The sequence below is a fragment of the Grampus griseus genome, assembly GCF_964374135.1.
Source record: "Grampus griseus genome assembly, chromosome: 3".
Lineage (NCBI taxonomy): Eukaryota > Metazoa > Chordata > Mammalia > Artiodactyla > Delphinidae > Grampus > Grampus griseus.
In genome coordinates, this window is record NC_139019.1 from 114,208,665 (window position 1) to 114,352,843 (window position 144,179).

At 43.9% G+C, this 144,179-nt stretch overlaps 2 protein-coding genes across 6 annotated transcripts; both read right to left on the bottom strand.

Moving 5' to 3' along the window:
* Positions 1-7,174: 7,174 nt before the first annotated feature.
* On the bottom strand, positions 7,175-117,542 carry KLHL3 (kelch like family member 3). Of its 5 annotated transcripts, none has more exons than XM_082652129.1 (15): positions 117,390-117,542; positions 105,634-105,753; positions 89,444-89,550; positions 77,422-77,543; positions 68,408-68,570; positions 54,454-54,563; positions 42,345-42,461; positions 38,523-38,672; positions 25,518-25,635; positions 24,908-25,105; positions 23,311-23,412; positions 19,959-20,087; positions 16,500-16,640; positions 14,254-14,397; positions 7,175-9,285 (listed from the first exon to the last, which is right to left on the bottom strand). In XM_082652129.1, the coding sequence occupies exons 1-15, from the start codon at positions 117,443-117,445 to the stop codon at positions 9,257-9,259; spliced, it is 1,806 nt and encodes a 601-aa protein (XP_082508255.1). In that variant the 5' UTR covers positions 117,446-117,542; the 3' UTR covers positions 7,175-9,256. The 5 variants fall into 5 exon arrangements, with proteins under 5 accessions (XP_082508255.1, XP_082508254.1, XP_082508256.1 ...); XM_082652128.1 differs by lacking the exon at positions 7,175-9,285 and adding an exon at positions 12,483-12,669; XM_082652130.1 differs by lacking the exons at positions 7,175-9,285; positions 89,444-89,550; positions 105,634-105,753; positions 117,390-117,542 and adding exons at positions 12,483-12,669; positions 78,273-78,365.
* A 19,047-nt stretch (positions 117,543-136,589) lies between these two features.
* On the bottom strand, positions 136,590-140,062 carry HNRNPA0 (heterogeneous nuclear ribonucleoprotein A0). Its single transcript, XM_082650485.1, has one exon. It carries the CDS (start codon positions 139,777-139,779, stop codon positions 138,871-138,873), a length of 909 nt encoding a protein of 302 aa, XP_082506611.1. The 5' UTR covers positions 139,780-140,062; the 3' UTR covers positions 136,590-138,870.
* Positions 140,063-144,179: the final 4,117 nt, after the last annotated feature.

A 144,179-nucleotide genomic window follows, 5' to 3' on the forward strand; every position in this document is an offset into this window, starting at 1 on the left:
TGCATATGGTCAGTATCCAGCCAAACTAACTGCAGGGACAGATGCTAGACTATGGACCAAAATGACGTGCACTTTGGATCCAAGAAGGCTGACCCCTGGAGAGGGAGCCACATGGCACTTGGAGTCAGGAGGCTAATAGGAGCCTTGACTGGGGCCAACATTGCTAATTGCCCACCAATGTCCTTTCTCCCCTTCTTTTTCCCAGGCAGAACTCAGTTTGGAGCAGCAATGTGCTCAGTTAAAAGCATTCACCTCCTCTGACTCTCTTGCAGCTGGTGGCACCGCAAGGAATTCTGTTAGGAGTTTCTGGAAAGGTTTTACTTTCCTATTACAGGTAGTGCTCCTTCTGCCTCCCCCTCCCTTCTTTTTCATGCCTTTTGCAGATGTGAAAACAGCTGTGAAGCCTCTACCTTGCAACATGCTAAGGATGGAAGAGCAGAAAGACAGAAGGACCTAGGATCCCAATGACACCATGGAACTGCTTGTGCCAGCTCTGGAATGTCTACCTGTAGACATTATCTGGGTAATGGGTAAAAAACCCACTCTTTGGTTAAAGCCACTATTGTCATTTTGCTGTCACACGGAGCCAAACACGATCTTGGTGATAAAGTCCAAGCTCTTACTGACTAGGAATTTGAGTGAGTTGCTTCACCTGTTTCTAGCCTCAGTTTCCCCATCTGTATAAAGGGAACAATGAGAGTAATAATTGCTACCACTAATAAACCACCCACTATGTGCAGGCACCATGCAGTGTTTCAAATGCCCCACCCACTGCATTGAGAAAGTGACCATCGTATATAATAGGTAGACACGCTGCACAAAATAATACCTGCCTTGGCTACCTCACTGAGCTTTTCTGAGAATCAAATGAGACCACGTTTGAAATTCCTTAGCAATAAAGAGTTATACAAGTGCCTACTAAATCCCACATTCTCTGCAGTCGATGGGATCAAATCCAGGGAGATGCTCTACTCCTGGAACAGGAAGTAAACTCATGAAACAAGCCCCCATCACCACCCAGAGGAATGGAGAAAACAAAAGGGATTGAAACACAGTTGTGTCAAATAGAAAGAAGCCACGTGGCCGCCGGGTGAAAGCAGGCCCCAAGTGCATTGCTTCCCTTAGTGACCTCCTTCAGAAATTAAGCCCTGGGTGAATCCCCAGCCCAGACAAGACCCTGGGCAGAGAGCTTGCCTCCTTTCTCATGTCTGTCTTCCCTCCGCTCATATGCCTGGTGTGGTGACCGCATGCAGTCAGGATGTTCTCTGTGCTGTCACTGCAGAGATTAGGTTTCTCATTCCAGAGGTTGTTCTTCTGGGCCCAGCCTCCCCCGGGCCTTGAGTGGCTGCCTTCTACGTTTTAGGGTCTTCTCATGCAGTCTTCTGCATAAGCTCACAAAATTGAGGGCACTGTTGCTGAGAGGCAAAGAGACTGGCTCAAAACCACAAGACCGCCTGACTGAGGTTACATTTGAACCCGCATCTCCGGACTCGGAAGCTTCTGATCTGAAGCTCTAGGCTGACCTGTCTCCTGCCACTTAAAGAAATAACACTGGCTCTGTCTGGCTTGCTCTAGGTCTCTGCCTATGTATTTCTATATGAGTGGCACCTTGTCTGCTACGGGTGCGTGTGTGTGTGTGTGTGTGTGTGTATGTGTGTGTGTGTGGTGTGTCTTGCTCATTGTGTTTCTGTCTCCCTCTGATTCTGTCTCTGCATGTCTCAGTCTCTCTCTCTTGGTCTCTGTCTCTCTTGCTTTGTGTGCATCTCACACCCTTTCCCCAGGTCTCTGTGAGCTTGTCCCTCTCTCTCTGGGTGTGTGTGTTTCTCTATCCTCCCCACACCCACCCCCCACTAGCACATCATACAGTGCCTGCTGTTTTCCAACTGTGTCCCTCATGGAACTCCAACCTCCAGGTCCACAGGGACCATCTACTCCGTTGGCAGTTGCATTTCAAGTACCCACCACAATGTGCAGCGTAGATGCCGAATGTATTTCTGTTGAATGAATAACTGTTTGTTGAACACACTGTGAAGGGAGAATAAAAGATCCCCAACACTGGAAAGATGGAGGGAGGGTCTCTCAGAGGCAGCTGGGAACTGAGAATAGGAAGGGAAGGAAAACAAAGGGAAGGAAAGAGGTCTAAAGCCAACTTTTCCAGTCCTTACAAAACTCACAGTTAGAGGACTCATCAAACCATCTTGATCATGCATGATTACTGGCAGGGCCCAGTGGCCTAAGAGCTTAAAAACATGTGGGGCATAGTCGTCCAAAACTACTTCCACGGAAGATGTGGGTTCGGAACCTAGCTCCCCACTGTCACTGGGCCTCCTGAACCTCATTTCCTCCCCGGTCAGGTGGGGGCAAGAACAAGACGCTGCAAGTAGAGTAAATGCTCCCACGGATATAAGAGCCCTGTTTACAGATGAGGAACAGAGCTCCAGAGAGGGGGAGGGGTTCCCTGCAGGCCACACAGCTGTGAACAAGGCCTCCTCCCACCTGAGGCCAGGGGAGGACTCAGACACCTGAGGAGGAGTTGGGCCCTCCATCCACCTGGGAGTTTGGAGCAGCCCTCGAAGCTGGAGTGACCACAGGACAGGAGTCTCAGAAAGACCAGGCCCACCGCAACAGGACCACCTCTCCTCTGTCCACCCCAGAAACGGTGGTGGCTCTCAGCTTGCGGTCACTCTCTTTCCTCAGCCCCAGCACAACCTCAGGTTCAGGCAGGCAGACACGGGCCCTGGAGCCTCCGCTGGCCTCCTGGGGGACCCGGCTCTGCCTCAGGTGCCCTGGCCTGTCTGCAGCTCCAAGCCCCAGTCCCCAATTCTGCAAACACAGGCGCTGGAGTGGACGATGTCGAGGGTCCCAGCCAGGTGCCCCACCCCCTGGGCCCTGATATAGAGCATTACAGGAAAAGCCACCTGGGCAGAAAGGAATGGCCACTGGGGGACGCAGACTGCTCATAGAAAACCTCACGAGGCAGGCAGAACAACAGATTTCGTATCAAAATAGACTAGCTAGGTAGGGTCGAAAAGACCCTATTTGTAAACTGTAGAAGGATAAGTTGGTAGAAAAACCACCAAATATGATTTCACTCTGAACTTCTGGGTAAGGTAAGGGGAAACCAGGCCAAAGGGTCAAGGGGAGGGAAAGGTGTCTGTGCTCGGACAAGCACTCCTTTGCTCATCTGTCCCTCCCCAGGGCCCTCTCAGCGGGGGTGACAAGGGCCCAAGTGGGTGGGCCCACGGCAGGGTGGCGGCGGAGCAGGTCGCCGACCTGGCGCTGGGCTCTGCCTCACTGCCTGCCCTGGAGGGCCAGACACTGGCAACCTCCTCACTCTAGAATGTGCCCACGAGGTACAGCCCCTCTGGGATCGGGCGTGCCACAGTTCAACAATCAGGCTCGGCAGAAGGATGGGGACTGCATCGTTTCTCAAGGTTATGTATGACGTTGAGCCAGTTAATTAGGCCTTGTGATCCTGCGAATTGGGCACCATCTGCCTCTATGAGGTGTTGTGGGCATTAAAGCACAGGGCCTGGCGCATGGTAAATGCACAATAAACGCTAGCCAGTGTGATGATGGAAACAAGCGCATCCTAAGCCCTCTTCTCAGGCTGATTCTCAAACTCAGTCGTGAGCCGAAAGAGCTAGGAGTTTCCATCTGGGTCTGCTCCGCTGCTCACTTATAACACACCCTCAGACAAACGGATTCACCTCTCTGGGCCTCCTCTGTCCCAGTACGGATGCAATGAATAGTGGTTACTGCTACTATCACCACGGTAACAAATGTGATTATTTGCCAATAGTGTAAGATTGGGACATTGTTGGTCCAACTGGCCTGAAAACTTGGGCTTCAGTATTCTTCTTGAGCCAAGTTTGCACTTCCCAGCAACCCTTAGGGCCTCCCTCTCCTTGGTGCTTCTCAGCATGCCCTACTCCCGTCATCACCGCCTCACTGCTGGAGTGAGGAGGCTAAGGACACAGACTCTGGAGTGCAACCAATATCCTGCAGCACTGCTACCATAGGCAAGTTGCTTAACCCCTGTGCATCTCGTATCTTCATCTGTAAAACAAAGATAATAATAGTAACTCAGAAGACCATGATAAGGATTAAATGTATTGATATAAGTAAAGCACTTAGAAGAGTGTTGGCACATAGTAAACACTCAATAAATGTTAGCTATTATTATTAGTTCATATGTGTTGATATTTTAGCAGTCAGCATATTTAATAGTTGTATATATTTAATAAATGTAATTAATATTTGCATTTTTAATGGTTCAAACATAACATATCTATAAAAATCTCTAGGTATTGTAACAAACATTTAAAAATCAATGTTTATTTACAGCCAAATCTCTACCTCCTCCTCCCGTGCTGGGACCATCTCACCCACCTCACGGTGATCACCAGGCAGTTGTCCACACAACCGAACACCCACTGGAGAGACTGGCCTCTCTGGGCCTCACTGAAGACCGTTGTGAGTCTGGCACTGTGTCAGATAATAGAGACCAAAGGAACCCAGACTCTGTCCAGCAGATCCTGAAGAGAAAATCTTTTGAATCTGAAGACATGCAGGAGTTAAGTCTGCCCTTTTCATGTCTGAGACTGAGTAAAGAGACTGGACTACAGAAATGAAATACTGAGAAAGGTTCTCACAGTTCAGCTTTTATTAAAGTTAAAGGAACATAAAGTATGGGAACCTAGAACACAATTCCTGTTAAAAGAATACATGTGAGGAACTGTTTCTTCAGCTAGCACTGTAACTGATGGAGCATGTGACAAGTCTTCTTTTACAAACTCTGTGCTCCCTACCGTCCAAGCAGAGACCACCAGATCAAGGACCCAACCTACGCAGTGTGGTGTACAGGGTGTCAGGGATCAAGTCTGCCTGCCTACGGACAACCACATGGACATGGCACCCACACAGACACACAAATTCAGTGTCTTGAATCTTCTTTCAAAGAAAGTATTTTACACATCACATACGAATTAAACAAGAAATTCAACAAGGGTCCTTATTGCCACTAAAAAGGGGGGAAAATAATTTGAAATCTCATAACCAAAGGCAAGAACACCGCACCAGGGCACTTTGTTGCTCCAAATGCCACTGACCCATGCATTACTGCCTTGGCAGATGCTGTAGCTACAAGTCACTGAGCCCCACGATGGAGGCTGCACAGGGGCTCTGAGGTTGTGATTATCCACTGCAGAAGAGGCCTCAGGCACTCCCAAACGTCAGAAGTGCTGCCGGCTCTCCTGCTTGGTCAGTAGATACACAGCACAGCTGAATATGAGGGGCTTAGGACTCTAAATAGTGCAAACACTTAAAAAAAAAAAAAAACACATTCCAACCTCCTCGCTTCTCCAGGCAAACAGAGAACCTCCAGCTAACTGGATTATGAATTTGCTCAACTTCCCAATTTGATCTGTCAAGGTGCAAATGGGGAGCAAGCGTGGAGGCAATTCAAATGGCACCTGTCCCAATAATAATAAAAATAAAGATTTTTTAAAATGAGACTAATTGGCAGATAAATACACAAAACAGAACCTGGAGTGTAGACACAGCTCAAGAAACAAGTAAGCTGTAAGTGTAGCATGAACATCTGCAAAGCACATGCTGATCACATTCTTAGTGGGGAGCATGAGGAACGAGCCCTCTTTTAAAGTTCATCGACAAGATGCTTCCAGAAGGGACATCATCCAGCAGCAAAAGCCTTAAGCCTGAAGCTCCGAAGAATAAGGAGACAGAAAAGAATGAAGACTAGTCAGCTCGATCTAGGAAAACTCCCGGGACTATGCGCTGAAGGGCAGGCCTTTCCCTGGGCTTCTCCATGCCACAGCATGCCAGGCTCCGTGCCAGGCCGTGAGAGATGCCAGGAGATGGGCCAACCAGAGTCCCCCCTGCCTCACCCTGCCAAAAACAGACTCCAAGAAAAGCAGATCGGCAACATAGATGTGGAAGGGCTGAGTCAGGCTTAATGTTAGTCCCTAAACAATTCAGTAAACACCAGTGATTGTGTTTTTTCAGCAATCTCCCTTGAATGTGGTGTAAGAAAGAAGCTTCCAAGTCAACCTGGAGCTACTGAAGTTTGGGGAGGGTGAGAAACAAAGGGAAGATAGCTACAGGCATGAACGATGTTTGAGAGTGAATGATGCATAGAACATAACATTTCATTATCATGGACAATAAAAAGCAATTCAAATATCGTGAAAAATTACTTTATAAAAATATCTACATTAAAATTTTAGCCTGAAAGCTGTAGCTTCAGTTTTATAAAAAGGCAATCTTTGAAAGGATCTGGCTCAGGAATATACAAACATTATACAACAGATATCAAAGTAAGACAGCTCAAAAAGCATCTTAGGGGATATTGCAACTGGTCTGTCATGAAATAGAATTAAGTATTCTTATTGCATAGCAGAAAATGAGGTCACTTTCATTTGCATAATACTGCAACTTATTAGACGGAGAGATGCCATTGGGTACTTATGAGAAAGAACTTTGGAATTCAGAGTCTGACTTCTCTGTTGTCCAAATCAGAATCCAAGTGGTGTCTAAGCTGCTTCTAACCTTGGGCTGCAATTCCATTTCATCGCTGTGATCAGACTTCAGATATCCCACAGGCAAAGCTGCATTCACAAGCAGGTGTGGCCACCAGAAGAGGGGATGCAGGGGGGTTCACCTACCACATGACCAGCACAGACGTGAAAATAAGTCTGTTGTGCCCACTGTGGAGACAGAATTGTACCTGGTGATAAAGGGACAACAGGTTTTGGATGGCATCTGTGGGCAGCTAGAGGAGATTGGCTATTTGGTGATGACGTACCAGTGTTCTAGTCCCCGTGAGAAAGGACACATGAGGATAAAACGAACATGGCCTCAGCAGCACTACCAGCAGGGACAGTGCTTCCTGGGAAAGGGGACGTGAGGTGGGGTCAATAGCAAAAATCCAAAAGCAGGAAACACAGCTGGCTGGCTCTCAGGGAGGGGATCCTTTCTGAGAAGATGACACACAAACAATAGCCTCCCCCCACATAAGCATGATAAGCCTGGAAGTTCAGCTTCCAGGTGTTGGGGGGGAACTTCACCTTTCGTCTGAAATCAGGAGCTGTGTGATGGCACACAGCAGACCCCAACCCCATCCCCCACCCCACCCCCCCACACACACCCTGAAACAAAGTCCCAAACCTTCCTCGGAGAGGGAGGAAGAACATTTGGAACAGAAAGCGCATTCCATCAGCTTCCGATCCAGAGGCAGGCAGAGCTTTGAGACCACAGTCACCTCCATGCCAGGTAAGAGCAGAACAAACCAGCTAACAGCATGTCTTGATCCCTTTGGAGCTGTTCTTCCAGGTCCACCAAAGCTGGATATTTCAGCCTCTGCCCAAGGTTACTAAAAATTCTGGGTACCTTGGTATTCTCCAAATGTCTCACTGAAATAACATCTGCTCAACATCAGAAGATGTTTCCCCCTCAGGGGAGTTGAGTGGTTCACGCACAATAAATATACAGTAAATACACAAAGTGTCCAACTCACTGGGGAAAGTCCTGGGTTTATAACTTCAGGGTGAAGTGGGGAGAATGACAGTCTCCTATGAAACCTGCTTGGAAGTTGCCCAGTTGTATGAGAAGTCCACCATCAGAGTTCATAAAGCCCCTTGGCTCCCTAAAGGTGGACCTTGACATCAGGAAGGGTCAATTCCAGCCCCCAAGTTGTGAGACTCTTCTCCAGACACAAGACTTCCCCTCCTTATGCTGGAAATTCCAATATAAGCAACTTGCTAGTTCAGGAACAGTACAGCTTTAAGGTTCTTTTTTTTTTTTTTAAATGCAAATGACTCCCTGAGCCCTCAAATACCCTCCTCCGGATGCCTGAAGATGTGTCATTAATCATTTTTACCTGTGAATTAGCAAAGCTTTCTTCAAGCTCCTCTCTCAAAATGCAAGTACTCCTGAGAGAGATCACACATTCAGGGCCCACCACCATGTCCTCCCTCATGGGGGAAGCTAGGAGGGGGAAGTTCTGAGGATTGGCGAGAGGGTACAGGCCTGGAATGGGGGAAGAGCACAAGGAAAGGAAGACAAGGATGTGAGACAGACTGGACCGACTGCCGAGGGCCAGGCCCAGGGTGCCAAGTATACACCCCTTTGAATTCATCCATGTCCATGTAAATCACATGGGACCCCATCCAGTGCAGGGACAAACCTATCTTTGGGTTTGGAGGTATGGTGATCTTTTACTTAGCCTCCAAACCAGAACACTTTTGAGAGTAAAACGGGATGCTCTGAAAAATTAAACCTGGATAATAAGTATAAACAGGGACTGTCCTATCCCAGGAAAACCCAGAACTAGGATTCTCTCTGGGACCACTATGGACAAGGACTGAAGCCTTACTACTTTGTTTTCTTGTGTTTTTGTTTTTCATGTATTTTTTTCCTCCAGTGTGTTACTCAGTGCTTCTCTGAAGAGCTAGTTTTCCCAGCTGAAGAGACATGAAATCTCCCAAACCTGGAATCCTTGACCTCAAAGACCCGTAGCCCAGAGACTGGGCAGTTCTGATAAGAAGTTCCAGGAGAAGAGCCCAAGGAAGAGCACCCAGCTGAGGGGCTAGAGAACCTGTGGTCCTAGTTCTAGCACACAGAGGACACGGGGCAGCTTCGAGAACACCCCACTCTTCTGCAGACAATGCGAGTAGTCTAGGCCAGTACATGGGCCTGGTCATTTCTGGACATTCCCGGTATGTCCAACTGCACTTCCAGTAGACAACAGCTCTAGTAGTCTCAAGGTCCCCATGGGGCAAATCCGTAAGAGAGGTTTCTGTGATTTGATTTTTAGCATAGCGGAAGGATCAGTAGTATAGAAATGGAGCAGACCATCACCACCCCCCAATTTAGTGAATCACCACGTTCTGCACACACACACACACACACACACACACACACACACACACACACACACACACACAGGTTCCAGGTTCTCTGATGTCCCTGTAGAAACACACAAAAGAACGTTCAAAGGTGCAGCCGGAGCTATCAGGAACCCATTGCTCGGGGCAGAGGACGAAACACCTTGCGGGAGCAGGAGGTGGGTCACTGTCTTCCCACCCTGACGACACTGCCAAGTTGGAGGAGGGCGGTCCCCGCTCCTCTGCAGACTCCGGCAGCGAGTGGCACCCAGCCAGCGTGGTGGTCCCACTGTGCCAAGTCACAGGCAGCACCCCTCCCTTCCTCCACCTCCTGGCAGCGGGAGTTGGGGTCACAAGGGCTTGTGAATCACAGCAACACCTAAGACGAAAGGGGGAGAAAGTTACCATCTTAGCTTCTCCGAACTTATTCAGGATCACAAGGAGTTCGTGACCCACAACACCCCAAGCCACAGCCAAGGGAAATGGGCGTGATTTGTACCCAAACACTGAAGGGTCCGTGGACTCAGGTTGCCAGCAGCCGGCTGCTTCCCGCTCTAACAGCCACGTCTCCACACGATGGTTAAACACAGAGCACAGTCCCTCAACACCACAGGTGAGTGATCTCACCCCGCATCATCACACCGACTCACATCATATCGTAGTGACTCCCCTTCCCAACCCCAGCGCTCACTGTAATGACACTCGGCACCCGCACTGGAAACCTCACAGCTCTAGATCTGTATCACTTTAAGAGAAGTGATGAGTGATACATGTCTCCTTTTAGAAGACACTGAAATGAAGTAGAAAGAACAATAGACTGACTTCATGGTAGCAAGAACAACTGAATTCCCATCCTAGCTCTGCCACCAGTCAAACTGCATTGTGGCTTCAGGCAAGTCCATGTACCTCTTCAGGCTCCATTCCCATATATTCAATATTTTCTAACTGAAAGACCCCTCCAATGCTAAATTCTATACTTGGATAAACAGTCTAGACATGTCTGTATGTGTTACTGTTTTGCCCAGGTTGAACCATACTCAACAGCTAACTTATGAGCCTAAAATCTTGCTTGTAAGGGGTTACAGTTATGCAGCAGATACTATAGGCTGATTCATCCAACATCCCTTCTACTTGCTGTCCTCTGCTATAGAGACCAGCAAGTTATGAGGTCAGCTTCCCAGACTACCTTGCAGCTGGAGGTGCTATGTGACCCTGGCCCATGAGATTGTAACTACAAGTCTGCCAGTGCTGCAACTTTGGTTTTCTTCCTCGTCCCGCCTGGAAGAAGCTCACGCAAGGTGCAAGGGGCAGCAGCAGCAGCTATTCATAAAGCTGGCAGAACAGAAAACACAAGAGAAACCTGATTCTTCGATGACACTCTGAGGCACCAGGCCAGCCCTGGACTCCTTTCTGCCTGGGACAAATACATACATACAAAAAAAGATACTTCCTTATCTAAGCAAGTATCTGTCAGTTTTTCTGGTACCTGCAGCTGAACCAAATTCTAACTTATAGTTAAGGTGTAACTAGGAGCCTTATTTTAACATATTACCACCACTATCAAATCTTCTGGTTGAAAATGAGATTGAGAGAACGTTGCTAAAAGAAAGCCCAGGACACCCCAATGGTGACATTCTGCTAAGACATGCATTTCATGTTAATTCCTGGATAAAGTCACAGACATAAAAGATTAGAAGTGGGGAGAACCCAAGTCCTCAGACCCAGATGTGTGCTGCCTGACCTTGAGAACATCTTGCCTGCACCTGAGGCTCCTCTTTCTCAAGGGAGCATGTCTTTAAAAAGCAGGCTCCTGTATTGCTTCTTATATAAACTTTCTCTTCTGATTCTAAAAATAAAATATTCTCATTATGGAAATTTTGGAAAACACAGAAGAACACCAAGAAAAAGAACTTTAATCCCTACATACAAAGAGAGTCACCGTTAGCTCTTTTGGAATATTTCCTGGCTTTACTAATAATAACCACAATCATTGACTGAGTGGTTTCTACCTGCCAGGCAGGCACTGTGCTAAGTGCTTTCCACGTATTATCATGTTTCATTCTCACTACAGCCCTAAGAGACTTGATATGATTTTATTCTCATTTTACAAATGAGAAAACAGAGGTTCGGTCAGACTGACTACCTGGCCCAGAGTTCCAGGGCTAGTGGCAGAGCTGGGACTCAAATTCAGGTGTGACTCCAGTATCCATTTCTGTAAGCAGGAGCTACTCTAACCCCCATGACCCAGGACTGCTCGACTGAGTTCACGCGGTACATACATTTTGCATCATCCTCTTCTCAACCAGTCTGTCACAAACATCTTCTCATATTAAAAACACGTCCACTGTATAAATATTCCACAACTTATTTAGCTATTTCCCTCATGTCAGACATTAAGTAATTCTCAGTTTTTTGCTCCAATAAATAACTTTGTCCATAAGTCTTTGCATTTTAGGCCATATCCATAGATTCTAAGAAAAGCGATTCACTCAGTCAATGGGTTTGAACACAAATCGCACCTCTGCTCATCTCCTTCCCACCTACTAATGGGGTGGGCAAACAGTAAAGAAATGGACATGAAATATTCAGCACTTACACAAAATTCTAACTACTCACACCTGCACCTTCCCCTCTCATGAAGGCTCACGTGGAGGCAAGGTGGGATCGCTCACTGGCCTCGCTGCCTCATACAGGAAAATGCCCTGTACTTCCCACTTCAGCTTTGGAGAGAAAATGACAGTGCTAGTTTTTAATAATTAACCATGAGAACAGAATCACTCTAGGACCAAAATGCCTCTAAAATCTTTTCTATTTGATTGAGAAAAATCCTAAATGAGAAAAAAAAATTAAATAAGTTCATTAATTGAAGCCTTGCACAGACAGAATGCCATACAAACCCCTTTGAGCCTGCATGGCATAATCCTCCTTTGCACTGAAATCCAAACAAGATGGAAAACGGAATAAGAGTACCATTGGAGTTATGACGGAGATTATCCATGATAATGGTCATAAATACTTAGGATGATGCCTGGCACATTGTCCATGCTCAATAAATAAACGTTAGCTCTAATTCTTCCAGTTTCTGGAGAACCAAATACAAGGAGCTGAGTTCTTGGGTTGGCCAAAGAGTTCCTTCAGTTTCTAAGCATAAATAAAAGACACATTTTTCATTTTTACCAAGAACTTTATTGAACAACGTATTCACCGTTTTGTTCCACTACCTTCTGACATTTTTCAGGCAACCGCATAATTCCACCTTCCCAAAACCTTGTATCTTTTGAGCAAAGGACTGCTCCAGGTGCTTTTTACAGTCTTCCAGGGAATTGAATTTTTTTCCATTAAGAGAATTTTGTAAAGACCTAAATAAATGGAAATCCGAAGGCGCACTGTCTGGTGAATATAGCGGATGAATCGGAATTTCCCAGCCAAGCTGTAACAGTTTTTACTTCGTCACCAAAGAAACATGCGGTCTTGCGTTATCCTGATGGAAGATTATGCATTTTGTGTTGACTAATTCCGGACGCTTTTCATCGAGTGCTGCTTTCAGTTGGTCTAATTGGGAGCAGTACTTGTTAGACTTAATTGTTTGGTTTTCCAGAAAGAGCTCATAATAGAGGACTCCCTTCCAATCCCACCATATACACAACATCACCTTCTTTGGATGAAGACCGGCCTTTGGTGTGGTTGGTGGTATTCATTTCGCTTGCCCCATGATCTCTTCCGTTCCACATTATTGTAAGTATCCACTTTTCATCGCCCATCACTATTTGTTTTAAAAACAGAATGTTTTCGTTATGTTTAAGTAGAGAATCGTACACGGAAATACGGTCAAGAAGGGTTTTTTTCCCCCGCTTAATTTATGTGGAACCCAAACATCAAAGCGATTTACATAACCAAGCTGGTGCAAATGATTTTCAGCGCTTGATTTGGGTATTTTGAGTATGTCAGCTCTCTCCCACGTGGTATAACATTGCTTGTTCTCAGTTAATGTCTCGATTTGATTGCTATCAGCTTCAACTCGTCTATCCGGCCAGGGAGCATTGTCCAGCGAGAAATCTCCAGCACAAAACTTCGCAAACCACTTTTGACACGTTCGATGAGTCACAGCACCTTCTCCATACACTGCACACATCTTTTTTTGCATTTCAGTTGTGTTTTTTCCTTTCTTGAAATAATAAAGCATAACATGCCAAAAATGTTGCTTTTTTTCTTCCATTAATATTATAAAATGGCTACACAAAAATTCCCCAGTTTTGATGTTTTTTTAAAACTACACACTGATATGACAGCTGTCACAATACAATCTAACAAAATTGTTTCAAATGATATTAAAGACAACTAACTGCTACTAGAGCCATCTTATGGGAAAAAACGAACAAACTTTTTGGCCAAACCAATACCTCATAGATATCTATGTTTGCTTGTCTCCCTATAGACCCTCAACCTCAGCCCCACTGACTCTGATCCTGTCCCCCACACCTCATCAAAACCATCACACACCCCACCAGGAATAAGCCTCTATAGCCACCTCATTCCTCCTTCTTCCCTCCAGCCTCTTGCTTAGAATGCTTTTTCCCCCAACCCTGAGCTAGAGTAGCACAAAAGGCATGGGCTTGGGACTCAGACCTGGGTTTCAATTCTGACCCTGACATTTTTTTAGCCACGTGGTCTTGGGCAGATTACTTAAACATTCCAAACCTCCGTTTCATCATCTATAAAATGGAATGGAGTCTCATTCAACCACAGGGTTGTTGAAAAGATAAGAGTGTATGTATACACTGTACCTAACAGACTGCTTTGTGGCCCAGGGAGTGGGCAGCTGGCAAAGGGCAGCTACCTCTATGACTGTGACCCACCCTCAAAGTTTAATCAGGCTCCACCTCTTCCAGGAAGTGTTCCCTGGCATGTCATGTCCTAAAGCCTGTGCAGTACATTTCATTTAGAACTTACATGTACATCATCTTGTATTTCCTATTTTTGTAGGTAGGTCTTATCTTTCCATTTAATTTCTGGAAAGCAAGAACTGTATCTTATTCCACCTAGGGGCCCAGCACAAAACAAATCAGGAAGGGCAATGAAATTCTAAAACCTCTTATGACAATTCAGATCAGGAAGTGGCTCCCTGGAACACTGTGTCAAGAAGAATTCTATGGCTACATTCAGCTTCGCTGGGGAAACGAGTGCTAATTATGGGTATCTGCTGTGGGCGCAGAATGAAGGAGTGGTGACATGTGACAATCATCTGCCATGCCTGAAGGAGGCACTCAGCCCCAAGTTAAGCAAGCTAACCTGGCCCCCACCTGCCCCACCCCACCTGGGCCCCAGGATGGGGGTGGAGCACACTGACCTGCATAGCTCCGCCCTGTGCTCATGTTGCTTGGCAGCAGCGTCCACTTGTCAGTGACAGGATTGTAGTACTCCACCGAAGCCAGGTTACAGGATCCATCATCCCCTCCAACCACATACAGGAGCCCATTCACTGCACAGACCCCTGGGGATCAAACAGAGGCCAGAGAAGGCATGACAGCAGGAGCAGCAAGGGGATGGACCAGAGACAAGTCTGGATGGCCCTGGAGGCGCTCTTCCTCCCCTTCCTGCTAGAATAACAGACAATTGGCTCCTAGGGTTTAAGTTTGCTCAACGGAGGAACACACAACAGCCACTGGGATCTAAGGATCCCCCTTCCTAACAAGGTCACGTCTCTGACGAGGGAGCTTTCACGACGACATAGCCCCACAGGTGTTCCCTGCCCTTGACCCTAAGAATAGGCAGAGCACTGTAGGTACAGACCCCATTCTACTGCAGCATTGCCCACTGGTGCATGCAGGCCTCCCACGCCCAGTCTGAGCTACGTGTGGAAGGAGACAACTCAGGAGATTTCATGTACACTACTACTCTGCTTGTTAGCTGTTCCCTGATAAACCATTTTATCCACACTGTGGGGCACTAATGGTTGTGTCTGTGATCCCTTTACACAATTGGGGTCTGAATCCACATACAGTTCCCGGGGAAAAGGCTTCCTACCCACCCTGATCTCAGAGTGAGCTGGTTTGGAGGCACGGTCTCATGTAGCAGGGACTCAAGAGTAGGAAAATGTAAGTACTGCTCATCAAGATTTAAAAGGCTGTAGTCCAATATACTGTGTATTTTTTCAAAATTAGACTCAGGGATTAACGATGCTCAAAAAGTAGTAATTATCAGTGTTGGTGAACATACTCTCAAATACTGGTGAGTATAAAATGCATCACCTTCCTGGGTGGTGTCAAAAGTACATATACTCCCTCTGATTCAAAAGTTTCACTTCTGGTCTTTTATTCTAAGGAAATAATTTTAATGTGTGCATTAATTAGCTATAAAGACTATTTATAATAACCAAAGCATTACTTAGAGAAAAGATGGAAATGACCTAAAAGTCCAATAGTAGCTTGGTTATTTAAATTATGTTATAGCCATTTAGAATAATATTATGTAAATATGTTTAGTGTTATAATAAGATATTCATAAAAGATTGTAAAATGGATTAAAAAGGCAGGTTATAAACCAGTATTACAGTATGATTCCATTTTTGTTACAAAAAATAGAAATATCTATATGTGAATGTGTGTATACACATGCATTTACATCTAAACCTACTTCTTGAATTAGCTGCTTGAAGGTTCTGTAATTCCTCACTTGTGTGGCTCAAGGCCAAATGCCAGGTTATATCACAGCAGGCTTAGACAATGAGCAAATTAATAAACTCCCCTCTTTTTCTTGTTTACGCTTTCAACAAGTCAGCTGCAAATGGGTTTAGCAAGCAGGTAATTTGAGTATAAAGGAAATAAGTCTGCCTGAAAGTCACCTGCTTGTATTTCCAGCCTGGGAAATTGGGCTAAGCCAACACTATGATAGAGTAAGAAGGCATAAAGCAAGATATACCAACATAGGACACAACCCATAGGGCAAAGTTCTAAAAGGAAATGGTTTAATAGGGGTGTCAGGCTCCAGGCATAAAAAACCTAAACACTCTAAGGAAAATCATTCCTACAGGAAGGAAAAGGGGAAGGGAAGGGAAGGGAAGGAGAGACAGAAAATACAAAGAAGGGAATAAGGAAAGTGGTCCTATCGGAGAATGGATCACGAATCCTTTCATGGATACCCTTGAAAGGAGGGAAATTGATTTCTGGTGGGAGGTGAGAGGTTCTCATAGCCAGACACTGGCAAAGAAAAGATAGAACCAAGTATGATTGTCTGACACTGTCCACACAGCCCTATGCTTAGCTACCCAACAAAGCCACTGGGCTGGGGGCACAGATGGCAACCAGAGGCTCTTCTGGGTCTGTGTCCATCTATGTGCAGTGAAAGTCATCATCCTTCACTGGGAGAGAAGGAACCCTCTGCATCTAAGAGGGGGCCCTGTGAGGCGCCCCGTGGCTAGCTTTGTGGGTTCCAAGCTCTCCCCTGCCCAGCAAATGGACACTCCCTACTCAGGGTACAAGCTCAGCCCCAGGCCATGGGAGCCTCTCCCCTCTGCCTCTCTTTTAGAGCTAGTGTTTGCAGGGAGAAAACACCCACAACCTCCCCCGGAAGGAGAGGAGGGAGCAGTCATATTACCTGCATTGCGCCGGCACATGTTCATGTCTGCCACCTGCTTCCAGGTGTTTGTTCCAGGATCGTAAACCTCGACACTCTTCCTCACCAAGGGCCCATCATGCCCCCCTGTGGCATACAGCTGCCCGCTGAGGACCCCAACGCCTGAAAGGCAGAGCACAGAGTCCCAGCCTCAGGCTGGCTGCAGCGACCAGAAACCAGGAGGCCTGGAGTCCAGTCTTGGGCAGCCATCGCCGGCAGGGTGACAGGGGGAGTGCTGTTCTGTCTCCCTGGAACTCAGGGTCCTCGTCTATAAAACAAATATAATGACACCTACCTGCCTTATAAAATCAACTTGAAAACCGCCAAATATAAAGCAAACATAACCTCATTTCTATTCAGACACATAAAAATAAATATTATATATATAATATATATAGGCGTGTGTTTGTGTGTGTGTGTAGTAAAAAGAGTTGAAATGGAAACTACACAGCAGGTGTGCTGAGATCATTATTGCTGAGGCCTCCCTGCTTGTCTTGAAGCAGAAGCTGTTCTTTCTGCCCCCGTGCTCTCCTCCTTAGATGGCAGAGGGGCACTGAATCACTCACGATGGTGGTAAGCCTGAGCTGAGGGCCAGGACTGCATCATTTACAGGTTTTTACCATAACCTTTTAACATCCTCTGATACAAGTCAAGGAAATAAAATCCAGAAAGCCCGAGTGCCTAAAAAGAGCAGCTGATGTGGTGGCCAGGACACCTGGGTTCTGGACCTGTGTCTCTAACCTGCCCACCAGGTGGTGCTTCCCTTTCGGGGCCTCAGTATTCCAACTGCATAGTGAGGGAGCTGGACTAGATCGGTAGTTCCAGTGGACCACAGACTACTCCACTGCGTGGACAGCTCAATTAGCTGGGGAATTTTTGAAAACACAGATTCCACAACCTCACTCCCAGAGACACTGGTCAGGAATCAGAAAAGGTACCTCAGGTGATTGGAATGTGCAGTCAGGTTTCAGACCCAAGGACTAGATTTCCAGAATATAAACTTCATATGGACAAGAACCATGTTTGTCTTATCATGACTGTTTCCCTGTGCGTGACGGTACATAGTAGGTTCTCAACAAATACTGTCTGAATGACAAGATGTGGAAAATCCCACCAGCAATTATGCAGGTGTGCAAATGGCTCCTCGCAGTTGCCCTAAACTAACAGCAGATGGTGGTGGTGTATCGACAGTGGCTATCTTACGGACCTGAGTTAAATGAAATTCAGTGTGTTCCCAAGCTGCCTCACCTTCCTCACCTCCATGTGCAGGAGGAACTAGCACATGCTGGGACCCAGAGATGGCCTCTTTTCCTCACAGCCATCTGCTAGCACTGCCCACACCCTGCTGAGGAAGCAAACAGCCTTCCAGGCATTCAGGGGCACCAGTGCCCTTCTGCAGCCTCCTCTGCCAATGCCCACACAGAGCTTTCCTGGACCTAGAGCCACAGGAGCCCCTGCTGCCAGGGTCTCTGGGCCTTTAGCCATCAAAGAACACCTACCAGGACGAGTATGTGGGTTCCCAACTCCAGATGTGAGGCTTCTCCAAATCTTAGGGATGTGAAGCACTAAAGAAAGGCTGCCCTGGGAGCCTGAGGCCAGAGCACTGACAGTGACCGGAGGAAAGAAGCCACTTCCGGGAGAGATACCACCCCTTAAATCAAGGTCACTGTGCCTCGTGAGAGGCTTGAGCAGCCCCAGTGATCTCCGCTCAGCAATAACCCCTGGGCAGCCTGACAGAGACAGAGCAGCAAGGCCTCCAAAGGCAGCTCCGTCCACAAGATGAGCCTGAGCTTTCTAAGGTGGGTCTGTGCTTGTGGCTCTGTCCGGAGCTGGCCCTCCACACTTTCTGCTTGAGGCACTCCTAGAAACAGCCACAGACCTCAGTGTGCTGCTCCACTCCTGCTGAGCTGTCCCTGCCTCCTTGGGCTTTGAACACTTTCTTGCACACCTCAAGTCACACACAGGATTTCCAGGAAATACAAAGAAGATTCTACCAGTACCGTAAACCAAAACTACTAAAAGAGTCCTATGATGGCAGGAGAACCAGAGGATCTGTGAATTGAACTGGGCCCTAGGGAACACCTATTGCAACCCATTCATTTCACATCTGAGGAATCAGAGGCCAAGACCACAGGGACATTCGAGCAGACCCAGAACCAAGATCCAGCCCTCCTGACTTCCATGCATTTGCTGCACGTTCAGGAAGGGCCAACCTGTTCAGATCAGCAGAGACGAGCTCCCTAAAAATAGCCTTCCAAACACAAATGTTTCTTAAATGGAATCATACAGCATTTTCTTTTCTAACCAGTGGGCATACAGTGGTTCTTGAAAAATATTAAAATAGCATAATTTTTAAGGAATACTAAGGAAGTGGTCATGTGTTTGGTTGTATAAAATGAGATCACAACTCAACCTTCAAAAATACAAAAAGAAAGATAAAGTAATAACATGGTGGGGAAAAGCTCCCAGTTGTGGCTTCCCTTCCCAGAAGTCACATGGCCTTCCTGCCAGCCAGGTTGGTCATCAGTCACCACTCCCACAGGAACCGCGAGCAGAGAGCCAATGCCCGGCCTCCAGCGCCTCCCTCTGCCCTCCCAGACCCTTTCCTCTGGGCCCCTAGATGATGGGGCAGACAAAGCAGGGAAGAAGGGGCTGTTGCTCCACTTCCTGGAAAATCCCAAAGGACCACACAGCTCCTGGCCTTCCCACAGGAGGCGGAAGTGGGCCCCATGTGGGGATTTATTCTCCTCCCATGGGGGGGAGGGGGCTGAAGTGAAGAAAAGTTGGGGGGAGACATAAGTTTATCTCCCGATATTAACACTAATAGCTTGGCTTTCAGCCCCCAAGACAGAGACAGGCGAGTTTAGCTTTTCCAAGGAAGACTGGGACAGCCATGCTTGTCACACTACTTCATGAGAATGAGACTCTGATAATCTGGGGTCCAAAAAATCTAACTTCAAAATGCAACAAACCTGAGTAGGAATCCCAACTTTGCCAGTGACTAATGATATGACCTTGGGCTAATTACTCAACCCCTGGTTGACTTACTTTCTAAATCTGTTAAGTGGAGTTACGTCGTGTCTACCCTGCAGGGCTGTGAAGAGGATTAAATAAGATGAGGCATAGAAAGTGCTTATTAGGACAGCACCTGGCACATAGCAAGCTTCACTTTTCAAGAGATGCAGACACCTCCAAAGAAACGGAAGAGATGACGATGAAGGGAATATGATCTCATCTGTTCTCTACCAAAGGGATCCCCCTGAGAAGGGTTAACTCCTAAGTGCTTGTGTCAGCTGCAAAGGTGCAAGTGGGATTATATACACTGAAAGGAGAGAAGAGGGAGGGAAAATAAGGTAGAATGTTAAGCTCTTGGCCTCCAGACCCACCTGTGAGATCAGACACAGCCTGCCCCCTGACCTTGCCCCCCCACACACACCGTACCTGCGCCGCTGCGACGAGTGCTCATGTCTGCCACGTATGTCCACTCATTGGTCGCTGGGTTGTACTGCTCCACGGTGCTCAGGCACTGGCGGGAAGCCCCATCATAACCCCCAACGGCATATAGCTTCCCTGGAACAGACAAAGTGGCTGAGGGTGGTGCTTCAGACTCGCATAGAACTGGAGCGTGGCGGAAACTCCACTTGTAACCCACTGGGGCACCCTCACCTCCATCAGGATTCAGGACACCTTCCCCCAGGAAGACCACGACTCCCTCCCCAACCAGGGTAAGCATGCTTCACGACTCTGTCTCCACTTCCTCTTAAGCCCTGAGTTCCTCCTCAAAGCAGTACTGACTGAACCTCTTTCTCAAAAAGCACACCCCAAACAGCCAGTGCAAAGCGATGGCCTGCTGTCACTGGGGCTCAACATATTCTTCCTAGTGAACTCATTAGATCTTCTCCAGAACAAGGCACCGGAGAGACGGAAAGCTTGAGGGCCCCAGGTGCAGCCAGGCAGGCAGACTTTCTGGGTAAAGGCTCACAACAGCAGACAGAACAAATAAGGAAAAATATTCTCCAACAAGAACCCAAACATTGTCTCCTCCATGTTTTGTTCTCTGTCCACAACCCGGGCAGGCAGAACGTGTGAATGGAGTGCTCTGTGTGCACTGTGGGATGGGTTGGCTGGAATTTATCTGCAGACCCCCTTGCAATCTCTGAGCCATACACAAGACCCCTGAAGCACCATCACCTATTTTAAAAATAAAATACCATAAACGGCTATCAAAGAGCAACAGTTTGTTCTGAGGATGCTGGTGAGGTTGGGCAAGGGGGAAGGAAACTGGTATTTGAATGATCTCAGAGAGAGATTCAAACATTTGGGTTTAACATGTAGTCTTAGAATACAGTGGGAAGGTCTCGTGTGTGTGTGTGTGTGTGTGTGTGTGTGTGTGTGTGTGTGTGTGTGTGTGTGTGTGTGTGTGTGTGTGTGTGTTGGGTGTGGGTGTCCTACCTCACCTGGGGTCTCAGTCCTATGGGGACCCTGGAATTATAATAAGGATCTTAAACACTAGCTACAGACTAAATAAACACCACCAGATGCAAATCTACTTAACAGGGTTACTCAATCAAAAGATTTTTTTGGTCACTATGTGCTTTCTTAATGGAGAGGTACCAAGAGTACCACCAAGTATGTGAAAAATCTACAATCATTTTAAGTTAGAAAGAGATTCTCAGGCTCAGAACTATGTTGTACCATCAGGACGTTTGCTGCATCAGATGTAAAATTATTCCTTCTTCTATCATTGAGCCTGGGTTTGTGTTCTGCCCCCACAGCCCTCTCAACCAGCCCTTCTAGAAGAAAAGGACACCTCCTCCTGACTCTGCCCTCGCCTAAACCGGAGGGCAAAATCCTGACTCAGAGCTCCCCCAGGACCCAGGCTACTCTCGTGGTGTGTCTGGCTCAGAGGTAACCACCTGCCCAGCCAGCTGTCCCTCACTAGGGAGGAGACAGGCCTGGGGCGTGGAGGAGAAGAGAAGCTCCTGAGGGCAACCCCAGGCTCTGTAACACACGACCTCCGCTCTGCAGGGAGCTTCTGCCTAATCTCCCAGCCTCACTGTCCCTCTTCCTACATAGAGATTCTTCAAGGCAGCCAGTAGCAGATGATCCTGATTTTCTTTCTTTTTTCCCCAGTGTTATTTAGGCTATGTAGCCATGGTAAGGAGACGATGAGAGGGAGGCGGGTTCTGTGCAGACAGCGTGGGGAGCTGTATCTTCAGGGCCACGGGGAAGGAGCCTCCACTTAAGACCCTCCCTGGACATTCTCACCAAAGCTGTCCATTGGACTCTGCTGCCCCAGGGTGACTCCCAGCCGAAAGAGCTTCAGATTCAGGTTGGACAAGATCAATAAATCCCCAGTCTGTCCTCCAGGTCAACAGGGCGTGCTACCGCACAGCACTTCTGCCACACAGAACATGCTCGCAGAAGGCTCTGTCAAGGGGAGTATTTCAGATGAGTACCAGGAAGGTATCTCCCCTAACCCCCATCCACCATTCCAACTCTGCGTCAGCTGAAAAAATACCCACTCAGTGTTTCTCCTTTCAGGGATATGCTATTTTTAACCCCAACTCTATTGTTTGATATTCCTGGCTAAGGAAAAAGGGGGGAAATGGGAAGGTGGCTAGACAAAGCACTTGCATTTGGCAGACAAATCAACTTCTGTTCCAACGGGAGGATGAGATTGCAAGAAACAATTTTATCTCGGTAGGAGGACAAAAATCCTTGCACTCACTAAGATGACTCATTCAGTATGTTAGAACAATATACTTTTAAATTAAAATTTAAACTACATAATACTGGTATGGACCAAGAAATGCAGCGAGAGAAAAGAATCCTTATATTAATGTCTAACTCACCGCACATTACACTCTCCCTGAAGCATGTGTATGTGTTGTGTGTGCACGTGACATAGAAAATGCCTGTATACATGTGTGAATGCACAGATTTCCAGCTAAATTCCCACTTCAGGACAGGTTAATGAATCAGTGTTGTCCTGCAAAGTATAGCATTTTAGTCCAAATAATACTCTATGCTTTAATACGTTGAATTCATACATATTTCTAAAATGTCTCTCTATTAGCATTTGCTAATGGTCTGAGTTGGGAGTTAGAAGACCTGGGTTCAAGGAGTGGCTGTGCTATTTACTAGCACAGGGCACATTGACTACCCCTCTGGGACCAGTTTCCCTTTCTGGAGAACAGAGAAAATCTAAGTCCTGCCCATCTCCTTCAGGAGAGTTTTAGGAACAAAATGAGAAATTGGAGATGAAAACCGTTTAAAAACTACAGTGCACTGTCTAAACAGGCCCCAGACCTCACCATTCGCTCCTGTCTCACCGCACACACCTTTCCTGACTAGAGCAGGACCCACCAACCTGTCTTGTAGTGACTAATCAGAACCAGGGAAAGGTGCCCACCTCACTCGGGGCTCTGTTAATAATGCTTAACATGTGAACATGAGGACAAAATTAAACAAACAATTGACTCTCACCCCCTCCACATTATACTCCTGGGTTATATCTTGACTCTGGATTCTCCAACTCGTAATAGAGACAAGTGGCCAAAGCAACAGGCCAGCATCTCCCCTCTAGGCTCCTCCCACGCCCCCCAACCCAGCTCACCCACTTTCTAGCCTTGGGCCAGTAGCTTCACCTTTCTGAGTCTCAATTCTTCTCATCCGCTCATCAGGATACTAGTACCAGACTCAGCAGTAACGGGAGGAATAGAGTCAGGACACCAGGAGAAGGCCCAGGGGCCAGGGCAGGAACAGGCCACCACCCACTGCCGCTCCTTACCCTCTACGACACCCACACCCACACTGCTCCGCCGTGTGTTCATTGGGGCCACGAAGAACCACTCGTTGGTCTTGTAGCTATAGGCTTCCACTGACGCCAGGCCTGGGAGACAAGAGACTCATGAGGTTTCTATGGTGCCAAGCCTCACCCTGCTGTGCGAACAGTGAGGATGGGGGAACAGTGCAGACCTGGGGGCTGGAAACCTGGGTGTATGACTCAGCACTACCTCTGCCTCACTGTGCAGCCCGTGGCACCTCCCTAAACACGTCTGCACTGTGTCTGCCTGAGGGGACCACTAAGACCTGACCTAGAGGGTGGGCTGTGAGAGGCCCAGGGGTATAACGTAAACCATAAAACCGACAGAATGGAATAAATACCTGAGGTTGCCTCGCTGAACACCTATTCTATCCCTCTTTTCCCTTGTCTTCCTCTATTTTAGAGGCTGGAAGTCTGAAAACGTACCTTTCCAGAATCCCTTGGAGCTGTGGGTGACCAAGTCAATGCAATCTAAGCAGGATCTCTGAAACAGCCTTTGCTTTTCTGATAAGCCCCCACACCCCTTCCTGCTTCTTGCTACCTGGAACACAAATGTGTTGGCTGGGTATAACAGCCATCTTGTGACCATGAGGATAAGTCCAAAAGACTCTTCAGGAACTTGGCCCCAGTATCCTTGAGCAACTGGACGAAGGTGGCAACTGCCAACCTCTGAATTTCTTGTTTCATGAACAAAGCAAAAGCTCTCATTTGTTTAAGCCACAGTTTAATCAGGTTTTCTACTGGCAGCCAAAAGCAATGCCTAAAAGAAACAATGCCCCACTATCCTTTGTTCTCTTTATTCCCAGTTCCCACTCACTAGAAGCAGCCTCTGGAGGGGCTACAGATCTTGGCATTAATGAAACAGGCAAAGAGAAGGCTGAAAAAGGTTACCAATTGGTGAAGACACAAATGAAATTTCAGGGAGGTAAAATATATTGTTTTTCCTGTCACTGGGGGCCAAAAGATGTCACTTTAGTTTAACAGAGTTGCTGTCAACAGAGACATCCACCTGGAGATAATCTCTCCAAGTCCATGTCCACTAGTAGTTTCTAATGCTTATTTTGGAGCTAGATGAAAGCCAGGAGCAAGGGGACGCTTCTGCAGTGGCACAACCTTGCACAGCTTTGGTGGGGCAGTAGAAAGGGCAATGGGCAAAGACTGTGTGACCTAAGCCACGTCTCTTCCCATAGCTGAACCTTAGCTCCCTCATCTGTTCAGAGGAGGGTTCAGACCACAGTTCTGAGACACCATCCAGCTGAGCTTGCTCTAAGCCTCATCTCCACAATAAATGGGTTAACAGACACTGGAAAGGAGAAAAGGGCCTCTTCGGAGGGTGGGGTCCTTCCTAGAGCCCTAGAAATGACAGCACGCGGGCAGTCACATATTCTGTGTGTAGGAAGGTGTGCCTCTGACACGCAAGCTGGGAGAGGAGGAAGGATGGGTATGTTCTCGGGGCAGTAGCTACAGAGGGACCAGCGGTTGGCCCAAGAAATGGCTGACCAAACCAGGGTTGCATGGAAGGTGTGTCCTAGGCTGGATGGGGACTGAGTCCGGGACCTACCAGTACTGCCATCAAAGCCCCCGACGGCGTAGAGCAGGTCGTTGAGCACAGCTGCTCCCAGCGTGCTCCGGCGCTCCTGCATGCTGGCGATGGACGTCCACTGGTCCTTCACCCCGTCATACACGTCCACTGTCCGCACACGCAGTGAACCATTGAACCCGCCCACAGCGTACACGTGGCCAGCCATGAACACCACACCTGAGGCACAGGAAACCAAGGCATCAAGGTCATCTCAGACGGCTGATGACTCACGTTAATGAGTGACAATGGGGGAACGAGGCAGGCATGTAAATAATTCACCACAGAAGGTGATCTCCAACTTTAGATATTTGGGACTCACTGGATTTCTTCTCACATTTGCATTTCTAGTTTTGTTTGATTCAAGCAAGTACTTGGATTAGCCTGAAGTCCCTAAGCACATGAGAACTGACCCCAGAAGGTGCAGCTAGAAACTGTGCAGGTGGGGAAGGGAAAGGAAGGGAGTGTGGAATGCACAGATGCTTTTGGAAACAAGGAGCAGGACTGTGGCACCCAGTAGAGACCTGCGGTGGTGGCAGGGGTGGGGCGGAGTGGAAAGGCAGCCTGCACACCGGGAGGCAGTGCGGCTCACCTGCTCTGCATCTCCTGGAGGGGAGCTCAGCAATCTGATCCCACCGGTCCTCCTCAAAATCATAGCACTCCACACTGCGGATGGCCTTGGGTGCCTGGCCGCCAACCACGATCATGACCTCCAGAAAGACAAGTGGACATTAGCTGGGTCTCCCCAACATCCAGATTCATGGGTCATCAATCCCTGTTACGTCCACATGCTCACTGCCCAGGGTCCGTGGATGATCTGAGATGCCAGTTTACAGAGCTACGTACGTGAAGGTGCTGTCCCTAATCACCAACAGGTCTGAACATTCAAGAAAAGTCTAACGAGCATCTTCCCACAGAAACACAACCATAAAGTCTACGTTTCCCAAGTGCCCCTGCTCAGGGCTGTGTTGGGGGTATAGCCACTTGGGGCATCTTCTGCAATCTGAGTGTCCTTAAGCATTGGGGGCAAGGGGACTAAATTTTAAATCAAAATAAAATATTCCCATATATATATCAAAATATGCATATATTCCGGAATAGAGTACAGAATTTGGATGCATTTTAAGATAAAATTTATTCAAAAATATTTCTGAATGCATAGATTATAGGGAGCACTTATTCACTGCAGTATGGGAAAAAATTTGTAAAACACAGCTTTGTGGTGGTCACCACAAAAATGCATGTAACTGATGATGTACTGAAAACACAGTGCTATAGTGTTATTTCCACAAGTAAGGTAGTAGCTACCACAGCCAGTCATCTTGTGAAGTATGTTGTCATTTGTTTGTCACCACAACTCTGCAAGGTAGATATTATCGTCCACATTGACAGGTCAGGAAAGTAAAGCTCAGAGAACATAGGTAAATTGCCCAAGGTCACACAGCTAAGCGCAGCAGAAGAGAGACTGAGAGCCAAGTGCACCTAACACAGGAGTGAGTGCAGCCCCACCTGTCTCCTGCTCCAGAGACAGGGTCTATGCCAGGACAGCTCACTACACCGTGTTTTTCAAACTGCAGGTCACATTTCATTGGTGGGTCACTAGATCAATTTAACGGGTTTCAACCAGCATACTTTTTAATAGAACAGCACAGAAAATATAGTACGGATGTTATTTCATGAAATATTTGTTCTGGTTATACACACATGTATGTATCTCCTAGAGAGCAATTTAAACACATTTCTTAGCGTAGGATGTAGTATTTTAAAAAACAATGAAAGCCACTGTTCTGCCTGCAGCAACAGAACTTCAGCAGTTCACTGTGGTATCCCCATTGCTGTGACTTTTGTCATGTGTTATTAATAAATAAAAATTAAAGCACCAAAGTTAACAATAGTTTACATATGTCAGTAAGTCTACAAATTCATGGCTGTCGCCACAATGACTTCACTCTCACTCACTCATTCCAAATTGCCTTCTTAAGTGGAGAGAAAGGGATAAAGTCACAGGCAGACAATCAACGTAAGTCACAGGATCTTCTCATTATCTGTGGCTTGTCTTATTTACCACAATGGTTCTCAAACTTCAGTGTGCATCAGAATCCCCTTGAGGGCTTGCTGAGACACAAATTGCTGGGCCCTACCCCACAGAGTTTCTGATTCAGTAGGTCTGAAGCAGGACTGAAAATATGCATTTCTAACAAGTTCCCAGTTGATGCTGATGCTGCATTTCCAAGAGTCATACTTTGACAACTCCTGTTTTAACCCACAAACATAGAGATTTCCTGATGATGTACCATCAACCATTTCTGCCGTTATAATTATCACAGTGATCCCTGCTTCCCTGCAAAGCATTTCTGGGGAGAAAAGTGATCATCAAAATCTGTGAGTGCAGCTGAACATTATCCACCATATAGGGAGACAGGTATAGGGCTGACAATCATTGCTCAAGATCAATTATTTATGACCCAAGATTCTAGATTCAGGCTCACCTACTGCCCATGTGGGTGGTCACTGGTCATCAGAGTTAGTCTATAGCGCTTCTGTGACCGAATGTAAGTGACCAATGTTCAAAAACTCAGAATTCCGTTCTGACCTCTGGAACATGCCAAAGGAACCCAGGACACATAGTCCAGACTTAGAGCTGTTGGTGCCTGCATAAATAAATGTTCTGCATTTGACTTTCCTCTGCTCAGAAGGTCCACTGCCCTGTGTCAAGAGCAGCCCTTTTCAGAGAGATGCAGAATTCTACATTCCTTCCCATCTGTAATTCTTTGCTTAGATAGGCATCCATGAACAGTTCAAGGGGGATGTTAATGAACACAGCCTCTTGGCAAACGTCAGACAATGCCCAACTTATTCCTCCAGGGCTGAATGACCCGCATTCAAAAACATACCTAGAACTTGTACTGTCTTTCTGGTTTTGAGTTGGTAAAGTTGAAATGAAGTCAAACCGTTACAAGGATTTTCTTTGAAATCTGATTTTGGGGCTAACTGGGAATAAAACTAGTTTTTAGTTTTCTTTCTGCAGTGACATCAAGTACCCAACACCCTCTCCTTGAAACACTCTTCCCTCATCTGATCCCCCCCAACAACTGCTTATCTTTCAGGTCTCAGTTTACACGTCACTTCCTCCAAGAGGACCTCTCTGACCTCCAAAGCTGAGTTACAGGTCCTTCTCTGAGAACACATATGCCCTGGGTTCTCCCACTAAAAGTGCCCCATGTTGTGCTGTAACTGTCCAGTAACCTTGTCTCCCTTCTAGACAGTGAGCCCTGCCAGCGCAGAAAAATGTACCTGCCTCAATCACCAAGATAACCCTAGGGCCCTAGGGTACCAGGTAAAAGTGATGACTCAAATATTTATTTGGAATAAAGAATAAATGAATAGTAAAGACCACATGCAAAGAGTTAAATGAAAAAATACATAGTTACAGGGCTTCCCTGGTGACACAGTGGTTAAAAATCTGCCTGCCAACGCAGGGGACTCGGTTTCAAGCCCTGGTCCAGGAAGATCCCACATGCCGTGAAGCAACTAAGCCCGTGCGCCACAACCACTGAGTCTGCGCTCTAGAGCCCATGAGCCACAACTACTGAACCCACGTGCCACAACTACTGAAGCCCGCGTGCCTAGAGCCCGTGCTCCGCAACAAGAGAAGCCACTGCAATGAGAAGCCTGCACACCTCAACGAAGAGTGGCCCCCACTCGCTGCAACTAGAGAAAGCCCGCACGCAGCAACAAAGACCCAACACAGCCAAAAATAAATAAATTAAATAATTTTTTTAATTAAAAAAAAATACACAGTTAAATAAAAAAAAAAACACACAAGCTAGAATGTCTCTTTCTTGGGTTAAAACATGTTAGATACCAGATTACAATTCTGGGGACAGAATTTGAGGAAAACAAACAAAAAGAGAAAGAGAGCTTTTCCCATCTTTTGACTCAACCACCAGAAGGCTGTTTATTCTTTGCATAAGCTATCAAGACCTCTTCTATAAACAAAAAAGGCGAAGCTTCAGGGGACTTAACCATGTCCCAGAAACCATCTTCCGCCAGGGTAGGGAGGTATATTCATACTGGAGAAAATCCAGCACTCATCTCTGAGAATTTTCATAGTAACACAGAAGCGATATTATAGAAATGCAAAAAATTTAATGTTAAAGTAAAACCTGCATAGAAAGACAAAAAAGATACAGAACAAGGTTTTCAAAATAAACTTGCCTTTGAGCTTATAAAACCACTGGTGAGAGACGACTTTTAAAATTCCAAACTTGTACAATAATCTGGGAAGAGCAATTATGAGGTTTCGTGGGGGTAGGACCATTGGTTTCTGAAAATGTAGAGGTAGCTCAAGGCAGAGGGAGGAGTAGGTATACTTTCTCCTTCTCTCGTAGACATGAGAAGTCCAATTTCTATGGCAGGTCTTACAAAAAACCATCATACAAGGAGCACTACGGTCATCACTGTGTAATTGTACAGCATAAAAAGAATACATTTCCTATCTTGACTACTAACAGATGGTTGTTTCCATAGATACCTGATTTTAGCAACCAATTAGACAAAAACGAGTATTCCCCAAAGTCTACATGTATTACATCTCTGAAACTGTAAACCTCCAGATACTCAAGTCTCTTCTTATCAGGGCAAGAAGAGACTTGAACCATTCTTTCTTGCAAGCCCACATTTGACATTTCCAGAAAAACTCAGGCCCAAAGACTTCAATAGGCATATTTCTTTCTTCCCCTGACATCCCTAAATCCCACTTTACTAAAGATGTGTAATGTCTTTAATAGAAATTACTGAGTCAAATCAGCTTATTAAATGATCACTATGTTTAACATTTATCCTTCAAGGTAACTCTGAGTAAGAACTACCGGTGGTCATATGAGAATCATAAAATACTAAAGAACTAGTTTCAGGCTAACAATTATGCTAGACCAAACATAACCTCATCACACTCAAGGACAGCAATGTACTTGGGAGCCCTGCAGGGCACCCAGGGTCCTGACCCCAGTCTCAGTCATCACTGTGTTAAAGGCTGCAGACCTCTTGGTGAGTGGAGAGTTCTGGGTGACACAACACTGGTGAGCCAGACTCAACTGTGTGGGACATGGCTACTGGACCACTCCCAAGGAAAACACTCTCATTTTAGAAAGTCAAATGGCCATTTACTTTAGGGACATTAGTGAGACCATGTAAAGACTACCTGAGTCCTTGGGAAGGAAATTTCACTCCCAGCATAACAAGATGTTTTTTAAAAAAACATTTAACACTGTTTCTTTCACTTGGATGAGTCTGAACTCCACCAGCGTGACTGTGTCAGTGCAGGCATGTTGGTCCCTCCTCACAACATGACAACTGCTCTGTGTCTGAGAGCCATCAGGTAGCAGAGACTAGCCAGGGGGAGGGCAGGAAGTGAACAGCGCAGAGCTTTCCAGCCCATTTGTGCATCAGGACCCTAACCCTAAGTCATTAGACTCGGCACTCAGGGGAGTGGAATGACCCAGGCTCTGCACACCTTGTTCATCAGGCAAGAGTAGAGTGTGTGTCCAAACTCTCTTCCATGACCGGTGAACTGGGCAGAAGGCAGGCCCAGCCAGTCGGTCCCTCGGGCCAGGGCAGGAAGCAAGAGTCTCTCTTACCCTGGTGCGTGGGGCCGCAGGGCTAACACCAAAAATTCATCCGAAGGAGCATGTCGAGGTCGAGGCAGAAGACTTGTCCCAGCAGGTTCTGAGCAACAGGTGCTCCAGGCAAGGACTGACAGCCAAGGTGCACGGACCACGAGAGGTGAAGAAGCAGCAGCGCGGGAGCAAGACCCACGGAGGAGAGCAGGAGTGGGAAACGGACTTTGGAGTCAGACACACCTGCGCTCAAATACCAGCCCCGTCACTAACTAGCTGTGTGAACCTGGGCAGGCACTTAACCTTGCCAAGCTCGCTTCCATCACCTAAAATATCAGGATAATAGGATGTTTCTCCCATGGGTGTCAGGAGGCTTAAATGATATAAAGCATTTAGCACAGCGTTCGGTAAACAGCACACAGTAAATGTTAACTTCTATTATTAGATCAACACCAGCATCATTACTACCATTTAAAGCAGCTGCTAAAACAGATTCCCAACAAATGGTAGAAAAGGACGCTTATGATCTGTGAACGGGAAAGTGAGCGCCAGTAATTCCAGGGATAATGACGGGGGGTTTTCAGGACCCCAGGGTGTTTCCCAGGGTCTTGCCTGGGTCCATTTAAAGGACCGAGATGCGGGAGGAGCAGTGTCCATCCATGGGCCTGGCCCAGGTGAGAAGTCATCCTACCCACCCTGCCAACAGCCTTGTTTCCAACACTGTCTTCTGAAGGCAGGACAGACCAACTCAGGAGGAAGCCACCCACTTCCAGCCCAAATGGCTTAATGGCTTTTTGGTGTCATTTTAAAGAGTTGAATAAAGATGTCAACTGCACTGAAATGACAGTGAAAAGTGCCAGATTCAGTACATCTCCAAAGGGTTTATTTGCATCTTCCCGGAACCTCATTTCTCTGCTGCCATCTGCAGCACAAGGTAATGCAGGAGTATCGTGAGTGGCTGGGAGTCAGCCCCTGGTTGTCCATGGCAACCCAGCCTCAGGGAAAGTGCTGGGTGGTGAACGTGTGGGAGCCCAGATGATGCTATTAGCTGTTCTGGCTTGAATATGTCAGTATGATCAATGCATATATGGCACAAGAAAAAAACACCCTTCTTAGCCTCTGCAGCTATCTCAAGGCAGAATCTTGTTTCTTTCAGGGAGGAGGTTTGGCTGGCAAACAGGTTCTCTGCTGAGAATTGCTGAGAACAATGTGCAAATCTCTCTCCACCCCTTTGTTTCTCAAAGTCAGCTCTGTCAGAAAGCCAACTTGGACTGAATTCATGAAAGCACAAGCCAGCTGGCCCTTGGAATTCCTGTGGCCACTCCTCCAAGTAGCCCCATTGTCTCTCAACGTCTCTTCTTCCTCCTTTTATTTGGCCACTTGTATATTTCTACCTTACTTTCTCAGAGGGACTTCTTAAAAGTCCTCAGAGGGTAGGAATCAGGTTTCTTTCTACCCAGTACTCAGCTAAAATGCTTTTGTGAAACGTGGAGGCAAGGTCTGAAGTCAGTCACCCTGGACTTAAATCTCAGCTTAGCTATTTACTAGCTGTGCTTCCAGATACATCGCAAATTCTTTGATATTCCTCCACTCAAGACATGGAACTTAATCACCACCCCCTCCCTTGAGTGTGGGGTAGACTTGCTGACTCGCACCCAGGAAATAAAATACAGCAGATGTGATGGGACATCACTTTGAGAGAAGGTTATTTAAAGACTACAGCTTCTGTCATGGGCGTGCTCTCTCATTCTTTTGCTGTAGAATCACTCACTCTGGGGAAGCCAGCTGCCATGTCATGAGGACACCCGAGCAGCTTATGGAGAGGCCTGTGGGGTGGGGAACTGATACCTACAAGCAACCACAAGCGTAAGCTTAGAATCAGATCCTCCCCAAACAAGCCTGGGGGTGACTGCAGTCCCAACCAGCAGCTCAACTACAACCCCACCAGAGGCCCTGGGCCAGGATGACCCAGCTAAGCCTTTCCAGGATCCCTGCCCACAGAAACTAAGATAACAAACGTTTGCTGTGTCAAGCCACCAAGGTTAGGGTAATCTGGAATGCAGAAACTAATACACGGCGAGTAGGTGACATAACCCGAGATCCAACTTCCCCATGTGTAAAAGGGGGATAACGACAATTTTGAAAATCTTATTAGATAATAAATGTAAATCACTCAGCTCAGCGCTTGGCACGTGCTCAGCAATTAGACCTGCTACTATCATCTTTGTGGGGTTAGTAGCATGTGATGGTCAAAAGCAAAGACTTTGAGTTGGCCAGACCTATAAAGAACTCTTACAACTCAATAAGTAGAAAATAATTTTTTAAATGGGGAAAGATTTGAACAAAGACTTCACCAAAGAAGACAAACAAATGGCAAATAAGCACATGAAAAGATGCTCAACATCATTAATCATTAGAGAAATGCACATTAAAACCACAGTGAGATACGACCACATACCTACTAGAATGGCCAAATTTTTTTTTAAATAGATAATACAAGGAGTGGTGAGACAGTTGAGTAACAAGAACTCTCATACGTTGCTGATGGGAAAGCACAATGGCACAGTCATCTTGAAAGACAGTTTAGCAATTTCTTAAAAAGTTAAACTTACAGTTACCATTCAGCCCAACAATCCTACTCCCAAGAGAATTTAAAGTATTTACCCAAGAGAAATTAAAATACTTGTCCACACAAAAATCTGTGAGTGAATGTTCAAAGCAGCTTTATTTGTAATAGCCAAAAACTGAACACCCAAATGTCCATCAGCCAGTAAATGGATAAACAAATTACAGTCCATCCATACAATGGAATATTCCTTAGCAATATAAAGGAATTAACTCTTAATACATGCAACAACATGGATGAATCTCAAAAACATGATGCAAAGAGAAATAAGGCAAGATCAAAAGGCTACATATGGCATAATTACAATACATTTATGACATTCTAGAAAAGAGAAGACTGTAGGGACAGAAATCAGATCAGTAGCTGTCAGGAGCTGGGGGTGGGAGAAGGCGCTTGACTACAAAGCAGCACAAGGGAAATTTTTGGAGTGATTAAAATATTCTATATTTTGATGAGGATGGTGGATATATGACAGCATGCATTTGTCAAAATTCATCAAACTGCATCCCTTTTTAAAAAGAGCAAATTTTACTGTGAATAAATTATTGTACCTCAATAAATAGGAATTTTAAAAAATATGGGATGTTGATAATGAGGAAAGCTACGCATGTGTGGGGGCAGAAGGTATATGGGGAATCTCTGTACCTTCCCCTCAATTTTTAAAAAAATAGTTATTGGGGCTTCCCTGGTGGCGCAGTGGTTGAGAGTCCACCTGCCGACGCGGGGGACACAGGTTCGTGCCCCAGTCCAGGAAGATTCCACATGCTGCGGAGTGGCTAGGCCCGTGAGCCATGGCCGCTGAGCCTGCGCGTCCGGAGCCTGTGCTCCACAACGGAAGAGGCCACAACAGTGAGAGGCCCGTGTACCAGAAAAAAAAAAAAAAATTTATTTATTTATTTGGCTGCGCCACATCTTAGTTGCAGCCCACAGGATCTTTGTTGCTGCATGCAGGATCTTCATTGTGGCACAGGAGATCTTTAGTTGCAGCATGCAGGATCTTAGTCCCTGACCAGGGATTGAACCCAGGCTCCCTGCACTGGGAGCGTAGAGTCTTAACCACTGGACCACCAGGGAAGTCCCCCCCTCAATTTTGCTATGAATCTAAAACTGCTCTAGAAATATAAAGTACTAACTTAAAAAAAAAGAAGTAAATGTATTAGAAATGCATCTCAATGAGATGAATGAGATATGATAGAGCTTTAATTAAAGAATATTTTGATGCGAAAGAAAAAAAAGAAAGATGAAGAGAAGGAAGGAAGGGAGGGAGGGAGGGAGGAAGGAAGGAAAAATAGGGAGAGGGAAGTAACAAGAAAGAAAAGAGAAAAGAAAAGGAAGAGAAAGAAAAGAATCTTTTTTTATCTGCCACCAAAACGTGAAAACCTGTCCCTGAAGGCAGTTTGGTACAAGACTTTGGAGTGGAACAGACCTTGTTCAAACCCCAGCTCTGCACTTACTAGCTGTATTACTGGGCAAGTTACTTAACCTCTCTGATTAAACTCTGTAAAGTAAGGATATGACTAGCACTGGCCTATTATTATCATGATTTAAAGAGATAAGGCACAGTCCATAATCCTCAAAGTGACAGCTCCCCTCAGCACACCCCACTCCTCAAACCCACAGTGGAGATCTTGTTAATTCAAGTGCCCACACAATGGTGACAGGAGTAGAGGCTGAGAAGCAGCATGGACAATATAACCTTAAATCATTTAAGGATTAAAGCTGGGGGAACAATGAGGCAAAGAGCAGCAACGCCTTTTTTTAAATTCCTTCAACAGATTCAAAGGAAGTCATGGTGCCAGTCGCCTGCAGAAGGCCATGTGCTCAGAAACCTAAACATTTTCATTTGGAAAATAAATGGTTCCTAAGGAGTAGAGGCGACAGGGGGACAACTTTGGCCTCCTGAAACAGGGGGTGGACCCTTCTCAATTATAGAATCAATATCTGGGAAGGGACACAAGGTATGTTGCAGAGGTGGGGAGCGGGGGGTGGGGGGAGGGTTGTCTCAAGCATGCTTAGTCCAGGCTCAGATACAAACTTGGCTTTGATTTTCAAAACTGTCTTTTCATGGGTGTGTGCTGTAAAAGCCAGACATGGAGCCTAGAAAAGGAGAGGCCACTGGGTAGGGTCACCACACAAAGAAAATGGGCCAGCTCTGCACCATTTCCTTAGCTCCAGAATACACTCCCCAGGAAAAGACGTCATTAACCTGATATTAGATAGGATGAGAACCTCAGTTTTCAAAGAGAAAAGTCACAGACAAGCAATAAGGCCAGCTGAAAACCCGGGATATAAAAAAACCACCTGCACACAAAACAACAGTGCACCTTAGAATCAATATTCTCCAGACACAAAGCTGGTAGAAATTTAGATCATAATGAGGGTGATATTCAAGTCCATGGGAGAGAGAGATTATTTAATAAGATAACTTTGAGGCAACAGCCTCATGATCTGCAATACAAATAAACCTGAATTCCTACCCTCACTCTTTACACCAAAACAAATTCTAAGTGCATCAAAGATTCAAACATAAAACAGAAATCATAAAAGTACTTGAAGAAAACACAGAGTATTTTTTTTTTAAAATCTCAGAGCAGGGAAAACATTTCTAAGCAAAACCTAAGCTATAAAGCAGAAGATAGATTAATTTGACTACTTATTATTTTTCGGGATTCAAAATGTTACAAACAAGTTTAGAGACAAACTACAAACTAAGAAAAAAATATGTAAAACACATACAAGGGCCTAAACTCTTTAAAAAGAGCATGTAAAAACCATTAATTTAAAAAATACAGTCTAACAGAAAAATGGGCAAAGGACATGAACAGGGAATTTCCACACCTCCCAAATATACAAATGCCAATAATCCTTTGAAACCAAGATTAATCTTACTCACAATTAAAGAAATGCAAACCAAAACAAGATGCCATCTTTTAAAGGATATTTGACACATATATGTTTAGATATTTTAAAAAATGGAAATTATTGCAAGGCCCATCAATAGATGACAGTTACATAAATAATAGCACATAAATATAATTAAATGCCATGCACCTATTACAATTTAAATGATGTTTTTACCCATAGTGATAACATTGAATGCAGTCTGTAGCATCTGGTTGAGTAAGAGAAAAAGATTTCAATCTGTGTAGCAAGAGTCCATTTATCTAAAAGTGTACAGTTTGACCTATTTGTGAATAAGTGCACAGAGATACATCTGGAAGAAAATTCATCAAAATGATAGCAGTGACTGTCCCTGGGTGGAAGGATTTCATGTGATTTTTACTTTATTTTGAAATCCTTTTAATAATCTACAATGAGCATACATTTCTATAATCAAAGAAAGCTAAGTTATTTTCATTTTGAAAAAGATGAAGAAGTTTTGATGCAATGTTCCAACAAAACAAAACGCATCGGGCTTCCCTGGTGGCGCAGTGGTTGAGAGTCCGCCTGCCGATGCAGGGGACACGGGTTCGTGCCCCGGTTCGGGAAGACCCCACATGCCGCGGAGCGGCTGGGCCCGTGAGTCATGGCCGCTGAGCCTGCGCATCCGGAGCCTGTGCTCCGCAACGGGAGAGGCCACAACAGTGAGAGGCCCGCATACCGCAAAAAAAAAAAAAAAAAAACGCATCAACATGCAATAAGGCAAATGGTCCCAGGGCTGAGACCCATGCCCTGTGGCTGACCCTCCTAGCTGGCACTGTGCAACAGGAGGCAGACAGGTAGGTAAAAATCAGGTTTACAAAGGTGGAGCAGGTACAGGATGGTAAGGGTTCAAGAACAGGTTTGGAGCGGGAGAAAGACTCAATTCAAAACCTGATTCCAGGGGGCTTCCCTGGTAGCACAGCGGGTAAGAATCTGCCTGCCAATGTAGGGGACAGGGGTTCGAGCCCTGGTCTGGGAAGATCCCACATGCCGCGGAGCAACTAAGCCCATGCGCCACAACTACTGAGCCCGCGTGCCACAACTACTGAAGCACGTGCACCTAGAGCCCGTGCTCTGCAACCAGAGAAGCCACCGCAGTGAGAAGCTCACGCACCACAACAGAGTAGCCCCCGCTCACCGCAACTAGAGAAAGCCCACACGCAGCAATGAAGACACAACGCAGCCAAAAATAAATAAATTTATTAAAACAAAACCAAAAAAACCCTGGTTCCACCACATTAGCTGTGTTTACTTTGGGCAAGTCAGTTAATCTCTCTGATCCTCAGTTTCCTCCTTCCTGAACTAGGATAACTGCCTCTACTTTCTATACGATATCTTCAGCTCACTGCTTGGCACACAGTAAGTACTCAATAAATGTCAGCTGCTTATATTATTATCTGGGACATTTGTAACCTTTGTTCACATTGCAACCACTATGTTCTCCATGATCTGGGGTCACAGAGCAGAGTGGAGAGAAGCAAACCTCGGAAAATCCAAATATCTGGTCTTGGACAACATGCTTCTCTAGCCCCGTGAAACCCTTCCTGGAAGCAGCAGGTGGGAGTAAGGCAGCCAACCGCAAAGAGGAAGAGAAGGACAAGGCAAGGAATCCCTGGGTGCTGCCTAATTGTAGTGGATGGGCCAACACGACTCATTCCTCTCCTCTACCCTTCCTCCTGGGTTGGCTGGGACCTCCCCCTAGACTTCATGTTAGGATCCTGGAAAGACGACTCGAATGCCAAGGTAGAAAGGCCTTGAGAGACCATCTAGTAGAGCATCCTTCATTCTACATGTGAGGAACCTGAGGACCAAGGAGGGGAGGGGACTTGCAGGGAACCAGAGAGCCAGTACCCAGCACAGACCTTCCATCATGGTGTCCCCTCCTACGCTCATCCTTCCCTCCCCCTGCCTGCCCCCTCACACGCTCTCATTTCCCCCATCTTTCCCCCACTTCCTTACCTGTAGGACTCCTTAAGGGCCCCTTTCTCCTCTGGCAGCCCTAATTGTCCTTTATGGCTCTGTGATGAGGGGAGAAACCAGACTAGGACTGTTCTGACTCAAAGAATGGCCTAGAAAGAGGACTGCTATGGCCATCACTACGTCAAGACCCACCCAGCTACTCCTCTGCTTCCAAAAGAAACAGAGCCCAAACCATGGTGTAAAACAGGAAGGGAAGAAGAAAGAGACCTGAGTTATTCACAATCCTTCCTGGTGACAGTGAAGGTTACCTTGAAACCCTTAGGAAAGGAAGACCCCGGAAGAGAGAGGTACCAGCAGATTCACGAGGAACCAGCAGACTCCATCTCCTAGGCGGTAAATACAACCGAGATGCAGGGCAGCCATGGGTGAGGAGAGACTTGGAGACAGGAGTACAAGGCCATTTTCCCAGATCACAGTTCCAACTCTTGGCAGTGACTGGGCTGGGGCTTACCTTGGGCAGGCTAACTGGAGTCCTGGGCTTCGTCCTTGGGTTTTTAATCAAGAGCCTCTGATCCAGAGGGAGAAGATGATATTTCATGGCCTCGATGAGGAAGTCCTTACAGGTGTTGTTATTCTTTATCAAAGCTTCTTCTTCAACTGTCTAGAGGTAATAACCCATAGGTGATCCTGGTGCAGAACTCGGCCCCATTTCCCAAGCCATCTCCCTGGGCTGAGTCATTCCTGTACTCTCATACTCATTCGTTCCCATACCACACCATCTCAGACCCTAAGACAAAGGTCCACAGAGTTACAGCTTAGTGCCCACCTCCTGCATCTCAAGAGAACAATGGAGCAGGTGATTAAGCTCTGGCATCAAGCAGGCAGGGATACAAATCCCAGCTCTACCACTTAACTCCTCTGATCCTCAGTTTCCTCATCTGTAAGATGTAAGATGGGCATATTAAAGTCCCCCACAACCTCATAGGTTGTGTTTGTTTGTTTGTTTATAGGCTTAACGAGATTATGCAAAACAAAGACAACTGATTGTCCCTAAAGCTTCTTTCCACATGCCTTCTGGTTAGAATGTATTATAATGTTTAAGGCAAATGGCCAGATATTTGAGAGAAGGAGAGGGAGGGAAAGAGGAAAACGGTGGGATGCATCGGCCAACCTTTGGAGGCACTGGGTATAATAAGGTGATATTCAAGAAGAAGAATTCATATTCATTATCTTAGAGTGCAAGCCTCAGGGAGAAGTGTCCAGTGAGGCACTCTCCAACAAAGCAGTGGTATCAGAGCAGAAAGAATGTCCTACACAAAAGTCCCACCAACTGACCTCCACTTGGACTGCATCTAAGCTGGGGCTGTGGCTTCTTCATGCCTTATTCTAGAGCCAAGGACTTAAGCAGGTGCTCAGCAAGTGTGGGCCTAAATATTTCATAAGCAAAGCTAAGGATGAACCATGCTGGTACTCTGACTCTCAAATCTCCACCCTTGGGCACAGGTCAGATTGCTACGTGGCATAACTGTAAGGGGTAGTGTGGTCTTCAGAGGCTACTTCATGTCTTCTTTGCTGGAGTGTTTGGGAGCTGTTGGCAAGGTCAATTCCATTCAGCAGCTAACGGTGATTGAATGTCTCCTGGCTGGGCAGCTCAGTGCTGGACCCCGGGGAGAAAATGATGCACAAGACAAGGGTTCTGACCCAGAGGCCCTCAGGTCCAGTCAGAGAATGAGAAGGGCCTCCCCACCTCAATTATCTCAGTCCTCGAGCTGTCATGCACAGGCCTGGCTGAGCCGCTCCTGGGTCCCCCACCTGTAACTAGGAATGGGAATGCGGCCAGGGCCATCACCTGCTGGGTAGTGTTGGAGATGGCAGGAAAAGAAGGATCAGTGAGGGTGCCTCTGTTACCTCTGGACACCTCCTTCCCCACAGACTATCCCCAGGGACACTCCGTTTTCTTGGAAGGTTTTTTTCCCTCCTACTGAGGGATTGAGGCAGGTAGGGACAAATCATAAACGTTTGGGGTCAGTTAAAAATGAAAAAGGGTAGGAGAGGATCTCTTTAAAAGCTTGGGAAGAAGGAAAAATGCATGAGTAGCTACTTCTCCCAAAGAACTCATTCGGCTTGAATGAAAAGCTCCCTGAGAGAGTTAGTACTTCATGGGTACAGAGTTTCAATTTGGGATGATGAAAAAGTTTTAGAAATGGGTATGGTTGTACAGCACAGTGAATGCAATTAATGCCACTGAACTGTACACTTAAAATGGTTACCATGATGAAGTTTATATTGTACATATTTTATCACAAGGACAAATTTTTAAATAAGATATGGCATGTTATACACTTGGCACAATATTTGTAAATATTTAATAAAAGCCTAAAAAAAGGTTAGCTATTAAAAGAAAACAACAACAACAAAACAACTCCCCCAGAAGTCAGTGTTGGTACAGGTCTTCCCAGAGCTTTCCTTCCTCTCAGCCTCCTCCTCTACCATCAGCCATCCCCAGTGGTTAGACTAGTTTGACGTTTCAAGGTCAAATGAATGGTTTTTTGGGGGGAGGGGGTTGTTGTTGTTTTTTAACATCTTTATTGGAGAAAATGAGTGTTAATGAAACATCTCCTTCCAGAGGTGTTCTGAAAAAAAAAGTCCCACACAACAGTTCTCATGCACATTGTCTCTGAGCTCCTCCTTCTCCAGATCTAAACCTGACCTTGCCCTAATAACCCAGGAACTATTTCCTAAAGTCTTCATTAAATTTCCATTGTGGGTACCTGACGGAGGTTGTGCGCAGGGGTATCTGAAGCCCCTTTAGCTTTCTTCGGAACCCAAGTCCACAAGCCGCCCTTCCTCCTTGTGAAAGTGAGACTGCGCTGGAGGCCAGGTGTCCGCCTTCACCAGTGGTCAGGCCCCACTCAGGATAGTGGGAGGTTTGGCTCTGACACGGGGAGCTCAGGTGGGTTCGGTGCCTCTGCTGAGGGGGCCTCTCCTACACGAAGGATGTGCGGCCACCAGGTGGCAGTGGTACCATCCAAAGTGTAAAACGCAGGACATGTATGAAGGCTTGAGAATATACGCCCCGGCCCCTGAGAAGAGGGCTGAGGTTCAGAGATTCAGAGACCATTCCACTGACTCCTGAGGCCTGTGATCAACAGCACCACAAGATGAAGACTATAAGTGCTGGTAAGGATACTCTCTCTCGCTACTACCAACGGTAGCAGTGGTCGTGAAGACCATAGAGACATCACTGAACACAGGGTTGTAGGCTTTTACATGGTTTATCTCATTCTATCCCCAAATGACCCTATAAGGGCAGGGGCTATTTTCACCAGATGAGAAGACAGAGGCTTAGCAAGGCTGAGGATTCGCCCAGGGTCTTACGGTCAAGAAGTGACGGAGCTCAGCTGCTGGGCTGCTGAACCTACTCTTATCCCGGCTTCACATCTGCCATTCCTCCCAGGGACTTCTTGAGGACGGCTGAGGGCTGGCCTACTGCCTTGGCACTTGTTATTTGTCTATTTAAGTTTTATCCTCTGCCTGCCTGGAAAACATCTAATGCCACTGACACTACAAAGTTAAGTCATGTAAAATATACAAACAGAAGAGAAAGTATTAAAGGTGGCGCCTGCTTAGGGAAGGTGGGTGGTCTAGAGCCAGACAGACTTGGATTTGAATCCTAACTCTCCCACTTACTAGCTGGTGACTCCAGATAAATCCCAACCTCCGTAAGCCTCAAAGCCCGCATTTGTAAAAAGGGTATTTTAACCTCTGCTCACAGGGTTGTTACAAGGATTAAATGAGAAAATATGTGGCACCATGTTTTAGAGGAAGCAGACGCAGTATGTATTCCAGGCACTTGCGAAGAGCTGGTTTTTACAGTCCTGAATTGGGCCCCAAGTTGCCTAACACGAAGGCAAGAAGGGAACATAGAAACATGATGGAAATGACCCTTCTTGCTTCAGTTCTGTACAACAAAAACAGCTAATAACTTCTGTTGAACATGTGTCATCCCCAGCTCCATGCTAACACCTGAACCGCATCCTTACAGCTCCTTTGGTCCTCACAACAACCCTGCTGGGCTCTAGTATAATTTCCCTTCTAGGGAAAAAGAAACTGAGGCTTAAAGCTAAGAAGTAGAAGAGGAGGAACTAAACCTTAGTGTCTCATCCTCAAACCTTACACTACCATGCCTCACACTGAACCCAGTGGGTTGGTGCCCTCACTCCACAGAAAGGACCCAGGAAACTCACCACTCCATACAACCAGGGTTGCCCACTGCTACTCCTAGGAGGCCTGGGTGAGCAGGGAAGCGCTTGGTTCTTCACATAGCACTCACCTGGACAAGGTAATCCCTCGGTAAGAGAGGGAGACGGACGTGTTCCATCAGCTTTGCCATGTGCTCTAAACGGGTTTCTTTCTCATAATTGATCCATGAAATCACAGCTTCAAATACCTGTAAGGAAAATCAACATAGGTAACTTTTGCAAAGAGGCATTAACTTTAAACAGCTTTCAAACAACTTCCTCAACCTGAAAAAAGAAAGAAAAGTTACAAGTCATCCACAAAGGTGTTTAGGCTAATGTAAACACCTTTAAATTTAATACTTAAAATAAAACAAAAACACAAAGTCTCTACTATCTGACGTCAGAGAGTGCTCTCTCTCACACACACACAGGTACGCTAAGAAAAACCTGCTACCCCAAACACAGAATCATCAAGGTTCATCGCAAAACAAAAATCAATTCCAATAGTTACCTCAGGGTAGAAATACAGAGCAGTAACTGAACCAAATTTTACAAAGACCGTCCAAGAGGACCAGAAGCCCTGGGGGCAATATCATCATACCCATCACACACCCCCGTCTCTTCATCTATCTCCCATGTTCATTTAATGCAGAATAAAAACAATAAAGATATCCTCTGCAAAAGCTGGCTGTAATGGTGAATGTGACACTGAATGACAGAAAATGGCAAAAATTTCTCCTTGGGTCAAATCTCTCCTTTGAGGAGAGATTTCATTTCTATACAAATCAAAATGGGGCTTCGAAGCAAAAAGGGGAATCTATGGTTTGGATGTTTGCCTTACTCAAGGTTAAGTTCAAATTCAAACTCTGTACCACCATATACACAGAGACACATAAACTTCAATGTTGGTAAGACAGCAGGGAAACCACCACTGTTAATGGAAACTTAACTAACGCGGCTTAAGAAGGGAAGGAAGAATTTGGCAATATCAATCAAAAATTCAAATGTGCATATCTTTGACCTAGAAATATCACTTCTAGAGCTCTAGTCAACAAAAACATTCACAAAAGTGGTGCAAGAATATGTGTTCCAAGATGTTTGCTGCAGCGTTTTTGTAACAGGATAAAAAAGGAAACAACCCAAAATCCACTAGTGGAGAAATTATTAAACTAGTATCGATACCATGGGATATTTTCAGCTCTTAAAAAACAATAATAACAATAACAAGTAGTAATAAGACAAAACACTTTCTTGCGCCAGAAATCAAGAAAGTGCTCAAAGATTAAGGGGGACACGACGAACAGACACAGAGCGAGCTAGATGGCGCTTTTTCACTGCCGACGTCTGGGACAATTTAAACATCAAAAAGAAGAATGAAGAAATCAGTTCTGCGCTGACTGGGAAGGGGCCAAAGGAAACTTCTTCTGGTAATGGATATGTTCTTTATCTTGATAGGGCAGGAGCTATGTAAGCACAGGCATTTGTCAAAATGAATCTAATTTTACACTTAATATCTATACATTTCACTGGGTGTAAATCGTACCTCAATTTAAAATACTTTTAGTTAAAAGAAAAGGATAGTAATGAATCATAACCCAAAGAATAAAAAAAGAGTCCATGAGTCCGTAAGGACACTTTAGAAAGTGTGGGAAGGGCTGCTCTTCCCAGAAAAATGTCTTCTAATAAGGTAAAAGGGATGACAGAATAAGAAAAACATTGTTTTGCAACCACCAATGTAATAACTGATTCAGCAAAGACCGTCCATAGATGCTGAAATCATTGGGTGAAAAGTTGTTGGGAAAAAAGATATTCACGGTTCTCAAAGTGTCACCTGACAGATTACTTATTCATTACATGGGGAGAGTGGGGGTGCTTCAAACGGGTATATCTGACAGATACCACCTTTAACAAGTGGTCAAAGTCAGCACCACTAATAAATAGGACAAATTTATATTATTGTGTTAGCCAAAAAGTGCCTTCGGTTTTTAAGTAAAAATAAAAGACACATTTTTCATTTTCACCAATAACTTTATTGAACAACATATTCACCGTTTTGTTCCACTACCTCCTGACATTTTTCAGGCAACTTCATAATTGCATCTTCCCAAAACTTTGTATCTTTTTGAGCAAAGAACTGTCCCAGGTGCCTTTCACAGTCTTCCAGGAAATTGAATTTTTTTCCATTAAGAGAATTTTGTAAAGACCTAAATAAATGGAAATCCGAAGGCGCACTGTCTGTTGAATATGTCTGATGAATCAGAACTTGCCAGCCAAGCTGTAACAGTTTCTGCCTTGTCATCAAAGAAACATGTGGTCTTGCATTATCCTGATGGAAGATTATGCATTTTCTGTTGACTGATTCTGGAGGCTTTTCGTTGAATGCTGCTTTCAGTTGGTCTAATTGGGAGCAGTACTTGTGAGAATTAATTGTTTGGTTTTCCGGAAGGAGCTCATAATAGAGGACTCCCTTCCAATCCCACCATATACACAACATCACCTTCTTTGGATGAAGACCGGCCTTTGGTGTGGTTGGTGGTGGTTCATTTCGCTTGCCCCACGATCATTTCCATTCCACATTATTGTACAGTATCCACTTTTTATTGCCAATCACAATTTGCTTTAAAAACAGAACGTTTTCATTACATTGGAGTGTAGAATCACATGCAAAAATGTGGTCAAGAAGGTTTTTTTCACTTAATTTATGTGGAACCCAAACATCAAAGCGATGAACACAACCAAGCTCACGCAAATGATTTTCAACACTTGATTTGGGTATTTGAATAAGTCAGCTCTCTCCCACGTAATACAACATTGATTGTTCTCAATTAATGTCTCAATTTGATCTCTATCAACTTCAACTGGTCTACCCAACCGTGGAGCATCATCCAGCGAGAAATCTCCAGCACAAAACTTCACAAACCACTTTTGACACGTTCGATCAGTCATAGCACCTTCTCCATGCGCTGCACAAACCTTTTTTTTGCGTTTCGGTTGGTTTTTACCTTCCTTGAAATAAGAAAGCATAATATGCTGAAAATGTTGCTTTTCTCCTTCCATCTTCAATATTAAAATGGCTACACAAAAATTCACCAATTTTGATGTCTTCTTTTTTTTAATGCATGCAAATATGACAGCTGTCACAATACAATCTAACAAAATTGTTTCAAATGAAGTTAAAGACAACTAAGTGGGACTTCCCTGGTGGTCCAGTGGTAAAGAATCCGCCTTCCAATGCAGGGAATGTGGGTTCGATCCCTGGTCAGGGAACTAAGATTCCACATGCTGCAGGGCAACTAAGCCTGCGTGTCACAACTACTGAGTTTGTGTGCCTCAACTGGAGAGCTTGCGTGCCACAAACTACAGAGCCCACATGCTCGGGAGCCCGAACGCTACAACTACAGAGCCCACGCATCTTGGAGCCCGTGTGCCACAACTAAAGAGAGAGAAAAAAACCCACATGCCACAACTAGAGAGAAGCCCACGCGCCGCAGCAAAGAGCCCACATGCTGCAATGAAAGATCCCGCATGCCTCAACAAACATGCCATGTGCCACAACCAAGACCCGATGCAGCCAAAAATAAATTTTAAAAATAAATAAATAATAAATCTTAAGAAAAACAAAAAACTAAGTGCTACTAGAGCCATCTTATGGAAAAAACCGAACGAACCTTTTGGCCAACCCAATACATTCCTGAATGTGATTTAATGAGAGGGAACCAGCATCCCCTAGGTAGTATTCTTTCTAAAATGTTTAACCTGAATCTTATAGTGAGGAAACAATCAGACAACTCCATGTGTGGAACACTCTACAACACAGGTGTCCTGCATTCTTCGAAACTGTGAGCATTATGAAAACCACTTAAAAAAAAAAAAGGCAGGGAGATAGTTCCAGATTAAGGGGACTTAGAGACATGAGAACTAAATGGGAGGCATGATCCTTGTTTGAATCATGGATTAAAAAGAAACAACCATGAAAGACTTTTTCTGAGACTGTTAGGAAATTTGAATGCTGACTAGATATTTCTTTGGTATGATAATGGTTTATGGCTAGAAAAGGGAATTTCCTTGTTCTTAGGAGGTGCAAGCTAAAATACTTAGGGGTAAAGTGTCATGATGTCTGCAATTTACTGCCAAATGGTTCAGCAAAATAAAAGATTAAATAGAGAGAGAGAGAAAGAGAAAGCCAGTGAAGCACAACGTTAACAAATGGTGAATCTAGGTAAAGAGTATATGAATGTTCATTCTTTCCAACTTTAGTATAGGTTTGGAATTTTTCAAAATAAAAAGTGGAAGGGAGAAGAAAAGGACACAACCAAACTGGTGTAAATGATTTTCAGTGCTTGATTTGGATATTTTGAGCTATGTCAGCTATCTCCCGCGTGGTATAACGTTGATTGTTCTCAATTAATTTCTCGATTTGATCTCAATCCTACAACAAAATTTACAATTTCAAAATTCAAAGTTGAAAGCTATATCTCCCGGGGTGGGTAAAAAACCTCCAATTTTTCTTACCCTAACTATATTTTTGTGTGTATTGATATGTTAATAATGCTTTGGCCCTATTTCCTAAACATATACTTAAGTCAGGCTAAGCATACTCAGATTGAACAAGATATCAGGAAGGAATCCGTCAGAAAGGGAAGGGAAGGGAAGAGAGATGAGTGGAATGGAACAGAAGGGAAGGAGCAGTATGTATGTATAGTTTGCTACCATTTCTATATAAAATAACCTATATGTGTACAAACATAGACACACCATGGAAATTCTTGTCTAGTTCATTTTTTTTTAATTATTAACTGTCACAGAGCTATGTGTCTCACCCTTATCACATTATTTTGTAAACAGTTGTGTGTTTCTTCAAGTAGCCCTTAAGATCCCTGAAACAGGGACCTTGTCTTACTTGCTGGCGCATAACACACACTCAAATATGTTTTAATGAATGAATGGACAAATGAGTTCAGAATAAGCACATAAGCAGGCTGGAACAGACAGCAGGACTGGGGAAGCAGAGGCTGGTATCTTGGTGGGGAGGGCAGAGCCAGGCCACAGACCAAAGGATGCTGGAGACTCCTTGCTTTTGCTGTGTTAGGAGATGAGCAGCCATGGTTCTGTCCTGCCCTGCACTGTGGTTACCCACACTTCCTTCCACTTCCCTTTACTGGACTGTAACTCTTGCAGGGTGAGAAGTATACCAGCTCTTTCTCTGCACTTCCTGCCGCTGAGCACAATGCCAGGTGACTGGTTGAGAAAGCTTTCATGAAGAATGAACTGCAAGGCCTTGAGTAGGTAGGATTTACTGATCACGCCCTTCCCTGTCAACCAGCTTAGTCTTTGCTATAAAAGCTGCAAAGCAGGCTGAGTCTAATGACGTTGATATTTAACCTTATCTTTATTTTTGGCTTGACTTGTCTAACTGGTTCCACTCAGTTGCACTGTTTACCTACTCAGCTGTGAAAGCCACAGCACTCGGCAGCAACGGTGACCTTCTCAGCAGTTAGAGAAGGCCGCATATTTTTTTCATTTAGACGTCATGCTTGGAAAATAAGCAAATAAACTTCCAACTAGCCTATGTGCCTAAAATCGCTCCCAACGGCCCCTGCCGTCAAAGGACTGGCCAAGGCAAAGGGGCAACAGGTAGCAGCAGCAGCAGTTCATGTCCATGCTGTGTCAGGCCCTGAGCCACACTCCCCAGAGACACTGTAACCATGGACTCTCCTGACGGCCACTGAGTAGACACTCCTGCCCCTTATTGACTGACTCATCCAAGTCCAGAGGCAGAAAGCAGCAGGGCTGGGCCCACACAAGCCCATCTCCAGGGCTCAGGCTCTTACCCGTTATTCTCAGCAGCTACCCAGCTGGCAAACCTCAGCCAACAGGCCACATGCACCTGTTTTTGTAAATAAAATTTCCCTGGAACACAGCCACACTCACTCATGACAAATCATCTATGGCTGCTTTCACACTTCAACAGCAGAGCTGAACTGAGACTCTGTGGCCCACAAAAGCCTAAAATATTTACTGTCTAGCCCTTTAAAGGAAAACTGTGTCAACCCCTGGTCTGTAAAATCTAAGCAGAGACCCTGTGGCCTCAATCATGAGACAGGGTGATGTCTACTCAGATGAAAATACTTTTCATGGGCCCCAGGATGAAATAATTGGCTGCCCACACGGCATGCTTAGGGTTTCACTTTTAGACAAAGAAATAGCATCATTTCCTCACCGCTTCATGTTCCAGAACCAATTTCTTGAGTGCTACGAGGTTGCTATGTGGAAAGGAGATGGAGGAAATTGGATTTCATCGTCCTCGGGTCACACCTCCAACATAAGCACAAGCCTTGGCCAGAAAATACCAGATGAACCTGATCCTTCTACCCCACCCCCTAAGTCACTGAGACAGCCAAGCCAGATGTTCCCGCACACTGAGTAAAGGGGGGAGCCCACTGGCAAGGGGAAAGGTCCAACAGCTCACGGGATCCCAACCAGGGATTCAACCCGGGCCATGGCAGTGAAAGCCCAGAGTCCTAACCACTAGGCCACCAGGGAACTCCCAACAAGCTCTTGAACAGTAATGAGTAAGGGTCTCCCCATCGGGGTGGGGGTTCATTAATAAAGACCAGGGGCCTGGGTGGCAGATACAGTCACCTTCAAATCACAGAGCTGTCTATTGTCAATAAGCCTTAGTCTCCTCCTCTCCAAATGGCCTTGAGAGCCGTTGTATGCATTAGAAATGATATGCAAAACAGTATGCTGGGTAAAAGAAGTCAGGCACAAAAGCATGCACACACCAGGATTCCATTTATACAGAGTTCAAAAACTGGCAAAACTGATCTACTGAGAAGTCAGAATAGTAGCTTGGCGTCTCGGGATGGGGGGCAGTGACTGGGAGGAAAGGCCTGGAGCTCTGTTCCTTGATCTGGGTGCTGGCTTTGTGGGTGTTGCACTTTGTACAAAGTTGAACCGTGCACTTTGCATTTGCTCATGTCTCTGAGCTTACTCCAAGCTCACTTACTCCGAGCTTTTTTTCAACGATGTGTGAAATAGTCACAGTGAGCAGCCAAGATAGATTTTTGGTCCTAGCGTGGTGGTACTCCCGCCCGTCATAGGCACTTACTGAACTGTGCTCTCCAAAGGAGAGCAGTAAGAAGGGTAACACTGACTCAGGGGCCCAGGCCACATCATTGTCTGCAGGCTGAGGATTTGGCAACTCGAATGCTGACCTCAGAGTGTGGCAGGGCTGCCAACAGCTCGGCCTAAGCACGGGATGTACTTCTTTGGGCGCTGGATGATGCCTCAGCAGCAAGCACTGAAGCCCAGCCTACCGGCTGAGGAGCTCCTGCCCACACCCCAGACCGACCACCGGTGCTGGCGGGAGAGGCTAGGCATTCAGACAGGAGAGCCTGCAACACTAATGATCCCAGGAGACAAGGTCCAATCCCTTCCAGGAGATAAAATATCAGAATTTGTCCCCTGATGAGAGTTTTAGGAGATAAAAGTACATAAAAATGTGATCATGCAGAGAGAAACTAACCTGTTCTTCTCATTATAACACATACTTGGCACTAATTTAATTTTTTGAAGAAACTCAACCAATTCCTTCCTGACCTGTATCTAACATGTGGCCATTTCCCCGTTAGTTCTTACTCTGAGAAGCCTCAATAGTGTTTCATAAGAAGGCATGGAATTCTTGAGAAGTAGAAAGATATTTACCACCTAGGAAAGCAAAGATTCCGAAAAGTCCAATAACCAGCAACTCGGTGGCAAAACTGCAGTAGAACGCAGGAGTCATATCTCTTCTCCTTGCAGTGTGTTTGTCCTGGAAGGTTGCTTATCCTGCCCCTGGGTCAATGAGGCTGCCCATGGTGACAGCTGAACTTCGTGTCTCAAAGCGTATGCAAAAAACAGGCTTTCTGCTCACAGGGTTAGCTCTAACCCTGCGACACCTCCCATAGGAAAGAATCGGGTGCCTGGGAGGGGCTTGCTTCTCTGTGTTTTCCCTCTCACTGGGCAGGGGTAAGCAGGGGAGAGGGGAGGAAAGTCCTAACCAAAGAACTAGTGATTTTGTGATTCCTACCACATCCACTTGTCCTCTCTCAAACAACAGGAATTTTAAAACAAAAACCACACGGAGGAAAAACAGGAGAGAAAATGGCAAAGATCCATGCCTCCCTCCGACCTCTAGTTCCCACATTTCTCCTTATTCTCTGGAAAAATATTAAAATTATCCCCATAATATCAGCTGGCTCAGGGCAGAGCCCAGCCCCAGTCTGCCTCTTCACTCCCTCGGGGAACGTCTGCTGAGCACCTCCTAGTGCCTCCCAGGGCTCTGTATCAGGACTGTGTGTGACACAGAGATGGCTAAGGTACCCTCACAGCCCTCAAGGAGCTTGAGCGTAGTGAAGGGGATGAGTCGTGGGCAAAAGCAAGTGCTCTTGGTGGAAGAACAGCACCTGAGCCCTCAGAGAGGCCCAGATGGTGCTGGGGGTGCTGGCGACCCAGAGACAGCTACCACCTCAGCTCCTGCCTGGCACAGAGCCGCAGGTCACGCCAACCACCCAGACCAATATGGGACCCGGGAAGAGCTTCCCCTTGAGAAAGGCCCCAGTCAATGGTTACATGTATCACCTCATTTCATCCTCAGAAGAGCTCTATAAGATAGATACTACACTATCATTACCCGCCTTCACAGATGAGAAAACTGAGACTTAGGTTCTTTTATTCATTCCTTCAACAAATATTTTTTGGTATCTACCATGGACCTGACACCACTCTAGAAGCAACCATAAGATAGTCAAAATTCCTGACTATACATGGTGTATACATTCTGGTAGGAGATGAATAACTGGCCCAAGATCACTCAGCTTGTTAAAGTAGTGGAGCCAGGATTGAATTCAGTTATTCTGGCCGCAGAACCCATACTTTCAAACTTCCAACAAGCAAGCTGCCTGGGCCCAGCCACAGACACTTAAAGTCATCATTAATAGTAAGATACTACATTTCCTCTATTTTAAGATGCATAGTTTTAAGATGCATCTGAAACCTGGCTGCATTTTATAATATACATTGAAAGAAACCTGTGGGCTGCTGGTAGAGAAGTAAGTCATAATATAACTGATACTGTGGTTCAAGTGTAAATTTCGCTGAACACAGGTCATTTGACTGCCGACGCAACTGAATTTTCTGCAAATGTTAACATTAAATCAGTTGGATTTTAACTTAAATGAAGATTCCCTGATACTACTTCAAATACACTCAAAAATTTTCACTATATCGCAAGAAAAAGCTATTATGCATGCAAGCGATTATGCCTATCACACGCAATGTAATTAAAGGGAGTAGAAATCACCAAACCTCTTGGAACAGATCACAGAATTTTCAAAGCCTTAAGGGCTAGCGTTCAAATGACAAACATCTAATTGTCAAAAGCTTCCAGCTATTTAACTTCCAGCAATATGTGAGCAATTAAGGGGAAAAAAAATATATGGGTTTTGCCAAAGAGAAAATGCAGGCCAAACCCTACTATTCATTAATAAGACTCAAAATTACATAGCTAACCTTAAACATACCAAAGGGTTCAAGATCATGAGTAATATACTTTCTGAAAGCATCACATAACTCTGAATTACACATAACTTCTGAGAACCAAATATGATACACAACATCAATAATGTGAAAAATACCTACACTCCAAACTGATTCTACAGAAAGAGGAACCCATATGTAAGCATATGAATAAATGAAAGTCACTATAGACAAGTTTTAAGAGTGTACATCTATTGTCATGTTTCTTTGTTTCTGGAAAGATGCAATTAACACCATGCTTTGTTTCACCATTACCAATGGCAAATCAATACAATTACCATTATCACTGGTACCTCCAAAGAGAGAACTGTGATCATTACAATGATAGCTGCCATTTATTGAGCACCTATCAAACACCGTATTTGATTTTTTTTCACCCATTATCTCTAATCCTCGTGACAACTCTATAAGGGAGGCACTCTTAGTATTTCAGTTTTACATGTAAGTAAATTATGGTTCAAAGAAACCAGTGACTTCTCAAGGTCATACGGTCAGTAAGCTGAGTGTGGAACCAGTCCTGCCCAAGTCCAAAACCCAAGTGGTTTCCAGGGCACTATACTGCCCCTCCCTACTAACAACCCACCTCCACCCCTGTCCTGGCATAGCACGCATAGATAAGCCCTCACCTAAAACTTACTATGATCTCAGAGAAGGATGGGCCAGGATGAATTTAAGATCGAAGGGTCTCCCTCTCAATCCAACACCCTAAGTTGATTCAAATCCTGCTACTTATGTGCCTGCTTCCATTTTCTCAAACTACACTTGAGGACATGATCAAGCAGACCCTAAACTGGCCAACAGCCCAACATTCACAGAGCCAAATGACTGGTTCATTCCGTCAAATTGTGCCAATTTGGTAGCACAGTGCAGAGAAGAAAGTACACAAGCTTAGCAAGAAGCGAGGAAAGCCTGTCCATTTCTGAGGCTGGGGCAGGAAGGGGCCTGTGGCCTGGCCAGAAGCATCCTTTCCCCTGGAGGTGCTGTTTCACATCAGCTAATGGAAGCAGAGACCTCCCTAAGCCTATGGGAGAGTCCAGCTTGTGCCAGTCACCTTCTGGGGATCCCCCTGAAGTCTCAGGATAGCCCATCGTTCCAACTGACAACTGCTTTTCTTCTTGATCAGACTTTTGCAGGACAACAGGCAGGGGCTTGTGAATTTCACACCCATTCTCTGGACATGTACCTTTGGATGCAGTTCTCATCTCCAACATAAAATCCTTCTCAAGGGCTTTTCCTTGAATATTCCCTCAGGAAAGGGCCTCAAGCTTGGATGCTGAGATTGGACTAGGACAATTCAAGAAACATTTATTGAGTATCTCTGAGGCTGCAGAGGTGAGTAAGGTGTGGTCCCTACCATCAGGGAACTCACAAGTGAGTGGAGGAGGTAAGACCAGCTCAGAACTAACTACAATATAAAGCAGAACAAGGTTAAGTGTTATCCCAGAGGCAAAAGGGATTAATTCCAGATGCACAGTCAATAATCAATTCAGCTAACACTGACTAGGCACCCACTAGGCAGCAGGTACTATACTAGGCATTTTACATACCTTATCCCATTCAATCCCCACAACCACCCTGTGGAACATGTTCTATTACTACCCACACTTTACAAAATGAGGAAGTAGATGGAGAAGCAAAATATCTTGCCCAAGGTCACATAACTGATTTGTAAATACTAGAGATGAGATTTGGACCCCAGTGGCCAACATGGAAGCGTATGTTATTTCCAGTATAGTAGACTGAATCTCCTGGAGTAAAGAAATTCTTCCTGGTAGAAGAAAAATCTGAACTGTTTGGGAATTCAACCAGGTGAAGAGGGAAGTAGAGAATATTCCTAGCATAGGGTCAGAGATGAGGAAGGCTGGGAAGTAGGATAGATCAGCAGTCACAGATCAGCTACAGCAGGGGCAGAAGTCAAGCTTCTAGCACAGAGGAAGAGGTGTGTGGTCAGTGAGTCAGGGGACTGGGGTCAGGAGATCTGGGTTCTAGTCCTGGCTTGGCCACCGAAAAACTGTGTGTGACCTTCAGCAGTTTCTATCCCCTCTCTGGGGCTCGGTTTCCTCATCAGTAAAAATTCCAATTCCCTATCGGAGTAGATGTTCCCCAAAGGTATGCTCTGGCTTAAATGCTCAGTGATACTCACAAGAGGCTGTATGGGACTATGGTTAAGACCAGATGACATGCAAACCAGCTGAGTGACCTTGAACAAGCTAATTAAATCTTCTGAGTCTGTTTCCTCATCTGTAATGTGAGGACAACAGTGATGCCTGCTTCACCTCACAGGCTGAGGTGAAAGCTGAGTGAACTGAAGAACATCAAGCACTTAGCACAGGGCTTGGCAAACTATAAACGCTTAAGAAAGGGAGGCAAAAAAAAAAAAAGGGAGGCAGCTTTGTCGCCATCATCATCATCATCACCATTACTCCTTCTTTAAAGGGTCCATAAAGTGAATGTAGCAGTCGTGGGCCAGAAAGCCTTTTTTTTTAAAAAAAAAAAAAAAGGGACCAAAAAAATAAGATCTTTTTTTTATTTGAAAAAGAGAAAAGGTCTCATTGAACCACAAGTCCTTCCCATGACCACCTCACGAGAGGACTCCTGGTTCAAAGAAGGGCCATGTCATACCTTCTCTTCTGAAGAAACGGTCAGCTTGTCACTGGATATCAAGCTGCACACCTGGTCCAGACTTAGGCTAAGAAATTCTTCCCCCAGCATCACCTCTGGAAAGTGCTGCTCTGTTCCAAAAAAAGCAGAAGTTCAGAAAACAAAGTTATAACACACTCCTGCCCTTCCACGAACCAAGGCCATGACAATCTGTGGGATTCAGAGCAGAGTCCTGGGAGCTCTGGGGGAGGCAGGAGGCAGAGAGAAAGGCAGACATCCTGGCTGGAGGGAAACCAGCCTCTTAATTCAGCAGCAAAGGCATCCCCCTGCGTGACCCTCTGTCCTGAACATCATCACAGAGGAAAACGGGGCAGAGAGATGCGAGGTTATATTTTTTCCATGCTCCATGAGATTAATAATGGTGCTGCAGAGAAGCCTCACAGGGGCCTGCCTACTTAATCGAGCTCATTTCCCCTCAAGGCACAGGCTGGCAGAGTTGCAGACGGTGCCACCTGCAGCTCAGCCAAACAAAAGTGGGTCAGAACTGCTGTGTGGCTCAAAGTCTCTGGGGGTTCTGGTAGGAAGTCAACATTAGAAGGCTGGCAGAAGGGTTCATCCCATCTTGCCCAAGTCAAGCCTGCTATAGTGAGAATCTGGTTCACAAGGAGGCTCAACTAAGCTTTTGTCCAGGTGTGGCACCAACATGGCTGGCACCACCACCACTGGGAACAGTCCACAGCGGCTGAGCCTATAGTGGCTATAAGATGGAGGGGAGTTCGGGGACAACTAGAACAAGATAAAACTCACAGGCCCGAGGACCACACAAGGGAAATGCCAAGGACAATTCCTACCCTGACATTCGCCCAGGCCGCCATCCTGCTACTACAGAGGCATTTGCCAGTGAAAGAGCATGCACTTCAGAAAGAAGGACCTAGATTCAAGTCCTGGCTTTGTCATTTATGAGTTGTGTCTTTGAGCCAATGGCATCTCTTCCCTGGGTCTCAGTATCCCCATCTGTACAATGGAGGTAAAAACCACGTCTCACTCCCTCCCATGCTCTGATGAGAGAGGAATTGAGAACGTGTTTTGCAAGTTCCTTCCAAGTGAACCAGCCCAAGGGCTGACAGTTCCTGGTGTAGCAGACTCTGGAGGTCACAGCGTCCTTTGTCATTTGCCCCATACCTTGCTCCTTCCTCGGTTCTCACAATCCTGCACCATCGCCCCAGGAGCATCTGTGCTCCTTGCCCTCCAGGCCCCTCCCCTTCCTTCTGTGGTGGTCCCGCTCTGCCCTGAGAGCTTCTTGGATAATTCCAGAAGCTCCCCACCCCCCACTTGGCCTGGCTGGCTCCTGGAGTGAGATTCTGAGTCCCTCCATGCCTGGGAGGCTGCTGAAACATCAACTCTGCTGCAGCTGCACAATGAAAAGGAAAATCAGAGCATGCCAATCACACTCATCAACTTCTTAAAAACCAAACAAATGAAGAACTTAAGGTTTAAATAATTTTCTTGCAAAAATCATTTTTAACTTTTTATGTTGTAAGAATTTCAGATCCAAAGAATTCCCGTATGCCTTTCATCCAGATTCCCTAAATGTTAATACTTTACTCTCAATGACTGAGTTATAAATAATCTTTTCCATCTTTCACTGGACAAAGAGGGCTCCCCACTTTCTCCCCACCAGCCTAATGATATAACTGAAGCCACTATTAAAGCTCACCCGTCCTGAGGCTCAGGGATGCTTGTACAAGACAAGACAAATTTAAAAGTCAGATCTTTTACAAACGGAAGCAGCTGTCAAAACGTAAGAAGCTGGTCTTACTTCTCTATATGTCAACAGAATAAAGCCTTTAGTTAAAGCATAGATTTTAAGTATGACATTCAAAACACCTCCCTAACTATGGGAATATTTAAGACTAGATAGTTATTTTTAAAGTGTCCATTACTAAAGATTTTAAAATAAAAGCAAGTAAACAATCTTCTTTGGACAATGGAAATTCATTCTTGGCCTGGAGGCTTGGAAAGTAACAGGATTCTCCCTATACACTCTTTCTAGCCCAAAAAGTCTTTGGACCAGAGTCTCCCAATGTGTTGGCAACACCCAAGAAACAGCAGAGAGAAAACTGACAAAGTATAAGGCAGGGAGGCTCTGTGGACCAGCCTCGGCTGAGCTCAGCAGGTGAGTCAGGCAAACCAGTGCCTACATCCCTGTGGCCCAGAGCCATACCTGGTCTTCCCACCTTTATCTTTGGTTGACTGAAAAACCTAACATTTGGAGGAGTGAAAAGAACAGGAGGAGGTGAGAAAGTAAAATTCTGAGCTGTAAGGAATTCTTCCTCAGAGCTCAGAAAGCCAAAAGTAGATGAGCTTGGGTTTTGAAAAGGAAGAAAATAGAAGTGCAGTGATGTGTACCCTAGGTGACTTGGTGAACAAACCAGAAGTCCTCAAAGATAAACCAAGGCAGGAAGTAGTCAGCCCCCCACACCTCCCCATCTCTCACACTCTGGGGCATTGCAGGATGTGAATCTGGGTCCCTTCTCTCTGAAGTCAGCTGCTTATTTGCCCATCAGGAACCTCCCACTGAAAACCTTCAGAAATCCTCCCAGGAAGGAGCATCTGGTGGGGAGGAGGCAACAAGGGAGGTATTGGGCAGGAGCTTCTCACCCAGGGCTGGCACCCCGAGATCCAGGAGATTTGCGAGGCATGAACAGGGGGACACGAAGAAGGGGCCCAGACAAAAACTCCTTCCCTTCCCCCTTTGGTCTGAGGACACAGGGCCCAGAGTCTGGGGACCAGAGCCCCCTTTCTGTTAGCAACACTCAAGACACAACAGGACAGAAAAAACAGGAACAGGATGCTCTGGCTAACTCAGTTTCCTGGGAGACAGGAGCTCCCCAGAAGACTTTGTACTCAAGTCAGCGCTCTTCCCAGCCTCTTCCTGGAAAGAACCCACTATGCTACCAGAAGATACCGCCCTGAGAATCAGCTTCTACCTTTAACACTTGTTTGTTTGGAGCTTTTTTAAAATTTGTTTTGCTTTGCTGTGAATGTGTTAAGGGAGAATGTAGTGACAAACTGTGGCTAACAATCAGAAGACCTGGGTTCAAGTCCCAGCTCCACCTCTTACAGTCACTTCTTTCCAGGCTTTGGCTTCCTGAATCATGAAATGGGGTGGTAATGCCTGACCTCAGTCTCCAGGTTGTTTTGAAGTTCAAAAATGATACTATGTATTAGCCCATTTTGAGATCTATAAGAAACTCTTTAGAAATGAAGGAGGAATATTATGCGCCCATGTTCCTGAGTCACGAAGTCCAGTTCTGTGGGCAGGACTGCTCTCCAACAGAGAAGCGTTTCTGCAGCATCAGAGTCATCCTTTGAGACTGCAGGTCCTGCAGGCAAGGCTGTGGACCTCAAAGGTCTTAAGAGACCCACTTTATTCCACTGAGTTCCACAAACTTTCTAGTGATATAAGTTACTCAATTTCTTCAGATGAGAATACTGAAGGCTTCAGTATTCTCATCTATTAAATAGAGAGAATAATAGCACCTATCTCATAGAGGTGTTATGGGCATTAGATAAGCAAATATATGTAACTCACATTTCCTGAGACCATTGTAAGTGCTCAATAACTGTTCATACATGTGCCAAATACAGTGTTTCTTCAAAAATGAAGAAAGCAGAGCCGATGCCTACAAGGAGGCCACTGGCTTACAAAAGGGTAAAACAAGGCACCAGCAACTTCAACCCAAAGTCCACAGGGCCATGACTGGGAGAGGTACTCCAAGTTAAATAAAAGCAGGCAAATTCAGAGCATGACTAGAGAACAGCAATAGCTCAGTCTAGCTAGAGGGTAGGCTGTGTCTTCATTCATCTAACAAATATGTATAGAGCATCCTGTGCCAGGCTCCCAGAGATGCAGGAGAGACAGGCAAGGCTCAATCTTGGGGGATGGGTGAAATATGCAGGGGTGTAGTATCTTTCAACCATGGGCTAGCCCCTTGAAGGGGGACTCTCCAAAATAAACTCTAACTTTTCTTGTCTTTTTGCTTTTTTTTCCTTTAGGGAGGAGTATAAACAGGAAAAAAAAAAAAGTCAATTAATTAACCATTCTGACTGAGAGTCCCAATTAACCAGGCTTCACTATAAGTAGCAAACACTGTTTAGGATCCAAGTTTTGGAATGGAAATAGTGAGTTAAGTTATTAGGTATTTAATTTTTCTCTTCATTTGACTAAGTTTTTGCTTATGGAATATAAAGGGAAAACATGATTTAAGAGATTATAATAATAACAAAAAATCATAACATTAAGAGAAAATGCAGAATACAAATTTATAGATACTGTTTGGTCACAAATATGTAAGTCTAGAATTTCAGGATTAAAAGATAGCTCTTTATTTCCCCTCTGTACTCAAATAAAAAGTATTATTATAAATATTTTAAAAATCCAAGTTTTGGAAACACTGCTTTGGGAAAGATCTCCAGGGTTCTCCCTACTTGCTGCAAATAATAATAAAGCCTTCCTTCTCCAAAAAAAAAAAAAACAATCCAAGTTTTGATTAATGAAACATTAATGGATCTGTTCCTGTCCATTTGGATGAGAAATTTTGGAGAAGGGGAGGGGCACCAGACAACTGCAAATCCTTTCCCTGGCAAGCAACACACGCATATCTTCCCAATGTTGAAAGGAAGAGGAAATTGGGTGGCACATTCCTAGGAAAGGGGGCATATTTGGGTCTTTTCAAGGAAGCAGGCCTGGAGAAAGTTAATGGCTTTTCCTAAAAACAGCTAACACTGTACTAGGTATTTTACATATATTATGTCACTTATATCTTCCAAAAGCCCAGCTGAAGTGAATATCAATATCTCCATTTTACAGATGGAGAAATGGAGGCTTGGAAAGCCTAAGTTATGAGCTTAGTATCATACGGCAGTAAAGTGGTAGAGCCAGGTTTTGAAATTAAGGCTATCTGAATATAATAACAAACATTCTGATAAGTATTATAGTCCTCAAGATAATAAAAACTTGTCCTGAGCAGGCCATTTTGGTAAAATTCAATATAGACATCAGAGCACCCTAAGAATCCCTCTTAGGGATACTGCAGAGAGAGAAAGAAACAGGAATCTAAAGATATTTCTTTAAAAAATATCTTAGTAGTAGTGTTCTAAACATTTTGGCATCAGACCTGGATTCAAATCTCAGACCCAACCCTTGGATTGAAATCTTTCTCTAATCCACCTGTCTTCCAGGCTAGATGCCGTGATATTCTTCTGTGTTCCCAAAGCCACCCAAATAGGAAATTAAAATGTTCATACTGCTAGTCAACCTGTCTTACCACCTGAGGTCTTCCTCTCATACTGGGACTATGAGTCCCATGAGGGCAGGGTCTGTCTCATTTGAGTCTGTCTGTGTGAATGTGAATCCTCAGTGTCCAGGACAATGTCTGCAGATATTGAGCTCTGCAATTACTGCGCTTCCTTGTCCATTCTTCAGGACTGCCTAGGGCTCAGGCAACCTCTCAAGCAAGTCCCAAGTCCATTTCTCCCTCTTGATGGGATGAAATAAACCTAAGCCTTTGATCAGGTTCAACTAAGCTACAAGCCCAGACAATAACCCATCTATGACTTCTTTGACCTGCAGAGACGAAATGAACCCAGTTATTCCAGGGCCAGTGGCCCCAGCATAAAAGGTATGAGTGCCTCTGAATGGAACCACTGATCATGCCCCCAGGAATGAATGGCTGACACAGGTGGACACACAAACAGAATCAAAACATTTTAACAGGGTAAAAAAAGAAAACAGCTGATTTAAATTTCTCTCTCCATTATCCTATTTTGGGAGGGCAAAGGTAAGCTTTCTTGAATCAATATTTGGCTTTCAAGGCCCACAGTTTCCTTGCTCCAGGGAGAAGGCTCAGCTCCCACAGAGAAGTAACACAGATCTACCTTGACCTCTTCCCACAAGGGGTCACGACCACCAGCCCTCAGACTCTAAATTTCACTGACTCCACTCTCCCAGGGATGGTGGGATACAAGCTCTCTTTCCACGTCGACCTAATTCCAGAAGTATATATGTTGTACCTCCCCTTTCTCTCTATCACACACACACAGAGCAAAGGGCTATATCAAAACTACCCAGTTATCAGTGCTACTGATTCAACAACAACAAAGTTCCCTGTTCTCCAGAGTATGGAAGGAACAGGGAAGTTTCCTAAAATCCCAACAAGTAGAACAACTAACAACAGAAAATACATGCGTCTGCACTAATACTTCACTTGCCACCTTCAAGGTAGAAGCAGAGGTAGGAGTGAGGCAACCGCCATGGACAGAGAGGCTGAACTGGCCTGGGAAGATGTGAAAATAAACAGTGGGCTCAGAGCACAGGCCCTGGAGACAGCCTCATCATGAATCTTGGCATTGCCACTCACAAACTATGTGATCTGGAGCAAGTTACTAAACTTCTCTGGGGTTTCCATTTCTTCATCTATAAGTTGGGAAAGTAATAACTACTTCTGATAGTTATGTGGCCTCTTATAGTGATGAAGTGTGTAGCACCATGCCTGGCACCTTGCAAGTGTTCAGAAATGGTAGAAACTCCCACCATGATCATCACCACCATTATTACTTTATGATGCCAAGTTGGAAGCAGCAATTTCACAAGATGACCCTCAGTGAGTCAGAGGTTCGTGTGTTTTAAAATGCTTTGTCAAAGTTTTTTGCTGCCCTTAGTTTAATTACTTCATTCCATGGTCTCAAATGACTCCATCAATCGAAAAAAAAGGCCATTTCTCTCCACAAACACGTGAAATTCGATGGCTTTTCCATCCCATGGCTGGAGGGTTTCAGCTCAGCTTTGGCAGACTGATGTGAACAAAATGTCCAAAGAATTTTAATTGCCATTTCATTAACAGGTTCCCATTAATATCCCTCCCAACCAGCTCTGCTGATGGTCCAGTGCATGGCCATCCAATTACCAAACAACAAAGTCCCCATAAACCTGGGCCCAAGCCTCTGAAGTTAAATATTAAGCAGTCCCTGGAAACAATAACAGTGAGATATAAGAAGTCGCAGGATACAAAATTAATACACAGAAATCTCCTGCATTCTTATACACTAACAACAAAAGATCAGAAAGACAAATTAAGGAAACAATTCCATTTACCACTGCAACAAAAAGACTAAAATACCTAGGAATAAACCTACCTAGGGAGACAAAAGACCTGTATGCAGAAAACTATAAGATACTGATGAAAGAAATCAGAGATGACACAAACAGATGGTGAGATATGCCATGTTCTTGGATTGGAAGAATCAATACTGTGAAAATGACTATACCACCCAAAGCAATTTACAGATTCAAATGCAATCCCTATCAAATTACCAATGGCATTTTTCACAGAACTAGAACAAAAAATTTTACAATTTGTATGGAAACACAGAAGACTCCGAATAGCCAAAGCAATCTTGAGAAAGGAAGACAGAGCTGGAAGAATCAGGCTCCCTGACTTCAGACTATACTACAAAGCTACAGTAATCAAGACAATATGGTACTGGCACAAAAACAAAAATATAGATCAATGGAACAGGATAGAAAGTCCAGAGATAAACCCACACACATATGGTCGCCTAATTTATGACAAAGGAGGCCAGAATATACAATGGAGCAAAGACAGCCTCTTCAATAAGTGGTGCTGGGAAAACTGAACAGCTACATGTAAAAGAATGAAATTAGAACACTCCCTAACACCACACACAAAAATAAACTCAAAATGGATTAAAGACCTAAATGGAAGGCCAGACACTATAAAACTCTTAGAGGAAAACACAGGCAGAACACTCTTTGACATAAATTGCAGCAAGATCTTTTTTGACCCACCTCCTAGACTAATGAGAATAAAAACAAACAAATGGGAGCTAATTAAACTTAAAAGCTTTTGCACAGCAAATTAAAAGCATAAACTTAAAAGCATAAACAAGATGAAAAGACAACCTTCAGAATGGGAGAAAATATTTGCAAACGAAGCAAGTGACAAAGGATTAATCTCCAAAAATACACAAACAGCTTATGCAGTTCAATATCAAAAAAACAAGCAACCCAATCAAAAAATGGGCATAAGATCCAAATAGACATTTCTCCAAAGAAGACATACAGATGGCCAAGAGGCACATGAAAAGATGCTCAACATCACTAATTATTAGAGAAATGCAAATCAAAACTATAATGAGGGGCTTCCCTGATGGCGCAGTGGTTGAGAGTCCCCCGCCGATGCAGGGGACACGGGTTCGTGCCCCGGTCTGGGAGGATCCCACATGCCGGGGAGCGGCTGGGCCCATGAGCCATGGCCGCTGAGCCTGCGCGTCTGGAGCCTGTGCTCCACAACGGGAGAGGCCACAACAGTGAGAGGCCCACGTACCGCACAAAAAAAAAAGCTACAATGAGATATCACCTCACACTGGTCAGAATGGCCATCATCACAAAATCTACAAACAATAAATGCTAGAGAGGGTGTGGAGAAAAAGGAACCTTCTTTCACTGTTGGTGGGAATGTAAATTGATACAGCCATTGTGGCAAACAGTATGGAGCTTCCTTAGAAAGCTAAAAATAGAATTATCATACGACCCAGCAATCCCACAACTGGGCATATACCCAGAGAAAAACATAATTCAAAAAGACACATGCACCCCAGTGTTCATTGCAGTACTATTTATAATAGCCAGGACATGGAAACAACCTAAATGTCCATCGACAGATGTGGTACATATATATACAATGGAATATCACACAGCCATAAAAAGGAACGAAATTGGGTCATTTGTAGAGACATGGATGGACCTAGAGACTGTCATACAGAGTGAAGTCAGTCAGAAAGAGAAGAACAAATATCGTATATTAATGCATACTTGGAATCTGAAAAAATTGGTATAGATAATCTTATTTACAAAGCAGAAATAGAGACACAGATGTAGAGAACAAACATATGGATACCAAGGGGGAGGGGGTGGGATGAATTGGGAGATTGGAATTGACATATATACACTATTGATACTATGTATAAAATAGATAACTAATGAGAACCTGCTGTATAGCACAGGGACCTCTACTCAATGCTCTGTGGTGACCTAAGTGGGAAGGAAGTCCAAAAAAGAGGGGATATGTGTATACGTATAGCTGATTCACTTTGCTGTACAGTAGAAACTAACACAACACTGTAAAGCAACTATACTCCCATAAAAAATTTTTTAAAAAGAAAAAGAAACAGGCTGTGTAAAACACTAGGGTCCTTTTCCCAGTTACCCAGGAGAACTATGATACCATCAGCTGGGGGCAAGGGTCTGAGCAGTCAGCTTCTAACTATGGGACTCACCCTCCCCCAGCCCAGAATAATATATATCACAGCAAAAATCTGGGGGCATAACCCTGAAGGGGAAACTGGACCCAGAGGAAGCAGAAGGGACTGCCACAGCAGGAAGAAAAAGGCCCATTCCAAACAGGAAATCAAATAGGGTGGAAAGAGGTCATGCTCCAGCCTGGCAGAGGCATGCTGTGTCCACCTTCGCCAGGGGTATGAAGACTTATCAGAAGGCCATCGTCGACCTTAAAAGTAGTTCCTCTTTTAGACAGCAATTTGGCAGTATCTTTTTTTAATGCTCACTCTCTTTCAGCTACTTTATGCTGCTAAGATGGTACCCTACAGGTACAAGCTCACTATTACTTACAAAGCAGCAAGTTTACTCCAAAATATTACATAAAGTAATTCTTGCTAAAGCATTAGCAAGTAAAAGAAAAAAACTGGTAACATTAATGTTCATCAAGAGAGGACTACTTAAATAAATTGTAGTTCATTACAGTGCATCCCTATGATGCAGTAGACAACAAGAGTAAGATGTAGCCATACACAAGGGTTTGCCAAGAACTCCAAGATATTGTACTAAGTAAAAAAAAAAAAATTTTTATGTATAATGAGTACAGAAGGCTTCTATTTGTGTAAGTTAAAAAGCGTAATATATACATATTTTGTAGGGATACCCAAGAGAGTGCCCTGCTCCCTTAAGAGGGCCTGGGAGAAGATCAGCTGAGCATTTTATACCTTGTGTCCTGTTTGAAACTTTTATCACGGGTACAAGTTGCTTTTATTGAATACATTCTCTAAAGTTTTAAAATAATGGTATAGAAATATGTCTGCTGACACGGAAAGTTGTTCAGAATATACTGCTAAGATTTTTTTTAGGCTGGAAAACATACACGTGGAATGAAAAAGACTGGGAAAGCTATATACCAGGGCGCTGCCCGTGACTCCCACTGGGTAGGATTGTGGCGCTTTTCCTGCCCTTTCTGCCTGTCGGCTGCTTCTGTAATAATCACAGGTGGTTTTGTATTAAGATAGCAATAACAATAGCAATAATAACAAAAAGAAAGCTCATCTTAGAGAAGGAAGAGGAATGGAATTGAGGCACAGCTTGGGGCTATGGACAGGTGAAGGCAGAGGCCAGCTGGCCAGAGACTAGGGAAGAGGGGGAGGCAGGACATACCCAGCTGTGTATCTGCATACAGAGAAACCACAATCAGAAGCTCTGGAAATAGTCCTCCTCCCCCAAAGTGCAAGCAGTCTGCAGCAGGGGCAGTGGTGGTGACCGAGGAGTCCCATCTCTCCACCAGGTCCCAGCTCTGAGGCTCTCTTACTACAGATGGCGTGAGTGGCAGGGAGGCTCCAGAGCACGGCCCTGGGTGGCACCTACTTCTGCAGGGGGCTCACCTCCCTGTCCCCCTGACCCCGAAACCATCCTGGAAACAAGGCAGGATGAACTACCCCCATCAGAGAGAGAAGAAAACAGGCCTAGGGCCACTCAGCTCCAAAGTGTTGGCTGGTGTGACCCCTGGTTCTGATCTGGAGGGTCTCCTCGTAGTCTGTGGGCTAAAATACCTCCTAACTCGAGGCATCGGGCCAGGGAAGCCTGTGACCGCAGGGGCTGACGCTGCCCCTTGTGTGCGACTCTGGCCGGTACCCACACCCCCACAGTTAAAAGGGGACGAGGTGGCTGCTCTGTCTCAGCAGGCAGCAATGGCAGAGCCGCCAGGTTCCATCTCAAGTCAATCGGTGCAAGATCAAAGACACAAAGCAGGTCCACAGCAGTGGGTGGGTGCAAGGGAGTGAGCACAGATAATCATTTTTTATTTCCTTCTCTAAGCACTTCACCGTGTGAAGTCTTACCTTCACACTGCTTCTTCTGTCTCCTCATCACGGTCTCATCAATCTCTGCGTTACCACACTACCTTAAAAATATGACTTTTATTTTCCCTGCTGCGCACAGCTGACAGCTGCAAAGAAAACTATCCAGGAGCTGGTCCCAGGCTCCACAGAAGGCCTGAACGACAGGCAGAAGGCTCTCAGCCCTAAGTCACGCTGACCGAGACAGGGAAAGGAGGAGGACTCATGCGTGCAGTGAGGGGGCTGCCTCCACGTGCTCCTGGGAGGCAGCCTCCCAAGGGGGAGGAGAAGATATCCACGTCTCACTTCTCCACCCCAAGATGACTAAACACCCCACATCTAGCAGAGACAGCTGGCCGTCTGTCTACACTACTTGGTTGTTGGGATTTGGTAATTGCATGGCACAGACTTCAAGGCTCACACTTCCGATGGAAAATGCCAGCTCTAGCCACCAACACTCCACAGTTACTGATTCACGGAGCCACCCTACGTCCAAACTGGGCCTGGAAGCCACAGAATGTAGCAGTTAAAAACATGGCTCTGGAGTAAACACTGTCTGGGTTTGAATCCTGTCTGTCTCTTCCAAATGACCTCAACAAATTACTTCACCCCTCTGTGCCTTAGTTTCCTCAGCTGTTGTATGCATTAAATGCACATAAAATGCTTAGCCTAGGATGTGACCCAAAGTAGAGCTCAGTAAATGCTAGCTAAAAGTAATTCACCAGGACACTGCCTACACACACCCACAGTGCTGCAGAACCCAATCACCACGCCCAGATCAGGACCTAGGAGCACCAAGACCACGATATGTTCCCAACTGCATCCTCCCCACTCTCCCACAGGTGAGTCTCACCATCAGACAGTGAAAAGGGCAAAGGGAGAAAACACAGATTTTGAAAGTAGGGGAGAGCCAAGCCAGAAGAACCTGGGAGCCTTTGTTAAAGGTGGGGTTCGGTACACGGCCCAAACCTCAGACGACCTTGTAAGCCAACTACAAAAGGATGTGATACCTGCTGTGTGCATGCAAGCACGTGCACTCTATAGAAGGAGAGGGCTGGGGAGGGGAGACCAGGAAGAGACACAGAGACCTTCTGGCGTCTAAGCACTGTCCCTTTGCCACTGCACCAGCAGATGTCCACAAGCTGACCTGGGCCTTGGCCAAGCTCTCAGCTCCTGCTGAAGCAAAGTCTGAACACATTCCTCAAGAAAGTGGCTGGACTAGAGAGGGCTGGACTAGCGACGGCTCCCTGAGAACAGAAAGGAAGTGGGGTACAACACTGGGAAAGGCAGACACAGGAGGGACAGCAGAGAAACAGGAGAGTCAAGGATTAGGGCCAGGAAGAGTGAGAGGAATTCAGAATTGGGGTGACTGGGGAACGTCCTTCACAAAAATCATCATCACTGACATCATCCTAACAACTGGTCCCATTTGTGTCCTCAGAAACAGACCTCAGGAAGAAATGAGAGTCTGTGTAGGCTCCTGGGGTCTGGGGCTTGATGAGAGCAAAAAAAGGATGCTGAAAAACAGAAGAAATGCTTGTTGACTTGTGGATCAAGGGGCTAACACAGCACAGGGAGCTGGCAGGTGGGCAGCCAGCAGGTCCTCAGTTAACTTCCAGACATTAGCTGGACATGAGACACAGAACAGACAGCAGCTATGCTGGCGTTTGTTTGGGCAGGGGGAAGAATGAGAGGCTCTACTGCAAGGGAAGGAGGTGGCCATGACTGAATCTATTGATTCATATGACCAGATCCGTTTCCTAGGTCACTCATGACCTTCGTCCTCAAGTTGAAATAAATACCAATGAAGACTTCTTTCCAGCTAAACATGGTGGGCTGAACATTCATGTTCATCACTACTCCCTCTGAAAACCCCATTAAAATAGCAAGATGACAAGCTCTAGCAGGGAGAATGTCTCCAAGAAAAATAAAATGGACTCAACAGATTATCTGATATACTGAGAAGACTGTTCAGTGTATCTGTCTTACAAGAGTTAGCAGTTGTAGCAGTCACTGTGTAAAAGAAAAAGCATTTTATTAACTGCCTTACTGAATAAAAAGTTTTCCGATAAAAAACTAATTATAACTTATCTCAGCTGTAGAAATGATGTTAGAAGAATAAAGAGAGGGGAACAGTGTATGTATATGAGGGGGACGTCTATGAAAGCACAATTATTCTCCTGTGAGAAGTCAACAGATAACATCTAAAACTAGTAAGTCCAAAAATAGTGGTACAAACGTTTTATTTAGGTAAATAGAGGTAAATATCAGACAAAGCAGCTTTTAGCTAAATCAGCACATGTATTTTAATTCTTTTAGAATTGCAAGTGAGTGGTTCTAGAGAGCAAGACTTCATGTGGAAAAGCAGAGCAGGAGACTCTTATCATTATAAGCCTTGCAATAGTATTTGACTTTTCCAAATCATGGTCATAGAACACATTGGTCAAAATAGAAATTTTCCTAAATGACAAAGATTTATTTCAAGACCTAGGCCAAATTACTCTTCCCCCACGAAGTCTTCTCAGATCTCCTTCCTCTTCTCTCGTGAAAATCACCGTCTGCACCATTCACCCGACAATTAATCACATTCCACTTGGCAATGAGCTGAACTCTTCTATTGTTAATTATCTTTCCACCTGTGTCTTGTCTCCCTGACTAAATTATAACTTGTTCATAGCAGAGCGCACTTCTCATCATCTTTGAGGAGTCCACCACAGACCAGGTTATTAAATCCACAAGTTCAGAGAGGTACAGCCACCCCACTCCCCATTACCTGCATAAGCGTTGGCCTGCTGCAGGAGGTCGGTACAGGTGTGCACGTCTGCAAACGCGCGGATACCCAGGCAATTGGTGGGATGCAACTGAGATTGCAGGAAGTCACAGCAGTTCTGGCGAACATCCATGAGCTGCAGCAAGCTGGCTGCTGGGAGCAGCACCTGGAAGAGAAGGTGACATTCTGACTTGCAGGATCCCACCGCCAGGGTCTCATCTCCCCAAAGCAGTGTTCTAATCAGACCACACCCAAGCTCAAGGTCTTTGCACGGCTCTCCACTACCTGCCCAAGTAAGTCCAAACTTCTCGGCCTGGACTTTGAGGCAAGCCCAGCCTTAGTCCCCACTACTCTCCACTTCATGGACCCTAAGCCCAACAGATTCTCTGTCTCCCTACAGACCAGCAGTGCCTCCCAGTGGCTAATGTGTATATGAATTCCCCTTGGGATCTTATTAACATGCAGATTCTGACTCATTAGGTTTAGGGTGGGGCCCAAGAGCCTCCATTTTGAATGAGTACCCAGGCTATGCTTGCAGCTGCTGGTCCATGAACCACACTTTGAGTAACAAGACCCTTATAGGCTGAGTGTTTGTGTCCCCCGCAAAAGTTTATACGTTGAAGCCCTAACCCCAAATTTGGGCGGTATTTGGAGATAGGTTAAAGAAGGTCAGAAGGGTGGGGCCCTAATCCATCAGGGCTGGTGCCCTTATAAGAAGAGAAACAGATACCAGAGTTCTCTCTCCCTCTCTCTCTGTCTACCATGCAAGAACACAAGGAGAAGGTGGCCTTCTGCAAGCTAGTAAGAAAGCCCTCACCAGAAACTCAATCAGCTGGAACCTTGATCTTGTACTTCTAACTTCTAACACTGTGAGAAAATTAGTTTCTGTTGTGTAAGCCATCCACTCTGTGGTATTTTGTTACAGCAGCCCAAGCTAAGACAAACTGGTCCTCCTACCTGGAGAATCACCTGGAGAATTTTTAAAATACTGATGCCTGGGTCTCACCCCCAAAGATTCAACTTAATAGGAATGGGGTGTAGCCTGGACAGTGAGATATTGCTAAAGTTCCCCAGGTGCTTCTAATAATATAGCCAAGTTTAGAACCACTGCCCTACAGCCTTTAGCTACTGTCTTCACTCAAAGGTCTTTATTGACTTGTTCACAAGCTCATTCACCATTTAATTACTGAGCACCTGTGGGCCTGCCTTTGTGATTCAGTGGTAGGTAAGCAAGAGAAATCAGACCCCTGATCTTATAGAGTTTATCATCTACTGGAACAAGAGCATCATCCCCAAATCCACTGGGACTCAAACAGATACACTCTACTCTCCCATCCAACAGATAAATAATAAAGAACATTTCTGAGTACATTCTCAGCAAAAGGAGAGCTAAGTTTCCTTTTAAAAGGCCATGAGACACATGAGTATTTATACTGTATCCTGGAAGACAGAAATAGTTCCTGCTCAGGTGTGTGTGCATGTGTTTTTCCTAAAAGCCAGGGAAGACTAGCTTGAACAGGCCAGATGGGCGCTCAGACTGTCAACCCTGGTCAAGCTCCCTAGGACTTTGCCACAGCTACCAAAGCCTGCCCTCGGATCAAAAACCATGATCATTGTCAGAGTCCTTCTTGACACCAGCTCTGCTACCCCTCCCTCCCGACCCTGTGGGAGGCGTAGATGTTCTGAGAGTGACTTAACAAAAAGAAATTCAGAAAAAAAAAAATCAGAGCAGAACAGTTTGGCTTGAGACTGCATCGCTCAGGGACCCCCAGCATCCATTTCACCCCAAAACAACCCCTGTGTCCTGGGCCTTTGCTCTCAGCTGCCCCCCTGACTCTCAGGGAGAGTGTCTAGGCCAGCCAGACTCCAGGTATTCCTAACCACACGGGCTTGCTCAGGAAGACAAGGGCTGCAGATGCATTTGATTTCTTGACTCAGGGCAGTACAAACTTTTTTTTTTTCTTTTTTGAGTGATTTAAATTCTGGAGGCTGACGGTCTCCCAAAACAGCTCTGAGCCTCATCTCTAGCCCTCCTCACCTCCATGGGCTAAGGCCAAAATCTCTGCCCCACTTCCCATTCTTGGGCCTTGTCCCACCACTAGGGTAACCAGCCATCCAGGTTTGCCCCGGACTGAAGAGTTTCCCAGGACACAGGACTTTCAGTGCAAAAACTGGGGCAGTTAGCCACCCTTCCTCATTCCTGCCCGCACACAGATGCCACCAAGAGCCTCCACTAACAGTGGTCCTGCTCCCAAGCTTAAAAGCCTGCTCTCAAAGGGAAGCTCTTCCTACCTGCAGGCTTAAACCTCTCCCTCACGATAGCCAAAGTCTAGAAAACATCTCCTCTCTCCTTCCTCTGCCCTCTCTCTTCCACTACCCTATGTCCCCAGCAATACAACAGTAAATTACCATCCTGTCCTTGGTATTTTCTGAACCACTGATTCATTCCAGAGAAGGAAAAAGATAAGATCACCCGTTCTGGAGACTTTGAGACCGTAAGTGAACATAGCCAGGCTCCAAATCTGACCACCTGAGCTCCATCCCCACTAGACAGCCATGTCCCCACGGAGCAGCCATAAACTGGGAAACTCAATTAACCTGTGAGCTTGCTCAGCCTAGCCAAACAGATTCCAGGACCAGATTAGTCTCTCCCTGAGAGTTAAGTGGAGAACCATTAACCATTCTTGCTGAATACATACCAGGAATGGAAAGTCGTGTTCCAAACCCCAAAATGACCTCATGACACCCGCCCTGACCAGCACCAGCTATAAACCCTAGAGTTAGGGCCATAGGTTGACCAACCATCCTGGTTTGCTCAAACTTTGCCAGTTTTAGCACTCAAAGTCCTGTGTCCCAGGAGAGCCCTCAATCCTGGGCAAACTGGGCTGGTTGTTCACCCCAGAGACCAGAAACGCGTATCCAGTTACACTAAGAAACCCTGGTGGAGAGGAGTAATCCAATGCTGTCCAGCATACACCCTACTTCGGGCGTGGCAAGCCCCCAAGGGTCAGGTGTGATTAGAGGCTGCAATGGACAGCAGCCCTTTAGGTCCGCAGAGGAGGAATTTCTGAGAGTCCAATCCGCCCCCAGATTGCATACCCGCCAAGTCAAGATGCGATCACGCCAGGGACACACGCCTCCTCCGCCTCCCTGTCCTCTTCTCCCCCACAAAGACAGCCGCAGTTTGGGGCTTAATTTTTCAAGCTCGTGACAACCATCCAAAGAAATGAAATAATAAATACTTTCTGAACACATTCCTTAGATTATACTTTCAGTTTTTAGAACCTCCCTGGATAGAGCTACCCACACAGCTTTCAACTTTCCTACTGTTCACAAAACCCAGTTCGCAGACAAAAATGATCAGGCTTTCCACCTCTCCATACACCCTCCTCCCATCCTCTTTGGGTCCACTTCTGCCCGAGAGCATTCCCAAGGTGACTTCCCAAAATGAGCGGGGCTGGTGGTTTCTCTAATTGCCCCTTCCCTCCTTTGTCTTTGATCTTATGCTGCGATCCACTTGCTTCATACAGGAAGGCATGAAGAAAAGCAAAGGGATTCAGAATGCTGAGGAGGGTTTAGAGGCTGGAGGATGTATCACTGCTCAAATGCTGAGTCTCAGGGATAAACAGGGGTCTGGTCCAGTAGGGCTCTAGGGGCTGCACACAAGGCAAGTCAACACAAATCCCCACAGGCTACAAAAGAAAAGAGAGTGAAAAACGTCCAGGAGGTGGTCTTTGCTTCCCTCTCCCACAACAAGGGCTAAAAGAGGATTTCCTCTTCTCTTATCTTGCCTGCAACTCGACTCCCTCAAGCGGCAGCAGTAACAAGATTAGGAACAAGAGGCCAAACTCAGGTCCTCAGCTTGGAAGCAAGACTGTCCTGGTGGAATCAGTAGGGCCGTGCTGCTTGGCCCCTGGAAGAAGATTGAGACCTGAGAAGGAGCAGTTGGCTGGAATCGCTGCAGGAAGAGAAGACGACCCTGGGTTAAAAGCTTTCAGCTTGGCTCTCGCCGTCTCAGCATTTTGGTGCTGGGAAAACAGGCCCTGGAATGACCCTCAGCAGAGAGTTTACAGGTTCCCTTCCAGCTTGCAAATGGCTTCCCTCCATTTTTCACATGCAGGCACTGTTTTGTTTTTTTTCCTCTCCCTCGGATAACATGAAAACACAGCAGAGGATATCCCGTCACAGAGTTTAGTTTCCTTTAACAAAAACAAAAGGAAATGCCCTGCCTCAGAATGCACCTACTCCTGGAATTTCAGAGAGGCAGGGCCATGCACAGAGGGACGGTACCAGCCAGAGGGCCAGGTGGCAAGGCTGCCCAGGGCCTCTGCCCACACCACACAGCAGGGGGTCTGCCTCTGCCAGCACCAGGCATGAGGCCTGGCACAGAAATAGTGCTAAATAAAAATCTACTGAGAGAAAGAAGGGAGAGAGAGAGAGAGAGAGAGAGAGGTGTACAGATAGATGAACAGGAGAGCTAGCAAAAAGTACTGTGATTAAATGTGTCACTTAGAATAATTTTTTAATTTTTTTATTGAAGTATAGTGTCACTTAGAATATTGACTTCTCCACTTACCAGCCATGTGACTAAAGGCAAATAACCTCTCTTACCTCTGACTCCTCAACAGTAAAATGAAAATAATAGTACTGCCTTAAAGGCTTGTTGTTGGGCTCAAATGAGATAATACATTTAAAGCAGCTAACCCAGTGTTTGGTGCATAGGAATTCGTCAGTTAAACTGGTTTTTATTATTATTAATTATTACGAGCTGAAGTCAAGATTCTGATCATTCATTTAACGAGAAACTCGAGTTGACCACATCAACAGGGCATAGTGAGCTGGAGAGAGCTGGATTCAAACCCCAACTCCACCCCTTACTACCTGTGTGACCGTGGGTACTACCCACTTAACCCCTTGGAGCATCAGTTCCTTCAACTGTAAGAGAAGAATCATAGTAGAACCTTCTAGTGATGGTTACGATAATTAAATGAAATAATGCATGTGAAATAATCAACACATGCTTGTCTTACAATGAGTATCAATAAGTAACAGTTACGACTTGTTACCTCCACCATAGAAGGGCAGCTCAGACTCTCCAAGGTATGTGTGGCTGGGAAGAGATTTAGGGCATCATCTCCCAGTCACTTAACCAAGCCCCAAGTCTCTGACCCTTGTTTCCCCAGGTGCCTCCATGCTCACCGCCTCAGTGCACCAAATCCTCAACACACACTGTCCTCACAGCTTGTGAGCAACTCTCAGCAGGTACATCAGAGCAGTAAGAAGCAACCACATTTTGATCTAAACTTTCTCTTCTCAACTTTTTTTGTTTTGTTTTCCCCCAAGGTCACCCCTGACCAAACCATAGTTTAAAGTGAGGGATAAAAAGGAAAATAGTTCATATATCTGACTGATTCCAAACAATGCAGTTTCCTGAAGGTTCCACATTGTGCTTCTCAGGAGAGCCCCTGAACATGCAGCCCCCTCCCTACTCCCACATACAAATGAATGCAACAGGCCCCTCCAGGGGCTCACACGCCAGCAGGGACACAGACAGGTGGAAGAGGAGGCAGGCCTGACCTCCCAGACCTTCCTTCAAGACCCAGCACACAAAACACTTCCTCAGTGAGGCCTGCCCTGACCATCCTCATCAAGGGGGTGATGACCATTGCCTGCTTCCTGGGTACCTCCACCCTGGCCCCTACCACACTGGAGGGCATGCATTTGCCTGGCCACCTGTCTCCACCTTCAGACTATGTGCTCCTTGATGAAAAAGCTTCTGTGTTCACAGTGCTCTCTGTGCCCATACTGCCTGTTGGCACAGGGTGGCACTCCTCTAAGTGCTTTACCTATAGTAATTCATTTAACCTTCATGCCAACCCTATGAGGTTAAGTACGATTATTATGCCCATAATACAGACAAGAATACTGAGGCACAGAGAGGTTAAGGACCTTCTTGGGGGTCACACAGCTAGAAAATGGTGGAGTCAAGGTTTGAAGGCAGACAGTCTAACTCATGACCACCCAACAGAATGGGTACTATTATGATTCCTGTTTTACAGATGAGAAAACTGATCCTTGAGGCAGCATGTCAGGGAGGGTATCAGAGAAGCTCTAGTAGAAAGGAAGCAGAACAAACCAGAGGCTGGCAGAGTAAGTGTCTTCTCTGATCAGAGGTCACTGAGTCCCATGCCCTCACTTTACAGTCAGGAGACTGACCCCCTGCAGTGGGAAAAGGCAAGAATAAGAGTACTGTGTGAATGAACGTCAAAGCTGAGGCCTGGACCCAGGTCTCCATTCAGACTTGATTCCTGCCTCATCTTTAGTTCTGCAAGCCCTCTGAAGCTGCACGTCTTCACGCTGGCTCCCTCCCCACGACGCTACAAAGTAGTTTTTAAAAGTAATGGTGACGCCATTTTCTCCAGAGTCCTCCGATTACGCTATCTGTTGCTACCTGCCTTAAGGTAACTGGTGCTGTAGAGACCACCACTGGGTTAGACCAAAGTTGCAAAGATAAATACCCAGCCAGGCAAAAAGGATCCAGAATGGAACATCTTCTAACTACCTCAGCTTTTAAACACTTTGTACTTTACAGGGAAAAAAAGCTTATTAAATAAACACATGTAGAAAAGGGAGAAAAAAGCTGGTTCCAATTATACAATTCTACAATCTCCCCTAAACAGTGTTTTAAGTTTGTTTGTTTTTGTTTTGTTTTAGTGACCTAAAACAACAAACAAATTTATTTTCTTACATCTGGAAGTCGGAAGTCCCAAATGGGTTTCACCAGGCTAAAATCAAGGTGTCAGCAGAGGTGAGCTCCTTCTGGAGGTTCTGAGGGAGAATACGTTTCCTTGCCCTTCAGGCTTCTAGAGGCACCCACATTCCTTGGCTCATGGCCTCCCTATCTTCAAGGCCAGAAACATCAAACTGAATCCTTGCCAGGTCACATCGCTCTAGTTCTCTCATTCCACCTCCCTCTTCGATTTAAACACCCCTAGCTATTACACTGAGCCCACCTGGATAATCCAAGCTAATCTCCCATCACATGTTCAGCTGATTAGCAACATTAATTCCATCTGCAATATTAATTCCTCTGACATTCACCCTAACATATTCACAAAATTCCAGGGGTTAGGACACGAACATCTTTGGGGGCTACTATTCTGCCTACCACACTGTATGATTAATGAGTTACTGATATACCCTAATGCAAGATTTTTAAAAATTATTTATACCCCTGCATATTTTTAGGTTGACATCTAGCATTATTCATTAGAGTTGAAAGGATGTAATTTCTGGCATTTTGTGAATCTCAATATTTATATCAGTCTCAAAAGTACCTAAATGAATTTAAATGTCATGGTGATTTGAAATCACTATCACCCATTAAAAAATTTTTTTCCATGCCCTATACATACATGCCCTATACATATTTTATACTAAATTACTTTGCACTTACCGTTACTGCCCAAAAGTCATTCAGCTGTTTAAATTCCGCTGCTAGACCTAGTATGTAACCATGACCTCGCCCACTCCACTCTGGATGGGAAAGACCAGAAATAATGGAATGGCTATGCATTTTACTGTGTATAAAATAAACCTCAATTTTAAAAGGGCAGGGGAGGATTATATCAGATCACTGTAGAAACTATGCCACCCAAAAGTCTGTCTAGGGGCCAGAGACAAAAGCAGTCTGTACCTTGGGGCAGGCTCTGCAGGCCCAAATGCAGGGTGCCTCAGACCCTCAGTCTGCCTGTGCCCTGACACCCCCAGCAGAGTACCCTTCACCACACCAAGCTAACTTCCATTCATCCTGCAGTCCTCAGCTCAAATCTTATCTCCTGAAAGAGCCCTTCCTAGATTCCCTCCTTCATCCAAATTGTTCCTTTCCTTCAAAGGACTTATCACAATTTGTGCATAAACATTACTTGTGTGCTTATTTGATGAGTGTCCATCTTCACCCCTAGACCACAAATTCCATGAAAGCAGACAATGGAATGACCTCTGCTCACTGGTACAAACACAGTGCCCAATAAAGTGTCTGGCATGTAAGAGGCACTCAAACATCTGGGCCAAATGGAATCAATACACGATTATCAATTCGGCCTCCCAAATACCTCAATCCTAGAAGAGGGGATGGTGTTCTGGAAAAGGGAAATAGGTATTTTGGTCACCAGAGAGGTATCGGCCTATTCACCTAAATAAGGTGAAATTTTGCTTTAAAAAACAAAAGAAGGAAGAAAAAACCTCCATATCCCACACAATTTCCATTACTTTAATTAAACAGTAAAATCCTTAATGACAAGAAATAGTGTATCCTGCGTCTGTGTTTGGCCTAGTGACTCATAGCGTTCCAGCGTGGGCCACACCCTCAACCATCTTCCCTTCTGAAGCATGACGCTGATGTCTCACGTCCCCACAGCAAAGATCCACACCTTTGGGTGAAGCAGTGTCTTCACTGGCTCCTATTTCAAGGCTCCAGATGGCTTGGGATGAGGGCAGGGCGGCGAAAGGAGGAAAAGGCACAGACAACATGTCTCAGAGCAACATGCCCCTACTGACACTCAAGCCTGGTGCTTGGCACCTCCACAGGCTCAGAGGCATTTCGCTGACGAACAGTTAGACAAGAAAGACTTTTAACAGCCTCACAAGCCAATACTCAAAATCCCTGAGATGAGATAATGACTGAGGAGAAAAGGGGTCACCCAGGCTTCTAATTCTTCCTTTACCAACACTTTAAACCAGCGTGAGTTAAAGACTTTCTGCTCTGGAGCCCAAGCTCATTCAGAGGGATTTTGGCCTAGTGGTTAAGAACGTGGGTCCCATGGTCAGGCAGGCAGGAGTCTGACGGTCGTTCACCCTTGCCATGTGACCCAGGGCAAGTCACCTACTCTCTCTGGAGCTTCAGTTTCCTCTCCAGTTACCAACTGAGTTGTTGTGAGGGTTAAATGAAATGATGATGTAAAACAGTGGGCCCTGAATATACAATACACTGTGCTATTAGTTGGAGCGGAATTTACCTGGACGTTCTCTTCAGTCACCTCAATCTCGGCCGTATAGATGTAGTCAATCAGCTTACTCAGGGTCTGCCCATCCACATCCTTGATTTCTATCTTCTTGGCTTTACTCTCAGACATGTCACCTACAGTTCAAAACAAAAACAAAATGGACATGAACTTGGTGCCTAGGGTGTGCTTAACGTTCACATGGCCTCCTGTCTTGTCTTGGCAACATAAAAGCACTGTCTGTGCTCCCGGAGGCAGCAGAAGGGCTCAGGCACAGAGGAAGATAGACCAGCTGACATCAAGGTCACAACAACTCTGGGTCTGTGATCATCTACAAACCCAATTTCAAGCATTCCCCACTCTATCTGTTGCCCATTTCCACTCTGAAGGCAAATCTATATGTGATAAAGCATTCAACCAAGTTACTGCAAACTTGTACACAGGGGCCAGGGAAAGTGAACGAGATATGCACCTGTCCTCAAGAAGGAGCACCTGTTCTAGTAGGGCAGATATATAAAAATATATGAGATGATAAGAGCTTAATAGAGGTATATGCAAAGTACCAGTAGAACAACAATTTCTTAAAAAAACAATTATTGAGTGCTAACTATGGCCAAGCACTGTGCTAAGCACTTTAAACTGTTGCCTATTTTAATCAACAACCTATGAGTGTTATTAATATCATCCCCATATTACAGATGAAGAAACTGAGGCACAGGAGTGTAGGTAATTCATTTTGCCTACAGTCATACATCTAGGAAGGGGCCAGGCTGGGATTAAAAGCAGGGAGTCTGACTCTAGAGCCCCACACTTGTAATCACTATGGTGTATTGAATCCCAAGAATGCAGACGAAAGAGCAACAAACCCTGTCTGGGGAATCCAGGAAGGCATCCTAATAGGAGGTCACATTTGAGCTGGGTATTCCACATGCAGCAGAGGTGAGGAAGGACGAGCTGGATGCAGGAATCATCAGTGCAAAGATAGAGAAGTGCCAAAAGTATAAATGTGGGGAACAGTGAGAGGGCAGCACGGCTGGTACGTGGGGTGACAGTGAGAGGAAGGAGGCTGGAGAGGTAGATAGGGGCCAGGACTTGCAGAGCCCAGCAAACCATGCAAATGAGTTTGCACTTTATCCTAAGAGTAGCACCACTGAAAGGTTTTAAACAAGGGAATGACATCAACAGATGGGTGTCTTTGAATGAAATTTTGGATGTACTGGTGGAAGCTGGATCAGAGGCAGGGAGAACAGATGGGAGGCCCTGACAATAATCCAAAAAAGAGAAGACAGAGGCCTGTGAACTAGGGCAGCAGTGGCACATGTGCAGTCCTGAGGCCCCTGACTTCAGCCCGCCCTCTCTATACAGCTCACAGCTCTATCTAGAGCCAGGCTCCTTCAACAAGGGCTGCTGATTTCAGAAGGAAAAGACAGGCAAGACATGTGTCTTTGTAGACTGAAATGAAGGGCAACATGACTACTAGAAACAGGGATTCAGAAGTCCTTATGTGAGTGTGAAAACTGAGCCTGGGCGGTTGTTTTCTCTCTGTGGAATCTGTGCACTGGAGCCAAGAAAATAAAGTACAGTACAGCATGTGGGCTGCAGACGCCCACCTCCAAGCTGCATGGACTGCACATGATTCCTCCACCAATCCCCAGTTCCCACCCTGACACAGTTCTAGATATGAATGACTCTGAACAGGGAGGAAAGGTGGGGGCGGGGGACCTATTCCAGACGTTGCCGGCTCCCACTGCTGCCAGATCAGGTAGCCCAGAGACCCCCAGTTGGTTCTCTCTGACTTTAGTAGAAGCCAGTGAAAAGTCTTCAGCACAAAGAGCCCTGAGACAAGACGAAGAGGCAAAGAGGAAACAGGAAAAGACGGTGGGTTTCTCCTCTGCCTATAAAACAGGCTCTCACAATCTCTTTCTTGAATTTACTCTAAGACAAACAAGAACATACACGCAGGTTTCCCTGGTGGCGCAGTGGTTGAGAGTCCACCTGCCGATGCAGGGGACACGGGTTCATACCCCGGTCCAGGAAGATCCCACATGGGGTGGAGCGGCTAGGCCCGTGAGCCATGTCCGCTGAGCCTGCGCGTCCGGAGCCTGTGCTCCGCAACAGGAGAGGCCACAACAGTGAGAGGCCCGTGTACCGCAAAAAAGAAGAAAAGAAAAAAAAAGAACATACACGCAAGGAAATCAGAAGTTAAATTCATCTCTCCAAACAGCTACTAAGACATTCACAAATAAAGGTCCAGTTGGTAATTATATTGCAAAAGATCATCAAAGATAGCCAATTCTTAGTTTAAGAACTTGGACCTTAGAGGGACTTCCCTGGTGGTGCAGTGGTTAAGAATCTGCCTGCCAACACAGGGGACGCAGGCTCGAGCCCTGATCCGGGAAGATGCCCCATGCCGCGGGGCAACTAAGCCCGTGCACCTCAGCTACTGAGCCTGCGCTCTAGAGCCCGTGCTCCTCTACAAGAGAAGTCACTGCAATGAAAAGCCCGCGCATGGCAACCAAGAGTAGCCCCCGCTCACCGCAACTAGAGAGAGCCCACGCGCAGCAACGAAGACCCAACACCCAAAAAATAAATAAATATATAAATAAATTTTATAATAAAAAAAACTTGGACCTTAGAAAAACGAGCAACCAGCAACCTGACTGCAAGAACCAAGAGACTCAGAAGCCCTTAGTGAGTGTGAAATCAGAGCCTGGCCTGATTGCTTTCTCTCTATGGAATTAGAGCTTGGGAGTCAGCTTAGGGTTTTGTAACCTGGGGGTAAACAAATGGAAACTCCTGAAATTGCATGAAAACATTTGTATATGTGGGCAAAAGTTTGATTTTCTGAGGGGATGAACAAATCATTTTCATCAGTCTCAAATGTCCAAAAAACGTTAAAACACAGTTTTCTAGATGGTGGGACTTTGGGAGATTTTTTTTCTTGCTTCTTTATGTGAATCAAAAGTTTCTAATTTCTACATTAAGTACTTAAAACTCCAACAAGCAAGGAAAAAATGGAAAAAAAAAAAAGAAAACCTAGGGCCTCAGAGACATGTATTTTCTGAGAAATCTACCTTATAGGAAATTGGAGACCTATATAAATCATAAGGACTCATAAAATGCAATTTAATATCTCTGTGAACCAGTAGAAATCACTGCACCAAACTAAGACATCAGTTTAAACAAACCCTGAAAGTGGCAGTAATAATAGTTGCTACTACATGCAGGCCCTCAGGGTTTACACACATTATTTCATTTAGTCCTTGCAATGACCTCAGGAGGTACTAGATATTACTTCCATTTTACAAATTATAGAACTGGCATATCAAGAGGCACTTGCACACAGCTAGTAAGAGGCAGGGCTTGGATCTGAACCGTGGCCTAACTCTAGATCTCATGTCATTTCTAATAAATCCCTCTATAATTTAAACCTGACCCTAACTAATGGCTTTGATAAAAGTATTCCCAAACAAAACCTATGTCCAAATTCTGAGCCAACTTATACTTATTACCCAGTAAGCAAGAACGAAGAGAGATGGGATCTTGTCCTCAACACCTAACAGAGTGTGTGACATATAACAAGCACTGAAAAAATATTTGTTGGTACAGGGAAAGAAAGAAAGAAGAGAGGCTATCTTTTGACATCTCATAAATCCACAGACTCTGATAATTCTAAAGAGGGAGAAATCATCAAAGGCTTGGTCATTCTTACTCCTTCACTCACCTCCGCTACTTTGACAAATATTTCTAGAGAACAGAACATAAGCCCAATAAGTCCTTCTCTATTCAAGGTCAACCCAAGAGGCCCAGTCCAGCCACTTCAGACTCTGAACTTTCAGAAAAGAGGAAATGCAGATGGCCAACACACACATGAAAAGATGTTCAACATCACTATTCATCAGTGAAATGCAAATCAAAACCACAATGAGGTATCATCTCACACCTGTCAGGATGGCTATCATCAAAAAGAACACAAATAACAAATGCTGGTGAGAATGTGGAGAAAAGGGAACCCTCCTACCACTGTTGGTGGGAATGTAAATTGGTGCAGCCACTGTGGAAAACAGTATGGAGGTTTCTCAAAAAACTAAAAATAGAACTACCATATGACCCAGGGATTCCATTCCTTGGTATACATAAAAAAAAAAAAAACAACCCAAAACACTAATTTGAAAAGATACATGCATCCCAATGTTCACAGCAACATTATTTACAATTGCCAAGATATGGAAGCAACCAAAGTGTCAATCAACAGATGAGTGGATAAAGAAGATGTGGTTTATATACACAATGGAATACTACTCAGCCATTAAAAAGAATGAAATTTTGCCATTTGCAGCAACATGGATGGACTTGGAGGGTATTATACTAAGCAAAATAAGTCAGACAAAGACAAATTCTGTTTGACATCACTTATATGTGAAATCTAAAACATACAACAAATTAGTGAATACAACAAAAAAGAAGCAGACTCACAGATACAGAGAGCAAACTAGTGGTTACTACTGGGGAGAAGGAAGTGGGAAGGGGCAATATAGGGTAGGAGATGAAGAGGTACAAACTATTAGGTATAAAATAAGCTACAAGGATATATTGTACAACACAGGGAATACAGTCAAATTTTATTTATTTATGTATTTATTTATTTATTTTGGCTGTATTGGATCTTTGTTGCTGCACGTGGGCTTTCTCTAGTTGCAACAAGCAGGGGCTACTTTCGGTGTGGTGTGCGGGCTTCTCATTGCAGTGGCTTCTCTTGTGGCGGAGCACGGGCTCTAGGCACATGGGCTTCAGTAGTTGTAGCATGCGGGCTCTAGAGCACAGGCTCAGTGGTTGTGGCGCACGGACTTAGTTGCTCCGTAGCATGTGGGATCTTCCCAGACCAGGGCTCGAACCCATGTCCCCTGCACTGGCAGGTGTATGCTTAACCACTGCGCCACCAGGGAAGCCCAGTCAATATTTTATAATAACTATAAATGGAGTATAACCTTTAAAAATTGTGAATCACTATATTGTACACCTGTAACTTATATAATATCGTACAGCAACTATACTTGAATTAAAGAAAGAAAAAAAAAGAAAATGTCTGTTTGTTGCACATCTTTTGTCCTCTGTTAACAACATATCCTGTTCTTCCAGATAGATCATGATCTACTCAAGGGCAGATATTTGTTCATTCATTCACTCAACAAACATGTATCAAACAGTCCCCATGGGCAAGGCCCAGAGGACACAGTGGTGAACAAGTCATGTTCCCTGCCCTCATGGAGCTCAGTCTAGTAGAAAGAGGGATAAGTAAACCAACAATTACAAAGTATGTTAAATGCTAGAAAAGGAGGTTCAGCTTAAAAGGTTCTTAAGCAGGGAAGCCTATACCCTGAATTGTATGCAAAATGATGAGTACACAGGAGCACACATTTACTATTTTTTGTGGAAAGAATCCATTGTTTTCATCAGACTGATTCGTAATGGTTAAGAACCACTGATCTAACATGAGATCTGGAGGAGTCATGGTTGTTCAGAAGAGCAGTGAGTATGAGGGAAGAATATTCCAGGCAGATAGAATAGTGTATGTAAAGGTCCAGAGGTAAGAAAGAACATGACCTATTCTGGGACCATAAGAAGTTGAGTCTGGCAGAAGCACAGCATGAAAAGGGAGGAAGGGGGAGAGGAGCTGGAGATACAAGCAGGGTCTGGACCACTTGAAGGCCTTGTGGGCCATGCTGAGAAGTTTATACTTCATTCTAAGGGCAATGGGGAGACCTTGACAGACTTAAAGCAAGTAAGGGATACATTCGATTTTTTCTTTTGGAAAGATCACTAAAGCTACAGCATAGAAAATGGGTTTGGGGTGAGGGAACAAAATAGGAGGCAGGTTGACCAATCAGAAGGCTGCTGCAGTAAATCAGGTGAAAGATGATGGCAGCCTGGATTAAGGGTCTGTGTCTTGAACTTCTTTAAATCCTCAGGCTCTACTTTAAGACCTTGCACGTAGAAGTCTCCAAGAACCGTAAAGAGCCCAGGAAAGCAAGTCATGGTTCTCGATGTAGCAAGCACACCACATGCACAACAGAGCTCTTTTTAGGTGGAAGATTGCCCAAGGGGGAACAGGAGGGAGGAGGTGCATCTTGAGGAGCCAGGAGGGACAACCTTTCACCATCACAGAAGACTTAGGAAGGCTATGAAATCACTGGCTCATCCTCTAGATCACAGTATAAACCCAACCCTATTATTCAGCCAAAGAAGCCTCAAGAGTGAGAAAGGAATGGTAGAGTGGCGGCGAAGTCTTTCTGAAGGACCAGACATAGACCACCAACCACCCCTACAAAGCTGTATGGCAAAGGGAAGAAAAAGTGCATTCAGGAAGCCTTGTGTCATGGAACTCTTCCTCACTCCTCAGCTGAATCCTTACTGTTTTAATTTAATTTCATGATCTGGGTAAAAAGAAAACAGAAGGTCCTTATCCTTTGCACAGTGATCCTGCATGGGTGTTAAGGTGGTTATTAAACTCTCTTACCACGAACCTTCATCTGTCTAAGTCCTAATATCTGGGTTGCCAACTCATTTGGCTGAAGCTGAGACCTATGTCACATGTTAACATCACATGAGAAAAAGAAATACCCTGTCACGTCCCTGAATCCCAGCTAAACCTCCTGCAGGTGAGCAGCCTATGCCATTTAACTGCAAAAGGCTGACCTCTGTCTCCTGTAAAGTAAGGACATTCCCGGCCCTGCCTTTAAGCCAAGGCTATGTGAGAGTCAAAGGAGATAATGAGAGTCTGAGAACTGTGGCAGCAGGATTCAGCAGAGCTGCAATGATGGATATCACCCCAGCACCCAACCTCCCTGGAATCTCGTCCTTCCTCCACTTGGAAAGGTCTTTCTGCTCAGCTAGGGGCACGTGGAGCACCAAGTCAGGAAGGAAATGCCTTCCTGATATGAAACAGAGATGTTTCATATCAACCCTAACCACCATCAGGGCAGCTGGTATCAGAGCCACCCCACACATCCACATGAGCTCTGTAAACTATGATGTGCTCTACACATAATAAGAGTAAACTTTATTAAGTACCTATTCTGTATTGGGTGCCTTATTTCCCTTACCTGTATCTGTCCCTGGTTATTGTTATTATTGTTTTATTGTTGTTATTCCAGTCTCATAAACAAGCAAACAGGATCATAGAGGTTAAGTGAATTCCCTACAAACCGATCAGGTGCTGGAGTCAGGTCACGATGGCTCCAAAGCCCTTTCCAAGACACCACACCATCTCCCAATGCAAGGTGGCATTACCACCCCTGTGTTTAATCCTCAGCAAAGAGGCCTCTGCATCAATAACTCCAAACCTCCTCTATGAACATTCATAAAACATTTCTTACCAGTGATCCTCCCCAGTGATGATCTAAATTTCAAGGCTGAGCTACTCCAAGTCCAGACAAGTCTACCACAGATCATCTTGGTCAAATCAGTTGCACCTTAATGGGTGCTGGTGGGTGTCTGAATAGTGGTCTCTTTTCCTAGACACTACAAAGGCCTATGTTGAACTACATCCAAATCAATTCCTGAAAAACTCACCATTTCCTTAGAGGCAAAACCCTCAGAAACCAGACCCTATCTACTCCGACTAATCTCTCAAGGCCCTCTTTATACAAAGAAAGGATTCTACTCCCTAGTGCTCCCTTCCTCCCTGCCCCACTGCCTTGGATTAAGTCTTGCTAAACTGCATGTTATGCAAAGATCTTCAAAAACATCAATACATCATACAAACACTCAGAACACAGACATAGGCCAGGGCCTGGCAGAGTCAGGCATAAAGAAAGGGTGAAACAATGGTTCTATGGGATGAGTGCATGCCTGGAGGTAAGAGGGCCAGGCCCTAATTTTTCTGCTTGAGGCTAGTTGGTGCTCACATTCCAAGCCCCTTGCCTCTTACCTCCAGCACATTCCTGACTCTCCTCCCTATTTCTGTTCACCATATATTCGAAGACACCAGTTGAATATCAGCCTACATCTAATAAAAACTGGACAGTAACTTTTCTTTAAAAAAACAAAGCTGGGGCTTCCCTGGTAGTCCAGTGGGTAAGACTCTGCACTCCCAATGCAAGGGGCCAGGGTTCAATCCCTAGTCGGGGAACTAGATGCCGCATGCGTGCCACAACTAAGAGTTCACATGCCGCAGCTAAGACTCCGCATGCTGCAACTAAGAAGTTCCCATGTCACAACTAAAAGTCTGCATGCCACAACTAAAAGATCCATATGCCACAACGAAGACCCAGTGGAGCCTAAATAAATAGAAAAATAAAAACAAATAAAAAATTAAAAAGCCAATTTAATCAGCCGCTGCATGTAGCACAACAGAGCCAGAAGATGGGACAGCTCACTCCCAGGGCTTCTTTTGGGATGGAGTTCAAATGTCTTTTAGCCATGGTGATGAGCCTAAGACACTTAGTCCACATATTCTTTAGAACTTGGTTCTTTTAACACCATAAAATGGTATTGTTTTCAAAGTTTTGGATGACATGAAGGGATCCATATGGAGTACAAACACTATAGTACACAGAACACATAGAAAAGGGCATGATAAAAAGAGGGAAAAAAAACTGACTGGGCTATTTTGGGGAAATTATCTTCCCCTGGGATGGAGGTGCTAGATGGGGGGATGGGATCAGAGGGAATTTTAAGTATTCCATATTCACAGAGAAAAGGAGGACAAGACCAGCCCTTCTGGCCTCTCCAATCACACTATGCTGAAGGAGTGGAGAGCAACTCAGGTGACTGCCCATCCCAGACCTTCTCACAGGTTGGCTGCCTTTGGACACTCTTCTGTGGGCACTCAGACCTCAGTTTCACACTTATTACAAGTTATTCTGGGAAGGATATGGTCAAGGAGTGGAGCTGGTATTTGGAACCATCACAGGACATTTGGGCAATATGAACTCAGAGGACAAAAAAATAAAAACACTTTAAGCCTCAGTAAAAGATCTTAATCATACCACTCAAGTCAGAAGAAAGTCACATGTATTTCCTTTTCTTTGGGGCCTTAAACATGCTGATAGAAATGGACTCAACGAGAGTCAGCTGGGCCTTTTCATTACTAATTTTATGCATTTTGAAGCTGAACCTGATAATTAGAACAAAATTTTGCAATGTTACTTTTTTTTTTGTACCTGTTTACCAAGGTTTAAGCAAAACCAAGGGGCCTCAGAAAATACACGAATCTGATGTACTGCCGATGGAAGCGTAAGCTGGTACAACTGTTCTAAGTGTTGTGGAACTGAGGCACGTGTCTCACAAAAATTCAAAATGTGCACACACTTTAACCAAGTATTTTTTATTCTAGGGATCTAAGGAAATAATCAGGAATGTAAGTAAAGACTAAGTTGCAAGGATGCCCATTTTAGCATTATTTACAATAGCAAAATATTAGAAAGAACTATAATTTCCAACCAATAAGGAAATGGATTTTCAATTCGGATACATATGATGGAATCTTATGAGGCCATTAAAATAATGATGTAGATGTGATTTCATTGCCATGAAAATATATTGACAATATAGCGCTAAGTTCAATTAAGCAAATTTTCATTGAGCACCTACCGTATGTAAGATCACGCTAGGCAGCAGGGACATAGCAGTGAATTTAAAAGGTACAGTTTTTACTCTCATAAAGTTTATGACTGACCAGGCAAATCAGACAGTGAGGAAGTAATGAGATAAGTAGTAATAGTAAAGAGAAGCATAAGCTATCACAAGATACATGTATTACATGTATTTTTTTGGCTTGCCCACATTTTCTAATTTTTATTCTGCAATGAACATATGTGAATAGTGTTTGGATGAGGAGATGGATAGGTAGGTGGGTGGGTGGATGGATGCACAGACAGACAGATGATGGATGAATGGATGGACGGATGGATGGAAGGAAGAATGGAAGAATGGATGGTAACCAGATTCAGTGGAAAGCTTGGGCTAGGCAACATATTAGACTGCTTTCTTCTCTTGATTCCCTCTTCCCTTCAATTACTAGAATCCAAGACCTGATCCAGAAGCACCTTTTCTCTCCCTTTTTAAAATCACCTTGTTTTGCTAGGCACTTCCACTACCCCCAGAGGCAAGTTCATGAGCAAAAAGTGGAGCCAACAGTACAATTTATTGTAATTCCAAATAGACTCCTCTCTCAACACTGGACTTTCCAAACCACACAAACAGAGAAGAATGACTGGGAGAACTATTTACTGAAGTTGCAGCTAAATAATTATTGTAGACAAGATAAATTATTTTAAAAGAAAGAGACGAATGAAGGACAAGGACAAAAAAAGAAATAAAAACCTTACTACTAGAGTTTGAGGCTACTCCAAAGAGAATGTGGCTCAAATTTTCCAGGTAGTGAAATTAGCTGGTTTTCCAGGCTGCACTGTGGAATTCCTGGTCCAAGGCTCAAAGTGAGGTAAGTGTGGCTTGGTCCACTTAGCAAAAGCACTGCTCCAAGTTGAGGCCAGGTCCTTCACATGATGAGCCAAGGGAGACATACATGTGAGGAATTCTCCAAACGCCAAGTGCTAAGTACTCCCCGCCCCACCAAGAACCACTCCTGCCCAGCACAGGCTTTGTACTATATTAGGAAAAGGGCAAGAGCCTATTCAGCAAAGATGTGCCTGCACTCACCCATCCTTAGCAGCACCACATTCATTCATTTAACCTTCACTTATTCAGCCTCCTAAACATCAGGCCCTGGGGTGGGCGCTAAGGATTCAACAGTGACAAGACATAAGACATAATCCGCAAGCACCCAAAGCTCACAATCAAGGGTAGGAGACATTTTGTTCACTAAAATAATATTTTAGTCCTATTATGTACCAGGTACTCAGGGTACAGAAACAAACAAATCTAACAAGATCCCTGTCTTCATGGAACTGATACTCCAGTAAGGAGACACAGGTAAAAAATATATAAACAACCAACCAATGTGATTTTCAGATAGTGATAAATGTTATGAAAAAAATAGAATCAAGTTATGGAATAGAAAGAGACCTAGTGGGGAACTACGGCTCAGGTGGTCAGAGAGGAGGCAACATTTGATACAGGGTGAGAAGCAGCAGGTACATGAGACCCCAGAGCATGACCACCTCAAACCCCAGGAAACAGATGAGTATTTAGAGTGATAGTGACCACACTCAGAGGAAGCACAGGGTACAGATGAGTGTGTAGAAGAGACACCTGACCTCATCCAGCTGGCTTTCAGTCAGCAGTGATGGATACAGCACTGCCTGCACCTGGCTCAGGGGAGGTGCTGTGAGATACTGCAGACAAGAAGCTCAGCCCATGCGTTTCAGGGAATTCAGTCTTAGAAATAATACATGTGCAATAGTTGGACAAGGCTATTTGGCATGTTCAGGAAACAGGGACTCCCTGGAAAGTTGGCAAAGGTACTGAAACTGAATGCAGATGGTGAATATACCTCTGTCTTACTCTCCCCACCCCAAGCCCCACCATCACTTCTGCCAACTCTACCGCATTCCTATAAAGGTTAGAGGAGACTCAAGGTCCCTGCCTGGAAAGAACAGCTAAGGAATAATAAGACGTGGGCCAGCTAGGCCAGCCAGCCCTGGGCCAGGCATCCAGAAGCCAAGTTCCTCTCATTCACCGTGTGACCTCAGGCAAGTCCCTTCCTTTCTCTCAGCCTCAGGATCCCCCATCTGCAAAATGACAGCTCAGAAGCCTGGGGATGAAGCCAAGAGTCTACATGTCTAACCAGCTCCCTGACATGATTATGATGCATGACAAAGTCTGAGAATTCATAGACTATATGATGCTCCAGAGTTAACTGCAATAAGGGCTGCATGCTTGACTCGCCTGGCTGAGGGCCTGTCACGGTGCTTTGCATCTCCATGGTGCAAAGCAAAGAATCTGGCACACAGGAGCTCCTCAGGGTGGGCGTCACAGCCTTCTTTCCTCCCCCCTCTCATGCCACCACCCTCAATATTCTCCCAGTGGGGCTGCAGCCCCACAACCATGGGTTATCATTTGCCCCTCACCATACCTGTGAACATCGCACAGAAGTAGGGGCTGCAGGCTGCCAGGACCACACGGTGGGCTTCTATCTCAACATCTTCTGCCACAATTACCACGTCACACAATAGCTGTTTGCTGCAAGACACCAGTGGGAGAAAGGATGGGTCACAGCACCAATTCCCACCCCCAGCCACACAAGGGTATTTTTTCTCCCCCACCCTCCACATTCCATACTATCACCACGGTTGTCATACAGACCTACCATATCTTAAGTTAGGCAGGGAGATGGACTCATCAACTTTTCCAAGTCCCTAATAAGCCCCACATTCAGGCTTTCCTAAGGCACTCGACTCTGTAGAGATCTAACTACTGTGTAGCTGCAAATTCAGGGCTCCTTCATTTGTCTTCACATCTCTGCTCCGCAACTCCACAGGCTATGACTGAGAAAGGGGGACAGCAGTTCAAGGAGCAGTGGGAAAAGCTTTGGGCTGTTAGCTGAGTAACTGAATGAATGCCAAGGAGCATGAGCATGCCACTGAGGTGTGCCACCAGCTAGAACAGGTATTAACTCTTCCCCAAGGAGTCCACTGCCTGTGAAACACTGGTAAGAGGCCAGCCAGATCTGGAGGACTCAAGTATTTTTCTTCCCACCCAGGTTTAACACTAACATCAAAAAGACTCCGCCGGGGCTTCCCTGGTGGCGCAGTGGTTGAGAGTCTGCCTGCGGATGCAGGGGACATGGGTTCGTGCCCTGGTCCGGGAGGATCCCATGTGCCATGGAGCGGCTAGGCCCGTGAGCCACGGCAGCTGAGCCTGCGCGTCCGGAGTCTGTGCTCCGCGACAGAAGAGGCCACAACAGTGAGATGCCCGCTTACCGCAAAAAAAAAAAAAAAAAAGACTCCGCCGGTACACACAGTGCTCCCTAATGATCCTGGGCAAACTCCAATTACTGCAATTATTAAGAAAACTGTAACTACATTTTTACTTGTTTGTCACCCCCATACACTATGAACTTTAAAAAGGACTTGTTTACTGTTATATCCTAGACACCCGGTTGCATGCATAGCACACAGTAGGTCCCAAACTTTCACTAAATAAATAAAGGAATGAAATTTTAAATAGGATCAATCCACACTCAGAAACAGAATGAATATTTGACTACTTTGAAGACCGAAAGGGTACGACAAGCCCTATCAATCCAAGAATTTTTCCTCTACCAGCCTTTCAAGTTCTTATCCTGGCTATTATCAATACAATAGTCAACATTTTATGAGTTACATGTGCCAGGCACTGTTCTAAGCACCTTTTTTAATACATATTATTTCATTTAACCCTCTCTACAACCCTATGAAGTATGACTACTGTTATGCCCCATATTACTAAAAAAGGAAACTGAGGCCCAGAGAAGTAACTTTCCCAGGGTCATACAGAAAGGGAGCAGTGGATTCAGGATTTGAATATAAGCAGCTGAACCCAAGAACCCATGCTCTTAACTTCTATAGTATCGTGGTCACCACTAGTCCTTGCTTTAGATTGAAGCACTAGAAGTGGGAGGGAAGACAGGGAGGATAAACACATTTCAACTGTGATCCACTGGTAGTGGTTACTTAGCACACTATACTGGATTGAGAAGTCTGAGGTCATGACTGGGTTCCACGAGACAGTGATGAGATAAATATAATGAGTATGTCATGGTTAATAGATGGAAGAGAAGCTACATATTTGCTCTCCCTGGTATAGCATATTAAACCATTGCCAACTATTCAGACATTAGTCCAGGTTCACTTTTCAGAGAAATAGAGCCATACAGCCTGGGAAGGCTAGAACCACAAATGCCCTTAGAGATCACCCTATGTATGAAGCTCAGAGAGGTGGCCCAAAGCCACAGAAGCCTTAGTCTTGAATCTAGTTCTGACTCCAGGTACAGTACCATAATGCCTCATGATTGGTTGACACTTAGAATGGGAAAAAACAGTAGCTAGGTTATCTCCAGTGGGGAAAGGTGACCAGGAAAGGTTCAGCATATAGAATAAGGTACCAGTGAGGGGGCTTCTGGGAAGGGTGAGACCCCTGAGCACCAAAAGGCAAAACCTGGGGGTGGGACCTCATGCTGCAGTGAACAGCACACCTTACACACGAACTTTATCAGAATAAATCAGCTCAACTGGGAACAGAACTGGCTCTGCCCCAACAGGCTACAAGAACATGGACAAATTGACCCCATCAGTTTTCTCATCTTTCTTAGCTGCCTTGGGACATATACCGTGGGGACCAAATGAGATTGCAGATGCCACTTGAGAATAGGCTTGTTTAAATATGATTAAAATATATTGTAAAAATGTATTCCCAACAGTATAGACTCCGCTTGGACATTTTCATTTCTATTAAAGATTCTGGGGAGAAAACAGAGTTATCACTGCTATTTAAAAGTACAAGTAATTTTTTTTGGTAACCAGTATTTTAATAAGGAAAGTGTTGACACAGATGGGTCAGAAATGCTGAGCAAATTTTCAATGCCAGGTGATGGGCAAGCAAATGTCAAAGTAGGATATCTTACACAAACCCAGAAGAGCTGATAATTCTTGAACAAATGGGAAAGAGACCAGAAGGAATGAGGAGTAAAGATGGAGAATCCAGTCAAGCAAATAAATGAGAGCAGCTCTGATAGGTGGGAAGTGTATCTCAAGGCCAGAGAAACTCTAACCTGGGAGAGTGACCAAGAAAAACTTGCCACAAAGTCAGGGTAGGCTTTCCCAGCTGGTGGGAAAGCCTGTCTACACACTGGAGACATCTCAGTCTCCACTATGCAGGGAAAAGGGAAGAGGCAGCTCTACAAGCACTGCATGGCTCACAAGCACTCCTAATTCCAATTACCAGAGATCCTGTGAGATCCTTTTTTCTGAAGTATCAGACACTACTCCAAAGGACAGTCTTGAGGAGAGAAAAGTAGGGCTATACACACTGTGATTTGTAGGAAATAGAGTAGAGCTGTTAGGAAGGAGCTCAGGCCCTGGAATCAAACTGACCAGGGTTCATGTCCCCTGAGTATCATAGAACTGACATGTGTTGTAAACAAGATAATGAATAGCACTAATAGTAAACATTCAGTAAATATTTATTTCTTTTCTTCCTTTTTTCCACAAAATACTTCAATCAAGATTAGAGTAAGTTTTGGACATGGTAAATTTGAGCTGCCTTTTGGACATCTAAGTGGGGCTGTCAAGTAGGCAAGTGGATACCAGGGTCTGGAGTTCAGAGGTGGGAAATAGTTAAGAAGTTGGGGAAAAGGGGAAGAACCAACAAAAGAGATGAGAAAACAGCCAGTGGGATAGGAGGAAAACCAAAAGGGTGTGATGTCCAAGAAGCCAAGTAAAGACAGGGCTACAAAAAGGAAGGAATGATCAATTGTACCAAATACTGCTGATAAGTAAGATAACATTAGGGTGGCTAGCCAGGGCAATTAGGCAAGGAAATGAAATAAAGGGCATCCAAATTGGAAAGAAAGAAATAAAACTATCTCTATTCACAAATGACATGATCTTGTACATATAAAATCCCAAGGAATCCACTAAAAAACTACTAAAATAAATAAATGAGTATAAGGAGGTTGCAGAATACAAGATCAATATACAAAAAATCAACTGTGTTTCTGTACACTTGCGGTGAACAATCCAAAAATGATATTTTTAAAAATCCCATTTACAATAGCATCAAAAAGAATAAAGTACTTTAGGAATAAATTTAACAAAAAAATTCAAAACCTACACCCTAAAACTATAAAACACAGTTGAAGTAAATTAAAGACTTAAATAAGTGCAAAGACCTCCAGTGTTCATGAATTGGAAGATTAATACTGTTAAGATGGCAATTCTCCCCCAAAATGTTCTACAGATTCAATACAATTTCTATCAAACTCCCAGCTGGCTTCTTTGCAGAAAGTGACAAGCTGAGCCTAAAATTCAAATGTAAATGCAAGGGACCTAGAATGGCCAAAACAATCTTGAAAAAGAACAGAGTTGAAGAACTCAGGTTTCCCAATTTCAAAACACTACAAAGCTAAAGACAGTGTAGTAATAGCACAAGGATAGATACATAGATCAACAGAATAGAATGGAGAGTTTAAAATAAACCCTCACATTCACAGTTAATTGATTTCTGAAAAGGATGCTAAGACCATTCAACCGGGAGAGAATAATCTTTTCAACAAATGCTGCTAGGATAACTGGATATCCACATGCAAAAGAATGAAGTTGGACCCCTACCTCACACCATACACAAAAATTAACTCAAAATGGATCAAAGACCTAAATGTAAGAGCTAAAACTATAAAACTCTTAGAAGAGACATTGGGGTAAATCTTCATGACTTTGGATTAGGCAGTGGTTTGTTAGATAGGACACCAAAAGCACAAACAAAAAAAAAAGATACATTAGACATCAAAGTTTACAACTTTTGTGCTTCAGGACCTCAGGAAAATGAGAAGAAAACCTACATAATGAAAGAAGAACTTTGTAAATCATATGTCTGATAAGAAGCTTGTATCTAGAATACATAAAAACTTTACAACTCAATAATAAGTAGACATATAACCCAATTTAAAATAGGCAAAGTATCTTAATAGACATTCTCCAAATAAGATACAGAAATGGCCAATGATCACATGAAAAGGTGCTCAACATCATTAGTCATCAGAGAAACGTAAATCAAAACCACAATGAGATAACTCCTCACACATACTAGGATGGTTATAATCAAAAACACAGAAAATAACAAGTGTTGATGAGGATATGGAGAAATTGGGAGCTTCATACACTGCTGATAGAAATGTAAAGTGGTACAGCTGCTGTGGAAAACAATCTGATGGTTCCTCAAAAGGTTAAACACAGAGTTGTTATTTGACCCAGGAATCCCACTCCCAAGAGAAATAAAACATACATCCACACAAAAACTTGTACCTGAATGTTCACAGCAGCATTATTCATAATAGCCAAATGGCCTCAAATCTGTATATCCATACAATGAAATATTATTCAGCAATAAAAAGGAATGAAATACTGAGACATGCTACAGCATGAATGAACCTTGAAAACATTATGCTAAGTAAAAACTGTTAGTCACAAAAGACACATTATATGATTCCAAAATAGGCAAATCATAAAGACAGAAAGATTAGAGGTTGTCTAGTACTGGGAGGTGAGTGAATAGGGATAACAGGGGGATTACTGCTAAAGTATACAGGGTGATGAAAATATTCTAAAATTGATTGATGGTTGCCCAATTCTGTGAATATAATAAAAGGCATTAAATTGTACACTTTAAATGGGTGAATTGTATGGTATATGAATTATATCTTGATGAAGCTGTTCCCAAAAAAAGAAAAACAGCATATACATCTGCAAAAAATGAAAATTCTAAATCGAAAAGATATATGCACCCCAATGTTCATAGCAGCAGTATTCACAATAGCCAAGACATGGAAGCAACCCAAGTGTCCAGATGATTGGCTTAAGAAGATGTGATACACACACACACACACACACACACACACACACACACACACACACACACACACAAAATGGAATACTGCCCAGCAATAAAAAAGAATGAAAAATCTCCATTTGCAGCAACATGGATGGACCTAGAGAACACTATGCTTAGTGAAATAAGTCAGACAGAGAAAGACAAATACTATATCACTTACATATGAAATCTAAAAAATAATACAAATGAATGTATATACAAAACAGAAACAGACTCACAGACACAGAAAACAAATTTATGGTTACCAAAGGGGAGGGGGGAGGGGCAAATCAGGAGTATGGTATTAAAAGATATAAACTACTATACATAAAAGAGATAAGCAACAAAGATTTACTGTACAGCACAGGAAATTATACTCAATATCCTGTAGTAACCTATAATGGAATATAATCTGAAAAAAAATGAATCAGTATGCTGTACACTTGAAGCTAACACAATATTGTAAATCAACTATGCTTCAATTTTAAAAAGTTATACTAAAAGCAAGAAGGAATAAAAATTTTAAAGGCTAAAAAAAAATGATACACTTCAAAAGAAAAGAAAAACAAAAAGCAGTGTGCTAAAATGGCTCGTTACTAGTAATAAAGCCATACTGGAAAACAATCTAAAAAAAAAGATGAAGCAGAGAACTTTTTGCAATGGAGAAATGAGAGATTCAAACTGTAAAGATAAGATAGAAGATTGTCGCTCCTTTTCAGGCCTGATGAGGGGGTGCTATTCCAACAAGGACCACGTGCCCACTTGCTGGTTGGCTGGTAAGTCAGGAGACAAAGAGCCATTAGGGCTCTGCTGCCCAGAAGCAGCTGTTGGTCTGACCAGAGCAGAGCGAGGAAGTGCAAAAGTAGGAGGAAAGCTGGTTGGTTACCATGTCAGCAGCCCATTTTCTACAATGCAAGTATAAAGAACAGGAAACACGTGAATTGTGTGATTCATAAATTGCAAAGAACATGTGTGCTTGAACTAAAATAGCTTAAAATTGAGGGAGGGGAATGTGAAAATAATGCAAGAAATAACCCTAGGTCCCTGGAATATCAGGTAACATTTCATTAGCCTGACCCCTGAATGGCAAGGTGCTTCACCCCGGCCTTCATCAAAACAAAGTATGCCTCTCTCCAGTTCCCATTAAACTCACCCAAATCAATAAAGTGTCTATTCAGGCGCCCTTTCTCTCCCTGCCTCCCCCATTCCACGCTAGTTTTTTAAGTTAGCCATTTAAATACCTTAGAATTTGATATAGTCTTTGAACACCACTAGAATGCAAGCAAGATTGAGGGCAAGACTTTGTCTCACCTACTGCCATATGCCTGAAGCAAAAAATTGCCATCAGGGGACTTCCCTGGTGGTCCAGTGGTAAAGAATCCGCCTTGCTATGCAGGGGACACAGGGTCGATCCCCAGTCGGGGAACTAGGATCCCACATGCCGCAGGGCAACTAGGCCTGCATGTCAGAACTACTGAGCTCGCGCGCCTCAACTAGAGCCAACGTTCCACAAACTACAGAGCCCAGGCCTCCTGGAGCCTGCGTGCCACAACTAGAGAAGAGAAAACCTGCACACCACAACTAGAGGGAAGCCCACGCACCACAACCGCAACAAAAGATCCCGCGTGCCGCAACTAAGATCCGACGCAGCCAAAAATAAATTAAATAAATAAATAAAGACATCTTTTTAAAAAAATCACCCTCATAATAACAGCTGACACAGAATGTTCACTATGTTGCAAGGACTCATAAAATATCTAAGGAATAGCTATTATTATTATTATGCAACATGCTGTTTAAATTAGCAATTCTACTTCCAGGAATTAATTCTATAGAAATAATTGTAAATATGCACAAGTACTTAACAACAGTAATATATGTGCTATCACTGTTCTCAGCACTTAACTTATTAATCCTCTTAACAAGCCAGCAAGACTGGAACTATTATTAGCCCCATTTTATGGTTGACAAAAGTGAGGTTGGGGATATTAAGGAACTTGCCCAGGTTCACAGCTAGTCAGCACTGGAGCCAAGATTTGAAACCAGGCTGCCTGGCTCCAGAGTCTATGCTTGTGACCACTGTGCTATCCTGCTCCACACATAACCACTGCAGGTATTATTTATTTGAGGGATTGGAAAACCTAGACACCCAACAACAGGGAAGTGTTTTAAAAAAAAACAAAAATAGAATATCATTCATCCACTTAAAATGAAGTTGTAGGACAGTAACACAAAAAATTTGTTCAACTTAATGTTAAGAATAAAAATCTGGTTGAACACATACACTACTATATATAAGACAGATAAACAAGGACCTACTGTATAGCACAGGGCACTCTACCTAATATTCTGTGATAACCTATATGAGAAAAGAATCTAAAAAGAATGAATATATGTATATGTATAACTGAATCATTTCGCTGTACACGTGAAACTAACACAACATTGTAAATCAACTGTACTCCAATAAAATTAAAATATTTTTTAAATAAATAAAATAAAAATCACCCATAGGAAAAAAAATCTGGTTGAGACATATATATTAAAGAAAAAAAAGATCTCCTAAGGGTTAACAATGGTTAGCACTGTGACTTTTTGCTCACCTGTATTTTCTAAATGTTCTATAATATATTCTTTTTACAAAAAATTTACAAATTTTTAAAGAAAAATTTAAAGGTTTTAATTTAAAAACGAAAGGGAAATCCATGCCTAAACCTGAACTAAAATTTTCCCAACCAAAACATAAACAGATTGTGGTCCATTTGAAAAAATCAAAATCAATTTGAAAAAATCAAAAGGAAGAACAAGACTGTGATGGTTAATATTATATGTCAACTTAACCATGCTAAGTGATGCCCAGATAGCTGATAAAATATTATTTGTGGGTGTGTCTGCAAAGGTTTCTCTAGAGGAGATTAGCCTTTGAACTGGTAGACTGAGAAAAGAAGATCTCTTTCACCAGTGTAGGTGGGCATCATCCAATCCACAGAGGGCTTGAATAGAACAAAAAGGTGGAGGAAGGGTGAATTCTCTCTTTCTCTTCTTGAGCTATACTGGCCATCTTCTCCTGCCCTCAGACATCGAAGCTCTTGGTTCTTGGGCCTTTGGACCGCAAGACATACTCCACTGGCTCTTGTTTCTCAGGCCTTCAGATTTGGACTGAATTATACCACTGGCTCTCCTGGTTCTCCAACTTGTAGACAGTGGATTGTGGCAATTCTCATCCTCCACAATCATGTGAGTTAAACTCCTATAATAAATCTCCTCTTACATATCTGTGTCTATATATCTGGTTTTCCAGAGAAACAGAAGCAATAATATATATAAATAATATAATAATAATAGATATATAAATAGATATATTATTGGTTCTGTTTCTCTGAAAAACCCTGACTCATACAAAGATGATTCACTTAAATTTCAGCAAAGGACAAGTGTTTTCCAAAATAAGTTTCACAGAACACTCGGTCTATCCATAACAACAACAACCAAAGAGGATTCAAAACCATGTGGGAAACCCTCAGTTAGACAAGTTTATTGTATGACTTCTCAGAGATTTTAATATGCGTATATATATTATGAATCTCAGGGGGTGGGTATAGCAGTTTTATATAACATTTTTCAAACTCATTTTGTTACAGATCTCTTTTTTCCCCACAGAGCATCTTGAGGAAATGTTCCTCAGAACAGCCTTGGCAAACGCTGACTTATACAAAAGAGAAGCAGCAGGACTGTTGGAGGAGGTTAAATCCAAGTTGATGCTTTTGAGGAAAGATGCAAAAATGTGGTAACTTGCAAAAGAAGGAACAGACATAACAGGATTTTTTTTAGGTATTTAAGAAAAAGAAAAAATGCTAATAATATAAAGTGAGGGTTCGGGGAATTCTGTGTGCATGTCTATTTCCTGAGCTCTACCTTTAAGCAGTTACTACAGTTGGCTAAAGCAGGCAGTCTTTTCCCCCCAGTTTTATTGAGCTATAATTGACATATAACATTGTGTAAGTTTAAAGCGTATAATGTGATGATTTGACATATATTGTGAAATAATTACCACAGTAAGGTAATACATCTATCATCTCACATAGTTACCATTTATTTTTTGTGGTGAGAACATTTAAGATCTACTCTCTTAGCAACTTTCAAGTATGCAATACAGTACTGCTAACTATAGTCACCACATCGTACATTAGATCCCCAGAACTTATTCCTCTTAAAACTGGAGGTTTGTACCCTCTGACCAACATCTCCCATTTCCCACAACCCCCAGTCCCTGACAACCACTAACCTATTCTCTTTCTGTGAGTTCGGCTTTTTTAGATTTCACATATAAATGAGATCATACAGTCTTTGTCTTTCTCTGTCTGACTTACTTCACTGAATACAATGCCCTCGAGGTTCATCCATGTTGTTGCAAATGACAGGATTTCCTCTTTTTATGGCTGAATAATATTCCAGTGTGTATATATACCACATCTTCTTTATCCATTCATCCACTGACCAACAGTTAGGTTGTGTTCATGTCTTGGCTACTGTGAATAATGCTGCAATGAACATGGGAGTGCAAATATCTCTTCGAGATGGTGATTTCATTTCCTTCAGATATATGCCCAGACATGTGACTGCTACATTGTATAGCAGATCAATTTTTTTTAATTCGTTTATTTAATTTTTGGCTGCATTGTATCTTCACTGCTGCATGCGGATTTTCTCTAGTTGCTGAGAGCGGGGGCTATTCTTTGTTGTGGTGTGCAGGCTTCTCACTGCGGTGGCTTCTCTTGTTGCAGAGCATGGGCTCTAGGCGCACGGGCTTCAGTAGTTGTGGCGCACAGGCTTCAGTAGTTGTGGCTCACAGGCTCTAGAGCGCAGGCTCAGTAGTTGTGGTACACGGGCTCAGTTGCTCCGCGGCATGTGGGATCTTCCCAGACCAGGGCTCGAACCCATGTCCCCTGCAGTAGCAGGCAGATTCTTAACCACTGCGCCACCAGGGAAGCCCACAGATCAATTTTTAATTTTTTGAGGAATCTCCATATTGTTTTCCATAGTGGCTGTACCAATTTACATTCCTACCAATAGCACACAAGTGTTCCCTTTTCTCCACAGCCTCACAAGCACTTGTTATCTCTTGTGTGTTTGTTTTGTTTTGTTTTGTTTTGTTTTGCGGTACGTGGGCCTCTCCTGTTGCGGAGCACAGGCTCCAGACACGCAGGCTTAGCGGCCATGGCTCATGGGCCTAGCCGCTCTGCGGCATGTGGGATCTTCCTGGACCGGGGCACGAACCCACGTCCCCTGCATCGGCAGGCAGACTCTCAACCACTGCGCCACCAGGGAAGTCCTCTTGTGTGTTTTTTATTTGTCTGTTTTTGTTTGTTTGTTTGATAATAGCCATTCTAACAGGTGTGTGATACCTTATTGTGATTTTGATTTGAATTTCCCTGATGATTAGTGATGTTGATCCCCATTCCATGCACCTGTTGGCCATTTGGGTATCTTCTTTGCAAAAATGTTCATTGAGGTCCTTTGCCCATTTTTAATCATTTTTTTCTACTGAGTTCTAAGCATTCCTTGTATGTTTTGGATATTAACCCTTCATAAGATTTATGGTTTGCCAGTATTTTCTCCCTTTCATAGGTTGCCTTTTCATTTTGTTGATGATTTCCTTTGCTGTGAAGGAGCTTTTCAGTTTGATGAAGTCCCACTTGTTTATTTTTTTCCCCTGTTTTCTTCCAGGAGTTTTATGGTTTCAGGTCTTAACATTTAGGTCTTTAATCCATTTTGAGTTAATTTTTGTGAGTGGTGTAAGATAGGAGTCCAATGTCATTCTTTCACATGTGGATGTCCAGTTATCCTAACACCATTGGATGAAAGACTATCCTTTCCCCATTAAGTATTCTTGGCTCCTCTGTCAAATAGTAGTTGACCATATACATGTGGGTTTATTTCTGGACTCTCAATTCTGTTCCACTGGTCTACATGTCTATACCATACTGTTCTGATTACCATAGTTTTGTCATGTACAGTTGACCCTTGAACAACATGGGGGTTAGGGGAGCAAACTCCTCCTTCCCCACGCAGTCGAAAATCCACATATAACTTTTCCATATCCACAATTCCACATCCAGGATTCAACCAACCACAGGTAGTGTAGTACAATAGCAGTTAATGAAAAAAATCCAGGTAAGTGGACCTTTGCAGTTCAAACCCATGTTGTTCAAGGGCCAATTGTAGTTTGAAATCAGAGAGTGTGATGTCTCCAAACTTTGCTCTTCTTTTACAAGATTGCTTTGGCTGTTTAGGTTCTTTTGTGGTTCCATACAAATTTTAGGATTGTTTCTTCTATTTCTGTGAAAACTGCCGTTGGAATTTTGATAGGGATTGCACTGAATCTACAGATGGCTTTGGGGAGTATGGACATTTTAACAATATTAATTCTCTCAATCCATGAGTATGGGATATCTTTCCATTTATCTGTGTCTCTTCTTCAATTTCTTTCATCAATGTCTTATGGTTTTCAGTGTACAGATCTTTCACCTTCTTGGTTAAATTTATTCCTAATATTTTATTGCTTTGACACTATTGTAAATGAGATTGCTTTATTTCTTTTTCAGATAGTTTGTTACTGTATAGAAATGAAACTGACTTTTGTATGTTGATTTTGTATCCTGCAACTTTACCAAATTTGTTTTTAAGTTCTAACAGCTTTTTGGTGGAGTGTTTTAGGGTTTTTTATATATAGGATCATGTTATCTGCAAACAGAGATGATTTTACTTCTTCTTTTCTAATTTGGATGGCTTTTATTTCTTTTTCTTGCCTAACTGCTCTGGCGAGAACTTCCAGTACTATGTTCAAAAAGAAGTGAAAGTGGGCACCCTTGTCTTTTTCCTGACCTCAGAGAAAAAAGCTTTCAAACTTTCACCATTATGATGTTAGCTGTGGGTTTGTCATACAGGGCTTTTAACATGTTGAGGTATGATCCTTCTATACCCAATTTGTTGGGAGTCTTTTATTATGAAAGGATGTTGAATTTTGTCAAACAGCTTTTCTGCATCTATTGAAAGGATCTTATGATTTTTATCCTTCATTCTATGAATGTGGTGTATCATATTTATTGATTTCATTATCTTGAACCACCCTTGCATCCCAGAGATAAATCTCACTTGATTATGGTATATGATCCTTTTATCAGATCATACTTTACCAGATCATACATATACTGTTTGCTAGAACTTTGTTGAGAATTTTTGCATCAATATTTATCAGGGATATTGGCCTACAGTTTTCTTTTCTTATAGTGTCCTTAGCTGGCTTTGGTATCAGGGTAATGCTGGTAATGAGTTTGGGATTATTCCCTCCTCCTCAAGTTTTGGGAAGAGTATGAGAAGGACTAGTGTTAATTATTCTTTGAAAGTTTGGTAGAATTCACCAGTGAAACCATCTGGTCATGCTTTTCTTTGTTGAGAGATTTTTGATTACCAATCCAATCTCCTTAATCATTACTGGTTTGATCAGATTTTCTACTTCTTGATCCAGTCTTCATAGTTTATATGTTTCAAGGAATTTATCCATTTCTTCTAGGTTATCCAATTTGTTGGTATATAATTCTTCATAGTGGCCTCTTGTAATGATTTGTCTTTCTGTGATAACAGTTGTAACGTCTCCTTTTTCATTTATAATTGTGAGTCCTCTCTCTTTTTATCTTGGTTAGTTTAGCTAAAGATTTGTCAATTTTGTTTATCTTTTCAAAGAAACAGCTCTTAGTTTCATTGATTTTTTTCCTATTGTCTTTCTAGTCTCTATTCCATTTTATCTAATCTTTATTATTTCTTTCCTTCTGCTAAATTTGAGCTTAGATTGAACTTCTTTTTCTAATTCCTCGAGGTGTAAAGTTAGGTTGTTTATTTGGAGACCTGAAGTCTTAAATCAGACAAAGGACACAAGCCATACTCAAGGGAACTAAATGAGGAACTTCAACAGTGTCTAGGGAACACAACACAAATTCTTTAGTGACAAAAGAGAATTAGGATTGAACGTTAGCACTGCCCACTGCCTAAAACAACTATGGATGGAGCTTCTAGGAAATCTGGCAGGAAGCCTAATAAAAATTGATCAGTAAGGCTTCCCTGGTTGCACAGTGGTTAAGAATCTGCCTGCCAATGCAGGGGACATGGGTTCGAGCCCTGGTCCGGGAAGATCCCACATGCCGCACAGCAACTAAGCTCATGCACCACAACTACTGAGCCTGTGCTCTAGAGCCTGTGCTCCACAACAAGAGAAGCCACCGCAAGGAGAAGCCCATGCACCACAACGAAGAGCAACTTGCCGCATCTAGAGAAAGCCTGTGCACAGTAAAGAAGACCCAACGCAGCCAAAAATAAAATAAATTAATTAAAAATTTTTTGATCAGTAGGGCATAAGACAAGTCTAATTTAACTTGGTTTTTAATGCCAAAGACTAGGCCTTGCAGAAAGGAGAAATGAGTAAATGAATATAGAATTTTTGTTTACAAGTAGTTTAAGCCCCTACCCAAAACACACACCTTCAGCTATATGTGCTTTTGCTCATGCCATTTTCTCTGGCTGGAAGACTTCCCCCTAACCTTACCACTTTTCATTTCTCTAACTCTTACTTGTTCTTCAGAATTTAGCTCAAGCACCTTCCCCTTTAGGAAGTGTCCTCCAAAGTTGCGGTTTGACACGCTTGCTTTCACGACACCCTTAAAGAAACTAACAATTATTGCATACCTACCACCTGGCAGGCACCTGATGCAGTTTTCCTTCATAACACCTATTTGCACTGTAGAAAGACCATTTTTATTGACTTACTATCATTTTTTACCTTGTACCCTCACCCACGCATCCCAGAGCCTAGCCAGTATGTCTGGGCATCTTTGGTGGATAACTCAAAGCTCCTATGAAGTACAAGGTGCTAGAGATTAAAATGATTCAGAAGTTGCCCCTGCCCTCAGGGAGCGCATGAACTACAAAGAGGGTATAAACAGTTACAACTCACAATAGGATGAAATATGCGGTAAATAATGGCATGGGCACAACAGAAACATGAAAAGATGCTCAACATCACTAATTATTAGAGAACTGCAAATCAAAACTACAATGAGGCATCACCTCACACCAGTCAAAATGGCCATCATCAAAAAATCTACAAACAATAAATGCTGGGGAGGGTGTGGAGAAAAGGGAACCCTCTTGCACTGTTGGTGGGAATGTAAATTGGTGCAGCCACTATGGAGAACAGTATGAAATTTCCTTAAAAAAATAAAAATAGAGCTACCATATGATCCAGCAATCCCATTCCTGGGCATTTATCTGGAAAAGATGAAAACTCTAATTCAAAAAGATACACGCACCCCAATGTTCATTGCAGCACTATTTACAATAGCCAAGATATGGAAGCAACCTAAATGTCCATTGACAGATGAAGGGATAAAGAAGATATGGTATATATATACCATATATATATATGATATAGATATAGATATAGATATACACCATCATTTTTTACATATATATATAAATATATATATAACGGAATACTACTCAACCATAAAAAAGAATGAAATAATGCCATTTACAGCAACATAGATGGACCTAGAGATTATCATACTAAGTGAAGTAAGTCAGACAGAGAAAGATAAATATCACATGATATCACTTATATGTGGACTCTAAACTAATGATCCACATGAACTTATTTACAAAAAAGAAATAGACTCACAGACATAGAAAACAAACTTATGTTTACCAAAGGGCAAAGGGTGGGGGAGAGACAAATTAGGAGTTTGGGATTAACAGATACATACTACTATATATAAAATAGATAAACAAGATTTACTGTACAGCACATGGAACTATATTCAATATCTTGTAATAATCTATAATGGAAAAGAATCTGAAAAAGAATATATATATATAACTGAATCACTTTGCTGTACACCTGAAACTATCACAACATTGTAAATCAATAATTTATTGTATTTCAATAAAAAAGATAACTAATAATGCCATGGGCAAAGGAAGCTTCTGAGCTCTCTGCTAAAGAAGAGATTGTATGCACAGCCTTCGTACAGAAAAACATGTTCAGTGCCCTGAACCTGTCTTGCAAAAAAGCTCAGCAAACATGCACATTGGTATTACAAATAGCCTGCACACCGCTCACTGTTTAGCTCAGTGAGGATGAGTGCTTCTGCATTTCATTTCTCTCTTTATAGAGTTAAACTGCATTTTAGAAGCTAGGTATTCTTCCATTCATGTGGTTGTCTTGACAAAGACAAAAGTTCAGACCAAAGCATGAGAGAGGGAGGCCCAAATAAAATGCCTGGCATCCACAATCTTTAATCTGCAGTTGTGTGTAGGTGTTGTAATCATTCTATTACTGGCCTTCATGCAGCTGGTTCAGTTGGAAATCAAGTTTATGAACAGAACTGCTGTAACCAAAATGGATTTTTTTCCCCAGTGATTAAGCACTGAAACAATAGGTGTTAAATAAATACAAAGGAAAGAGAGAAATTTGAGGAAGCCATTCTGTCTCTATCAGAGTTTGAAAGGGAAAGCCAAGTGACAAGTGTGGGTGAGGAAGAGTCAGACTTCACTAGTTGGTGGTGTTCTGACCTCTGTTCTCAGTCCCTGATGATGCTCACCCAGCAAGTTCCTTCCAAAAGGGCACGAGCAAAATAGGAAAAGTACCTCCGCAGTTCATTCATAACCTTGAACGCCTTCCCCATGTGGGCAGGGTTGACAGTAATCGTCCTCTGGTTCTTTTCGTCATCCCCAGCCTGTATTGGGGGCTGGGAGCTCAGCTTGATGCTGTGAACAGGAAGGGAGTGGGAAGGGAAAGAGAGGATCACATGTTGGTAAACTCGTTCATCCAACTGCCACAAACCCATGCATTTGCCCACCCACCAGGGGCATCTCTGTCAGCCTGTTCTCTTCACCACAGACCCAGCAGGGAAGGAAATCACTGGGTCAGGAATTTCTTCAGGATCTTCCAGTGCAAAATGCACCCCTCAGAAAATGTACCCCTCAGATCCGAGCTCAGCTTCTTCCATCAAGCACAGGTGTAACTTTGTGGGAGGTCCTTATCCTCCATCTTTCCATCCCTAAAAGGGTAGGGGGTGAGGAGAGATTAAGCACTACACACTCACTTCACAGGGATGTTGGTTCATTCAACGAACATTTAAAGGAGTTTACTATGTGCCAAGCACTGTATTTAAATTCAAGAGAAACACAACAATAAGGAAATCACAGACCTTGCTTTCACAAAGCTTAGAGTTCAGTGACAGAGAAAGCCAGGAAAACATTTCTCAGAAGCACAAAGGATAGGCAACTATCCCAGTGCTGGCAGGTTAAGGAAAAACTTACTAGAAGCTGAGGAAAAACAGAAGTCTTAAGGAAGAGCAGAAATTAGCCAGGTAAAAAGGACGATGGGAAACAGCAGAGGAAACAATATGAACAAAGACCCAGAGAAAAGGAGTCAAGTATGTTCAAAGCACTGGAAGTTCAGTAAAACGAAGAGTATCAAGAGAAAAGCCTAGAAGACTGATCAGTCTTTTAAGTGTCATAAACAAAGCTAAGGAGTTTGGATTTCATTCTAAAACAATGAGAAGCCATCAGAGTTTTAAGCAAAGAAGTGGAGCAGGAAGTAGGTGAACACATTTGTGCTTTAGAAAGATCACATTGGCTACAGCGTGGAGAACAGTGGCACAAGAGTGAAAGCTTTGGCGAAACCATAATCCCATAGAAAGACAAGGGATTGTAATTGTTATATAAAGACTAGCTATGTGGCCTAAATGAGCAGGTGGTGACTAGCAAGAGCCACCCATAATCTCAAAGCCCTCTATACCAAAGACAAAACACTCAAATTCCTATGGGATGCCAGCCAGATGCCCAATCACTCCTGAGCAACAAGTCTCAACTTGATGGTGGGGTGGGAAAGAAGAATCCAAAAAATGAGCAAGGAAAGGACCTTCTCCCCAAACTGGTAAAACTATTCAGCTCCAAGTCAAGTCCAGGACATTGGAGTTAGGTCTCTTTGGACCAGGTTAAGCTCTGCTTTGCTAGTAGAAAAACAGAACCTTCTCCACTTGTGTAGATTTGGGGACCCACAGTTCACTCCAACTCTAAGACACTGAGAGTAGCTTCCTTTGCCTTCCCCTAGTGGGCCTCCGTTGATGCTACCACCTAGTCTTGCAAACTGGCTCAAGACAGGCGTTGCTATGGTTAAGAAAAAGTTCCGGAGACCTGAGAGTCTCTCTCAATTTCACACTGGGATTGGTAACCACTGAAACATTCCAATATAACCAGCATGCCAGACCCACAGCTTGTCTGACCAGGACAGATGCCTCTTCTGGCTTCCTTCCCACTTTCACTTCAGCATGAAAATGTAAGCTACAGACCTCTGAACTTGGGGACTGCCTGCATTCAGGGTGCAAAGAAGTTAGTTGAGCACAGTATGATAAATATCAAGACAGATGATTAGAATCATGTGTTTAAAAAGGTGAAGAAAATCTCAAAACAGAGAATGTTATCAAGGAAGGGGAGAACCCAGTAAAGATAAAAAACTTCATATTAAAAATCCCACAAGTTGGGCTTCCCTGGTGGCGCAGTGGTTGAGAGTCCACCTGCCGATGCGGGGGACACGTGTTCATGCCCCGGTCCGGGAAGATCCCGCATGCCGCGGTGCGGCTGGGCCCGTGAGCCGTGGCCGCTGGGCCTGCACGTTCAGAGCCTGTGCTCCGCAACGAGAGAGGCCACAACAGTGAGAGGCCCGCGTACCGCAAAAAAAAAAAAAAAAACCCACAAGTATAATTTCTTTTGTAGTTAGTGTCCTTCCCTACTCCATGCCAGACAGATATAAATTTCTATTTTATACCAAAGGTTTAACATTTTTGCTTTTGATATTTAAGCCCTTATTTTATCTGATGTTGATTTTTATGTCACTATATTAAATAATGGATCTAATTTTTTCCTGTAAGTTCCATTTATTGAATACTTCTTTTTCCCACTCACCTGTTATGCCACCTTTAGTCATATATCACAGAATGTTGAACATAAAGTGTGCTAATGAATATTCCTGTCATCTTCCTGCTTTTAAAAAAGATGTTTGTAGTGTTTCCTCACTGTGTGTTAATTTTAGGATTTCTGCAGATGGCCTCTATCAAATTAAGAAAACTCCCTTGTGTTTTATTTTTTAATCATAAACTGAATTTTATCAAATGTTTTTGTGAATCTAATGAGATGATCATACGTATTTTTCCCTTTAATCTTTCAATGTCGTATATGACATATATTTTCTAATACTACACTATACTTGCATTCCTGGAGTAAATTTAGAAACTGTAAAACACTGCACAAATATTCACTACAAATGTTGTCTTCAAACTGTAGAGAGACTTAAAAGACAGGAAGAGAAAACATAATCTGGTACTGATCAGGAACAACTGAAGGTTTCTGACAGAGAACTAATAAGATTAGAGCTCATAAAAGCCCAGGGGACAGAAATTATTAGTTCTATTTTACATATATGGAAGAGACGTAGACCAAACAGAGCCATTTTGGAAGCACTGACAACAACCTCCACTGTGACTAGTAACTGGGAAGCTTGCTCTCCCTTGTTGTGTTGGACTTTGTACTTTACAGACTTCCAGAATGGTCCAGTTAGTTAAGTTTTGCCTCCTCTATGAAGCCCTTTGAATACTTCAGTCCTAAGTGATCTCTGCCTTCCTTAAACCACTGTAGTATTTCTGGCCTGTAACTCAGTTGGCACATAGGACACTGACCTGTGTTTGAGTACCTTTTCATAGCACATATTTAGCCACCCAGCCCCCTCATGCTAGATTTGACATTCCTGGTGAGCAAGGACTGTGTGTCCAAGGACTCTCATACGGCCTAGCCTTCCCAGCGTAGGGCCATGCCCACAGCAGGTCTTCATTACATCGTTCTCATCAATGAACTCTGATCTGAAGACCTCTCACTGTCCCCACAGTGGTAGAGAGCACAGCAGAAAGGGATGGTCTGCCCCAACCACTGCCCCCAACCCAACAATTTAAAAAAATGAAAGTAGAGCTGGTCTTCAGAGTTAAACTACAAATCAATACACACAAACTATTAATTATAGAAGTTATACATAAAAATACATAAACTCTAAACATCAGGCCCTCTTCATGGCACGCAACCTCCCACAGCCTTTTCTCCCACCCTCCCCTCTCCTCTAAAGTCCAGAGCCATATATCCAGTGTCTGAATCAACTCCGCTACTTAGATATTCACAGTAACTTATACTCAACTTATGCTCCCCACCTTCCCTCAAGCCTACTCTTCTATCTATATTCTCGATCCCAGAGGTATAACCAACTACCCACTCACCTATCCAAGAAACTGGGATATCATCCTTGATATCTTCTTCCCTCCCTCTCTCTCTCTCACTTCTCATATAACCACAAGTCCCATCGGTCCTAGGTCCTTTACTATCTCTCCACCTCATTCCCTTCTCACGGTCACTGCTACCACGACTTCAGTCCAGGCCATCAAGATCTCTCACCTGGGTTACTACAGTAACTTCCTCACAGACTCCAGAATGATCTTTACAGAATGTCATTGTGCGCATGGCACGTTCTATGTGAAACATCTCACTGGTTCCTCACTGCATCCAGAATAAGCCTCAGAGACCCATCCTGGCCCTGCATAATCTCATCGTTGTCCTGAAGACTTCTTGTTACTGAGGTACTAAAATACTCACAATTGCCTTAATAAACCAGGCTCTTTTGCCCTATCCCCACCCACTGTCCCCTATGTCTAGCTCATTCCCACCAGCGCTTCAGACTTCTTGCTGAAGGCCTTCTCTATCATCCTCCACTACCCTGGACTAACTTCCCCTCTTCTGTGTTCCCGCAGTACTCTGTACTTCCCTCTGTATTATACTGTAGTGACCTCTTACTTCTCTGTCTCCTCTTACTTCTTCTCTCCCCCACAGAATGTGTGCTGGTAAATGTGTAAGAGCTGGTTACAAAGAAGGGAGCCCTGGTTTGTAACATTTGCCAGTTTCCTTGGTGTAAATACCTCCACCATGGCAGATTTCAAGCCACCAATGGGATCTCACTGAACACATGGAGTTGGGAAGAGATGTGCATTATACCACCATATAGTACTTCCACTACACAAGTATAATAGACATAATCTAAAGGGCATAGATATTAGCAAAATAATTAGAAAGTGATGAGTCTGTACTATACTTGTTTTTAATATAATTTATTAGTAAGTTACATAATTTAATTTTTAATAAGGGCTGTATTTAATAACTGACTCACAAAATTCTTAAAAATTTAACAAGCAGCTCCAGCAAGTGGGTGAGTGCTGGCTCTTGCACACCACTGCCCACCCTAGATTTTGAGCTCCATGAGAACCAGGATCGTGCCTTATTTCCCTCTATAGTCTTAGCCTCTGGCACATGACATGTGCTCAATAAATGATTACTGAGTAACTGAATGGATGGATAAGTAAATGAGGTATAACGGTCAATTATTCCATCTTTCCTCACATCCCCTCATTAAAGTAATTATAGCTTTATCCCTCTCAACTTCCCCCACCCTCCTCCCCATAGGAGGTACTGGAGGGAGGGGAGGGGCATCCTTAGCCAGTCTAGTCCCCTGCATTGGTGATACAGTATCAGGAGGATGTGGAGGCGGGTGGAGAAGAGAAAGCCAGACTCAACTAGAGTAGAAGGAAGAAAGCAAGAAGGGTTGCCGCTTACTGTGTCAGTTCTCAGGCTCTTTCCATCACTAAGGAAAATCCAGGCAATAATAGAAAGGAAAGGACAGTAGAAGGCATGTCAGCAAAGCAGGAGACATAAAAACCGCTGAGCATCCAATTGTGCAGAAGTGTTTGGGGGATGTGCCAAACGAGGAGCTCCAGAGCGTCCAGGGTGTGAGAGAATGGGGAGGAGAGGAAATGGGAGTCTAAGAAACACTGCTGAGGGTTAAAGACTGCATCCCCACTACAAGTCTTCAAGAGATGCAAATAAAGTTCAGGCAGCGTGGGCCACACACACAGAGCCCAAGCACGTTATGGTCAGGCTATAGATGAGACACAATAAAGAGAGTCAAAGTCACCTAAAGAGGGCAGCACAACTCTGAGTCGGAGTTAAGACTATGCCGAATGCATTAAAATCCCTCAACAAAAATGTCCTTTAGAAAGGGAAATTGAAAAAAATCAGACTGAGAAAGCCCTTGGTCCAGCTCATCCAACACTATCCATGAAAGATACGATTTAATCATCAGACAATCATTTGGTTCAGCCTCAGGTCAGATCCCTGTTGTGGAACTTGAAACCTATAAACACTCAAATGCCCTAACTCAGTCCCCAGCTCGCAATGGAGCCTCTTGATCAAGTTGGCCTCCCCCATGGTTCTCCTTCAGGAAGCAAGAAAGTGGTAGCAGGCTCTCAGGAACGTTGTGCCAGTAATACTGTTCATCACAAATTAATAAAGTGACACTCTGACTGCTGTACCTCAGTCATGATGAGTTCATCAGCATGACTCCACTTCTCCAAGTCTGGGCAGCAAAGGAAACTGACAAGAGAGGATTTCAGAACCTACCAGGCTCTGGGCAAACTGCAGATCTAGCTTATTTCTCAATCCTAAAGTTCAAGGCCAAAATGACCAAATTTAGATGTCTGCATCTGGATGAATGAAGGACCTGGCACTTGAAGACACCCAGGCTGCAGGATTCAGGGTGTGATGGTGCAGTCCTGTCATCAAGAAACACCCCCTACACACAGGCTGCTATAGAGCTCCATATTCTCCTGCACTTTCACAGTGCCACCTCAGTTCACAGCAGCAGCTGATTCCCTGCAACAGGACACATGGACACAGAGAAGATATGTATCAGTAAGCTACAGCTCCTGGGTAACAGTAACAGTTAACATTTACTGAAAGCTTACTTTACCTCTACTATCTCATTTTATCTTCAGAACAACCCTATGAGGTATTATCTCCCGAGGCACTGAGATAAAACTTGTCCAAAAGTCCCACATAACTACTAAGTAGAGAACTGACACTCAAACCCAGGTCTGACTCCAGGGTCTATGCTCTTAATAGCAATGTCCACTGACTTGGGATAATGTCCACAGCCCATCGGCCAATGGGAGCTCAATCCTTATGATCCACTCTCTGAGGTTCTTCATGGTATGGCCAAACCAGGCTAAATGAAAAAGACTGAATCTCCTAGGACCTGTGACATAGCACTGTTTCACTCCACTAATTGTGGGGAACTGCATTACGTACGGGAGTTGATATTATTAATTATACGGAACTTAGAATTTCCACACAAGCCCGTCATGATGCATCAAAGCTGGCCAGCAGCTGCTGCCATTCTTATAATGTGCTCCTTCATAAACAAGCTCAAGAACAGGTATGTTACTAATCACATTCCTAGGAGTCCAATTCACAGATAGCTTCCTTCAAAACCAAGGGGGAAATCTCTTAAGCGGGCTGCATAAAAAATGTAAAACATAAGAGAAACACTTGAGTTCGGACAGATAGAATGAGACAAGGAGAGAGAAAGGCTAAAAGAAAACGCAGTCTCATTATGTGGCATTTTTGGAAGCTAAGCTTCTATTTGGTTTGACTAGGAGAGCTGAGCTCTTCCATGTGTGTGGTTTTGATAGAGGCTACAATAGACTTTCACAAGTTAAAAAGAAAAGTCCAGGAAAGTTGGGCCGAGAGTCTGAAAATCCTTTTAAATTATAAAAAGTTACAGATTTCTAACTTGACAACCATTGAACTTATTTGATAGGGAAAAAAATATGTAAGAACAAAACATGTTCAAGTTATTTTTTACATAGTACATTAATGCTTTTTTAAGTCTAACCTAGTTTTAGGGTTTATCCAGAATTTGAAAAAATTTAGGTCATTCTACAAAGGCAAATTTCATCAAATAAAACACTTGCTTTAGAAAACTTACCCCAAAATGTTCTTGTCAGGATGTGTCTTAACAATCTAAAACGTAGCAAGAAGGAGAAGCCTAAAAACCAAAATCTGGGTGTGGGGAAATCAAGAGGTTTCTTTCAACTGACTTTGTTTCCTTGCAGTTGAAAACCTTGCTTCACCAAAAGGTATTTCCAAAATGGAAAATTTGGTTTCATTTATCATGGTTGAAATGCACATATGCTTCAGGCAGCAGTGATGCCGAAAAATTTCTACAGAAGTTTCCACCCATGCTTTCTAGGGGTGGGAGAGGGCTGACAGGAAAAGAGAAAGGCTAGGACACTGAACATTTGCTCTTCCCTAGGTCTTGCCAGTGTTACACCTGGCACTGCAAAACTCAGCGTTTGGAGAGCATTGGCTGTGTATGTCATGTTCTTTCAAAAAATATGCTCTATCTGTTCCTGATCAAGAATGGAAAGATAAATTCTTGGAGTTCCAGGAGCAGGCTCTCCTCCATAAGGACGAGCCATTCTCCCTCTGAGGACTGCTCACACAAGTTCACAGCACACTGCTGGGCGCACCATGCCCCTCACAATCACGGGCATCCCGACGCTTCTGATGAAGAAAACCACCACAATTTTAAGAAAAATGGACAACCAACTTCCCCTTTTTGTGATGTTTCTTCCAAAAGTTGTGGTTCTCTGCAATTCTTGTGGATATGCCAGAGACTTTGCCTGTAAATTTTTGTAACTGTGGTAAAATATATGTAACTTGAAATTTACCATTTTAACCATTTTTAAGAGTGTAATTCAGAGGCTTTAAGTACATTTATGTTCTTGTGCAACCATGCATTTCCAGAACTTTTTCATTTCCCCAAGTTGAAACTCCATGCCTATTAAGCAATAACTCCCCATTTTTCTCTCTCCCCAGCCCCTGGCAACCACCATTCTACTTTCTGCCTCTATGAATTTGACCATTCTAGGTACCTCATATAAGTTGGGAATTTATTGTAATCCATCCACAAGGCTGATTTCCAGAACTTAAGTCCCAGTAGCCAGAGCTACTGTCATTTTCAATGTCTATCTGCTCTATACACACACACACACACACACACAATTTATCACTGTAGTGGCTGAAAGCTGGAGACCCTTTTCCTATGCAAAACAGAAGACAAAGTCATCTTCCTCTGACTGATCAAGGCACAATGATTCTTCACAGAGGGAGATGGGAAACTTGGCATCAGAAGGTCCTGTAGAGAGCTAGAGCGCTTAGGGGATACTGCAAAGGTGAGTGTAAATTCACAGTTTCTTCTTAAGATTTTGGCCTGAACAAAGGAGTATCCAGTTCATGGTTCCAAACCACTAAAGCATCCAGATGCCTCAGGGTGTCTATAAAAAGGAGGACAAAGGTAGGTGCTGGTGAATCCTACAAGAGGAAGTGCCACGCCCTGTGTGGTATCTTACTGTGAGGAGACAAGTTTAGGTGGATGGGAGATGATGACCTGATAAGATCTCTCTAATTTTCTCAAGGGAACGGTCCCACAAAATCTTCTTTGGATTATAAATATAGGAAGGCCCTAAAATAAGCCCTGGGTACTATCCAAGCACAAACCATGGAGTACAACAGGGCAATAGATGAACACCAACAATAACAGCAACTACCATTTACTGAGTGCTCACGCTGTGCCTGAAAAACTTACTCAATTGCCTCCTTTGATCTTCACAACAACTCTATGAGATATGGAAACGGTCCCTCTACACTGAAAAGAAAAATTAATTCTGAAAAAATGTGACACACTCAAGGTCATACAGTTTATGAAATCGATTTACTGCAAGCTCTGTGTTACCCCAAAGCCCATGATTTTCGTACCCTTATGACAAAGGAAGAAAATTGTTCATCAGAAATCTCTAGGCTGAACATTTTTAATGCTTAAAAACAGCCCCAATTAAGCTTCAGCGGGTTCAGTGTGGAAGAACCAGACTCAGGATCCCTCCAGTCCCCAGAGGTCTGACAAGTGATCCTAGGCCAGTCACTCAGCTTCTCTGGCCCTGAGTTTCCCAGGGAACTTGTGAAACAAGGCTACTTCCCCCTCTTCTGCCCCCACCTCAAAGCATTCCATGGGGTCAATTACCCGTGCTGAGATAATAAGGCTGATATCCAAGGATGAACCTATTGGCCAAAGGTTTCAATCACCTCTCTCATAAGCTTCCTTTTTAGTTATCAGAGCTTCCCACAAAAGTTATCAGCTAATCAGCAAATAATTATCTAACGCCTACTATGTGTGCAGCCACACAGTAGTTAATGTGGAGTATTCAGAGATATAGGCAGCATCCTTGCCCTTGAGGACCGATCTCCCAGTTTGGGGACTTATAGGAAACAAAAGCACAGAAACATCTTGTGGGTGGGCCTATTATTCAGTACCCAACTATGGAATTGGAATTAGCAGGAACATCTGCCAGAACCAGAAAAGCTTAGGTTTCCAAGACAAAGTGGAATTTTAAAACAGCCTTGATAGATGAATAACTTTTGGAAAAGTAGAAGCAAAAGGCATTCCAGGCAAAAACAAACTCTGGAAGCTAAGGATCTGAGACTGGATGGAGTACTGTACAGGATGGGTGATCACAAAAGAGACCCACAGATCTCTTGGTAGCAGTATGGGTGAGCACTGGGAATGGAGACTGGAGCCAGATTTCACAAGACTTGAATGCCTGGCAGGGTAAGCTGGTCTTGGAGTGGGAACAAAAGGTAGTGAGCTTGGTGACCTGGTGAACACTGGAAGCTGCAAGGTTTAGATTTCTCTGCCTTTGATAGGAAAAACTAAAAGAACATGTGTGAAAACTAGGTATTGTAATGCCAAAGACATCAGCTATCCCAGTTGAGAGGCACCAGAGTGTTGAAGAACAAGAGAGCTCCTGGGGGCAAGGACTCATTACATTTCTGAACACAAAACTGAGAACACAATAAGTACCCCAAAATGCTTGGGAAGCAGTACTTTGATCTGCTGCTGCTAGTTTGAAATGGACCTTTCAGCCCCAATATGTAAGCAAATCAAGAATCTCTAAAGCTCCATTCACATCACTGCTGCCCTCTGTTGGCTACCAGACCAATAAGAGAAGGTGGGGACACTGTGCACCTCTGTCCCAAGGAAGCAGGCTTTCAGATGCTCTGTCGGCCAGTGGCCACACAGAGTCCAACACTAAGCTCCTGTTGCAAAGGGCACTCAAGGAGAGGCTGTACCAGCACCACACTCAGTCTAAAATGTTCCAATCTCTTCCTGGGAGTCACATCAAGAAACACAATCCCTGGGGGCCTCTTCAGACAAGAGGACACCAAACAATCATGCCAGTTCTAATGGGGTCTAGAGATGTTTAATGACATCATTCTGCCCCATGAGATGGGGCAAGATTTGGGACAATCCATGCAAAAGGAAGTGTACTGAGGTGCTCTCCAGTGTTGACTTAGTGGAACCTGTTATCATTTAACCAGCTGGTTACCATCTGAATCAAACTGGCAACTCAGAGCAGCAGCCCTCCCTCCTCGGCTGTCCACTGCCATGGCCTGACCGCTCTTGCAGTCTTCTCACCTCAAGGAAAATGGCAAGCCTTGTTCTCTACCAGCCGCAGACCCACAGAATGAAGAGGGGACGTTTTAGCACACAGAGGAATGACCCGCCCCTGCACCACACTGAGCAACTTCACGATGAAAGAATCAGATCCTCAGATAACAGCTTAAAATTTATTAAAATGCATGTGCCTGCCAGGAAACAATCCCTCTCTAGTTAGATCCAGCTCAACAGAAATACTTAAATTTCCATCTGTTAACTTCTATTTCATAAAGAAACTCCTGATGGAAGGAGCAAGAGTTTCTCTAAAGAATATAACTTCCAGTATAATTTGTAAACTTTTCAATGCAAATGGAAGTCAGTTCAGAGCAAGTGTCACCTGAATGGATTTCTCTCCTTCTCACTTGAAATTGTGTGTGTATACAGGTACACATACACACACACACACACACACACACACACAGTAAGGAAAGACATCAGCTTGGCATGCGTGTTGACAACTTGAGCACTTCAGAGTGAAAATGCAAGCACTCTATGTCAGGCCAGACCTGCTATGATACCAAAAACCCCCCACCCAAGAAAAACCACCCCGGGAAAGCAGCCAGGAAAGGGAAACGCCTCCTTGAAACAGCCTGATTCAGCCCATGCTGAAACTATTCCCGAACACCAGCCAGGAAGTCCCGTCTTTCAGGGTGCTCCGCTGCCCAGCAAACCCAGACCCGCCTCTGTGGAAGCCAGATCTCTGGGGAAAGGGGCTTTCCTGCTCTGACTCTGCTGCCCGCTGGGATCCATCAGTGACCAGGTCTTCCAACCCTGTCTAACCAATGCCAGCGCAAAGCTGGTGGCTGCACCGCGAGCGCACACAAACACACACACACACACACACACACACACACACGTACACACTCAGGCGCGCGCACGCACGCGCGTGCGTGCACGCACACACTTATACATAACATACCTTTCACCGTCCATTGTGTGAGGCCCAGCCAGGGTGGCAGCCGCTGAGCTGTGCATGCACTGGAGGATCCTAGCCCTGTTCTCGTTTCTCCCAGCCAACCAGCGGGAGATCTGATCAGCAACAGTGATTCAGCATGGCTGCAAATGAAGCCTCCTCCCCTCTTGATCCTCCTTCCTCTGACTTACTCGCGGCAGCTTCTACCGCAGAAGCAGCAGCAGCAGAAAAATGTCTTACCCAGAGCTCCCTGCAGCCCTTTCAGCTGCTAAAAGCAGCAACCCACTTGCTCCCCCTCCCCCACAGGCTTGCTGCTCCTCCGTCTCCTAGGAACAGCGCAGCGCCAGCAACCCAAGTACAGTGCCACCTTTCCAGCCGCTTCCACATCTGCCCAGGCATCCCCAGCCCAGGCGACTAGCCCACCCCAGTGCCTCCTGCCTCCTCTGCCTAGACTGAAAAGACTCAGGCAGTTCCTCACTAGCCCAAGAAATACGGGCCCCCACCTCCTCCCCTGCCCCCACAGACTACGAGTTCGTCAGCCTGGTCAGATTGCTGGAATGAGGAGGCCCCGCTGTGGCTTACAGTGGACTTTATCCACCTGGGGAAATTGACTTGTAGGTCACATCTCATTTTCCAATTCCTCCTCCCAAAATCTACAGCAGCTCTGAGAGTCTGACAGATGGAGAGAAGTTAGGGCAAAAGAGCCTGACAGAACTGAGAAGAACGCAGAGAGAAATTAGAAAAAGGGAACTGAAACAAATACTATTTTACTACAAGAGGCTAAACTGCAGTAAAACCACCACAATGGTACCACGTACATTTATTTCCCCAGGCCATACCAAAAGACCACAAGTTCTACAGCACAGCCCTAAAGTACCTTCTTAAAGTCTGTCGTGTTGAAATTTAACTTAAGCTGTGGCTCCAACCAGTAAGTCTCCCACTGAATCCCTATCTGCACCCACAGATCTCTCGCACCCTGTAATCTCTAGTTGCTGAGCCTCAATTTTGACCCACCTAATGCAAACACATAATCCTGGGGCACGCTGGAGGCCAGTCTGTACCTCATAGCCACAGTCAAGGGACGTAGAGGAAATGGGAATGGCAATCAGCCATTGGTGTTTGGTTAGCCACAAAAATGGGTTAAGAAGCTTCCTTGATGCCTCAGAAAAATCATACATGAGCATCTATATTCTGGGAATTCTCTGGGTCACATCTGTGCTTTTCAGGACCCGTACTGCCACTAGCTGGTTGAGCGACTTTCAGTAAGTCTTTTCTCCACTCTGGACCTCAGCCCCTCATCCATAACATAGGGTCAGACTCTAGAGTCCCTTTTGGCTCTAAAATCACATGATGCTAAAAATGTCTTAAATGTTCCATTTTTCTCCTCATTAGAGTAATCTGTAAGATTGTTTAAGAAGAAATTTTTACTGGACTCCAATGTTTTGAGAGGGCTTCAGGGAGGATAACGTGATGTATGTGAAAGTATGTGGGATGCTTAGTAAACCTATTATAGTTACAATTTTGACCTGATAAATGTCTTCACTGCCAGAAAGCCCTGAAACCAGGGAGGGAGGCTGGACACTGAGGTAACAGAAACTAAGAGTAACTTAAACTTTATACAGCCTCCTGAACTCAAAGTGGCTAATGTGTTACTCTTAAAAATAACCCCCCGCCCTTGACACCGCAATGTCCTCTTAGATGAGGCCATTAGGCCACTACCCAAACTCATTCTTTCTCAAGTGAGAAGAGGCTCGGGTGATTTTATTTACAACCTACAGCCCTGTATCACAACTTCTTCCTTTCACAACAATACCCCTCCTATCTTTCTCCCTCTGCCCTTTCCTCTTCTAATCAGCTTTGTGGCGCTGCTCCAGATATTTCCTCTTGAGGTGAATCACAGGGACCAGAAGCTGAACATCACAAATAAGGAAACTGAATCCCAGAATCCGTGCCAGAGTGCAGACATCCACCAGGAAGACGAGTGGGTGATTCATAAAAGGGACATGAGAATGAGTCTCTCACAACTTCATACCCTCTTTCACAACTTCACCATATAGGAAAGGACGGGGGGAGACTCCTCTGGTGTCCAGTGGTAAAGAATCCGCCTTCCAATGCAGGGGATGCGGGTTCAATCCCTAGTCAGGGAACTAAGATCCCACGTGCTGCAGGGCAACTAAGCCCACATGCCACAACTACTGAGCTTGCACGCCTCAACGAGAGAGCCCACGTGCCCTGGAGCCTGCGCGCCACAGCTAGAGAGAGAAAACCCTCACACCACAACTAGAGAGAAGACTGTGCACCACAACTAGAGAGACAACCAAGCAGACCACGGGCTATAAGGAAAAAAGATCCCACATGCCTCAATAAAGACCCCATGTGCGACAACTAAGACCCGACGCAGCCAATAAATAAATAAATAAATAAAACAAATATTTTTTTAAATAAATAATCCTGTTTATTAAAAAAAAAAAAGGGAGAACTGTCACATCTAACAAACCAGAGAGAAAATTTTTAAAGATCAGAAAATACTGAAAGGCTGAGCATATTCAGGTTTTACAATACAACTATTAAGAGCCAGTATAAAATTTTTACACAATTTCCTTTGCAACCTACTTTTGCCAAGCTAACCAACATCACTACAACGTATGTGTTGAAACCATAGTGCTACCACCTGCTCACTTTATTCCCCATTCTATCCATGAGAAGTAAGCTGAACAGAGACTACCTAGAGAAGGACATTGAGAAAAGAAAGGCAAAACCAGGGTCAGAGCTGAACCAAGAATCAAAGCCTCCAGACTCCTGGCACAAAGTTGCCACCTAGATCTTCTCTACTATCAGAGCTACACTTTACACTTTCTACATTATTATCCAAGTGTTCTCTGGGCCACAGCCTGAACCTGCTTGCTCTAGGCTAACTTTCCTAACTGGACTTCAGATTAAGGAGAGTCACTATTGGATTCTTGCAGTAGAGGAAAGTCAGAGGAACCAAAGTAATCTCTACCTGGAGGAAGAGGTCCCATCCTTGAATTCCCAGATGTAGTGTATCACCTCCTTGCTAGCCCTCCTCCCCATACCCAAAGCTTCTCCCACAGCTTACCAATAGTACCCACCTCTCCAACCCAGAGCAATTTACCCAGCCATGTACACCAACTTTGTTCAGCATCCTCCAGCTCTATGTGGCTGAGGAAGAAGCCATGTGAGGAGAAAAAACTTTTAAGTGGGTTTGGTCTAGAGAGTTCTCTTCTCCACACCCCATCTCTCTACAAGGAGCCTGTACAGCACAGCTTATCTGGAGGTAGCAAGGCCCATCATTCTTCCTTCTAAGTGTCTTTTTCTTCTTTTCTTGCTTTTATCCTGCTTCTCCGGAGCCTCAGTTCCTCACATGTGCAGGCACCATAACACATACAGTAGCCCCACACCTGCATCAGAACCATCTGCCCAGTGGGTTAAAATTGTAGGCATCAAAGGATCAAAAGATGCAAGGAAACTTTTCAGGGTTATGGAAGTGTTCCATATCTTGACTGTGATGATACTTACACAATTGTATACAACTACTACATTTTATCAAACTAGACACTTTAGTGGGTGAATTTTATTTTACGCAAATTACACCTCAATAAATCTGGGAGAAAGAAAATACTACAGTACCAGGCTCTACCACACACCTACAGAATTGGGGCCCAAGGAGCAGGAATTTTAGTGAACTTCATAGGTGACTCTAATACACAGATAAATGGAAAGACCACAAAGAAAAGAGCTCAGACCAATAGAATCAGACAGACCAGGGTCTGAATATACTTACCAGAAACATGACCCTTAGCAATGTACTTTACAAGTCTCAATTTCCTCATCTATAAAAAGAAGATAATAATAGTACCTACCTCGCAGTGTTGTTAGGTTTCAAGACTATAAAGCACTTAGCAGAGAGCCTGGCCTGTAATAGGCACTGAGTAACCATTAGCAGCTATTATTTGCATTGCCTATGCCAATGCTACCAAACTATAGCTCTGTGAGTCCTTAGTTTTGAGGTCAAGAAGAAAGTCAACCAGGGTAACTTGTGCCAGGAAGCCCAGCCCTGGGCCTCTCCTAGAGCCATTCAGTGGTCACTATTACCAACAGGCCACCAAGAGCCAGGCAAGACCAAAGCTAAATCAAGACCCACCCACACCTGTATCACCAAAACTTTCCCTCAGATTCTGGACCACTTGATGAGAGTAGACTCCCCCTGTAGCTGCTTAGCATGCCCCAGCACAGGAAGCCAGGCAGAAAATGAAAAGGAATTTGAGGTCCAAAAAAGTCAAAAGGTAAAGAGAACAGCATATTATCCAGAGAGATGCTTGGCTTCCCTCAGGACTCCTCCCGTGAAGTAGAAGAACCCATGCCCTGAACATATTCAAGACAATAATTACCTGTGGCATCTGTGTTGCACTTTAAAGCTCACAAAGTTCTTCATGTCCCTCATCTCCTTGGACTTAAGATAACATCCCCTGAATAGTAATAACAGCTCCCATCCCTTAACATTTTACTCTGGGCCAGACTCTGTACTCAAGACTATACATATACCCCTCTCATTTAACCCTCACAACAACCCTGTGAGAAGGGACTATAATCCCTGTTTTAAATGTGAGGTGTACAGAAATGAAACAGATTTTTGTATATTGACTTTTTATCTTGCAACTTCACCGAATTTTATTAGTTGTGACAATTTTTTGAGAGAGTCTTTAGGGTTTTCTATATATAATATCATGTCATCTGCAAATAATGATAGTTTTAATTCTTCCTTTCCAATTTGGATGCTTTGTACTTTTTTCTTGCCTAATTGCTTTGGCTAGGACTTCCAATACTATGTTGAATAAAAGTGGTGAGAGTGGGCATCCTTGTCTCGTTCCTGATCTTAGAGGAAAAACTTCCAGCTTTTCACCTTTGAATATGAAAATATATGGCTTTTATTATATTGAGGTACGTTCTCTCTATACCCACTCTGTTAAAAGTTATTATCATAAATGGATGCTGAATTTTGTCAAATGCTTTTTCTGCTTCTATTGAAATGATCATATGATTTTTATCCTTCGTGTTGTTAATGTGGTGTTCCACAATGATTGATTTGAAGATGTTGAACCATCCTTGCAATCCTGGAATAAATCCCACTTGATTATGGTGCATGATCCTTTAAATATATTGCTGCATTCAATGTGTTATTATTTTGTTGAGAATTTTTACATCTATGTTCATTAGGAATATTGGCCTATAATATTTTTCTTGTGGTGTCCTTATCTGGTTTTGGTAAGAGGTTAATGCTGGCCTCCTAAAATGAGTTTAGTAGAGTTCCCTCCTCTGTTAGAATTAATAAATTCAGTAAAGTTGCACGATACAAAATCGGTACACAAAACTCTATTGCATTTCTATACACTAATAACGAAGTATCAGAAAGAGAAATATGGAAAAAGACCACATTTACAGTTGCATCCAAAAAAACCCAAAATATCTAGGAATGAATTTAACCAAGGAGGTGAAAGACCTGTATATTGAAAACTACAAGACATTAATGAAAGAAATTGGAGAAGACACAAATGAATGGAAAGATATTCTATGCTCGTAGATTGGAAGAATCAATATTGTTAAAATGTTCATACTACCCAAAGCAATCCACAGATTTTATGCACTCTCTATCAAAATTTCAATGGCATTTTTTTACAGAAATAGAACAAATTATCCTAATATTTGAAATAGAACAAATTATCCTAAAATTTGTATGGAACTACAAAAAATCCCCAAATATCCAAAGCTATCTTGAGAAGGAAGAACAAAGCCAAGCCATCAAACGCCTTGATTTCAAACTATATTACAAAGCTATACTAATTAAAACAGTATGGGGCTTCCCTGGTGGCGCAGTGGTTGAGAGTCCACCTGCCGATGCAGGGGACACGGGGATCGTGCCCCGGTCTGGGAAGATCCCACATGCCACGGAGCGGCTGGGCCCGTGAGCCATGGCCACTGAGTCTGAGCATCCAGAGCCTGTGCTCCGCAACGGGAGAGGCCACAACAGTGACAGGCCCGCATACCGAAAAAAAACAAAAAAGATGGGCAGAACATATGAATAGATGTTTTTCCAAAGAAAACATACAGATGACCCACAGGCACATGAAAAGATGCTCAACATCATGGAAATCATGCATCATCATGAAAACGCAAATCAAAGCCACAATGAGACACCACCTCACACCGATCAGAAAGGCTATACCAAAAAGATAAGAATGGTACTGATGAACCTAGTTGCAGGGCAGGAATAAAGAGGTAGACATAGAAAACGGACTTGAGGACATGGGGTGGGAGGGCGAAGGGTGAAGTGAGAGTAGCATTGACATATATACACTACCGAGTGTAAAATAGTTGGCTGGTGGGAAGCAGCAGCATAGCACAGGAAGATCGGCTCAGTGCTTTGCGATGACCTAGAGGGGTGGGATAGGGAGGGTGGGAGGGAGGCTCAACAGGGAGGGGATATGGGGACATGTGTATGCATATGGCTGATTTGCTTTGTTGTGTAACATCAACTAATACAGTATTGTGAAGCAATTATATAATAAAGATCTATTAAAATTTTTTAAAAAAAGATAAGAAGCAAGTGTTGGTGAGGAGATGGAAAAAAGGGAACACTTGTACACTGATGGTGGGAATTTAAACTGGTGCAGCCAATATGGAAAACAGTATGGAGGTTTATCAAAAAATTAAAAATGGAACTACCACATGATCCAGTAATTCCACTTCTGGGTACATATCTGAAGAAAACGAGGGATTTCCCTGGTGGTGCAGTGGTTAAGAATCCGCCTGCCAATGCAGGGGACACGGGTTCGAACCCTGGTCTGGGAAGATCCCACATGCCGCAGAGCAACTAAGCCCATGTGCCACAACTACTGAGACTGCGCTCTAGACCCCATGAGCCACAACTACTGAGCCCACGTGTCACAACCACTGAAGCCCGCATGCCTAGAGCCCGTGCTCCACAACAAGAGAAGCCACCACATGAGAAGCGTACACACCTCAATGAAGAGTAGCCCCTGCTCGCCGCAACCAGAGAAAGCCCGCGCAGCAACGAAGACCCAGTGCAACCAAAAATAAATTGATTCTTAAAAAAAAAAAAAAAATGAAAACACTAACTCAAAAAGATGTATGTACCCCCATGATCATTGCAGCATTATTTACAACAGCCCAGATATGGAAACAACTTAAATGTCCATCTATGGATGAATGGACAAAGATGATACACACACACACACACACACACACACACACACACACATACACACCCAGAGCGATATTATATAGCCATAAAGAACATTAAAATGCTGCCATTTGTGACAACATGGATGGACATCGAGGGCATTATACTAAGTGTAATAAGTTAGAGAAAGACAAATACTGTATGATCTCTCATATGTGGAATCTAGAAAATTTTTTTAATTAAAAAAAAATCTCACAGATACAGAAAAGAGATTGGGAGCTTCCCTGGTGGTGCAGTGGTTGAGAGTCCGCCTGCCGATGCAGGGGACACGGGTTCATGCCCCGGTCCGGGAAGATCCCACATGCCGCGGAGCGGCTGGGCCCGTGAGCCATGGCCACTGAGCCTGAGCATCCGGAGCCTGTGCTCCACAACGGGAGAGGCCACAACAGTGAGAGGCCCGCGTACCGCAAAAAAAAAAAAAAAGAGAGATTGGTGGTTGCTAGAGGCAGGGGGTTGGGGGAGGGAGAAATGGGTGAAGGGGGTCAAAAGGTAAAAAGAAAAATGTTTTTCTTTTCAAAAGTAATGCAGTAAATATAAGCTCGACTGGAACATATATAAACAAACAAATGTGAGGAAACTGAGGTTCTGAGACTTATAAGGACTTGACCACAGCCCTATAGGTTTGAGCCCAGGTCTCCCTGACCTCAGAGACCATTACTAACTACTGTGCTTGGCAGGCACTACCCCTATCTTACTACCTTCATTTTAGAGAAAAGCCAGCTGAGGCTGAGAGAGAGAAAGCAACTGGCTCAAGATCACTCAGTGAGTTGGTGGCCAAGTGGGGCGTGGGACCAAATCCTCAGATGCCTGGCCTAATGCCCTCTCCACCTCACCTGAAGATGGGGAACAACAGCATTTGAACCCCTAAAGATATTAACACAAGCTGGCATCCAAGGCTCCCAACACCTACTATTATAGTCCTTAACGCTGGATTCCTCTGGTCCCTTAGCTTACCAAGCAGGCCTAGCCAAAGATTGCTCTTGAGGAAAGCTGGAGGCACATCACTGGACCCCGGGTGAGTCAAAGAAAAGCCAGACCAACTATAGCAGCAAGCAGGGTGCTTCACACAGGCCAGCACATCGCAAACACTTGTCTTTCCGGGTCCCCCTAAGAATTCCATCCTCTCTCTAATCTTCAACCTGCAACTGGTGCCCTCTGCTGGTAAATATGTGCATATCTTTATGAGAAAAGCAAAACCTAATGACTACATCAATGGCTTAGGCAAGGTTCAAAAATCTGCTTCCTTCAAGAATAAGTATTAATTCCTACTTACAACTTTTTCATAGGTACTTGCAACTTTAAATTGACTGCATCGGTCCTCTATCTGCTGCCCCTGTCTCATCTCTCTAGTCCTTTCCATTCTGGTTACAAAGAAAGCTGAGCTGTTTTTTACATGAAGAGGTAAAATACAGATGAGACATAGCCCCAAAGTCAAGAATACAGGGATGCGTATATGGGTGAGGTCAGGTCTGCCCATCTAGCAGGTACAGAGAACTGAGGCAGGCACATGGTTAAAGTAATGTAAAACCCATGAGAAAGTACGCTCAGACATTCTGGTCACTCTCTGCCTTCATACGACTGCATGCTTATAATTCAGTCTCCCTGAATATCTTACTCTGTCTATGTGATGGGTTGTACCAGGAAGCTGCCACATAAATTCTACAAGAATAGAATGCCAGAGAGCTTACAAACTGATTGGGGAAACTGCACATGGACACATATAAATAATGGTAGAAAACAAGAGACTCAAGAGAAATGAAGAAAAGGTACTACGGGAACTCAGTGGAGTAAGAGACAGCTTCCAGTTTGAGGAAGGAGGGAGTAGGACACAGGAGTAGATATAAAGTTGTGAATTTAGTAAATAATTCCATGGGGCTTTAAAAAGAGTATTCGTAAGTGTAAATAGTTTCAACTGGATAATTTCAATTTCTCATGATTTCACTTAAAATTTTTAAAAATAATTTAAAAGGGTTAATTGTTTAATCTCACTACTTTAATACACTGACATACTATATTACACTAAATACATATTATTATTGCATATTTTATTATAATTTTTATTGTGGTAGAATATACATAAAATTTACCATGTCAACCTTTTTTTTTTTTTGCCAACAAGATTATTTTTTTTTGCAGGCATTTTTTATTTTTTTAATTAATTTTTATTGGAGTATAGTTGCTTACATCAACATTTTTAAGGGCACAATTCAGTGGCATTAAGTACAATCGCAATGTTATGCAACCATTACCACTATCCATCTCCAGAACTTCATCATCCCCAAAGAAACTCTGTACCCAGTGAACAGTAACTTTCCATTCCCTCCTTCCCCAAGCCCCAGGTAACCTCTATTTTACTGTCTCTATGAATTTGCCTATTCTAGATCCCTCAGATAAGTGCAGTCATACTTGTCCTTTTGTGTCTGGCTTATTTCACTTAGCATAATGTTTTCAAGGTTCATCCATGTTGTAGCATGTATCAGAATTTCATTCCTTTTTATGGCTGAATAATATTTCACTGTATGTAGATAAGACATTTTGTTTATCCATTCACCTGTTGATGGCCAATGGATTTTTAATATCCCACATTTTCACAGAGCACAATTTAGTAAACATTTCCCTAATGTTTGACACACATCAGTTTCCAATCTCTTGCTATAGATGTTATAATGACCATTTTTGTGCAATGACTTTTTCTTTCACTGAATTGTTTTCTTAGGTTAAATTCCTAGTATTGGAGGGCTAGAGAAAAGATATGGATACTTTAGTGGTTCCTACCAAATAAATCCATATTTACCCTCCTCACTCATCATCTTTTCCAGCCTGATGGAGAAGTTACTGTCTGCAATTTCAGTTACAAAAGTACAAAACTGTGATTAAACTCAACTGAAGACAAGCAAACAAACAGTTCCACCAAATGAAAATAAAAGCTTTCAAGCTCATGAACATATGGATCCAGAGATTTGAAGGGAACTGGTTGTGACTCTGAAGTCAGCAATAAATAGAAATTCAGAAAAGCTATGTCAAATGGGCATTTTTGCCACAATCTCCCTTCTGTGACCCACGTTTCATATTCTCCATACCAAAATCTTACTTCATGATGAGAACAGAATAACTTCCTTCCAAGGGGAGTAATACAAAGCAGTTAAATCAGACCATCTTGTTACACATTTCATTGCAGTGTATACAGGCAAAGTGTGATCCTTCTAACACACTGACATACCTACACCTGTTGTCAGATGCTGTTGCTTCTAGTAGCTGTACTTCCTACCTCCCTAAGGAATTATTTATGGTGCCTATGTCAACAACTGCCTTCACTAAGATTACTTTAAAGATCTTTACAAGGCAGTCCTTTTTATAAACTTGCTTACAAAGGATTTACATGGTGGCGGTGAGTCTCCACATGCTCAAAACTGCTAGAAGCTGCAATAATGAAAAGACCTAGAGCTTTTGGAAAAAACGAAAGGAATTAACAAAGCAGAAAGTGCTCAAAAGAGCTCTCCACTAGACACAGAGCTGACTGACCTACGTGATAGGTTTTCCAAAACTGCAACTTCTACCCGCAACCTGATGTTTTCCACTTAACTTGGTTACACACACACACACACCAAAAAAAAAAAAAAAAAAGTTAGCTGTTTCAGGGGTTCCCAAGTACAACACCAGGTTCAGAGATGAACTAAAAAGAACTCACAGAACTCAGTACTGCTAAGTCTTACACTCACAGATAAAGTTTACTACAGACACACAGTGAAGATACACAGTAGGATCATTTGGAGAAAAGACACAGACAGTCTGGAGGAACCCAAGTGCAGGCCTCTTTATGGTCTCTCTGACCATGAGGGGTCACACAGAATACACTTGTGTGTCATGTTTCTGTCCAAGGACTAAGTCCTCCCAAGTTTTATAGGTACCCGCTGCCTAGCACCTATCAAAACTCTAGAGTCCCAGAAGGAAGGCGGTATTTAGCATAAATCATACTGCTTGCACAGTCTAGACACTGTGAACCACCTTCATCAGTTAGGGAACAGTGGGAACACTCCCTAAATCCAAGTGCCCAGGCAAGGGCCAATCTTGCAAGTAGTTCCTTCTAAAGACAGCACATCACAATTAAAGCTTCATTTCAGCCGAAAAGAATAACCTCTTTCTCAAAAAAGCAGATGCCTATAATAGAATTAAAGAGACTGTGGGTCTTTTTACACCTTAATCCAAATTGTTCTGATTGCTTTTCTCATAAACCCTCATCGAAACCAACCATAACAACTAAAGGAATAGAAATTTTGTTCTAAGAAAATCAGAGAGAACCTTTTAAAATTCAAGGCAGATCATGATCCTCCTCTGCTCAAAACCGTGAAATGGTTCACCAATCACGTGGTAAAAGCCAAAATCCTTACAACAGTTTACAAAGCCCTTTCTTTTGTGATCAGCTACTCCTTTGCTTCTCTTCCCTCAACTCCAGCCACCCTGACCAACTTGCTCTTCCTCAAAAAGTCCAGGCACAATCCTGCCTCAGGGCTTTTGCTCTTCCTAAGCCTCTCCCTGGAATGCTGTTCCCCTAAATATCTACACTGCTCACTCCCACATTTCCTTCAAGTCTCTGTTCAAATGCCACTTTCTCAGAGAGAACTACCCATACCACCCCATTTTAAATTGCTCTACCTTCACAAACATCCTGCCCTGCAGCACTCCCAGCTCCTTAGCCTAATTTTTCTATACCACACATCATTTTCTAAATGCCATATAATTTATTATGTTTCATTATCTGTCTCCCCCCCCCGCCACTAAAATATAAGCTCTACTGAGGGCAAGGATTTTTGTCTCTTGTTCACTGCTGCATTTCCAGCTGAATCACGAAGGAGAGAAGTCATACATTTAACCTGACATAGTAGGAGACAGGGAGACACTGAATTTCAAACAATGTGGGAAAACTCATGACCGGTGGGGAGAGTAACTTAGTGCAAATAGCTAGATCTTCAAGTTTGGTGGTGCCTGAGAGATCAAGTCACTAGAAAACGTGGAAGGGATTAAATTTTTTTTCACTGAAAGGATGACAACAGATGGCACATTCAAACAGGGTTATTAAAGAGTTTTAATAAAAGGAACTATTTACAAGGATGTGGGCACAGTTAAGGAAAACCAACAAGGTTTGGTGAACCGTCTTGGGGCTAGAAAAAGGGAGCCTGAAGTAGCAATAGGATGGAGTGGTTACCAGAAGCCAGGTAAGGGAGGGCCACTGGAGCAGACCTGTAGCCCCCGTTAACCTGTTTGCTGAGTATGTGTACTTGGGACACAGGGGGAACAAATATCTTGACCTCGCCTTTCTGTCACTCTCCAGAGCTCCTGTTGGTTTCTCCCACTGTCCAAACTCAACATGAAGCCAAAGAAGAGACTATACAGTTCTTTGTTCTTTGTTCTTTAAGAATCAACCTTCCAAGAACACAAAGCGAGAAATAGAAAGGTATGGAGTGAATCAGGAAGGGCAAAAAGAGAATATGCAGCAGAGGTAACCATTTTGTAAAGCTATCTGCAAAACACACAATGCTTCAATGTGTTTACCAGCATCTTCAACTTGCTATGTTCAAACTTTCCTTCTAAATCTCCTCTTCCCATTTTCGGTGACATCACCATCCTCCTACTCACACAGTAATTCTGATTCAACTACTCCCTCTTCCTTATTTCCCCCCATATCCGATCATTTGCCAATTATACTTTCACAACTTCCCTCAAATTCCCTTTCACTCTATTGCCAGTACTACTTCTTTGTTCATGCTCTCATTTTCTTACCTGGTTAACATCAGCTGTCTTAAAGGCTTTACCACCTGAAACATCACTCAAATGCCATCTATTATACTCAGTGTCATTGATTAATCTTTCTAAATTACAGTTCTACTACCACTATTGTTTCTCAAAAACCTTTAGTGACTTCCACCGACCGCCAGATAGACTACTCAAAGACCTCAGTAATATGGTCCCAACTTTTCCCAATTTATTTCCCAGAACTCTCCTTTACCCTTAATACAAATTAGCCACTTGTATTTGGAAGCTTCAATTGTAAAGGAAGTTTTGTGCAGACTATGGCCATTGGAATCAGACTTGGATTCAACTCCCAGCTCAATCATTTCACCAGCTGGGTGGCCTTGGGAAAGTTTCTTAACCTTTCTGAGATGAGCTTCAGCTACCTTACCTGTGAAGCAGAAGGTTACTGAATGGATCCAGTGAGAACATTTGCAAATGTACTTAGTACAATGTTTAGCACAGAGTAGGCATGCCAGTATCTCTGCCTATTTGTCCCTCTACCTGAAATTACCTCTTTCTCCCCTCACCTTCTCTATGTGGTCAATTTTTTAAGTGAAATACCGCACCTTCCTCAATGCTTTTCTTGATCTTTCTTCCTACCTGGAAGTCACTCTCAACACATTATTTATATCTTTCTTATAATAACAAATAAACACACACAGCTAACACGGTTCATACCTCTCCTACTAGAGGTGAAGCAGCAGAGGTATAGAGGGTTCCCACATCCAAGCTCACCCAGCAAATCAAGAGAAAGGCCTAGGTTAAAAACAAACCTCAGATACTGAGTGCTCTACGGACTACATACACATGTCACTACTTTTTTTAAGACAGTTATTCATTCACCTCGTTAACTGTGCAAATACCTTGTGGTTGAGGTGGGGGTGAAAAAAGGTACACCTTCTGCCTGTCACATCCCTTATCAGAAGTATAATATTAAAATTACTATATACCAGAGATGACATTATGCCCTTTACATGTATTCTTTCACTGAATTCCTTCAACAACTCTGTGAGACAGGTATTAATAGTAGTCTCTCCTTTTTAAAGACAAGGAAACTGAGGTTCAGGCCAATTAGCTCAAGATCATGGAACAAGGTGACCGGGTCAAGAAAAGAACCTGTTCTACCTGATACCAAAATGTATGTCCTTAAGGACTACGAAATACTAAATCAGACGCCTACTGAGGCAGATTACATTTGCAACATAAGCATCAGAGAAAAAAATATACCTTTCATATGGTATCCAAATAACAAGTAACCAATAAACGAGTGAGACAATTTTAATCAGAGGATATATACTAAATGACAATGGGACTAACTCCAATTTGTTTGTATGGTGTGAACAATCTGAGATGATGCCACGATGCTGAAAAAGATGCAAGATTTCAAAAGAAACAGAATTCCCAACAGAACAAGTTACATGAAGACAGGAACCGTGTTAGTCTTACAGCTGTCTATCTCCAGATCCTAGATGTGTTTTGCACAAAGAAGGTAATCAATACCTAATGAAACTGACAGTAAACACTGGGAAATAAGCATACTGTCCAAATGGTACAAGTTCACATCAGATAATTTTAGAACAGGAGACCATGACACAAACCCATTACAGGTAGAATTTTTATTTTTTTAAGCAAACCTTACAAAGTGGTAAAAGAATCAAAGGGGCCAAAGAAAATCTGCCTGAGTAGAGAATGGAGCACAGAACTGGGGGAAAAAAAAAAAAAAAGGAATCTTCTTGAATCCTTTTTTCCTCTCTGAAGATTCAAATCATTCAGCTCCAGGTGCACGTTTAAAAAGTATATGGAATAGGTCAGTACATAAGAGACTCAACTGCCCTTTTTAGCCTTCCTATTATGGGATTCCTTTCTCAAAAGCAGCTTTCTGATATCTTTTTTATGATAAATGTTTTATCTGGTAGCATTTAACTTCTCATTTAGGAAGAATCTGAAGCTCACCCACAAGTAGGCTCCAAATGTCAAAGACTAATTTTCCCAAACCAGTTGCGTGCCTCTCTTGAAAATGAGCAATAAGTCATATTTCCCAACGAGATACTTCCACAAATTATATTTAGGAAGAGGCTATATTTAAGCACCAAGAACATTCAGGATGTGCTAAGCTCAAATTCAATTTGAAGCTAATAATTCATGCCCACTTATTATTCTTCAGACTCACCTTGCCTCCCCACAAATTATAAAACTGTTAATTTTTAAAACAAAATTTACAGTACATATTAAGCTTTCAATTATAGCAAATTAAGTTTTATCAGAACTGTTTACTGCAAAAGTTACTAACAAAACTGTATTTTAAAATCAATAGGTCAAAATATAGGGAAGACATATTAAAGGAAGAAAATGGAGAAAGAATAGTGAGAATACTGTTAACTATGGCTTAATAAAGGGGGTCTCCAAACTATGAATTACACTCCTTACGGAAATATTCATTAATATATAGTGATCATCACTTCCCATTTAAGATCTCAACTGATTTGTGTTTCTATCACTGAATATGTCCCATCTTCCTTAAGCTGATTCTATTAATGCTTAGCAAAAATCGTGAGTCATAAAATAATGCAAAATAAAAATGGACGATGTGCTTCTAAAGTCTTCGTGGTTCAGCAATCTAAGAAAAAACTGTAAGGAGCCCAATACATCGCGCTCTGTGTTTTGGCATAAGTTGTGGAACACCCTTTGCCAACTCATCTACCTAGTCCTAATGTCAAGACTAGTCCAAATGTTAACATTTTTCTTGACCCACAAAAAGTCATCACTACTGCTCATACCTATCTCTGACTAAAATGTTCATACTCTATCATGATTATTTAAATTCCCCCTACTCAAACAAAACCTATGGGTACCTTGTGAGCATGGGCTGATCCTCTTTGGTACATTGCAAATTGCAACACAAGCCCTGCAAAAGTAGTTTTAAATTATAATCAGAGGAAATATGGAAACATGCTAATCAATAAATTATAGTGCCTCTCTACTATAGAATACCAGTTATATGAGACAGAGCTATATGTACAGATATGGGTGTCTTTGAAGTTAATATATATATGTATGTATACACAAAATGACTCAATTCTTGTTCCTAAAAAAAGATAAATGTACCTCCCTGCAAATAAAAAGAACTAGAAGTAGACAACTGTTAACATAGGTTATCTACAGGTACTGGGAGAAAACAGGAAGGAACAATACAATGGTCTTCATAGGCCATTAACTGTTTTATCATGTATAATATAGCTTTGAAGTTTTTCAGTAAAATCTTTTAGTTGAATATACCCTAAGGCTTTAACAATGCTGCCAATGAGCATGTATCCTTCCCTGAATATACATGAGAACTAAAAAATACATACCAGAGAACTGCTGCATTCTCATTATCTAGCGCATTTAACTCTAAGGTAGCCATCTCAACTAAGTGTATATGTGATGAGCAAGAACATGATGTGAAACAAGAACAATCACTGCATTATGTGTAACAGCAAGAGAAGGAAGAAGCCTCACGTCCATCAACAGCTATGGTACAGCCATGCTATGGAACATTATACAGGCATTAAAAAGGATGAGGAAGGTCTATCTGCCCTGATATAATGTCAATGATATACATACAAACTGCAAAACTATATAATCCTACTTTTAAAAACTAATGTATTTGTTTTCGTTTTTTTGCGATACGCAGGCCTCTCACTGTTGTGGCCTCTCCCGTTGCGGAGCACAGGCTCCGGACGTGCAGGCTCAGCAGCCATGGCTCAGGGGCCCAGCCGCTCCAAGGAATGTGGAATCTTCCCGGACCCAGGCACGAACCCATGTCCCCTGCATCGGCAGGCAGACTCTCAACCACTGCACCACCAGGGAATGGCCATCATAAAAAAAATCTAGAAACAATAAATGCTGGAGAGGGTGTGGAGAAAACACTCTTGCACTGCTGGTGGGAATGTGAATTGGTATAGCCACTATGGAGAACAGTATGGAGGTTCCTTAAAAAACTACAAATAGAACTACCATATGACCCAGCAATCCCACTACTGGGTATATACCCTGAAAAAACCGTAATTCAAAAAGAGTCATGTACCAAAATGTTCGTTGCAGCTCTATTTACAATAGCCCGGAGATGGAAACAACCTAAGTGTCCATCATCATATGAATGGATAAAGAAGATGTGGCACACATATACAATGGAATATTACTCAGCCATAAAAAGAAACGAAATTGAGCTATTTGTAATGAGGTGGATAGACCGAGAGTCTGTCATACAGAGTGAAGTTAAGTCAGAAAGAGAAAGACAAATACCGTATGCTAACACATATATATGGAATTTTAGAAAAAAAAGTCATGCATGAAGAACCTAGGGGTAAGATAGGAATAAAGACACAGACCTACTAGAGAATGGACTTGAGGATATGGGGAGGGGGAAGGGTAAGCTGTGACAAAGCGAGAGAGAGAGAGGCATGGACATATATACACTACCAAACGTAAGGTAGATAAAGGTAGATAGTGGGAAGCAGCCGCATAGCACAGGGAGATCAGCTCAGTGCTTTGTGACCGCCTGGAGGGGTGGGAAAGGGAGGGTGGGAGGGAGATGCAAGAGGGAAGAAATATGGGGACATATGTATAAATGATTCACTTTGTTATAAAGCAGAAACTAACACACCATTGTAAAGCAATTATACTCCAATAAAGATGTATTAAAAAAAAACTAATGTTTCTTTTTAAAAAAGATCTAGCTGAACATATGCCTATTAACAAGGATTATCCTTCAGAAGAGTTTGCTCATATTGGCAGGGTTTTTACTCATTCTTTGTTTAGTTTGGTTTACAAGCAGTTATTTAAGTATTTAATTCTAATTTTTGAAAATACACCAGCCTCAAGAAGATTCAGTTACATTTGTTTCTTCTATTTCCTAGTAATACTGGTATTTTCTGTGACTTGAAGTACAATCCAAATATGCAGTATTATACTTTTTAAAATAACACAGAAGGGACTTTTTATTGGAAAAAAATTTACAATTTATGTTCACTTTTAATAGAAAGCATTAGACAAAGGCACAGCAATGTAATCTGCAATAAGACACTAAGGAAAAGGCATTGTCTTACACTGGTTTAGAGGCAATCTTTGTTGCCCTGCTTCAGAAAAAAATAAAGCCTTCTAAAACAGGGAAAAGAAATAATTTTTCCCAGTGACCAAAATCTTAACACTGACTCAGTAAGTTGGTTAAAATGGAAGAAAGAGACTTACCTCTTCTAAGTGCAAATACTGTCTTTTGGGGAATAATCCTTACATTACCCAGATGCAATTTTGCTTAAATCAATTCAACATCCAAATGCCCACTTTCAATCAGCAGAGATAAGTTTAAAATGCAAATTCTTGAATTTGAGAAAATTAAGCACACTTGGAAGATACATAAGCCTACAAATCAAATAACTGACACTGCCATCTCTGGTCTTGAGGGAAATAATCATAAATAGCAAATTCTTAAGTATCCTCAATCCTTTAACCTTGCTTAAAAACAAAAATTCATTGTGAAGGTTTAAATATGAAATCTGTGTTCTAAATCACTGTTACAGGAGGAAACAATCAGTATATCATCCTGTTTCGTTATCACTATGAACGTTAACCATTTGCAAGCTTTTTAATATCTGAAATTACTATCAATCTTTTAAACGACTTCCAACTAATGACTACCATTGACTTTATACTAAAAACACTGTAAATGCAAAGTTCTTCACGATAGGGAGACAAAAAAAAGGTTCATTTTTATTTTTCTAATCTTTCAAATTAAATTCAAGCATAGCACAAAAATTATATTCAATACTGATTAGGTTCTGTGCCACCTCCTCCCATGAAGTCTTAATTAAATTTGAAGTAGTAATGGTCAGACAGTTCTTACAGGTGAAAGAAATCAAAACATAAGAATAAATAAGTCCCACATGCCAAAAATGCTTGCATAAAATTGACAAGAGGAATTCTGGGAAGACGAAATACCACTACTTTTACCTTCACTAAATACCAATCCAGAGTATAAATTTGTAAAGGTATATACATGACAATGAAATGGTAATATACCATGAACAGAATGCTGTCATTTTTCTAATTAAGAGAAAATCCTTTAACATAATTTTTTTTACAAGTCACTACGTTGGAAATACAAAATGACAGTAACCTTATTACACTATGAAAACCCTCCAAGAGGTGGACTATTCCAATTGAACCAGAAGAAACAGATCTTCCCCTTAAAACTGAGTAAAATACAAGCAGAGTAATAATTATGATAAAAAATTTACACATATCATTTTCTATATCTTAGAGGACCCCTCCAAAAAAGCTGAACCAAATCACCACATGAAGAAAGGCAGTATGATGCATTTTACTGAGTAAAAAACAGAAATTTAAGCAAATTGTAAAATCATGTGAGTGCAAAATTTGACTATGTTGCTTATTTATTCAATAGGCAAAAACATCTACCCCATTTGTTGCAGAGGTACTTAAGTATTTGTACCAAGTATCAGCTACCCTTTGTCAAAGTGACTAAGCAGCCTTAAGCAGCCTAGCAATCTTGACCGTTCTTCCTGTCTCCTGAAAGCAGAACCCTAGCAATTAGAAAAAAAACAACTTTTGGCAAGAATTAAATCTTAATATACAGCAAGAAGAATTAAAAGGAAAAGGGTCAATATATTTTTTTACTTTAAAGCCCAGTAATCTCCCTTCAGAAAGCTTAATACAGCTAGCTTTGGGCTTTCAACCACAAAACTCCAGTTAAATATTTTACCATAACATTAAATCAAAATGTAGGTACTGGATTAATAGGTACTCTGAACCCACCCACCAGGTTATACATACTCTCACTCAATCATGTAAAGGATTGAATTCTTTATTTGTGATATCCATAAACGTTGCTATTCTATATGTCTATCCAGGAAGGCAATTTTCTCTGGTATCACTGTTCTGTTTTGCTTTTTATAAACAACAACTTGAATTCTATTGCATGAAAGGGCTACAAATATACATTTGTTAACCAAGCAGAAAACACAGATATTTTGCTTTACAACTTGCACCTAAGATACCAGTACATGAAGCTGGTTCATTAGTCGCCATAGCAATATGGGGCCACTGCCCAAGCTATGCATAGCAGTTTACATTTTCAAATCTCATGTAGAAAGGGCAATTGTGATATTGACTGTTAACTACATTCCTGTAAATCCCATCTTAGTTACAAGTAAATGTATAACCAAAGTCTGCACAGATTTTTGATGGCAAAACTTCTAAATCTGACGCAACTGTCCTAACAAGTTTTTAAACGAACTGTTTTGCAGATATACTGCCATTCTGCCAGTAGATGGTGCCACAAAGGTTGGGGGAAGGATTTCCATAAGGACAACAGTTCAGCTAGAGGGGGAAAAGAAAAACGTCTAAACCTGCTCTGAAAATACAAAAACGCTTTTAGTTTGAGGATAAAATATAACCCTTATTTGTAACCATTCATTACAGACAAACCAGTAAGAGGGATGAAACTAGTCCATCTGAAATTTTTTTAAACAATTCATATGAATGAAAACACATGCTTAATACAAACTATTTTCTTTAGAACTACACGGTACATACTTTGAGGTAAATTCTCATAGAAAGAAGTGACCATGTCAAGATGATAAGCAAATTACTTCGTACAAGAGATGGATGCAAAGAAACTAAAGATTTTAAAAAGCCACATCCACCACTTCAAAAGTTTTACCTGTAAGGGATAAAATTCAACACATCACTACCAGGGCAACAGCCAAGAAGAAGAAAAAAAAAAACCCACAGGACCTTTTAAAAGTTTCTCGAAGTACACATCAAGAATTAACAAGAAAATTTTTCAACTAACATCCCTTAAAACGGTACGGAATGGATCCTAGAAAAAAATGTTAGACATGTACGGTCAAACACAATGATTTATTAAAAATAAAACGTAAAAATGATTTTTGTACATATGCTTCCAAATTTCGGGCATGGGATCCAAGGAGATTTCATAGAAAACGCTGTAGCCAGATATCAAGTCCTTACAACAAAGTAAACTAACCCGCCCAACCCCCGCCCAGGTTTTGCTACAGAATCAGCAAGTTCACTCCCTCCCCCCAAAAATAACACAAATTAAAACAAGACATCTTGCTAGTATAAAAACGACCAAGGTCCAAGTAATAATAAAAAAATAGAGTCCATCAATGACTGTAACACAAAAATGTGTATGTGGGGCCAAGTCCATCTTCAGAGGGAGACAAGGGAGGTGGCAGGCAAACAGGGCAACACCCCCAAGGGTGAACAGCCTAAGAAGTGGCTTCCCCAAGGGCAAAACGGGGAAGGCGATGGGAGGGGAAAGGACTTAGGAGTCGACCCTAGTTGGGTGGTTGAAAACAGCTACCCCTATAGCCACTCCCAGGCATTAAAAAAATTTTAGAAGGAGCTGCCTCCATACCCACCCCCACCGCCATAGCCACCTCTGTAAGGTCCACTGTTACTGCGACCTCCCCAGCTGCTGCCTCCTCCACCGCCGCCGCCACCGCTCTTCATGGGCCCATAGGACGACTGGTGCTGGCTGTAGCTACCGAAGCCGCCGAAGCCGTTACCGTAGTCGCTTCCACCGTAGGACGAACCGCCTCCGCCGCCTCCGTAGGCGTTGTAGCCACCGCCGCCGCCGTAACCACCGTAGCTGTTGTAGCCGCCGCCGCCCTTAGACAGGCCGTTCTGGTCACGACCACCGCCCCGACCCCGACCGCCCCGGCCGCCCCGGGAGGAGCGGGAGCCGCCTCCGCCCCCACCGGAGTGGATATCCTCCTTGGGGACAGCCTTCTTCACCTCCACGCGATGGCCCTGGATCGGATGGAACTTGACCACCGCGGCCTTGTCTGCCGCGTCGTGATTCTGAAAATACACGAAGCCGAAACCACGCTTCTTGCCAGACTGCTTGTCGGCAATAATCTCGGCCTTTTCCACGGTGCCAAACTGCGAGAAGTGCTCTATCAGGTCGCCCTCGGCCACGTCTCCCTTAAGGCCCCCGACAAAGAGCTTCTTCACCTTGGCGTGGGCACCGGGCCGCGCCGAATCCTCCCGGGACACCGCCCGCTTCAGCTCCACCGTGTTGCCGTCCACGGCATGGGGCGAGGCGGCCATGGCGGCATCGGCCTCCTCCACATTGGAGTAGGTCACGAAGCCGAAGCAACGGGAGCGCTTGGTCTGGGGGTTCACCACCACCACGCAGTCCGTCAGGGTCCCAAAGGCCTCAAAGTGGCCGCGCAGGCCCGACTCACTCGTCTGCACGTTGAGGCCGCCGATGAACAGCTTACACAGCTGGGAATTCTCCATCTCCACGGCCCGGGCCTTCCCCCCGCCCTGCGAGCTCCGAGGTTTCGCCGTCGCCGTTATCGTTAGCTAAGGCTTCTTCACAGCTTGGGCCCAGCCGTCGCTGGAGCCGCCCCCGCCGGTCACCGACGGGGAAGGGAAGAAGGGAAGGGAAGGGAAAGAGGAAGAGAGGAAGGGGAAGGGAAGGGGAAAGGTGCCGGCTAGAGGGCGATCCGAGGAGAGTTGAAGGCAAGCGAGGACGCCGCTACCGCCACCTCCGCTCCCTTATCTGGGCACCACACAAAGAGGCCGCTGAACGCGCGCGCACCCTCGCCGAGGCGTGCGTCACCGCGGACGTACGACAGCCCAGGGCTGCCCGCCAATCCCCGCCTCGCTCTCATTAGTCCCGCCTACCGCGCTGCCGCGCCGCTCTAGGTCACGGACTCCCCGCCCTCCGCGGTCTATTCAAGCCCTCGGCCTGCGCTGCTCCCACCACCGCCTCTACCGCCCCGTTTTCAACCCCAGGACCCTCAGTTCACCCTGACTAGGGACTCTCCCTGCCCTTAGCGAACCTTTGCGATTCATTTGCCCCCAGCCCCGCGGCTGTTCCCGGTGATTTTCCCCCTCCCCTAGCCGTGTCTCCTCGCCAAACTCCGCAGTGGCGTTCGCGCCAGCCCCTTGAGAGACGTGTCAGCTCAGCCAATCACGGCGATCCGCTCGCACCCACTTCCGTTTGCGGCAGCTGCTGGACGGGCGCGCTCCCCGGTGCGCGCTGGCCGCGGCGCCCCTAGCGTGCAGAGCTCGCTCGCCACCCCCACGCCTCCTCCCGCCCTGGGCTGGCCGCGGGGTGGGAAATGGGGGAGGGGTCGAACAGGGGACGCGCTGGGGGACGTTCCCAACGGCTGCGGCCTGGGGCGCCACGCGCGGGCTTTTTGAAAACTTGACTGTTGGGGTTGGGGGTCCGGATTTATTTGCCGTGTTTCGGCCGGGCCGCTACACCTGGCGTCCTCGCCCCTCCCGTCCGCACAAAGATGGAGGGAAGAGGCCTAGTCGGGGAAGGCAGTTATTAACCGTTTATAGTGGGCCAGAGCGGCGATTAGACTAAAACGCGGGCACGTGGCCCTGCGCAAAAGAGAACCCGAGGCCATGTGAAGGACAGCAGCGCGCCTCCAGACTTTCCGACCAAGGCGTGGCGCGAAACCCCCGCCACCCCTAGGCCGTCCGTGAAGCCCTCCGGCGACACTCCTCTCAGCCTCCCTTCACGCATTCAGACAGAGGACATTTTCATATTACCCCAGTGTACACATATATTTTTCTTTTTTCTTTTTCGCTGTACGCGGGCCTCTCACTGTTGCGGCCCCTCCCGCTGCGGAGCACAGGCTCCGGACGCGCAGGCTCAGCGGCCATGGCTCACGGGCCCAGCCGCTCCGCGGCATGTGGGATCTTCCCGGACCGGGGCACGAACCCGTGTCCCCCGCATCGGCAGGCGGACTCTCAACCACTGCACCACCAAGGAAGCCCTGTACACATATTTTTATATGTTTACGTTATCTGTGCGAGCTTCCTTCCCAACTAAAACGTTAGGTTTTGGGGGGTTTTTTTTGCGGTACGCGGGTCTCTCACTGTTGTGGCCTCTCCCGTTGCGGAGCACAGGCTCCAGACGCGCAGGCTCAGCGGCCATGGCTCACGGGCCCAGCCGCTCCGCGGCATGTGGGATCTTCCCGGATCGGGGCAAGAACCCGTGTCCCCTGCATCGGCAGGCGGACTCTCAACCACTGCGCCACCAGGGAAGCCCAAACGTTAGGTTTTTAAAGGAGTTTCCAATCGGACTGGGAGCCGAGGGAGTTAAACACATGAACACTGTATGTTAAGTATTACGCACCCCTGAGAACTGCCTTACGGACCCAGATGGGAATGCAAGAAAGTTACAGTGGCTTCCATTTATTGAACCTTTTGTGTGCCAAGCAAGATACAAGGAGTGCGACACGGTGTAAGACGTGTGACCGAAAGCCCAAAAACCGTGTGGTAAATTAGAAGAGGAATTCCTCACTGTATCCTGGAATGGAATGTATTCAGAAATGATTAAAGAGGTAGAAGTTGCACTGAATCGCAGAGTCAAAGGCTAGATAAGATTTCTATAGGTAGTTTATCTGAACAAAATCTGGAGGAAATTTATAAGCTCCCAGGGACAAAGAGTAGACCAGTTTGACTGGATCAGGAGGTTTTTGACATTAAAAAGTAAAATAAGGGTCTTGGTATTATGGAATGTTTTGAAATTTAGATTAAGGAGTATGAATATTATTTCAGAGGCATACAGATAGGCTTCAAAATTTGGGGACAATCTATAGTCTGGCTCTAACACCTACTAACCATGTGACCATCAAGTTGTGTGACTTCAGACAGGTCACCTAACCTTTTTAAAATTAAATTGTAAGTTTTATTATCTGAAAATCAGAACATAAAACACCTACCCACTGTGGTAAAAATTAAATGAGATTCTGCATGTAAACGCAGAGCACAGTGCCTGGCACATAGTAAGTGCTCAATTTATCCAATAAATACTATACCGAATGCTGGGAACAGGGCAGTAAACAATAGACAAAAATCACTGCCCTCATGGAACTTATATTCTTGTGGGGAGAAGCAGACAATAAATAAGAATGGTATACAGCATGTTTGATAGTGATAAGTGCCATTGAAAAAATTAAAAGAGAAGGACAATAGGAAACTACTACCTTGTCATTACAAAACACAATTCAGGTATGTCAGGATTTGCTAACCAACTGATAAAGAATGAGGACAATAAAAGCATTCCAGTGTTTGAAATCTGGAAGCCAAAAACTGCAGCATAATAGTGTAAGGCCAACTGGCCCGAGGCAGGGGAACACAATCAGATTCACAGGTTGCATCAGACCGAAACTCTCCGGACCACCCAGTTCCAGGAACTGACCTGGGGACTTTGCACCCGGCCCAGCCTTCCCGCCTTTCGAGGGGCGGGACTAACGGTCCCCCAGGATACCCGAAAAGACCACCAAATAAGGAATACCCTGCGCCCTCCCAGATTCATCACACCCCTTTCCCTTCTTCCCCTATAAAATCTTGCCCAACCCTCGCCCGGGAGCGCTCCCCAAAAAAGCTCACTTGAAGCTTTCCTCTGTTTCGCGGTGCCGTTTGTTAAGATCCGACCTTACATATAGAACTAGAAAAATCTAACAAAAGAAACTATTTTGGAGGAAGTGGGGGAGATAATGAACATTGTTGTTAATGTTTAAGGTGATACTGGGATATTCATGGGGCACTGTTTTCTGGGATGCCCAAGACTATAGCTCAGATGAGAGATTAGACCTGAAGGAATTCAGAGTCATCCAAATAAATGTAAAATAGTAAAAGGTGAATTTCTGAAAGAATAAAACCATAACTTATTTTTCCATCTAAACTGTAAATTCTAAAGTAACAGTTTTTTCCTACATTGTTTTGAAATAATCCTCCATACCACCTTATTGAGGACCCATTGTTGGTTTAATTTCTATTGACTAGGAAAGCTTCAAAGAAATGTATGTCTAGTATAAGCCTTACATATAGAAGGAGGGTAGGGATGGTGGGAGACAACACAAGCATGTTTGAGAGACATTTAGAAAACCAGGATAAATGCAAGGTAATTGGGATGTTAGATTCTTTTCAGAGATTAGATTGGTAAAGGTAGGGACAGTGAATAAGCAGTGTTATATAAACACTTAAATGATGCTGTCGCTTTCCTACCCCTCAGATCATTCAGGAGAAAAACTTTTTTTTTTCTACTTTACCTTTTAGATCATTGCCTGAGTATGGTTCTTGGCTTTACCTTGCTTACAGGTATGTCAGCCTTCCAAAACAAAAAAGTTTAAAAATATAACTGAAATTTAGACAACCTTTGTTTTCCATCCCTCCTACAAATGTGATTACAAAAACCTAACTGAATATGGTGTTTAAACAACTCATAGAAATGCACAATAAAAAGGGCATATTTGGGCTTCCCTGGTGGCGCAGTGGTTGAGAGTCCGCCTGCCGATGCAGGGGACATGGGTTCGTGCCCTGGTCCGGGAAGATCCCACATGCCGCGGAGCGGCTGGGCCCCTGAGCCATGGCCGCTGAGCCTGCGCGTCCGGAGCCTGTTGCTCCGCAACGGGAGAAGCCACAACAGTGAGAGGCCCACGTACCGCAAAAAAAAAAAAAAAAAAAAAAAAAAAAGGCATATTTTACTGTACCTAAATATACCCAGAAAAAGAACAAGAGAACTAGAGAAAAGGAAAAAGAATGAGCTGAAGAAGAGGGGGGAAACTATGGCCAGCTATATTTTCAGAAAGCAGCAACTCTGCTTTTTTTTTTTTAAGTCAACTTTTTATTATATCCAAGAGTTTCTTTTTGCAGTTAAAAGTTCTGTTGTG

Coding starts and splice junctions, on each gene's coding strand:
- HNRNPA0 (XM_082650485.1), bottom strand. CDS start 139,779: ATGGAGAATTCCCAGCTGTGTAAGCTGTTCATCGGCGGCCTCAACGTG.
- KLHL3 (XM_082652128.1), bottom strand. CDS start 117,445: ATGCACAGCTCAGCGGCTGCCACCCTGGCTGGGCCTCACACAATGGAC. Junction 89,551..105,633: donor GTTATGAATGAACTGCGGAG/GTACTTTTCCTA, acceptor GGTGTCTTGCAG/CAAACAGCTATTGTGTGACG. Junction 23,413..24,907: donor GGGCTTTGATGGCAGTACTG/GTAGGTCCCGGA, acceptor CTTGTCTCCCAG/GCCTGGCGTCAGTGGAAGCC.